The sequence below is a fragment of the Rhinopithecus roxellana genome, chromosome 19 (assembly GCF_007565055.1).
Source record: "Rhinopithecus roxellana isolate Shanxi Qingling chromosome 19, ASM756505v1, whole genome shotgun sequence".
NCBI classification, from domain to species: Eukaryota; Metazoa; Chordata; class Mammalia; order Primates; family Cercopithecidae; genus Rhinopithecus; species Rhinopithecus roxellana.
This window is the reverse complement of record NC_044567.1, coordinates 61,412,464-61,553,081: the sequence shown is the minus strand read 5'-3', so window position 1 is coordinate 61,553,081 and position 140,618 is coordinate 61,412,464. Positions and strand designations below refer to the sequence as shown.

The window sequence follows — 140,618 nt, the reverse complement described above, 5'->3', positions numbered from 1 at the left end:
TTCTATCGAGACAAGCTCTGGAGCAGCTCAGCTCTGATGCGGTGAAAGCCTGGTGCACGCACACCAACTCTGGCTTCCCTCTCTCATTAGCCGTCACTCTTCACTCAGTACTCAGTGACTGCGATGGCCCAGGAAGCCTAGGCTCAGCCCCCACCCTTCTCAACTCACTTTTCCAGGTGCACCTCCAACTGATTGGAGGGGAAAAAAGTAGATTTTTCCATCCCTGGGAAATGCAATGTGCCAGGTGCTATCACCCACTGGATGCTGGGTTTCGGCTTCAGGTGAGGCAGTGGAAGCCCTTCTCAGCTGCTACCCTCCCCTGCCCTCCTCCGCCTCCTTCCCCATGGGATCTGTAGGGTCCGCAGCTCTCAGACACACCAGCCTCAGGGTGCAGCTGCTGTGCACTGGGTGACTGCATGCTGCCTCTCCTGTCACTGTGAGTCCTGGCATCTTAGTTCTCAAACATGCAGTTGAGTCAAGAAGAATGACGGCCATTGCTTCATCTCTTGGCTTTTAGGATCCGGGCTAAGCCAGGACACAAAGCAGGCTCAGAAATGAGGCTTTGGCTCCCGGCACCCGCAGCTCTGGATTTGCAGGACAGATAAGACACGGATCCTGCCCCGGAACTCTTTCAGCCAGCTTCCCCACAGACAGCAGTTTGAGCTGCTGGGCCAGGCTTTGCTGGGTGCATTTAGCCTGGGGCATCTGAGAGGGAACGGTGGTGTCTTTTATCTCCAGGACTCACACAGAGCCAGTGGACTCTGTAGCTGGACTCTGGGTACTTTGTGGCTGTCCTTGGGAGGCTGCCACTTGGCAAAGGGAAGGAGATGGAGAGATAGCTCATGCCTGTAATCCTAGCAGTTTGGGAGTCCAAGGCAGGCTAATCACTTGAGATCAGGAGTTCAAGACCAGCCTGGCCAGCATGGTGAAACTACATCTCTACTAAAAGTATGAAAAAAAAAATCAACTGGGCATGGTTGTGGGCACCTGTAATCCCAGCTACTTGGGAGGCTGAGGCAGGAAAATCGCTTGAACCTGGGAGGTGGAGATCGCAGTGAGCTGAGATTGCACCACTATATCCAGCCTTGCAACAGAGTGAGACTCCGTCTCCGAAAAGTAGAAAAGAAAGGAGTTTCAGAGTGTGGTGGCCCTCCTAGGAGGACCCAGAAATGTGTGATTGTGCCATATAGTTTATGCATCTGGATAATAATGATACGTGCTTTATTTGACTTGCATGGGATTTAAGCAAAGTAATAACAGAAAGCATCTAAAGTGGTCTCTGAAACAAAGTAAACTTAGTAATCGTTAGCAATTATTATGTCTCTGGCCATGGCTGGCAGACCCTGGACCTGAACCTAGGTGGCAAATGTCACACTGCCCTGCTCTTCTTCTTCTTTTTTTTTTTTTTTGATGGAGTCTCTCTCTGTCACCCAGGCTGGAGTGCAGTGGTATGATCTCAGCTCACTGCAACACCACCTCCCGGGTTCATGTGATTCTCCTGCCTCAGCCTCTTGACTAGCTGGGACTACAGGTGTCCACCACCATGCCCAGCTAATTTTTGTATTTTTAGTAGAGATGGGGTTTCACCATGTTGGCCAGGCTGGTCTCAAACTCCTGACCTTGTGATCCACCCAACTCGGCCTCCCAAAGGGCTGGGATTGCAGGTGTGAGCCACCGCGCCTGGCCCCTGCACTTCTTCAATATTGTGCCTGGAAGGTGCTGGGAACGGAGTGGACGTTGCATAACTGCTTCTTGCAGAGCCTTAAGACAGCAGGGAAGGCTGGGCTTCCCAGGCAGACTTAACAGATTGTGTGTGTTTGTGCTTTTGTTTTTTGGGTATTTGTTCCCTCATTCATTCATTCATTCATTCATTCATTCATTCATTCATTCATTCAAGAAAACTATATAGAGCATACATTATGGGGACTGGAAGTTGGAAATGCAATGGTGAGCAAAGAAGATCCATTTCTTACCTTCTTGAGGCTTATAGCCCAGTAGGGGGAGACAGACATTAATCAAATGTGCACCAGTAAATGTCCCATTACAACCACCATAGAAGAAGAAGGCGCTCTGGGAACTTCCATCAGGGATATTGACTCATCTGGGCTCCAGCTATGTCTCACCCCATCCACGTCCCCCACCTGGCCTAGCCCACCGTCGTCTCACACTTGGAAGGCTGCAATTGCTTCTTCATGGTCTCCCAGTTTCCTGCCTTACCTCTGTCTATTGTTTTTTCCTCATAGCAGCCAGTGTGATCCTTTTAAAGTAAGCCAGATCATGTCATTCTCCAATGGCTCCCTGCATCATTGAGAGTAAAATCCAACTCCCTATTATGGGCCCTTAAATGATGACTCTGTTTCCTCTCTGATCTCATCTCATTCCACTCTTGCCCTCATTCCCTCTCCCTGAGCCATGCTGGCCTCTCTGCTCCCACCCCAGGACTTTTGAACAGCAGCCCCCTCTACCTTGCACTTTTTATCCCCAGTTGTTAGTGTGGCTCCCTCCCTTCTTTCTGGTCTCTGTTAAAATAAGATAACACCTTATCACAGATACCTTCCCTAAAGATATTAATATAATAGCATTTGCCTCCCCTCACTCCCTCTACCCTTTTGGTCTTTGGGGCACTTATGACCACCTGGTATGTTTTATATTTGTTTATTTTCTCCTCTCCCCCTCCCCCTAGGAGAACGTAAGCTTCTTGAGGACAGGAGCTTGATTTATTTGTTGCTGCATTCCAACACCTAGCACAGTATTTGGCATGTAGTAGGTGTTCAGTAAATATTTGTTGAGTTGAATAAATGATAATTTATTTGAGATTTGGAGGAAGAGTATGAGTTAACCAAGCAAAGAGAGGAAGGGAGGGAGCATTTTAGGCCCAGGAAACAGTGTGTGAAAAGTCACTATTATCAAGGGAATGTGTTCTGTCTGAGGATCCAAATCTTTGTGGTTGCCCCTTGGAGATTAAGTGGGAGCTTATTATGGGCTGAGGCTTGGGAGGTCAGCCGGAGTCAAACTGAGGTCCAGTAGAGGAGTTGTAAGAGCCCTGGAAGGCTGTTGAATGTTTCTTACAGGGGAGTGACAAGATCAGATTTGTTTGCAAAAAGACCATTCTGGCTGCATGGTGGCGAAAAACTAACAGTGAACATGGGCAGACCAGTTGGGAGACTGTTGACGGATAATGGTAGCTTGGGCTAGGTTGGCAGAGAAGGAGATAGAGAGATGGACAAATCTGAAAGCTTTAACAGGAGGCAACATTGAATGGGCTCCAGGCAGGACAGTGTGGGAATGAAGAGACAGAGGGGTCAGGGATGAAAACTAGGAAACAGTGTAAGGTGATGGGACTCCTTTCTAGAGGGCATAATTGTGAGTTTACTTTGGACTTGTTGAGTTGGACGCATCTTTGAGATGGCCCAAGTGCAGATATCAAGGAGACGGATGGTAAGGAGTTCTGAGGTTAGAAGGATGTTTGGACTGGAGATTGAGTTTTCCAGGAATCTGCTCAAAATTGTTTTTAGACCCAGGCTCTACTGATTTTGAGGATAGCTATCTTTGGGATCTGTAGGTTTATGTCTTGCTGAAACTGGGAAAATTTTAGCCATTATGTTTTCAGATACCTTTTTTCAACTCTCTTTCTTTTCTCCTTCTGGAACTTCAATGACATGAATGTTTGCTCTTTTATTACAGTCCCACAGCTCCCTAAGGCTCTGTTCATCTTTTAAAGTCTATTTTCTCTCTTTTGTTCAGATTGGACAATTTCTATTGTTCTGTGTTCAAGTTCACCAATTCTTTTCTCTGTCCCTCCCTCCTGATGTTGAGCCCATCAGCTGAATTTAAAAAATTTAGTTATCATATTTTTCATTTGTAAAATGTCCACTTGCTGCTTCTTTGTGTCTATTTCTTTGCTGAGATTTTCTATCTTTTCATTTATTTCAAGCATGTTAAGGAGATTGCCATAGCATTGTGTTCCAACACTTGCTTGTCAAGTAGTTGCTGCTTATCATCACTGTTTCTTTCTTAAAAGAAAAAAAAAAGCAGTAGAATAAAAAATGATTGCAGGTGTGAATGGAGACCACAATAAGAAGAGATGGGGAGACACCAAAGCAGAAGGCAGAGCATGCAGCCCTTGCTCTCTGCAGCATGGTCAGCCCAGAGTCTAGGAGGACTGGGCTGTATGGAGGGGAGAAAGGAGCTCAGTAGGCAGAACCATGAAGCTGCTTTTCACCACCTTCCTTCTATCTCTTCTAGTTGCCTGGGGCAGAAGTGTTGATGGAGAAGTGGATTAACATAGTAAGTATTGGGGGGGACAGTTGAAATGGCAAAGACTTTTATTTATCTGCTTATTTCTGGAGCCGTGTATATGTGCTTAGTACAGGAGTTGAGAAAATCATGTGCGTTATTCCAGAGATTGTTAATTCCAACCCTTCTTGCCTGCATATAGCATCAAAAACTCCTTTTATATTTTGAAATAATTTTAGATAATTTAGTATCTTATAGTTTGCAAGAAACTTTTCTTTCTTTCTTTCTTTCTTTCTTTCTTTCTTTCTTTCTTTCTTTCTTTCTTTCTTTCTTTCTTTCTTTCTTTCTTTCTTCTTCCTTCTTCCTTCCTTCCTTCCTTCCTTCCTTCCTTCCTTCCTTCCTTCCTTCCTTCCTTCCTTCCTTCCTTCCTTTCTTTCTTTTCTTTTTTTTTGAGACAGAGTCTTGCTCTGTCACCCAGGTTGGAGTGCAGTGGCACAATCTTGGCTTACTGCAACCTCTGTCTCCTGGGTTCAAGCTTCTCAAGTAGCTGGGATTACAGGCACGCACGACCACACCTGGCTAATTTTGTATTTTTAGTAGAGACAGCGTTTCACCATATTGGCCAGGCTGGTCTCAAACTCCTGGTCTCAATGTGGGTTCAAGCTTCTCAAGTAGCTGGGATTACAGGCACGCACGACCACACCTGGCTAATTTTGTATTTTTAGTAGAGACAGCGTTTCACCATATTGGCCAGGCTGGTCTCAAACTCCTGGTCTCAATGTGTTAGGATAGGTCTCAACGCCTTGGCCTCCCAATGTGTTAGGATTACAGACGTGAGCCACCCACCGCACCTGGCTGCAAAGAACTTTCTTTCTTCTTACTACTTTTATTTATTTATTTATTTTTTTGAGATGGAGACTTGCTCTGTTGCCCAGGCTGGAGAGTGGCACGATCTCGGCTCACTGCAAGCTCCGCCTCCTGGGTTCACGCCATTCTCCTGCCTCAGCCTCCTGAGTAGCTGGGATTACAGGCACGCACCACCACGCCTGGTTAATTTTTGTGTTTTCAGTAGAGATGGGGTTTCTGCCTGCCTCGGCCTCCCAAAGTGCTGGGATTACAGGCATGAGCCACCTCTCCTGGCCTGTAAGGAACTTTCTATTCATCAACTCATTTAACTTGCACAGCAACTCTGTGGAGGGAAGGCAAAGTAGAGATTTTTTGGGTCTATTTCTGTAGATGAGAAAACTGAGGTTCAGTGGTTATCTGACCTGCTCAAGGTCATCTAAAAAGTGATCAGCAGGGCTGAGACTAGAGTTCAGGGGCCCTGACTTCCAGTTCACTGCTCTTCCCAACTGTCTGAGGCCAGGGGCAATTGAGGGAAGCCAAGGCACTAGGGTGGAGGTTAGTGGGTGGTGAGGAAGCATCTCCGAGGGGCATGCACAGAGAAGGGTGCTCGCTCAGTGGTAGCAGATCATGGCCAAGAATGGTCACCTCTTTGGGGCTGGGCTTGGTGGGTGGTTTCAGTTCAGTGGGCGTTACTATACCTCAGAGTGGAAGTTGGCTTTGAGGGTTGAGAACTCAACTGTGTTTTCCATTTCAGCAAACATTTACCTCCCCAAGTCTCAGGTCCTGTGCTAGAGAAAAGGGAGAAAAATTTACTTTTTTTTTTTTTTTTGAGACAGAGTCTCGCTCTGTCGCCTAGGCTGGAGTGCAATGGTGTGATCTTGGCTCACCACAACTTCCGCTTCCTGGGTTCAAGCGATTCTCCTGCCTCAGCCTCCCAAATAGGTGGAACTACAGATGCACGCTGCCACTCCTGGCTAATTTTTTGTATTTTTTAGTAGAGACAGGGTTTCACCATGTTGCCCAAACTGGTCTCAGACACCTTAACCTCGGCCTCCCAAAGTGCTAGGATTACAGGCATGAGCCACCTTGCCTGGCCCGTAAAATTTACTTTCACAACCAGAGGAGTTCATTGTCACCCCATCCAAATTCTCCAAGACAAATTTATAAACCAGATTTCCAACTTGTTGGTTTGCAATAAGAGATATTCCTGGCATGATAATTAGTTATTTTCACCTACCAGGTGGAAAATCTGTTCAGGAGACTAAATGCTCATTCTGAACATCACTTGGGAAAAAAAAAAAAGCTAGTCACCGGGAATAGAGCCTGTCCAGGGTTGCCTGGATTGAGCTAATTCAGTCTTCTGCGTATTTTGTTGTGCGTTACGTGTGCCTCAATAATAGGCTGTCACTTTTCTGCTGGAGAAACATGAACACTCATTACTCCCAGTTATTTCTGGAGTCTTTCCTGGTAGTCAGACATGCCCGTCCTGCCATCTTCAGCCTCATGGCTCAGATACAGTGCCTGCGGGTGGGACTCATAAAGGTTCTGGAATCTGGTGGTCCAGCATGTGAGTCCTGACCCTGCCACTCCTCGTAACACATGCAAAACCACGTAACTTACATTTCTTCTTCTATAACTGGGACTGAGGCTATTCCCAAGGAAATTCCTGGAGTGGGCTTGTCTACGGCTACCCAGGGCGATGAGTATGTGGATCACCCCAACATGGATTGGGTCGGAAACCCATCAGAAATTATATGAATGGGGAAAGGACTGATAAAATGCGGGGTCTGGAAATGGTGGAAAAGTCCACATCAGTCAGAGGAAGGACCTTCAGCTTCTTGGGAGGATCTCAGAACTTTGCTGTTCAGTTGAACCAAGAACCTGAATGGGATGCTGATTGATTTGAATTTTATGTAAAATAAATATGCAAGAGTGGGTATTTCTAAGGGGAAAAGAATGGGATTGGGGTTAGGGGAAGAGAAGATAAACAAACAAAGTAAAAATAAAAAAGCAAAAGAGGATTTATGTGTGGTGCTAAAAGTCACAAGCTGAGGTTTATGATTAATTCAATTCTATGCATCTGAAGTCCAGTGTAAGAAAATTAAGTAAAAGGAGGATAATGTCATAGGGCTGAGATTACAAAAAAAAAAAAAAAAAAAAAAAAAAAAAAACCAAAAAAACCCCAGGACAGTCCTCGTGCAGGGGTTCAGTCAACATTACAGCCATTCCTTCTTTCTTCGTCTTTCTCCAAGTTATATCTGCTTTATACTAGTTACTTCCTGATCGTATTTCAGGAGGCAACTGAACTTCATAAACCGTGAGCAAATCATGGCCTGGGATCATGAGTTGTGGGCTCCATTTCTTGGGTGGGGATTCCTTTTGTCATTAGTTTTGCAAAGTAGGGGGTCACAGGGCAAGATTCTTACAGCAATGAGGTAAGAGTCCCCCAACTTTTCAGACAAGGCCACGGGGGCCTATATGGGTAAATAACTTGGCTGAAGTTGGGAAGCTGGTCCGTGGAAGATCATGGCCTTGGTCATGTATTAAACATTCTTGGAGTACCTGCTACTGTGAGGCACCCCACTGGGTGCTGGAGATATAGAGGTGAGTAAAACGTAATCAGGGCCCTCCAAAGTTTGAGTCTACTGGGGAGGCAAAGTAGAAAACTCAACAAGTACAAAATGCCTCCAAGTGTTACAATGGAGGTCAAGAAAGTGTGTACTGGGTGCTATTAAGGCCCAGAGACCACACCCCCTAATTCATCCAAGGGGTCAAGGGAACGCCATTGAGGAGATGACACTTGAGATGATCTTGCGGCTTGAGAAGAAAGGGCTTGGGAAGGAGTGTGCACCAGGCAGTGGAAAATGCATGGGCAAAGGCACAGAGGTTGCCCTTTTAGAAGCTGTAGGTGGTTTAGCGTGGTTGAGAAGGTTTACACTGATACATGGTGGAATGCAAGGAGAGACAGGAACTGGCTTGTGAACCTGGAACCTCGTTATCTAGGTGCATGGTTCCCAAACTGTTGGGTGCATAAGAACTCCCCGGGGCTAGGATGACTGTATAGTTTACTGCATAGTCCAGTCGGTGAGCTCTATGGTAGAACACACACATGTTTTCTTAAAAGTGAAAAGAGAACTTAAAGGCATGACTCTGGGGCAATATGCTCAAACAAGGACTGTCCTGGTTAACTGACACATTAATTAATCGACCACATTTATGTGAATCTATTTCTGGACTCTCTATACAATTCCATTGATCTTTGTTTAACTTTGCCCATAGATTTAGGGGAAGATGATTTAGGGGAACAACGAGCTCTTCAACTCAAAACCTGCTAACCAGAGGCCGCAGAAAGCCTGGGGCTGCCCTGGTGGCTGCATCTGAGCATGAACTTCCACCCCATGACTCACCCCTTCCCCATCCTGAGCACACATGAGCTCACACTGAAACGTCTGTGGGATCGAAACTGCAGGCTGGATTTAGGAGGAACTGTGCAAGGTTGGGCCATTGCTATGAGTGACCGCAGTACAGTTCTTTGTGGTTCCTAAATTAGAAACTTGTTTTCTGTTGTTCTGTTGTGGACCAGCTGAGTGTGTGTGTGTAAATGAATGTGCGGAAGGTCTTTGTGCTTGATGGTGAGCATTTGTATATGCTCGTCTATGGGGTTCACCAACTAGGAAATTGGCATCTGCAGGTAGGTCTTGCACACTTGCCTGGAGATATGCAGAACCCCTTTGTGGTCTTCTGAGTCTCATCTCTGATGTGTTCTGGAATTTCCAGAAAGGAGGAGAATGCACAGGGGACTTGTTGAAAGAATCTTGGATTCAGAGCACAGAAAGAAAGCATGGGGAGGGAGAAAGTCTGTTCTTTTACCTTTGTGGGCCTCATTCAACCAATAGAATCAGAGAGTAAACTGCTTAAAAGCAGGGTGTTTGGGAGTAGAATGATCGGAGCTTGAACTCTGATTTTGCCACTTGCTAGTGTTTTGGTCTCAGATAAGTTACTTGTCTTCTCTAAGCCTCAGTTTCCTCATCTGCAAAACTGGGATAATAATTGTGCCTTTCAGCTGAACACAGTGGCTCATGCCTAATCCCAGCACTTTGGGAGGCAGAGGCAGGTGGATCACCTGAGGTCAGGAGGTCGAGACCAGCCTGGCCAACATGGTGAAACCCTGTCTCTGCTATAAATACAAAAATTAGCCTGGCAGGAGTAGTGAGGCTCCTCCATATTTCATTTTTGGCACTAGGCTTCCATCCCCGCTAAGGCTCACTCAGTCCTCTTGGGATGGTGAACACAGCCTTGGCTGAGTTCTGCTCCTGCTCAGGCCTGCTTGCCAGTGCCCACTGTCCTCGAAGTCGCCTGAGTGAACCCCATGGCCGTGGCTGCTGGGATGCCCAGACATCTGTCTGTGCCGGGGGTGTGATCTCCAAGTGAGCCTGGGTCCCTGAGGTCCAGAGGGGCCACACTGTGTCCTTCCTCCCCTCTGGAATTATGTTTTGTCCCTGGGCCCTGAGGCCGGGTTGCTTGTGCCTCTAGCACAAGAGAGAGGGAGAGCTGGTGAGGATGGCTCTGTCTAGGCTGAAGAAACTCTACCTTAGTTGCTAATCCAGCATGGTCGCTTCTGATCAACTCCACTTCCGGAATGCCTCTGAGATTTCCAGTTTGTCTATTGTTTCTTGAGTAAGAGTCCTGCCCTTAGGGCAAATTCCTATCCATTCCCTCTGAAGCAGGAGTCTGAAGGGTAATGGTGCAAGAATCCACTGTCTTGTCTCACCGCCGCCAAAGACACAAATGTGGCTTCTGTTTGTAAGTCCCTATTGTAACCATCCAATGGGTTCACCTTGCCCGCTGCCTAGATGGAGTCCATATATCTAGACAAGAGAATTGCAATAGAGAAAGAGTAATTTACAAAGAGCCAGTTGTGTGGGAGACCAGAGTTTTATTGTTACTCAAATCAGTTTCCCATTTGGGGATCAGAGTTTTTAAGAATCATTTGGTGGGTGGGGGGCAGCCAGTGAGTCAGGAGTGTTGTCTGGTTGGGTCAGAGATGAAATCATAGATAGTTGAAGCTGTCTTGCATTGAGTCAGTTCCTACGTGGGGGCCACAAGCTCAGATGAACCAGTTTATGGATCTGGGTGATGCCAGCTGATCCATTGAGTGCAGAGTCTGCAAAATGTCTCCAGCACTGATCTTTGGCTTTACAATAGTGATGTTATCTCCAGGATCAATTTCAGGAGGGTCAGAAACTTGTAAACCATGAATCTCTTGTAAACCGGAATCTCCTAAACCATAATTTCTAATCTTTTGGCTAATTTGTTAGTCCTACGAAGGCAGCCTAGCCCTCAGGCAAGAAGGGGGTTGGTTTTGGGAAAGGCCTATTATAATCTTTGTTCTAAGCTATAAACTAAGTTCCTCCCAAAGTTGGTTCAGCCTATGCCCAGGAATGAACAAGGACAGCTTGGAGGTTAGAAGCAAGGTGGAGTTGGTTAGGTCAGCTCTCTTTCACTGTTTCAGTTATGATTTCGCAATGGCAGTTTTGTTACTGGAAAGGGGTCCCGATCCAGACCCCAAGAGAGGGTTATGGGATCCTGTGCAAGAAAGACTTCAGAGTGAGTCTATAAAGTGAAATAAAGTTTGTTAAGAAAGTAGAGGCATAGGCCAGGTGCAGTGACTCACGCCTGTAATCACAGCACTTTGGAAGACCGAGGCAGGTGGATCACCTGAGGTTGGGAGTTTGAGACCAGCCAGCCTGGCCAACATGGTAAAACCCCGTCTCTACTAACAATACAAAAATTAGCTGGGCGTGGTGGCGCACCTGTAATTCCAGCTACTTGGGAGGCTGAGGCACAAGAATTGCTTGAACCTGGGAGACGGAGGTTGCAGTGAGCCAAGATTGCACCACTGCACTCCAGCCTGGGTAAGAGAGTGAGGCTCTAAGACTCTAAGCACAATTAGGAATGCTTCTGTTCTCAAGCACTTGACTCCAAGTCTGGGCCACTTCAGTAAACGTTATCAATCTGTTCTCTTAATCGTAAACATCTAGAGGCTAGGAATGCCTTTCTTTCCAGGAATGCAGCGTAGCAAGTCCTGGCCCCATTTTCCTAGCCCTCACCCAAGGTGGAGTTGCTCTGGTTTCAACACCTCTGACAGTTTCACTATTAAATGTTTCTTTCTAAGGAACAGGATATGTTGGCTTTCTTTGGCCTTTCATCTTCCTCAGACTTTGGGATAGATTTGCACAGACCTGCCCACTGTGAAACAGGCTCTATCAGCTGCTGCCTGTAGCCATCTTTCCTCTGGCTCAGGCCCTATCCCGGGAGCAGGAACTTTGACCTCTGGCGGCTTGCAGGCTCCTTTTCCCCAGTGTAAATGGACACTTGGAGTTGGCCTGCTTCCTGGTTCATCAGACATGACTGGACATGTATGAACCCCAGCCCTGGACAGTCTGAGCTGGGATCTCTGGTACTTTTGTATTAAGTGGTGGTCCAGGGACGAATATCAGGACCACCTATTACTGTAGTGCAACTAGTGTCCTCGACCTAGTTCCATGGGCATGCCTGGGGGCCGCTACACCATCTCACAAGCTTTTGGAAGGTCATTATCAGCTGAATGCTGATCCCTGCCTCCGGTTGCCGAGTGGACGGACATTCGCTCATTCGTCTCTTCACACAGCACGCATTTACTGAGCACCTGCTCTGAGCTGGTCACTGTACTCACTGCTGGGATATGAAGATGAGTCAGACACTGCGCCTGCTCTGGAGTGGGGTTTCTGTTCTTATTGGAGAGGGGAACATAGATAACCTCACTCTGGCTTCTGGTTGGGCTCAGGTTGTCAATGGAGGAAAATGACTGAGGCAAGTCTCAATCATTTTAGGAGGTTTATTTGCCAAAGTTAAGGAAATGTGCCTGGGAGATAGGCACCTTTCTCTGAAGATGATTTTGGGGGCTTCAATATTTAAAGGGAAAAGGGCGGGATATTGAGAAACACACAATTTTCTTGTGAGAGGGGAATTGGGGAAAATAGCCATTCATGCCTTTGTCTGGCTCAGTGAATCTGCATTTTTACCTAAGATCACGTAAACAACAGGGCAGAGGAAACAGTCAGATACGTGTTTGTCTCAGATGGGCAGAGGGATGACTTTGAGTTCTGTCCTGTGTCTTGCACCTGCAAAGATAAGCTATCAGTTTACATTGACATGGTGAAATTTAACAGTAATGCTTTAGGGTAAAGATCACAACGTGAGGGAGGTTGATAGCCTGTCATCCTTGTCACCATCTCATTTAGGAACCAACACGGGAGGCAGGTTTGCATGACTCAGTTCCCCGCTTGATTTTTTCCTTTGGCTTAGTGAGTTTGGGGTCCCAGGATTTATTTTCCTTTCAAGGAATGGCAATGAGCAGCACCAACAGGAGAAAGGAAGGCAGGAAGAAAGGAAGGCGAGCGTTTTCCTGCCCAGGTGCCACCCTGCTGGGCTGGAGTGTCTGTTTTCCTCCTTTGAGGGCCACAGCCCCTGTGGCATGGTCCTGTCCTACAGTTCCTGTGGGTTCTGATTATTCTTGACACCTCTCCCTGCCTTAGACTTAGAGGTGTAGTGGCCCCGCTGCTGTTGCTAGTCCTGTGTTTTTTCTCTATCTCTTGTTGATTTCACTTAACTCTTTCCTTCTCTGTAAATTTCCCCTGCATTGGATTATCCTGTTATACTAACTGAGGCTGCCATTGGTCCACTCCCAGGATCCTGATGGAATCATGATCTCTCCTTCTCTGTATACACGGCTGCCTTTACTTAGTAGACGCTCATTAAATGACTGTCCAATTAATAATAATGTAACATGTTAGGGGCTGTGTCAGCAATTTTTGGGTAACATTTGCCCTCCGAACATCCAACTTCCACTTCTGATGTCAGATAAATCTGCTGGATTAGTATATTTGAAGACACAGTGATACATAAAAATGTGACTTAACTTGTCTGTTTTTGGAAGTCGTAGGCTCTTGAGAAACTGGGTGCCCTGTGATCCTAATTATTATGAGAATTAAAGCCACAAAGTTTTTGTTGTTATTAGCAATTTTCCTGTCTCCAGTTTCTGCTTTTTCTGAACAGCTCTACATTTAAACGTTGATGCAATGGGAAAACAAACAAAACTGAGGTATAGAAAAGAGAGACGCAAGGGAGTAATAAGAAACATGAAAGCTGGTTTCAGTCCAGCTGACAGAAGCTCCCCAAATGTTGGCAGATGAGGCAGAGAGAGCAAAGAGACACAGTGACACTTCTGCCCCTCCTGACATCCTGGGTCCAGGGAAGGGGGCGTGGGGGGTGGGGGCTGGTGGGAGCACGACGAGCAGCAGGCCTGGTGACTGCGGAAGGGGAGGTGGGTGGGGCTGGGGGGCACTGGGGAGAGGACGAGGGAATCAGAGGGATGACTAGAGTTTCAGGCTCCAGCCTCAGATGGGTGGTCTCTGCTGATAACAATTAGAGGCCCAAGGAAAGCCACCAAGCCAGGCCTGGTAGTCCAGAAGGCACAGAGGCAACGCAGGGTGTAGTGGGGAACCCCTCCAGGGCCAGGCGAAGTCTTGCTCAACATGAGGTCTGCAGCTGCAAACACAAAGTAGGACTCACACTTAACAGGGCCTCCGTATGTGGCAGCAGACTGCACAAATGGATTTGAATTGCTCTGAACATTAGAGAAGCCAAGTGCGGAAAGGAATGCAGGGGCTGGGTCAGGTGCGGTGGCTCACGCCTGTAATCCCAGCACTTTGGGAGGCTGAGGCGGGTGGATCACCTGAGGTCAGGAGAGGAGCGCCGTGCACCATCAAGACAGCCCTGGCAAATGCTTTTTCACAATGACCACAGAGAACCCCAGCAAGGAAGATGTGGCTGTGTGCAAAGAGAGACGTTTTCATGCACCCACGGGACATGGGATGATTGCTGTTTTGTCACGTGGGAGTGTCCTGTAACCCCCACCCTGCCTTCCCAAAGAGCACAGACTGTGCCTGAGAGCTGGTGTGTGTACACACGCACATGTGTGCTTGCACACATTCTCCAGGCTTCTCCTCTGTTCTAGTATCAGAGTCATATCTCTCTCATCTGTTTATTTTTTTTTTCTTTTTTTCGAGGTGGAGTTTTGCTCTTGTCGCCCAGGCTGGAGTGCAATGGCACAATCTCGGCTCACTGCAACCTCCTCCTCCTGGGTTCAAGCGATTCTCCTGCCTCAGCCTCCCGAGTAGCTGGGATTACAGGTGCCCACCACCACACTCGGCTAATTTTTGTATTTTTAGTAGAGACAGGGTTTCACCATGTTGACTAGGCTGGTCTCCAACTCTTGGCCTCATGTGATCCACCCGCCTCGGCCTCTCAAAGTGCTGGGATTACAGGGGTGAGCCACCGTGCCCGGCCAGGGTGGGGATTCTTAACCAGGAATACATAGAAGGACTCTGGAGCTTCCTTTAATAGTATATGCGAAACTCAGAGTGTGTGTGTTTTCCTGCCGCGTGGGTCTATAGCTTTTGTTACAATCTTAAGGGTATCTGTGACCTCAACTCCCCGAAGATGAGAACACAGGGGCCTCTCTCTCGCCCTGAATCCCCCAGAATTCGCTCACCAGCCCTGTCTGGTGTGGATATGAAGGTGAAGGAGAGGCCTCAGAGGCTTGGGGCGGGACCTATGGGCTCCTAACAGTGGCATTGCTCATCTCTCACATTCCAGATAGTTTCTGGAGAGCCCTCTCTCCTATCTAGGCTTTGCTTAGCACTGTCAACATTGTATCCCTTCGTAGCCTGAAATAAAGGGAAGAGAAGCAAATGAAAAAGGAGACCCATGGGGAAGTTATTTGCATGGACAAAGGCAAGCGAGTCAGCTGCCCAGGGTGGGTCGCGGAGGAAGATGCAGGAGTCACGGGCATGGTGAGGTGGGCGGCACTGGGGCTCGAAGCCCAGTGGTCGCTCACTTTGGGGCTTTTGTCCCTCTGCACAGGTGCTTCCAACGCTGCCAGTTCCTGATGCCAGCACTGCTTTCTCAGCCTGCTCTCTGCTCAAATTGAGAATTAAAAAAAGAAATAAAAACCACAAATGGGCTGATATGAGCAGATGGTTTCGGTCATAACCACAAAAACCTTGTTTCACGTTCCTGATAGACACTGCTCTTGCATAATGCCAAGGCCATTACACTGATGAAGAAAATGATGGTATTATCTGCCCGTTCCAGGGGTGATGGACTGAAAGTTTGTGTCCCCCTTCTTCCCCCACCAAAGAGTCATCTGTTGAAATCCTGACCATGAAGCTGACGGTATTGGGGGTTTGGGAAGCGATTAGGTCTTGAAACTGGACCCCTCATAAATGGGATGAGTGCCCTTATAAAAGAGACCCCAGACAGCTTTGTAGACCTCTCTCTCGGCCATGTGAAGATGGAAAGAGAAGGCAGTCGTCTGCAACCCAGAAGAGGACTTCGCCAGAGCCTGACCAGGCTGACACCCTGATCTTCGATGTCCAGTGTCTATAACTGTGAGAAATAAATGACTGCTTAAGCTGCCCAGTTTGTAGTATTTTAGTTACAGCAGGCTGAATGGACCAAGACATAGGGTGGCTACTGCAGGGCCCCCTCTTTTTTCTGGACCAGAACGTGCTCAATGGAGATTCTGGGCACCAAGAGACGGAAGGTGGTGGGAGAGTTCCCTTGTTCTTTATTCCCGATTGAAGTAAAATGCTCACACATAATTGATGTCATGAGTTTTTTTTGTTTTTTTAAGTCAGCTTCTCACTCTGTCACCCAGGCTGGAGTATGGTAGCGTGTTCTCGGCTCACTGCAACCTCCACCTCCCGGATTCTAGCGACTCTTGTGCCTCAGCCTCCCGAGTAGCCGGGTTTACAGGCCCCCACCACCATGCCCTGCTAATTTTGTATTTTTAGTAGAGACAGGGCTTCACCATGTTTGCCAGGCTGGTCTCGAACTCCTGACTTCAGGTGATCCAAACGCCTTGGCCTCCCAAAGTGCGGGGATTACAGGCGTGAGCCACCTCACTTAGCTCATGTCGTGACTTTTAGTATTTTTTGACCATGACTCACAGTAAGAAATTTAGTTACATTGCAATACTTGTATGCACATGCAGAAAAAAAAAATAAAAGTCTCAGTGTTTATCATTATGACCTGAGATGTGCTCTGATTGGTCCTGACACACCCTGTTATAGACTGGCTGTGTCTATACATGACTGAGACAGGTCTCAATGCATTAGAGGTTTGTTTAGCCAAGGCTGTCCAGGAAAAAACACAGATCACAGATGCTCTTGTGATCACAGATGAGCAAACCTGCAAAGGAGTATTTAGGAACTTTTTTTTGTTTTGTTTTGAGATGGAGTCCTGCTCTGTCACCCAGGCTGGAGTGCAATGGTGCGATCTTGGTTCACTGCAACTTCCACCTCCCGGGTTCAAGCCATTCTCTTGCCTCAGCTTCCCGAGTAGCTGGGATTAAGACACATACCACCATGCCCGGCTAATGTTTTTGTATTTTTAGTAGAGACGGGGTTTCATCATGTTGGCCAGGCTGATCTCGAACTCCTGACCTCAGGTGATCTGCCTGCCTCAGCCTCCCAAGGTGCTGGGATTACAAGTGTGAGCCAGTGCCCGACCGACTGGGAACTTCGGTCTTTGAAGGGAAAAGAGAAAGCGGGGGGGGGGGGGGGGGGGGGGGGGGGGGTGGTGGGGAGGAAGGGGAGGCAGGGAAGCAAATTTTTACATTCTCATGAGGCTCTGATTAGCTTTGGTAAAACTACATTTTACACCTGGAAAGAGGAAATGGAGGGAAAAGTCAATGATATCTTGTGTGCAGCTCAGTAAATCTGCATCTGACTTAAGATAAAGTAAACATGTGAAGAGCGGAAAAAGAGGCCATGGCCCAGGGTTGTGCCCTTGTAGCCATCTGTTTGGGAACAAAAGGAAGGCAGCATTGTGACCCAGTTCCCAAGCTTCTCTTTCCCTTTGGCATAGTGAATTTGGGAATCTGAGATTCCATTGGTCTCTCACACTATTTGCAAGAAAAAAATCTGCTTAAGACCCACAACCAAGTTGCAACCCTCAGTTTGGACACACTGGCCTCATTGTTTTTGCTGCCTGCCAGAAAGAGCAAATCTTCTGTGATAACAGTGTCTGGAGCTCCAGAACGGGTCACGCTCCCCTGGTGGCTGAGAGGGGGACAGGAACGACAGAGGATTTCTGCCTTCAGTCTGTCTCAGAGCCTTGATCCAGCAGGGGAAAGGAGCATTCTGACCTTTCTCCTTCTTTTACGGTAATCTTTTTTTTTTGGTGCAGGGAATCATAGGACTCAAACGCAACTTCCACTGACGGGGAGGTCTAATGATAACGTTGGTCTCATCTCACAAGGAGGCAAGTTTCTCTCATCTAATTGTGGAGGAAGGGCTGTCCAACAAAAGCAAGTCAGAAGGAATTCCTAATTCAGGGACTTTACGCTGGGGCCTGCACGGGTACTTCCTCTCTGTCGGCATAGACTGTGGTGTCTCACAGGACAGTTGAGGTGACCTAGATCTTCCCTGCTTTAAGACCAGTGGCTGCCAGTTTGGGTGTGGTGGCTCAGGCCTATAATCTCAGCAATTTGGGAGGCCGAGGCAGGTGGATCACCTGAGGTCAGGAGTTCAAGACCAGCCTGGCCAACATGGTGAAACCCCGTCTCTACTAAAAATACAAAATAAATTAGCTGGGCTAAGTTTTTAGCTGGTGGTGGGCACCTGTAATTCCAGTTACTCGGGAAGCTGAGGCAGGAGAATCGCTTGAACCTGGGAGGCTGAGGTTGCAGTGAGCAGAGGCAGAGATCGCACCACTGCACTTCAGCCTGGGTGACAGAGCGAGACTCCATATAAAAAAATCTCCAAAAAACAAAACAAAACAAAAGATCAGTGGCTGCCATCCAAGTCCCGTCTGTGTTTGGAGAAGGCACTACTTCATTTGGCTGTAGTTGGCAGGTCAGGCCTGGCTTGGGATTTTCCAAGTGTCCCTATCCCTTGGCCTCGTTGGAAGCACCACATCTGTTGTCACTTGCCCACTCCCCGGTTGAAGGCATGCAGCGATTGAGTTTTCCTGTTCTTGTTTCCTGAGAGCAAGGCAGTGGGGGTGGGGGCTGGGTCTCAGATTTCTTTTTTTTTTTTTTTTTTTTTTTTGAGACGGAGTCTTGCTCTGTCGCCCGGGCTGGAGTGCAGTGGCCGGATCTCAGCTCACTGCAAGCTCCGCCTCCCGGGTTTATACCATTCTCCTGCCTCAGCCTCCGGAGTAGCTGGGACTACAGGCGCCCGCCACCTCGCCCGGCTAGGTTTTTGTATTTTTAGTAGAGACGAGGTTTCACCGTGTTAGCCAGGATGGTCTCGATCTCCTGACCTCGTGATCCGCCCATCTCGGCCTCCCAAAGTGCTGGGATTACAGGCTTGAGCCACCGCGCCCGGCCATGGGTCTCAGATTTCTTTGAATAAATGTGAAGTGTTGTGTAAGAAATGCAGCCACATATACATCGATTTTATTTTTATTTTATTTTACTTTATTTTATTTTTGAGACGAAGTCTCACTCTGTTGCCCAGGTTGGAGTGTAGTGGCGCGATCTCGCCTCCCTGCAACCTCTGCCTCCCAGGTTCAAGCTATTTTCCTGCCTCAGCCTCCTGAGTAGCTGGGATTACAGGCGCATACCACCACACCTAGCTATTTTTTTTTTTTTTTTTTAGTAGAGACGGGGTTTTGCCATGTTGGCCAGGCTGGTCTCAAACTCCTGACCTCAAGTGATCCGCCTGCCTTTGCCTCCCAAAGTGCTGGGATTACAGGTGTAAGCCACTGCACCTGTCCTGATCCCTTTACCATTTCCAGGCTCTTCTCCCCCTACCCTCCCTTTCTTCTTTCAGAACATGCTCAAAAAGCCCCCCTAAGCAGTGGGTACTGGAGACAGCAGAGTGAACAAGGCACAGTCCTGCTGGGTGCAGTGTGGGTCGCAGACGAGGATGTTGGTGATTACAATAACCCGGTCTCCTGGTGGAAATGTACAGGGGACCGTGGGAATGCATAGAAGGGTGGCGTAGCCCAGCATTGAGACGGGCTTGCAAGCGGGACTTCGTGGCCCCCAGTGGGTGAGGATGTGAATTCCAGCTTCTACTGTGCTTCCACTGATGTGCCCCTGGCCGGGAGAGGTCAAAAGACCTACAGGAAGAAACTGAGGCACAAAATACAATTTTAAAGAGTTAACTTGAGTTGAAGTGAGAACAGCTGTCGGAAACGCACTTCCAGGTTGCCTTTGAGAGCGCTCTGCTTGGCCTTTGTTACAAACAGGGTTTTTTTTGTTTTGTTTTGTTTTTTGTTTTTTTTGAGACAGAGTCTTGCTCTGTCACCCAGGCTGGAGTCCAGCTCACTGCAACCTCTGCCTCCCAAGTTGAAGCGATTCTCCTGCCTCAGCCTCCCGAGTAGCTGGGATTACAGGTGTGCACCACCACGCCTGGCTAATTATTATATTTTTGGTAGAGATGGGGTTTCACCATGTTGGCCAGGCTGGTCCTGAACTCTTGCCCTCAAATTATTGCCCACTTCAGCCTCCCAAAGTGCTGGGATTACAGGCGTGAGCCACTGCACCCAGCCTACTAGCAAATTTTGAAAGGCAAAAGGGAGCTAGGAGGGGCTGACACGGAGTTGTCTGATAGGAATTCTTACTAGTTTACAGAAATCACATCTGTTGGTGACTGTGCATTGGTGAGTTCGGGTGTGAGTTGCGGCATCCAGTGCGTGGTGTTCACGGTGTTCATGGCTACGTGGTGTCCGTTCGTTTAGGGCCTGCATCGCAGGTGGCTTCAAGAGATAATTATTTTGCTCAAGCAGGGAGTGAGAGGTAACTGCTGTCACATCTGAATGCCTCTCTGAGTCTGCTCATTTAAAGGGGCTTGCATTCCTCAGATAAAAGGTCCCTTTGCTTTCTCGTTACTCCCCATGTGGCCTGGCTGAGGCCACCCCCTTGTGAGCAAGTTGTGCTTCTCACTGCTGAGTCCGGGTGGAAGTCCAGATTCCCTACCCAGCCTTCCCTGACAGCACCTGGCAGGGGATTGGGTGCCTGGTTACAGCTGGGTGGAGGTGGACGTCTAAGCTCCCACTCTGCCTTTGCTGGCCTGAGTGGTGGGGCCGCCATTTTTTTCTGGGGTGTTCTGTAGGGTGGAGAAGTCATTGTCTAAGTCTTCTGTCTTGCTAGGCTGCTCCTTCCCTGTTTATTTATTTATTATTATTATTATTATTTTTCTAGAGGGAGAGGTATGGCTTTTGTTGTTGTTTTTCTGTTTCTGTTATTGTTTCTGCATTGGTGGCCTCTCCATCGGGGCTGTCTCCAAATCTGGGATACATGAAGGAAAGAGAAAACCCAGATAACTCATTGCTACATCGTTCCGTGGACCCTACTGTCTGTCCACCTTTCAGTCCCTTCTCATGCTTGTTTTATTTTTATTTTTTATTTTTCGAGACAGAGTGTCACTCTGTCACCCAGGCTGGAGTGCAATGGTGCGATCTTGGCTCACTGCAACCTCTGACTCCCAGGTTCAAGTGATTCTTCTGCCTCAGCCTCCCGAAGAGCTGGGATTACAGGTGCCCGCCACCAAGCATCCCTGGCTAATTTTTTTGTATTTTTAGTGGAGATGGGGTTTTGCCATGTTGACCAGGCTGGTCTCGGACTCCTGACCTCAGGTGATCCACCCGCCTTGGCCTCCCAAAGTGCTGGGATTACAGGTGAGAGCCACCATGCCTGGCCCTCATGCTTGTTTTATGCCCAAGATCAGGGCTTAGTTCTACTTGATGGGAGGGATAGGGAAAAGTCTGGCTACTTCACCTTCCTGGAAATGTTACGCGCCCGGCCACAAAACACTTTAAGTGAAGAGCACAGCTAGTCCTTCAAAGGAGCTATTGTAGGAAGAGGCCCGGGGTCTGAATTGGGGGTGGCTGGGAGTCCTCAGGGCCCATTCCCCTCCACAACGGTGGGTGTTGTGTTTACAGCAAGAAGTCATTGCTGGCCGTGCAGTGGAATGCGGGGAAGATGGCTCCGGCTCTTGCTGTTGGGTCAAACAGAGGATCCTGGCTTGGCCTTAAGCTGGACTTGAGGGTCTAGACCAGGGGCTCTCAGGAAGGCCCGAGGACTTATTGCATTTTCACCTGACCGAACAAACTCATGCCAGGATCAAAGGGAGATTGCATTTTGGGAGCAGTCTGCGAAAAGTCTGCTCTATTTTATGAAACAGGTTCTGTTTGTAGGCCCTGGTCGGGAAAGAATGCTCACAAGCCAAGCGTGGCCTTTATGGAGAGAACTCTGTCAGGCTAAGTGTGTGTTTACTTTGGGACCCAGCAATCCTGCTCAGGCGGGCAGAGCCCAGAAAAACTCTCATGCAGGCTCACAGAGGCCGGGCTAGAGCATGCTCAGTGCTGTGCTGTTTGGGGAGCAGGGAGCTGGGGGCAGCTCAGGTGTGCAACATGGGGGAGGAGCTGACAAGTAAGCCTGGCACCTCCCATAGTGTACAAGCTCCAGTTCTAGTCAACAAACTCTGTGGCCCCATGGCAACATGGAGGGGGCTTAAAAACCCAGTGCTGAGGCCTGGCACAGTGGCTCACACCTGTAATCCCAGCACTTTGGGAGGCCGAGGCAGATTGAACACCTGAGGTCAGAAGTTCGAGACCAGACTGACTAATATGGTGAAACCTCGTCTCTACTAAAAATATAAAAATTGGCTGAGCATAGTGATTGCATCTGTAGTCCCGGCTACTCAGGGGGCTGAGACAGGAGAATTGCTTGAATCTGGGAGGCAGAGGGTGCAGTGAGCTGAGATCACGCCATTGCACTCCAGCCTGGGTGACGGGGTGAGATTCTGTCTCAAGTTAAAAAAAAAATTAAAAAAATAAAAATAATCCAGTACTGAGTGAAAAAGCCAAAGCCAGAATGGGATCGATGGCATAAAGCCAGTTATGTAAATTCTTTTTGCCCAGGCTGAAACGCAGTGGTGTAATCATAGCTCACTGCATCCTCAAACTCCTGGGTCTAGGCAATCCTCCTGCCTCAGCCTCCTGAGTAGCTGGGACCACGGGCGTGTGCCACCATGCCTGACTAATTTTTAAAATTTTTTGTAGAGATCGGGTCTCACTATGTTGCCCAGGCTGGTCTTGAACTCCTGGCATCAAGGGATCCTCCCACCTCAGCCTCTGTGAGCCACTGTGCCCAGTCAGTTATGTAAACTTACACACACTCCTACAAAGCCAGCATGTACACCTGACAATCACACAAGCATACGGATGTGCACTTATAAGCATTAGAATGGTTGCCTTTGGGGTAGGGGAGTGGAAATGCGAAATGAGATAGAAAGGTCTAAATAGAGAAATGATATGGGACAGGACTTTGCTTGGACTCATCAGCTCAACCCACTGCACCTGTGGTGCCCTACACAAAGCAACAGTGGAGGCAGATTCACCCGGAAAAGAATGCTGGGGCGGGCTTAAGACAGAATGATGCAGGTACTGTGCTGCACAGAGGCAGCGCATCGACTCTGCCAGAACCGGCTTCGCGGGGAAGCTTTACCGGCGTCTTGAAGGATATGTAGAGGCTCCAGGTATCAAGGAAGGTGGGTGGGAGGCTGGAAGGGCTTTGACCGAACATCCTATATGCAGGCGTGGTGGCTTGAGGGAGCAGCTGCTATTTGGGAAATCAGAAATACTATGCTTTGGAATGGCTGGAGCAAAAGTGTGAGCCGGGAGGATGGAGGAGACTGGGTCCTGCAGGGCTGTGTGAATCATGCTGGAGTCTGGACTTGATCACAGCTAAGAGGAGACAGTGAAGATTTTACAGCAGGAAGCCACTGAATCATGTTTCAAAGCTTCCTCATTTTCTTTCAGCCATACCACCAACTTCTGCAATCTCCCCACACGAGTGCCTGGATTTCAGACATGGCTGAGGGCATCATCTCTCTTAGTTTCTGTTTCTCTGGCAGTTGCTTCTTAAAGCTTGCTTGTGTTTTTTCAAGAGCTACGCTGGACTTGGGAAAATGCTCTCCTTAGTCATCACGTTCTCAAAGATTTCACTCACGTTATTCTTCATCTCTAATGTTTTAGTCAAATCCCACGTATTTCTCTCATTTTTGATTGTTTCTCAAGAGGGTATTTTTTTTGTTTGTTTTTGTTTTGTTTTTTTCCTTTTCTTTTGGCAGAGTCTCACTGTGTCTTCCAGGCTGGAGTGCAGTGGCATGATCTCAGCTCAGTGAAACCTCCATTTCCTCGATTCCAGCGATCCTCCTGCCTCAGCCTCCAAAGTAGCTGGGATGACAGGTGTGTGCCACCATGCCAGGCTGATTTTTGTATTTTTAGTAGAGACGGGGTTTCGCCCTGTTGACCAGGCTGGTCTCGAACTCCTGGTCCCAAGCGATCCACCCACTTTGGCCTCCCAAAGTGCTGGGATTATAGGTGTGAGCCACTGCGCCCAGCCCAATAGTTATATAGTTTTTTTTTGTTGGATAATTAGAGTCTTTTACATTTTTCACTACTATGTGTTCACATTTTCAGTTTTTTTCCCTTAGAATAGAATATGAAAAGTGGAATTACTGGGCAAAGAGAAAGGCCATTTTTAGAGTTCTTCTAACTTGCTGCTAAGTTGCTTTGCAGAATTAGAGCGCTACGTCACCTACAGACAGCATATGGATTCCACCACGCTGTTGCCTGCCTTTGCTGAGCATTACCTTAGAAAACCTCTTAGCTAATCTGGGAAAATTTATAATTTTATTGTTTTAGTATATCCATGTGCTTAATTTTCAGTGAGATTAAGTGCTTTTTCTTCTGAATGTCAGTCATCTGTATTTCTTCTGTTGAGAATTGTGGGTTGATAGTGTCTGCCAATTTTTCTTTTAGTTTGAGTATTTTTCATTTTGATCTGTATAAGTTCTTGATGTTTTTGATAATTTTGTTTCAGTTTTTTTCAGTTTTGTTGTCTTTTTTTTTTTTTACACCTGAATAATTTTAGTTTGTTGTAATTAACTCCATCTTTGTGCTTGGATTTCAAGTTCTGTGAACACCACAATGATGTCCCGGTGACATCTGCCCGTCAACCAGGGCAGGTTTTCCAGAAGATCTGCCCACTCACCTCTCAGCATACTGGAGGATTTTGATTAAAAAACATTCCCCTTTGTCTCCAGCCCTTTCCAGCTGTCGTTTCCTTTCTCTCCACTTTCCTTCTCAGAGCTTCTTGTAAAGAAGTATCTGTACTTTCTTTCTCTCTCCCTTTCTTTCTTTCTTTCTTTCTTTCTTTCTTTCTTTCTTTCTTTCTTTCTTTCTTTCTTTCTTTCTTTCTTTCTTTCTTTCTTTCTTTCTTTCTTTTTCTTTCTTCCTTTCTTCCTTTCCTTCCTTCCTTCCCTTCCTTCCTTCCCTCCCTCCCTCCCTCCCTCCCTCTGTCTCTCTCTCTCTTTCTTTCTTTCTTCTTTCTTTTTTAATGTAGGGTTTCACTCTCTCACCCAGACTGGAGCAAAGTGGTGTGATCTTGGCTCACTGCAACCTCCACCTCCCAGGCTCAAGTGATTCTCCTCCTCAGTCTCCTGAGTAGTTGAGATTACAGGCGCGCACTACTACCACCTGGGTAATTTTTGTATTTTTAGTAGAGACGGGGTTTTACCATGTTGGCCAGGCTGGTCTCGAACTTCTGACCTCAAATGATCCATCTGCCTTGGCCTCCCAAAGTGCTGGGATTCCAGGCATGAGCCACCGCACCCAGCCAGTGTCTGCATTTTCTGACTCTGTTTCCTCATCTGTCATTTACTCTGTAGTCATGCCCACCTGTCTTCTCTGCTCGCCACTCTACAGACATGCCCTTGACAAGGGAACCAACAACCTTACCGTCAGTCAAATCCAAATGCATCTTCTCTTTCTGCATCTTACTTGACCTCAGCAGCCTTTGACTCAGCTGAGCACTTCGTCCTCCCTTCTTTCTCCTTTCTTTGCTTTCAGACTATCTCAGTCAGCTCAGGCTGCTATAACAAAGATATGGTAGATTGGGTGGCTCACACAAAAGAAATTTATTTCTCCCAGTTCTGGTGGCTGGAAGTTCAAGATCAAGATGCTGGCTGAATCAGTTCCTGGTAAGGGCTGTCTTCCTGGCTTATAGATGACTGCCTTCTTTCTTTATCTATCTACACATGGCAGAGAAACGGAGAGAGAAAGCAAGCTCTCTTGTATCTCTTCTATGATTCTATGATTTTTTTTTAATTAAAAAAAATTTAGGAGACAGGCTTCACTATGCTGCCCAGGCTGGAGTGTGGTGATTATTAACAGGTACTATCATAGCACACTGCAGCCTCGAACACCTGGCCTCTAGTGATCCTCCCCGCTCAGTCTCCTGAGTAGCTGAGACTACGGGCTTGCACTACTGTACCTGGCTTGTGTCTCTTCTTATAAGGGCACTAATTTTATTCATGTGAGCCCCACCCTCATGGCCTAATCATATCCCAAAGGCCCCAACTCCGAATACCACCACCTTGGGGATTAGGGTTTCAGCGTATAAACCTGGGGGAACATAAGCATTCAGTCTACAGCCCAGACTCTCCTGGTTTCCTCCTGCATCACTAGGTGCTCCCGATTTCACTCTCCTGACTATTACTACCTTCCCCCTCCCCCTCCTCCCACCCCTCCTCCCCCTCCCCCTGGCCCTACCCCTGCCCCTCCCCCCTCCCCCTCCCCTTCTTCTTCTCCTCCTCCTTCTCTTCTTCTTCCTCATCCTCTTCCTCTCCTTCTCCTTCTTCTTCCCTTCTTCTTCAACAGAGTCTCACTCTGTCACCCAGGCTGGAGTACAGTGGTGTGATCTTGGCTCACTGCAACCTTGGCCTCCCAGGTTCAAGCAATTCTCCTGCTTCAGCCTCCCTAGTAGCTGGGATTACAGGCGTGTGCCACCACCAGGCTAATTTTTGTATTTTTAGTAGAGATGGGGTTTCACCATGTTGGCCAGGCTGGTCTCGAACTCCTAACCTCAGGTGATCTGCCTGCCTCAGCCTCCCAAAGTGCTGGGATTATAGGCAGGAGTCACCGTGCCTGGCCTTGCCTCTTCTTCTTTTGCATCCAGTGCACTCTTCTGAATGCCAGTGCAGTCTCATTCTGAACGTCACCTTCTCAAAGTCTTCTCAGACCGTCCTGTGTGGTTCTTGGTCGTATGACTGTTTAATTCTCTCAGAGCAACCATCATGACCTCTTGTGCCTTGTTTCTGCATTAATTTACTACAAGCAGCTGGGTAGTGGGAGATAAGGGCACAGATCCTGGAGCCAGGCAACCTGGGTCCTCCAATCCTAGCTTCATATGAATGCAATCATATAGTGCCTCACCACTAATGGGTCATAAGGCCTTCAGCAGATTGATTGGCCTCTCTGTGCCTCAGTTTCCCCCCTGAAACATGGGGATAATAGAAGTTCTACCTCACAGGGTTGTTTAGAGGATGAGAATTGCATGAATATGTGTTTAAAAATTAAGACACTGCTAAGAAGGTTCCTGAAGGGTGCAGCCTCCTCCAGCTTATGTCTTTGAGAAACAGGATACTTTTCCCATTCTTGGCGGAAATATACTCTAAGTCTTTATAAATTGATTAATTTAGGAGCATCTTTTCTATATACATTAATATAGCACATCACTGCCCTCTTTATGAACTTCTTCCTTTTATAATTCTCTACTATTCTAATTATATCAGAAGTAACCTTAAAGCTGGTAAGAATCGTCTTTTAACTTGCTCACTTTGCTTTTCTATGGAGGAGGGAATTTCCTGAGCTCTGTGCAGTTCCAGGGGCAGCAGCTTTAGTGACAGCCTGAAGAGCAGGAGGTGAAAGCTCTGGGCTGGGGCAGTCCAGGGAGTCAAGGAAGAGAAGCACGTTGCTGTTGTTGTTCTAGTAGTTGTTGGAGAGGTCAGTGAGAGAGAAGGGTTAGATGTCTATCACGTTGAGTTTCAGGTGTCAGTGGAGTCAGTGTGGAGGTGTTTTGAGGGTATGGGGCACGGTAGGATTAAAGCTGGGGCAGGGAATGGAATTTTCCTGTAGGAAATCTCATGTGTGGCTGGAGGAGCAGGTAAGAGCTTCTGCTTAGGGGGCCAGGGGAGGTCCTCAGGGTAAAGCTACCTGCTTCTTCTGGGGCCCTATGGGGCTGCACCAAGTGGAAGGCAGGAGAGTGCCAACTTGTCAGGCTGCCAAATGAGGCAGATGGGGTCAGGCAGGGGCATCTGTATCTTCACCAGGGTTAAGCTAGACTCTACCTGGACCCTCCCTCTGGCCTAAGATCACTCTCTAGGTTGTCTCTGCCCTGGTAAATCCTCATGCCACCTAAAGTAGCTTCTATAACCCTCAAGAAGACTAGCCCAAGAGTGCTCTGCTTTCAGGATTCTGCTTCCAATTACCAGTGGGAACGATTGTTAGTTGCAAGTGGGGAGGGGTCCATCGTCAACGCCAGAGGATGGCAAACTCTTTTTGCCAGGGCCAGCTATTACAGATTTTAGGTTTTGTGGGCTCTGTGGTCTCTGTCACAACTAGTCAACTTGGAATTGTTCCTATAAATTTAAAAAAATTAATCAGGGAAGAAGGGAAGGAGAGAAATGAAAACAAATCAAACTTGCAGCACATTTGGCATTAATCATAAGGTCAGCCTGCTCTCTTACCTGCTTCCTCATATTTGCTGCCTATTCCCCCAGAATCACACAGACCCTGTAGTAAGACTATAGTTCCCCTTAATTGCACCATAGGTAACATCTTAAGCATTGTGAGACATTAAATTTTCCATTTGAGATATTCTTATCAGGTCTTGCATACCAGTGAAACTACTGATGCCAGCTGGTCTAGAGGAAACCAAGAGAAGCTGATTCACCAAAGAAGGCTGTTTCCAGATCATGATGATTTCATCCATCCTACCTTGATCAATAATGATCCCAATTTTCCAGTTACTTGCCCTCCACCATCCCCTTAAAAGCCCCAGCCCAGAACTTCTCAGGGAGATGGATTTGAGGGTCCCTCCCATCTCCTTGCTTGGTTACCCTGTGACCATTAAACTCTTTCTTTGCTGCAAACCCTGCTGTCTTGGTATATTGGTTTGTTCCAGTGCAGCGGGCCTATGAACTTGTTGGTCCTGTAACAAACTCTGCTGTCGTAGCTTGAAAACTGCCATAGATAATACATAAATGAACATGTGTAGCTGTATTCCAGTAAAACTTATTTGTGCACACTGAAATTTTAGTTTCAGACAATTTTCATGTGTCATGAATTTTTAAAAATTTTCCCACCATTACCAATGTGGAAATGATCATTAGCTCAAAGGGTGTACAAAACCACAAGGTGAACTGGAGGTGTGGTTTTGGTTTGTGTTCATCTCTTCCATGGCCCTACAAGTCTCATCATTTGCCAACCTGTTTTATATTGACGTCTTTGTCTAACACTCCCACACGATGGGAAGTTGTGACTTTGGATCTCACAACGATATGTAGTGCAACTTAGGTGCTTGTTCTCATGGAAGGCTCTAACTCCTTACAACTATAGGGAGCTGAGATGTCTCGATGCTCCCATGAGCCCATCAATGGGGTTTCCCCTCACCCTGTTCCCTGAGCGTAATGACCCTTCATGGATCCTAGCTTTTGGCAGGGGGCTCTGCTCCCACTCCCTGTCTTGTATAGACCTGAGACATTGTCTTCGGCCCCTGAGTGGCTATTTATACAGTAGCCCCTCTCCTCTAAAGGCCCAAATTCATTTTGACTGGTCCCCATTAGCCTCTTGGTATCAGATCCTGCTCACAGACCTGGCTTTTAGCTCCCTTTACATTTCTAACACCTGGAATTTCCTTTTATTGGATTTGACTTCAGTCTGGCACCAGATGATAGCTTCTATATCGACTCTGTCTTACCAGGTGGTCTGGAGTTTGGATTTTCTAATTGGATTATAGTGATATGTGCCAATATTAGACATGGTGAATTTATATTTTTTCAACCATCAGCACATGCCTTTGCTTATTCCCATTTCTTTTATTTTATAAACAACTCTAGAGATAAGATTTTTTTTAAAGGAACCAGAAGAAAACATTATAAAAGCAGAACCAAGAAAGCTGAAGATTTGTTTGATCCTCTTTGTGGAGAGAACTGAAGCCTCCAACTGTTGTCTCTGCTGAATAAATGGCACAAGGGTTGCTGTGGTTTGAATGTTCCCTCGGAAACTTATGTTGAAACTTTACTTCAGTGTAATGGTATTGGGATGTGAAGTCTTTAAGAGGTGATTAGGTCTTGAGAGCTCAGTCCTCATGAGTGGATTAATGCTGTTATCTCTGGAGTGGGTTAGTTATTGTGAGAGTGGTTTCCTCATAGGGTGAGTTCAGCCCCCTTTTTCTCTCTGTCTAGCAGGCTTGCCTGCTGTCTTGTCTTCTGCCATGGTATGACCTTTGTCAGATGCCACTACCATACTCTTGGACTTCTCATCTTCAGAAAGCTGGGAAGGTGAATAAATTTGTTCTTTTTATTATTGTTATTTGAGACAGAGTCTCTCTCTGTTGCCCAGGTTGGAATGCAGTGGTGTCTGCAATCTTTGTCTCCTGGGTTCAAGCAATTCTCCCACCTCAGCCTCCTGAGTGGCTGGGACTACCGGCTCATGCCACCATGCAGGGCTAATTTCTGTATTTTTATTAGAGATGGGGTTTTGCTATGTTGGCCAGGCTGGTCTCAAACTTCTGACCTCAAGTGATCCACCTGTCTTGGCCTCCCAAAGTGCTAGGATTACAGGCATGAGCCACTGAGCCTGAGAACTTTCCTTCTTTATAAATTACTCAGCCTGTAGTATTCTGTTATAGTAGAAGAAAATGGACTAAGACACAATGTTGTAGCTACTGTCAGCTCTGGTTATTCTGGGTCCATCAAGTGTGTGGCTCGTGTCACACATGGGACCAGGATCCTGGTGTTTTATTGTCCCATCCAGGGCTCTATTCTAGATATAATATTTCTTTCTTTCTTTTCTTTCTTTTTTTTTTTGAGATGGAGTCTCACTCTGTCACCAGGCTGGAGTGCAATGGCGCGATCTTGGCTCATTGCAATCTCCACCTCCTGGGTTCAAGTGATTCTCCTGCCTCAGCCTCCCAAGTAGCTGGGATTACAGGCGTGTGCCACCATGCCTGGCTATATAATATTTCATCAGATATAGTGGTACAGAAAAGATAAGAAGTTGTACTCTTACAACAAAATTTGAAATATCAGATGATCCAGTAGAGTTCTAAAAGACAATAAAGATTAGAGGCTGTGGGTATTAAGGATGGGTATCTCTGGGGGAAGAGAAGGAAAGAAATTATATTTTCAGATAGCTGTCTTAAAGAAGAGTATCTTCTGATGTGCAAGTTGGATTAGAGAGAATGTATAGCTAGTGGAGGGACCAGATGAGAAGCTATTTCAATGGTCCAGGACTATTCTAAAGGTGTTTAATGTTAACTGAGCAGTTACTATGTTCCAGGTACTGTACCACACACTTTACTTACATTAACTCATTTATTTCCTGTGGCAACCCTACGAGAAAGAATCGTCCTGAGTTCTCCATTTAACAGATGAGGAGACTGAGAATGAGAGTGACATAGCAACATGCCCAAGGTCAGATGATTAATGAATGATGGAGATGAGATTTGGGTTTGTGTGACTTCAGAATCTGTGCTGTGGACCACGACCCACATACTGAACTAGGTTAGTAGTGTATGAGCAGGTGGAGCTTCCCTACAGGAAGTTAGAAAGTAGGATCTGGCGCCCAGGAGGGATATTGGGATATTGGGTTAGAGGAAAAGGTGTGAAGTCATCCGCATGGAGATAACAGTTGAGAAAGACATGGGGAGTGCTCACTACAGCTCCTTAAGCAGAGGGTGTTTTATGATTCAAAAGTAGGCAGCCATAGAGAAGGGAAGTTACTTAGATCGATGAAATGTAATCCCAGATAGGAAGAAGAGTGAAAGAGGCAGGGAACAGAGTCTCCTCTGCTGGAAAGGTTTCGTAAACTGGGATTGACTTTCCTGAAGTCCTGAGTCATGAAATCTCAGGGGGTGACCCAACCATTACATTCACGTTAAAGAAAGGTCAACAGATTTTCTTCTTTGTGCTTAGTCCATTCTCAGAAGCATCTCTTGCCACCCTTCCCCTTCTGCTAAGTAAGGCTTAAAATTAGGAAGTATTCTTTAAAAGGCAAAAAAGGAAACAGATGAGAGAGAACACAAAGGAGACTTGGACAAGTAGAAAGTGGATGACCCAGGTTCCGTTACACATACTTGGATTCCAACTGGGACCTAGATTTGCTGAGGACGGCAGCCAGGGAGACAGGACTATGTGGCTGCTCCCAGCTCTACTCCTTCTCTGCTTCTCAGGTGAGTGGGGCTGTGGCTTTGGGGACTTGGTTTTGCAGAGGGCAGGACAGTAGGTAGAATAGCTATCCTGGGTTCAAGCCAGAGGTAAAGTGTCCACAGAAAAGGGAAAGATACATCCCTTCATTCACCTGTGCATTCTTCTGTACATTCAATCATTCATCCATGGATCCTACAAACACTTACTAAGCACCAGATATGTGCCAGGACTGTTCTGGGTGCTGTAATTAAGAGTAATTTCTGAATTGAGGGAATCAACTAACTACAATACAATGTGGAAGTTACTGTTGTAGAGACTCATTCATGTGGTGATGAGAGTATGCAACAGGGACCCTTCACTTTGCTCTTTGAAGGGTGGGAGATGTCACTGAGGCTTCATTGGAAGTTCATCCTGAAGGATGAATGAGTTGGCTGAGTGGGAAAGGAATATCTTATGGACAAGTGTGAGGATATTAAAGACCATGGAGAGTTCAAGAATTAACAATAGTTCTGTTTTGACAAAGCTTAGCGTAAAGGGGTTGGAATGGTTTGTGAGAAAGAATTAATGGACCGGATGCAGTGGCTCATACCTGTAATCCCAGCACTTTGGGAGGCCAAGGCAGGTGGATCACCTGAGGTCAGGAGTTCGAGACCAGCCTGGTCAACATGGTGAAACCCTGTCTCTACTAAAAATACAAAAATTAGCTGAGTGTGGTGATGCACGCATGTAGTCCCAGCTACTTGGGAGGCTGAGGCAGGAGGGTCGCTTGAACCTGGGAGGCGGAGGTTGCAGTGAGCTGAGATTGCACCACTGCACTCCGGCCTGGGTGACACAGTGAGACCCTGTCTCAAAAAAAAGAAAAAAAGAAAAGAATTAACCAAGGGTCTAAAATGCCATCCTCAACATCTACCTTAAATCCTTCCTGGAACAAGGTGTGGTGTAAACAAGTAAATGAAACTGTCCTGCAAAGGTTGGACTTTCAGAAGAGAAACTCTTATTAATAGACGATTCAAAATGCAAAATACAGGAAAACACATTTGTCTGTGGGCAAATAAGTTTAGGCTAAAAATTAGAGGACATTCTTCTTGTTTGCAGAACGAACTTTATGGTTGATTTCCCTCATAAAACATAGAAACCTCCCAATGTAATGACAAGGTTCTTTCTAGAAGGGTGAGTGAAAACGACAGAGATTTAAAGGAAGAAGACCAGATAGGTGACACTGACTCAAACTCCTGGGCTCAAGCAATCCTCCTCCTTTGACCTCCCAAAGTGCTGGGATTACAGGCATGAGCCACTACACTCAACCAATCAATGTTTGCTCATTTTGTATTTGAATTTGCTTCCTTTTTCTTTGCCCTTCCCATCTCTCTTTCCACCCCTATCTCATTCCCTATCCTCAGGCTCACAATGTAACCTTCACAGGTCCCTCTGAAAATCTTAACTGGGAAAGAGAGATGGAAAGGACAAAGAGGAAGGAAGCAAATTCAAATACAAAATAAGCAAACGTTGGTTGAGTGTGGTGGCTCACACCTGTAATCCCAGTGCTTTGGGAGGTCAAGACAGGAGGATTGCTTGAGCCCAGGAGTTTGAGATCAGCCTGGGCAACATAGCAAGACCCCATCTCTAAAAAAAAATTTAAAAAGAGCAAAACTAGAATTCTATTTATTATGCATTTTTATAACCTACAAACACTTCCAAACAAATGGTAGAATGTAACCCTCTGAGCAATTTTGTGACCTAGGCAGGGCAAATAGCATTGACTCCACTTCACAAATAAGATGATGAAGGGATATCTGATGATATAAGAACTAAGTATACAAGCTGGAAATGAAGTCCAGATCTGTGTCTTCCACAGAGCTCTTTCCATTGGCTATGGAGGTGTGAAAGAATAAGGCCAACCAAGTAATAGTCACAAAATAGCTGATCTCTCTGCAACATCATCTGGTATTTCCATTCTGAACTGATTGCTGTCCAATATTTACTAGCTCCCATTAACCTCAAGCAACCAGCAAGCACATGTGTCAAAAAATGCACAGATGCATTTTTATAATTCCATCAATCATTTCCAGGAACATGCTGGATTTCCTTGAGACCTGCTAATCTTGCATTCAGGTAACACTCTTGTGGGACAGAGGAAAGTATCTTGGAATGAGCATAATCTTCTTTTTCCTTAACTTCAGGTGCCCAGGATTAGATCATGGGTCATGGAACACTCTCTTATCACTGGTCCATTCAAGACCCTCTTTTATTTTAATTATATGTAACTTAAATGTCTGTGAACTCACTGGTCAATCCGTGAACTAGAATGTACTAGAATGTTATCAGCAACAAAGATCTCCCCACTCCTTCCCAATCCAATCCTGGTTCTTCTTTCAAACAACAGTAATTTGGTGTCATTTGCCAATACTTTGCATGAAAAGTTGCTTTTGTTATATTTTTATATTAAGTAGAAAATTGGGCTAAGCAACCAGAAGCCACGATCTACATCTGAGGGTCTGTGATTTAATCAGCCACACCCCTCATCTCATCTTTTTTTTCCTCTTCTTCTTCTTCTTCTTTTTTTTTTTTTTTTTTGAGAAGGAGTCTGGCTCTGTCACCCAGGCTAGAGTGCAGTGGGGTGATCTTGGCTCACTGCAACCTCCGCTGATCAGGTTCAAGCAATTCTCATGCCTTGGCCTCACGAGTAGCTGGGATTACAGGCATGTGGCACCACACCTGGCTCAGTTTTGTATTTTTAGTAGAGACAAGGTTTCACTGTGTTGGCCAGGCTGGTCTCACCTCCAGTGATCCGCCTGCCTTGGTCTTTATCTTTTTCTTTAAGCTTACCTATCCAGGCTCTCACCTCTGCAAGTTGCCTTGCTTTACCTCCATTTTGGAGGTGGCTTTGCTTACTGGGCTTTAGATAGTACCCTTATCCATACTCCTGTCCTTCCTCTGAAATATAAGTCTTTATGAGTGACTTCCACTTTTTTTTTTTTTTTTTTTTTTTTTTTTTTTTTTTTTTTGAGCTGGAGTCTTGCTTTGTTGCCAGGCTGGAGTGCAATGGCACGATCTTGGCTCACTGAAACCTCCGCCTCCCGGGTTCAAGCGATTCTCCTGCCTCAGACTCCTGAGTAGCTGGGACTACAGGTGCACACCACCATGCCCGGCTAATTTTTGTATTATTATTATTTTTTTAAACGGAGTCTCGCTCTGTAGCCCAGCCTAGAGTGCATGGCATGATCTAGGCTCACTGCAACCTCCGCCTCCCAGGTTCAAGTGATTCTCCCCTTCAGCCTCCCAAGTAGCTGGGATTACAGGCGCCTGCCAGTATGCCTGGCTAATTTCTGTATTTTTAATAGAGACAGCATTTTACCACGTTAGCCAGGCTGGTTTCAAACTCCTGACCTCTGGTGATTCACCCCCCTCGGCCTCCCAAAGTGCTGGGATTACAGGCTTGAGCCACTGCGCCCGACCAATTTTTGTGTTTTTAGTAGAGACGAGATTTCACCATGTTGGCCAAGATGGTCTTGATCTCTTGACCTTGTGATCCGCCCGCCTCAGCCTCCCAAAGTGCTGGGATTACAGGTGTGAGCCACAGCACCTAGCCGTGACTTCCACATTTTTTTTTTTTTTTTTTTTGGGACGGAGTCTTGCTCTGTCACCCAGGCTGGAGTGCAGTGGCCAGATCTCAGTTCACTGCAAGCTCCGCCTCCTGGGTTCAGGCCATTCTCCTGCCTCAGCCTCCCGAGTAGCCGGGACTACAGGCGCCCGCCACCACGCCCGGCTAGTTTTTTTGTATTTTCAGTAGAGACGGGGTTTCACCGTGTTAGCCAGGATGGTCTCGATCTCCTGACCTCGTGATCGGCCTGTCTCGGCCTCCCAAAGTGCTGGGATTACAGGCTTGAGCCACCGCGCCTGGCTGACTTCCACATTTTAAGAACCATCTTTTGTCTTTTCAGAAGATTAATTTGCATTGGTTTCATTTCAATGAGAAGGTTGCCTACTGGAGGGAATAGCCATCATGAATGCAGAAGACCCTTTCTTTTCTAGGGTGACTTTCCAGATTTGCTAAGTTTGGGGTTAAAAAAGCCATAGCACTTTTAGGCTTTTCAGGATGAGATTCTGCCTCTGCAAAGGGACTGCTATTTGCTTGACTTAGAATGGCTTGAAAAGTTGGAAAGTTTGTTAGTCAGAAAGACCCCCGAACCTGGAGGTTTACCCAACAGAGACCTGGGAAAGGAAACAGTTCAGTCCAGAGGAGCTAAAAGTAAGTGGCTCTGGGCCCTGGAAGGGAACCAAATGGTCCCATGGTTTCCTCCCTCAGCTGTGCTCTCCCCAGTGTGTGTGTGTGTGTGTGTGTGTGTGTGTGTGTGTGTGTGTGTGTGTGTGTCTGAGAGGAAGAGTGAAACATTTGCTTCCTAGCAGGGCTGAAAGAGCCCAGGTTGTAATCAGGAATCTGGAGGACAGATTCCAGAGGAGAAAGCCTCTTTCCAGAGGCCAGGGGCAGAAGGCCAGGCCAGTTCTTATGCAATTGAGGAATTAAAGACTTTTTGGGCTGGAAGAAACCTGGAAAGCTCTCTTGAGTCTGGCTTCCCATCTGCAACTGGCATCTTATTGATTAGAGTGGCAGGAATTCTAGGACACATTCAGCTCTGAAGGGGCTGGCTCTGATCCTGGCAGAAGAAGAACCCCAAGCTCTCCAGGAATGATCCCTTCTGGAAGCAGCACAAGCAGGCCTCGGCTCCACCACCAGACTCTTGGCTGTGATGAGCCCTTTGTACCCTGTCAAACTCCCACTGTGGGAAACGCAGTCCTGAGCTCTGTCCAGAACCTGGAAGGAGGTGCTGCTGGGATGTGCCACCTCTAGAAGGGGGCTGGAGACAGGTGGAAGGGAGGAAGTGAGGACCAGCTCTGCAATCTCAGGTGGGGTGTGCAGCTGCGGGCAACAGGTTCTTGGGGGAGAACGTAGGTGGGGAGCAAGGATTTGGGAAGGGGAAGATTCCTGAAGGTACAGCGTCCAGGACGAGGAAGGTTCTTATGAGAATTAGGACAACAGAGAAATGGGGAGTGCTCAGAAGTTGCGGGGTCAGGAGCCACTTTGCTGTGGTCAAGGGAGCACAGAGCGGGAGAACACAGGTTTGGAGCAGGGTTTGGGGTAGGGGCTGGGAAGAGGTCGGGGTGGGGGTGACAGGTGCTACTGAGTGTGGGAGGGACCAGGAGGGTGGGAAGAGATAGTGACAGTGAGATTGTCTCAGACCAAGCATGGCTGGTGGGGTGAGGAAGGTGTGCATGGTGGCGGCTCACACATCTGCCAAGGCATATGACAGACGGAGCCAGCTGGGGACGGAGTGGGGAGGAAAGGCAGGCGGTGGGAGGAGGGGAGGGAAATGAATGAAAGCCAGAAGTCAGGGACTCCTCCATCCTCAGTCACCTTGGATCTAGAGGTAATTAGCTCAGGAGCCCAGATAGTCGTAGGACTCATAGATACCAGGGACCGTTTCACACTTTCTGCTCATTCCAACAGCTTAAGCTTCTGTGGCCCCTGTGTGTGTTCATCCTCTTATTGCTAACTCAGGTTACTTTGGGGGATGCAAAGCTCAGCCTCATGACTGTCTTTCTCTCCCCGTCTCTCACACCCACACACACGTGCACGTGCGCATGCACTCAAGTTCAATCAAAGCCTCTTGTAAGTTTGTCAGCACTTGCTCAAGATACTGGGGCCTCTGCTGAGCATCACATCCCATAATGCCTGAACTCTTGCCTACCTACAGCCTTTCTTTTCCCTTCTCTTCCCTTCCGTATCAACTTCTCACACTTTGCCTCCCAGATTCTAAGCCCCACTTTCCCCCCAGGACCCAAAGCACCTCACTCGGTTACAGAGAGCAGCTTCCCTCTTTCCTCTGAATGCGTGGTGACCTCTGACACCCAAGACTGGGGACTATTATGGGGGAGGCTGATCTTGTGTTCCAAATTCATGTAAAGAAGCTTATCAGGGCTTCCTTTGGACACAACCCTCTTCCCAGGGCCACGTTGATTCTTCCCGGAGAGTGGTTAAGATCAGAGCGAGAGAGTTATTTTCCCTCCCACAAGAACACTCTGAGAGTGGAGGAAACCACACATTGTGCTTTTAAAGAATAAGCCTGAGTTGCAGAAGACCCCAGAATACATGGGTCTCGTTCCAAAGGGAAGTGATCTTGTATATGACCAAATCTCATGCCTGGCAGAGGCTGCAGGGCCCCGGACAAGGCGGGACAGCTCCTCTCTGCTCCTACCTCCAACTTTGGTCTTCAAGTGCTGGGGCCCCTGCGCTGTGACTTGGTGTCTCTGCTCTCACAGGGGACAGGTTTCTTCTCTCACAGGGATTCTTTGGCTTAGGTCCTAAGCTCAGGTATTCCTGCAGGTCCCCATCCCAGGAAACTGCCCAAGTCTCCCTGGCAACCTTCCGCTTAAGCTTCAGACAGATGGCTGCTGATAGGGCCATCTGGATGGAGACCTGGGACTCGGGCTTGTGTTTTCCAGGCTGTTTGTCTCTGACGGGCCCCGGCTCTGTGACTGGCACCATGGGGGGCTCTCTGAGAGTGTGGTGTCAGTATGAGAGCACGTACAAGGGATATAACAAATACTGGTGCCAAGGACAGTATGACACGTCATGTGAGAGCATTGTGGAGACCAAGGGAGAAGAGAATGTGGAGTGGAATGGCCGCGTGTCCATCAGAGACCATCCGGAGGCTCTCGCCTTCACTGTCACCATGCAGAACCTCAATGAAGATGATGCTGGATCTTACTGGTGCAAAATTCAGACAGTGTGGATCCTGGATTCGTGGTCACACGATCCCTCGGACCTGGTTAGGGTGTATGTTTCCCCAGGTAAGAGCTCCCTTCACTTCGGCAGCAGGGCTTTGGGGTGTGACTGGACAAGGGAACGAGGGTGGGTGGCATACTGAAGTGTGCCTCCAAGTCTTGTCTTGTTCTCAGTCACAGTGGTGTTGGGAGGAGCCCATGGCATGGGCACGGAGAGAGGCTGCTGATCCTTCAGCCTTAGGTGGGCTGGGGGTTGCACAGCTCAGGTGCTGTCACTCCCATGGGGCCCGGGCCTCACCCCATTACCCAGCATGGAAGAAGCCCCTTCATGCTGAGCCGAAGCTGTTTCCTCCAGTGCCCTTTGGGAAGACTGTACCAAAGAAGAAATACTCCTGCACATTTGCAGCCTCCTCACAGAACATCCCCTTACCATGCTGTTTTGAAATATGTTTTGATTGGGAAGACCTTCCTGTTTAGTAGCTTCTTCAGTGGAAGCTACTCTTTCTCTTACTCCCCATATGCTAGAGGGCCATGGAGCCGTGCCTGAATTCTTCCTGCCCCCATCAGAACTTCCGCCCTGTGACTTTCAACCTGCTTCCTTTAAATGTTGTGCCAGATGGCCACACACACCTTCTACCTGTGCTCGACAAGGCTGTCCATCAGCTTCCAGGCTGCTCCCCCTCATTCAGCGGGGACCTGCCAGTGGCTCCACTTCAACCTCTGTCATTATCTTGGCAGGTTTTAATGAATAACTTGGCAATCTTGCCTTGGGTTCCTTAACATTCTCAACCTTGGTGTCCTTTATTTTCCACTCTCTTCAGAATCGCACCCCAAGGAAACATCTCAGAGCTTGTCATCACCCAACCTGGTCGCTGCCCAGAGTTTTACACCCAGACATTCTATTTTTTGACAACTTTTCATCGATCAGCTCTCCCCTATCCTCATGCCACTGTCCCTATTCTTAACCTTGTAGTGACCTTCTGTCTTCTGATCCTTCCCTCCATTTCCCCCAATTTATTGTCCCCGTCACTCCTGTTCTGACCTCACTTCCTTCCTAGGCCACTTTGAGCCCCTGAAATATATCACATTTTCTTTTTTCTCTCTTTTTTGAGACATAGCCTCACTCTGTTGCCCAGGCTGGAATGCCATGGAGTGATCTCGGCTCACTGCAACCTCCGCTTCCTGGGCTCAAGTGATCCTCCCAGCCTAAGTAGCTGGGACTACAGGTGTGCACCGCCATGCCTGGGTAATTTGTGATTTTTAGTAGAGACAGGGTCTTGCTACGTTGCCTAGACATGTCTCAGACTCCTGGCCTCAAGCCATCCACCTGCCTTGGCCTCCCAAAGTGCTGGGACTATAGGTGTGAGATCATGACCAGCCTGACATTTTCTTCTCTTAGTAGCACCCATAACTCCTATATTCTATTTCCTTATCTACCTGACAAAACCCTCATCCCTGGATCAATCCTAAAATTAAGGCCACTAATCATCCCAATTTGCCCATGACTAAGGGGTTTCCTGAATGTGGGATTTTCAGTGCTAAGGCTAGAAAAGTCCTGGGAAAGTTGGTCACCCTCTCTAAAATCCACCTGCTCTAGCGCTGCTGGGGGAAATAAAGTAAGAAAATGGTGCCTGTGACTGCCAGTAGAAGTTCAGAGTTTCCAACGTTACCTCCTGTACATCTACCTTCCTGAGAACACACAGGACATCAGTTTCTTTCCCTCTCCACTTGCAAACTTCCATGCAATCTACATTCATTCTTCCCCCTTCCCTTTCAGGTTGAGGACAGGCTTCCCCATCCTGTCCAAGGGTGATCCTCCTGGGGCTGGCTTCTTGTCCTGTGGTTCTCTGCCTCCCCTTCCCTCTTGAACCAAACTCCCCTGCCCCTGCCCCTTAGCCATCCACGCCGTCTCCCATCCTCAGACTCAGACTCTACCACCACGCTCACATCTCTCACTTTCCAAAAGCATCCATGGTCTGGCATTTGCCTCTGCTAGGTGCCACCCATGTTTCCTTCCTTCCTGTTGGCCTGAGGGTGGATCAGGCTCCTCCCCTGTGCTCCTGTTGCACCTGCTGGGGCTCCTTCCCAGGGCTGCTTCCGGCTGAAATGAGTCCATCTGTTTAGGTGTCTCTGCCCCTCCAACGGGGTGGGGCTCATGTCACATCCATCAGCGAATCTCCAGCAACAGACCGGTCGAAGGCTGCTTATCGGATCACACCAAGCCTGTGGCGGGCCCTCGGTGAAGGGCTGAGCCTCCAGGACAACTGCTTTAGGGAGCTCATGAGCTGGGGGTCCAGTGGCAATGAGGGAGTAGACTATGTCAATAGTCTGGTTGTCACCTGAAGTCCCCAGGAGGAGCCGAGTGACAACCTATCCCCTCTCTAGGGGTGGCCTACAGTGGCCTTTCCACATGGGCCAGGCACGGTAGCTCACGCCTGTAATCCCAGCAATTTGGGAGGCCAAGGCAGGCAGATCACCTGAGGTCAGGAGTTCGAGACCAGCCTGATCAACACGGAGAAACCCCATCTCTACCAAAAACACAAAATTAGCCAAGCGTGGTGGCATATGCCTGTAATCCCAGCTACTTGGGAGGCTGAGGCAGGAGAATCGCTTGAACCTGGGAGGCAGAGGTTGCAGTGAGCTGAGATCGCACCATTACACTCCAGCCTGGGCAACAAGAGTGAAACTCCATCTCAAAAAAAAAAAAAAAAAAAAAAAAAAAAAGCGTCCACCTGAAGGGTGCTCAGAGCCCCCCTCTCATGGTCTCTACAAGGCTTCTTGGGCCACAGGCTGAGCCATCTTCCTTTAGACTCCTCCTACCCCTCCTCCTCCTGGAACTCCACATCAGGCTGCAGAAGCCCAGAGAGACCCCTGCCCTCACCCCAGGCAGAGTGGGATGAAGGCAGAGTGGGCAGAGTGGTAAGAGTCTTTCTCTGAGATGCAGAGAAAGACCTGGCACTTATTGGAGGGAACTCTCATGGCTGGTTCTGGTAAGGGCTCCTTTTGTCCCTGAGGGGTTTCACCCAGGAGGTGCCCTGGATCTGGCTTCAGAAGTCTCTTCAGCCTCTTCTGTGAGTGGGTGATTCTGTGTGACTTCCTTACTGGTGCTCCTTGCATGGCTGGGAGCCCAGGCATGGCCCGATGCATCATTTTCATCTCTAACAGCAACCAAAACCCCAAGGAGGACCACACGTCCAGCCACAACTCCCATCTTCCTGGTGGTGAACCCTGGGCGAAACCTCAGCACCAGGGAGGTGCTGACCAAAAATTCAGGGTAAGCGCCCAGGACCTGGAGGCCGTGGAGGGAGCAACCCTGGGGTGGAAGCTGGTGGTGGTGGCGCACCATGACCTGAGATCATCACTGGCTGCTGTTTCTTTCCATCTCTGGTCCTGAGTCTCATACTCTCTGAGTCTGCATGTGGATGCTGAGTGAGAAATATCACTTGTGCTGTGAACACCTTTCCCTACGGGGCAACTAGTGGGACTCAGGTCGAAAGTTGAGTTCAGGTGCATGTGCAGCCCTCGTCCCCTCCCCACCCCTTTCTGTCTCCTTCCCCATCCAGCTCTGGACTTGGGGTCCCGGCTCTGTGGCCCCTTTCAAAGGTCTTTGCTCAGCTGGGGATTTTGCCACCAGGAGCTGTCTGTTGGGTCTGTGGGGAGATGGGCCCGCTCCAGGCTGTGGTTTGAGTCTGTTCTCCTTCCTCTCCCAAAGATACCCAGGAAGGGCTGTGATATTGCGGCCAGACCCTGAGGGGAGGGAACAAGGAGCTGGAGTGAAACAGTGAGAGTGGCGGCCAGGTGCGGTGGCTCACGCCTGCAATCCCAACACTTTGGGAGGCCGAGGAGGGTGGATCACTTGAGTCAGGGAGATTGAGACCAGCCTGGGCAACATGGTGAAACCCTGTCTCTACTAAAACACACAAAGTTAGCCAGGCGTGGTGGCGCGCCTGTGGTCAGTCCCAGCTACTCAGGAGGCTGAGGTGGGAGAATCACCTGAGCCCAGGAAGTCAAGGCTGCAGTGAGCCATGATTGCGCCACTGCACTCCAGCCTGGGTGACACAGTGAGACCCTGTCTCAGAAAATAAAAAAAGTGAGAGTTGGGACTGGTTTTAAGAAGTCAGTTGACAAAGTGGAGGCTGCGAGTGGGACAGGGACAGAGAGGGTGCTGTGGTGTGTGCTCCTGGAAGTGGGTCCTTCTTCTCTCTTCACTCCATCACTGCTCCTTGATGAGAGCTCCTGGGCAGTCCTTGATGGGGGGAGAAGGAGGGATGGGGGCCACAGAAGGGGCTGCCCTGGTGTAGGTCCTTTCCCCGGCTGCTCCTGGGTTATTTGGCCTCCAGAGTCAGAGCACAGGGAGAGGTGGGGAGAGAAGGGTCCTGAGGGTTCTCCCGAGAAGTGACTCGTTTTCACCATGTCCCCCGCAGGTTCCGGCTCAGCAGCCCTCACTTCCTGCTCGTGGTCCTTCTGAAACTGCCCCTGCTCCTGAGCATGCTGGGTGCTGTCTTCTGGGTGAACAGGCCTCCGCGGGCTCCTGCGGGGAGATAGAGCCAGGCTGACCTGAAGCCCTGCAGAGCCCTGTCCCCAGGAGTGCCCTCCCTGTGCAAAGAGTCAACCTTTCAGACTGGATGCAAGAGACCTGTGGACTTTGGAGGGATTTATTGTTCCTGTGCCTCAAAGGAGGGTCCTGGCTCTTAGAGGACACTCCTTTGGAGACCTCAGTGTGGAGCTTGGGGGTCCTCCTTTCTCCTCCCCAGTCCCCTGCCTCCCTGCCCTCATGCCCACTTCCCAAGGGCAAGAATTCCCTGAAAGTTGGCCGGGCACCATAGTGAGTGCCTGTAATCCCAGCTCAGGAGGCTGAGGCAGGGGAATCGCTTGAACCCAAGAGTTCCAGGCCAGCCTGGGCAACTTAGAGAGACCCTGTCTCAGAGAGAGAGAGAGAGAGAGAGAGAGAGAGAGAGAGAGAATAAAGGAGGGAGGAAGGGAGGGAAAAATTTTCTGGAGGAGTCTGGCCCTTCATTCTTCTCCTTGGCACAAATGCTTCCCAGGCCAGTTTCCCCCAGGGCAATAACTACCTCGTTCCTGCAGACAGGAGGCTCCCTGAGGACACGTCCCTCACAGTCCCAGCCTTTGGGCTCACAGGGCTCCATTCTTTCTCTGGGACAACCCCCAGGGAGCTTGGTCTTGGCAGAGCTTGCTCATGCAGTTACCCAGTGTCCTACATGCTCAGGGCTCCTCTCTTCTTCTGTCGCCCCTTGGGTCTCCCTGGCTTTAAGGCTCCTTCTCTCCCTGTAACCAGGCAGAGTGTGGCCGGGCTCAGAACATCTCTGCCTGGGTGAGCCATGGATGAGCAGCTCCAGGTTAAACTTCTGGGACGAGTTGAAACAGTAATGGGAGAAAGAACTGGTGGGTGCCCCTGATATCACTCCTGGAATTCCCCCACCTGGGGGTGTCCTGTGCACAGGGTCAACAGAGTTAGCTCTGTCCACTTTAGAAGTTTGGCTGAGACCACCTGTTAGCCATTAACCTTTTCCACAGGCGGAGCAGACATTGTTTTTCAAAGACAGGACGGAGGACACAGAGGTGAAGGATACTTGTCCACACTTGAACTGCACAGTGCCATCATCACTACTGGGGACCCTGGAACTGCACAGTGCCATCATCACTACTGGGGACCCTGGCTCAGGAATGAGCTCAGTTGGACTTGTCCACACTGGAACTGCACGGTGCCATCATCACTACTGGGGACCCCTGGCTCAGGAATGAGCTCAGTTGGACTTGTCCACACTGGAACTGCACAGTGCCATCATCACTACTGGGGACCCTGGCTCAGGAATGAGCTCAGTTGGACTTGTCCACACTGGAACTGCACGGTGCCATCATCACTACTGGGGACCCTGGCTCAGGAATGAGCTCAGTTGGACTTGTCCACACTGGAACTGCACAGTGCCATCATCACTACTGGGGACCCTGGCTCAGGAAGGAGCTCAGTTGGACTTGTCCACACTGGAACTGCACAGTTCCATCATCACTACTGGGGACCCCGGCTCAGGAATGAGCTCAGTTGGACTTGTCCACACTGGAACTGCACAGTGCCATCATCACTACTGGGGACCCCGGCTCAGGAATGAGCTCAGTTGGACTTGTCCACACTGGAACTGCACAGTGCCATCATCACTACTGGGGACCCTGGCTCAGGAATGAGCTCAGTTGGACTTGTCCACACTGGAACTGCACAGTGCCATCATCACTACTGGGGACCCTGGCTCAGGAATGAGCTCAGTTGGACTTGTCCACACTGGAACTGCACAGTGCCATCACCACTACTGGGGACCCTGGCTCAGGAATGAGCTCAGTTGGACTTGTCCACACTGGAACTGCACAGTGCCATCATCACTACTGGGGACCCCTGGCTCAGGAATGAGCTCAGTTGGACTTGTCCACACTGGAACTGCACAGTGCTATCATCACTACTGGGGACCCCTGGCTCAGGAATGAGCTCAGTTGGACTTGTCCACACTGGAACTGCACAGTGCCATCATCACTACTGGGGACCCCGGCTCAGGAATGAGCTCAGTTGGACTTGTCCACACTAGAACTGCACAGTGCCATCATCACTACTGGGGACCCCTGGCTCAGGAATGAGCTCAGTTGGACTTGTCCACACTTGAACTGCACAGTGCCATCATCACTACTGGGGACCCCTGGCTCAGGAATGAGCTCAGTTGGTTTTTTGAATGTTTGTCAATTACTCCATCTCCCTAAAGTTTGTGGGGAGGACTCCCACAGTCTGCCACAAGCAAACATCACCATCTCCACTCACTACCTGCATCTGGACCAGTGCTCTCCCTCTGCCCCCAGGCCCGAGCTCATCCTGAGCTAGTGATGCCAGTGTCCAGAGCACATGGAGCGCCTCGATGACTGTCGAGTGCTCAGGCAGAGCTGCCGTGCTCTGAATTTGAGCTCTAGTGGGGCTCCCAGTTCTGTCATGCATGGTGACTCAGGGAAAGATGCGGCTGGCCCAGGACTTGTGCTGAAAGAGAAATTCAATCTAATAAGGCCCATAATAATTATATTAACCCAGGAAATATGATGATGAGCAAGAAAGGAGCTTATGATTCATTTTATGAGAAGGATAAGCTCCCAAGTCATTACAGCATAGGAAGAACTCTAGAGCCACAGAAGATGCTTCCTGATGTCAGGAGGTTGGTGAGGAGAATATCATGTCAAATTGACCAGGTCAGGGAAAGAAGTGACATTTGTGTGTGATGTTGAAGGAGGTATAGGGTTCCAGTGGGGCAGGGATGGAGCATCAGAGAGAGAGAGAGGACAGAGAAACAGCATAAGTGAAAGCAGAGAGGCAGGAAATAATCTTCGTAACAAGAGTCACTCATAGAAGACCTATCAGCAAATGGACTGTACTGTTCACATACAGATGCTCATGGGAGGATGTGCCTAAGATTCCAATGGAGTGAAGTTTTTCTGTGGCAGGCCAGATGGAACTAACCTGGAAGAACTCAGGTGGTGGCAGGTTCAGGAGGCTTAGGACTGAACTCTTACTTAAACTTCGATTAGCTGTGGTGGGATGGATTTGAGCAGAACAAGATGGGATTGCAGATGTGTTTTAGGAGGACTTACCTAGCAGATGTAGCAAAATCTGAAAGGAAGAATCTGGGAGTCCGGAGTCTCAAGCCTGGAAAACCAGAGGAATGGGGCATCATTGACAGAAGTAGGAAAGTCAAGAGCAGGTTTGGTTGATGCAGAGCTTAGTTTTCTGTGTGTTTGGAATTATCTGGCAGAGAGGTCTAGCAGATAACTAGAGATCTGGGTTAGCAGAGTGTTGAGCGCCGGAGGAATGTGTGTAGAAAGATTAATTCGAGGCCAGGAAAAAGTGAAAGCATGGAGGGAAGAGGTCAGAACCAAGGACAGAGCCCTCGGGGTACCTACATTTAAAGACAAAGGGTTGGAAGAAGAGACATTGAACAAGGAGCTGGAGCAGGAACAAACAGGTGGAAGATGAGAAGTCAAGAGCCATGAATGTTTCAAGGAGGAAAGCAGAGCTGGAGAGGTGGAGGAGGACCGCGATTGAGAGGCGGCTATTGAACTTATCATTCACAAGGTCACTAATGAAGTTCAGAAGAGCATATCAACAGAGCAATGTGAGCAGAAGCCAGAAAGGAAGAGTTAAGAAAGAGTAGACAGATGGCAGACAGCAGGTGCAGGAGAAAGAAACAGTGGCTTCTCCATGCTTTGAATTTTCCATTCTTCCTTACTCCCTTTTTTTCCTCTATTCTTCCATTCTGTTTTCCCTTTATTTACTCATTCATTCAATAAACTTTTATTGTGTGTCTATGGTGCATTGTTCTGGGAGTTACAGATAAGGACTTAAACTATGCAGAGTCCCTACTCCTTTAGAAGGGAAGATTAAGATGTAGACTAACAATAGCGATGCAGTGTGTTAGAATTTGTGTCAGGGGTCTGCACAGTGCTCTGTGCGGACACAGAAGTGAGGCGGAGAAGGAAAATTGAGGGCTTGATTTATAAAAATAAGGCAGAAGACTGGGGGATGATTGTTCCAGACAATGGTAGGGGAGAGTCATAGAGCATGCTGGAAACCAGGACCTTCAGGAGCCACATTACCATTACCATGTGTGCAGAGTGCACGTGAGGGAGAAGTGAGATATGGGGCTGGAGCCTCGTTGTGAAAGGGCTTCATGGCAGGCCAAGGAGTTTGAATTGAGTTCTGGAGATCACAGGGAGCCCCTGGAGGTTTTAATTTTTGAAATTTTTATTTTGAAAAAATTATAGGCTCGGCCGAGCGCGGTGGCTCAAGCCTGTAATCCCAGCACTTTGGGAGGCCGAGGCGGGTGGATCACAAGGTCAGGAGATCAAGACCATCCTGGCTAACACGGTGAAACCCCATCTCTACTAAAAAATACAAAAAACTAGCCGGGCGAGGTGGCGGGCGCTTGTAGTCCCAGCTACTCCGGAGGCTGAGGCAGGAGAATGGCGTGAACCCGGGAGGCGGAGCTTCCAGTGAGCTGAGATCTGGCCACTGCACTCCAGCTTGGGCGACAGAGCGAGACTGTCTCAAAAAAAAAAAAAGAAAGAAAAAGAAAAAATTATAGGCTTAACATTGCAAATATAACATAGAGACCTGTGAATCCTTCATCCAGTGTCCTTCAATGGTGACATAACTATAGGACAATACCCAAACCAGGAAACTGGCATTGTTACAATACTGTTAACTGGACTGCAGACTTTATTTAGTTTTCACCATTTTTAACATACATTGGTTTATGGATGTGTTTGTGTAGAGCTCCATGCAATTTTATAGATCCAGGTAACTACCACCCCAGTCAAAATACAGAAACAATCCATCATCACAAGGATCTCCCTCATGCTGTCCCTTGTATTTGCACACCTATCCCATTCCTGTCCCCTGGAAACCACTAATCTGTTCTCCATGTCTACAGTGTGTCCTTTTGAGGACAAATGAAATTATGCAGTATGTAATATTTTGAGATTGACTTTTTTATTCACTGAGCCTTGAGATTCATACAAGTTGTTGCGCTTACCACAACCAATAGTTGATTCCTTCCTATTGCTCAGCTGGATTCCACTGCGTGAGTGTACAATAATTTGTTTAACCATTCACCCACTGAGCCCAAGCAAGACATGTCTGTGCAAGTAATGGCTGCTGGACTGTGACCTTTGAGTAAAGGATACGTGTTTCAGAGCCTCATTTTTATGCTTGGGACCATATGGTGCCCCCAGCAGGCTTAGGAAGTGACCTTCTAAAGTGCACAGATGGGCCTGCAGGGATGCTGTGTGGGCCAGCTCCAGGCTGCCATTCAGAGGCAGAACCAACTCTGCTCTCTGGCCTTGTGACTGGGGACCAGGTGGCTTCACCCCTTCAGGTCCTGCTATTCTTATATGTGACATGAAGGCACTAAATTATGATTCTTCCACGAGGCAGTTTAAAAACATGGCTGCAAATTTCTTGACACTACTTCTAGTAAGAGTTGGGGCTTATGTCCCTTCCCCTTGGGTCTGGGTGAGTTGTGACTGTTTCAACCAGTGGACTAGAACAGTGTTTCTCAACATTTTTTTCATTGTTATCCTAGGATAACAATGAATATCCCTAAAAAAAATCCCTAAAAAGGAATATCCCTAAATATCTCCCCTTATGAAATGTTAATACCAAAGACGTATTATACATCTATCTATCTATCCATCCATCCATCCATCCGTCTATCCATTCATCCATCCATCCATCCATCCATCCATCCATCCATCCATCCATCCATCCATCTAGATCTGAGTTTTATATCTAAAAAGAGTAAAAATATTTTTTCACCCTGCAAGAACCAATATTTTCCCCTATGGGGAATGCATGCAAGAGGGCCTCTGTATGGCTTCCAAGGCTAAGTCAGAAGAAACCCTGCAGCTCCCTCCTCAGTCTCTTGAAACACTTGCCCTCTGGATGGTCTGTGGATATTCCCTCTTAGAACCCAGCTGTCACAGAAAGGCCACATGTAGGGCCTCTGGGCAACAGTCCCAGCAGAGCTGTTTTGGATCACCCCAGCCCATGCTCCAGACTCGTGGGTGAAGAAGCCTCCAGATGACAATAGCAACCAGCCTGTGTGGCCAGGGTTCACACACTGCAACAACACAGGCTGTTCTCCCATGCTTAGCAGCACGCAGGCTGCTGGAGCCTGAGGTCTTGCCCTTTCTCAACACATGAACCATATGGACATAGGCAGTCAAGATGTGGCAAGTGGTGAGTGTTCCCAAAAACAAGCTTTCCACTGTGTCAATAGCCCTCCATGCTCTGTCCCCCACCCTCTGCCCTCCATGCTCTGCCTTCCATGCTCTGCCCTCCATGCTCTACCCTCCACGCTTTGCCCTCCATGGCTCTGCCCTCCACGCTCTGCCTTCCAAGGCTCTGCCCTCCACGCTTTGCCCTCCACGCTCTGCCCTCCACGCTCTGCCCTCCATGGCTCTGCCCTCCATGGCTCCTGACACTACTCTTGGCAAATCTTCAACCTCATTCAAAGAAAAGTTATAAAGTGAACCAGCAGCTGTTCACAGCTGATGAGGTCAAGGAGAAGAAATGAACACTAGCAAATGGCAGTTGAAGAATCCATCTCAGGAGAGGAAGTGCTCAAGGCAATAGAGGAAGAGTTCAGATGGAAAATTCCCCTCCTTAGAGAAATTACAGACAACAAGATCTCTCCAAAAAAAGGAGCTAAGAAAAGAAATATAGTAATTTTTAAAAAAGTATTTAAAGTAAAATATGGAGGAAAAAATGAGCAGACAGAGCTCAGGAAGAATGTAAGTGGAAGAGAATAATAATCCTAACAACTTTATTGAGAGGAAATATATATATATATATACGTTTGAAAGTTAGAAAAAGAGGTGTGTTGTTATTTAATTACGAGTGAATTGGGGGGACTGACACATGAGGGTTGAGCATCCTGCATTTGCTGTTGCACAGCTCAAGAGGTGGAAGGGGCCAAGCTTGGGTTGAATCAGGAGTAGGTGGTGGTGGCTGTGCCAGTTCTGAGCCAGGTGGAGGACGGAGAGTGTCACAGGCACAAAGGGGATAGAGCCGAGCCCCTCTTGGGATGGAAAAGTCCAGACGGACCCTTGGGCCTCTGCAACTGAACTATAGTCCATTATCTCTGATAGGGTCATTCCGGAGCCACAAGGAAAGGAGGCCCGAGGGAGGATCCATGAAGGTGAGAGGCAGATGCCTCCAAGGAATCAGTGTGCAAGGGGGGATGTCCTTTCTTTTTTCTGCTCCTGAGGCAGAGGTGGCAGAAGGCAGAGAGGCCCCCTCAGCATCCCTGTGCTGTGTAGAGCCGGCCGGGAGTGGGATTGCATGCCTGAGGCCAGGAGGAGGGATGCTTCCTCTCTGCAGGGACCCTTGTCTCCTGGGGAACCGTAATTGCTGCTTATTACCCGATAGGAGGCCAGAGGTTCTACTTGTTTCCTCCAAAGGTGTCAATGGTGTGGGAGCTGCGGTTCCCCGGCTCAGGCTGTGACTTTGTTTCCCCCCGGAGGCCCCCGTAGCATTGCTCAATCGCAGCACAGTGCAGAGCAGGTCCACGAGCAGCAGCCCCTTCAGGGAGATCAGGAGCAGAAAGTGGATGTTGCAGGATCCTGGACAAAGCAGTCAAGATGCCAAGAATGAGCCGCCTCTTCCCCGACCAACACCTGCCACCCTCCTCAGCTGCCTGGTCCCCAAACAGGGAAGCCCCCTGCAAGGGGCAAAGTCATGCCACCCGGAGACTGAGCCTCCAGGGGCCTCCCCACAGGCTCAGTTTGAGGCCCGGCCCCTTCGCTGCCCTTGGCTGTGACTGCCCTGCCTTTAAATTTATTTGCAGAGATGGTGTCTCGCTATATCCCCCAGGCTGGTTCTGAACTGCTGAGCTCAAGCCATCCTCCTGCCTTGGCCTCCCAAAGTGCTGAGATGACAGGCGTGAACCTCTGCGCCCAGCCAGGCCTGCCTTTGGTCTTCTAACCCACAGTCCCTGCTGCTCACCTGTGTCCCGCCAAGCTCGAGGGTCTGCTGTGTCCTGTCTTCCTGCTTCTGCTCCTCTCTCTGCCTTGTGTTTCCCTTTGTCACTTCTGCCCATCTTTCAAGCTCAAATCTAGTTATTATTACCTCTTTGAAGCAGAGGAAGATGTTCCCCCACTTCCATCAACCTGGCTATTTATCTACTTGGTTCTCAAGTGAGGGATTTCTTCCTGCTCGGGGACCCACTTTATGACCGTGGATCTGAGACCTGCTGCCTCATATTGCCCACATGTTTCATACTTGGTCTAGCTAAATCAGTGGGTTCTGGGGAGTCCCCATCAGTGTTTAAGAGTCTGATTTCCCAATCTTATTCCTCATCCACTCCTCAACACCCGGTGCCAGGGCCCCTTCCCGCAGGCCACCCCTGTTCTCTCCCTGAAGCTGGCCTCCAGCCAGCCCAGGCAAGGAAGCAGTGATGAGTCATGTGAATTTCGCTCAGGGTTTTCTTGAGCGAGAGCAGGCCTGCCATATTGCACATCCTAAAAATACCCTTTAAACCACTGTGCTCTTCTTGTAAGTTCACTCCCTGTGGTCTTGCAAGTTCCACTGCATCCTTGGTCTCTCCCCGCCAAGTTTCCCCTTATGCCTCTCCCGTCTCGCTAGAAGTCCTGGCACTGCCATCTCCGCTCAGCAGAATAACCGCTCTGCAAACAGTGGAGCGGGACGAAAGCCAGGTCAGGAAGCATCCCCAGTGCCTCGCCTCTTCTGGACTCCTAGGGAACACAGGCTCGGTGCTGGCAGGCTCCAGGGAACCAGACCCTTTGAAAGGAAGGGAGTTGGGCTGGAGAAGGAAAGGGAGCCAGTGGAGCAGGGAATGCAGGATCTAGGGAGAGAATGGGCCTTGACCCTGGACTTTGAGAGATCTTGAAGCACCAGGCTGTGATGGGTTAAACAGGGGCAGCTGCGTTTGCGCTGTGATGAGACATCCTATTGGATTCCTTGAAGGGAGGTGGACTTTGGGTTGATGTCCATATCCCTCCACCATGCTGGGAATGGGAAAGAAAAGCAAGAGGGCCCAGCTTCCTGCTCTCCCGCCCTGCCCTTCCCTAGCCTTGGCTGGGGAGTTGCAGCGATGGGCACATCCCTGCCTGTGACTGCGGTAGGCAGAATAGTGAACCCCACCAACGATGTCCTAACCCCAGAGCCTGTTAATATATTTGATTACATGCAAGGGGGAGTTAAGGCAGTGGGTAGATTTGAGACTGCTCGTCAGCTGACCCAGGGTGGATTATCCTGGATCGTCTGGCTGAGCCCAGTGGAATCACCAGCATCCTTACAAATGAAAGAAGGAGGCAGGAGAGTCAGTGGAGCCATGCACTGTGGGAGGCTCCACTGACCTTTGTTGGCTTTCAATAGGAAGGGGCCATGAGCCAAGGAATGCGGGTGGCCTCTAGAAGCTGGAAAAGGCAAGGGAACAGGTCCTCCCCTGGAGCCTCTAGAAGGAATGAGCCCTCTTAACACCTTGATTTCAGCCCGGTGAGACCCATTCAGATCTCTGGTTTCCACAGCTGTATGATCATGAGATTGTGTTGCTTTAAGCCACCAAGTTTGTAATGATCAGTTACAGCAGCCACAGGAAAACCACACAGAGAGCCGCCCTTACAGAACACCCAAAGCTTCAACTCGCTTTTGCCTCCTGGGGCTTGAGGGACTTGGCGGAGCATGGAGCCCAGAGCCTGCTCTCTGGAGCTCAGCCTGTTGCAGCTCCTTGAGGAGAATCTCCTGCAGTGCTCAGGTGTAGACGGGGAGGGGAAGGCCCGCTACAGACTTCACTGTTTCTCCCCTGACCAGCGCCATATGAGGGTCTCTGGTGAGAGCCCCTGAAGGAGTGGTCATGGGGTAGCCTAGGGAAAGGTCTGTGGGAGCCCAGCTCTGCTCACCTGGTGAGGGGGCTGGTAAGAGCTGTGGGCTGGGTGCTGTTGGTGCTCTGGGTGAGAGAAGGCCAGGAGGCCAGAACTGTTGGAGTGGTTGTTCTCAGAGGTTCTGCTGTGTCTGCTGTCCCAGGTGAAGCTGTGTCTGCTGTTCCAGGCACAGCTGTGTTCCTTTTCCCAGGCACAGCTGTTTCTGCTTTTCTAGGTAAAGCTGTGTCCATTGTCCCAGATCCAGCTGTGTCTTCTGTCCCAGGTGAAGCCGTGTCTGCTGTCCCAGGTGCAGCTGCGTCTGTTGTCGTAGGTTCGGATGATTTTCTTGGAGTTGCTGCTGGACACACGAAGGATAGTTTTGAGGGTGACCTAGGTGGCTTCCCCATGGCTCACGTCACCCCTTACCCCTCCAAGGACTGTGAAGCATTTAGTCTTAGCACTACAGGTCAGCCACAGTTGTTTTGTTTTGTATCTTTTTGGTATCTTATCTAAAATGTAACATTATTTGATTTATAAACACGCATCACTGTACCACCCGTGAAGGACTTGTGGTGAGAAGCTATGTAGGCAATTTACAAATACTCAGCTTAGTCTCAGACTACTGCGTTGCACAGCTGAGCATTGAGAATCACACTCTGCTTTCTTGAAGTTCTACATCAGAGCCAAACAGATCTTCTCTTGAGTCTCATCGTGGGTTCAAGCAGGCTCTTTGTTGCCTGCTGTGTAGCGAAGTGACCCTAAGAGCCGGCTGCCCCTCCCTGGGCCCTGCATGGGGACTCAGGACTCCTCTCCCCTGCAGCTGGGCAGAGCATCTGTTCCAGCTGAGGTTTTCCTGCCTCCCAAAAGCTTCCTTATTTCACTAGGCTTGGAGGGACTCTCCCCTAGTTCCTCCTTTCCTTCCACTCATGCCTTTGTTCTCTTTTTAAGTCAATTTCTGAAACATTCTAAAACCAGTACACTTCCCCACTGCACACGCACACAGGCACACCACATCTGCATATACTAAGCTGAAAATGACTTTTCCCTGCTTTGTAAATGGGCCCACAAGTAACAGATACATGATTGAGCTATAGCATCTGTGCGTGTGCATGGGGAGCTGACAGTTTCCCTGGTGCCCATGGTGGAGATGACACTGATGGCTCTGGGGGCTGGGCTGTGGAGTGAGGGTGACAGCCTGACTCTCTTTCTGGGAGCCCCCCGTTCTGAGTTCTCAGTCTCCTCAGAGGCTCGGGGCAGCCAGAGGAGGCCCGTGGGAAGGCTCTGCACTATGCTGGGTTCTGTTTTTCCTTCTTTCAGGAATGGGTCAGAGTCTCCCATGCCCTCGTTTGTCCATATGTCACCAGAGGAGGGAGAGGAAGAGAGAGAGGGTCACCAATGGGCTCTTGGTTACTACATGCTTGTCCTGCAGCTGAGACCTCTGGGATTGCGATTTTCTTGCATTCCCCTCCCTGTACTTGACCGGACAAGTCCTCCCATCAGGCTGGGGCTGCTCCGAGGGGGCACAGGTTGCCCCAAGTGACTTGCAGAAGAGAACCCACCTTCTTTCTTACCCTGCACTGAGCCTGCCCAAGCTGAGATGGTTCTGCTTGGCTCCCTCTGATAATAGCAGATAGAGACGTACAGAGACGCTGAGGCTTGCTCAGTCTTCCAGTCTTTCCAGAATCTTGGTGTAACTCCTCCCCGCAACACACACACGTGCACATGCACACATACAGGCACAGGCACACAGGCACACAAGCAAACACAGACATGTACACACAGACACACACTGGCCCATTTGTACACATGCATCTATGCACAGCACACACATAGACACAGGCAAGCCTAGGCACACATACACAGGCACACACAGGCACGCACAGGCACATGCACACGGGTGTCCCAGGGCAATGTCAAGACAGCATCACTGAATCCTCCTGGGTCAGCACCAGAGCTCAGTACAGGAGGGAGCCGCTCCTACCTGGGTAAACGGTCATTGCAACTTGGACCCCAAGGTCAGTGCCCGTCCTCTCGATCCCACACCAGTAGGTGTCAGTGTCGGACCTCTGGAGCATCTTCATGGTTATGGTGAACACATGGTGTTTCCGATCGTCCCTGATGGACTCTCGGTTTCTCCGCTGCTGTTTGCTCTGATCCTGTGATTGTAACGAGGATTTTGTTTCCGCGGCACCACCACTTGCTGTAGGTTTCCCAGCCTTGGTCATAATCACACTACACTGTCAGTGAGTCCCATTCTGTGCCCCACACAGCTTCAGGACCATAGATGGAGAAACACCCTGGAAGACAGAACGCAACGTCCAGATCTTCCCTCCCTGGGCACCGCCAAGGGCTTCTGGCACCTCCCTGGGGACCGACCAGGAGCTTTTATCCTCAGCCCCCAAACTTGTCAAATTCTCACATCCATTTGTTCCTTAATTCCCCGGCAGTATTTCGTTTGTTGTCATCCCTCTGACAAAGTTCTCCTGAGGGCTCCAACTGCCCAACACAGTGGCCTGTTCATGCACCATACTAGTGACCCACTGAATGCCCTCTCATTTTGGAAACCTTCCCTCCTTTGCCCCAAGGTGACACTCACTTCCCCACCAATCCCTGGCTCTCACTGCAGCCACCAGCTTATTTTATTTATTTATTTATTTGGAGACAGAGTTTTGTTCTTGTTGCCCAGGCTGGAGTGCAATGGTACAATCTCAGTTCACTGCAACCTCCACCTCCTGAGTTCAAGCAATTCTCCTGCCTCAGCCTCCCGAGTAGCTGGGATTACAGGCAAGTACCACCACGCCTGGCTAATTTTGTATTTTTAGTAGAGACAGGGTTTCTCCATGTTGGTCAGGCTGATCTTGAACTCCCGACCTCAGGTGATCCGTCTGCCTCGGCCTCCCAAAGTGCTGGGATTATAGGCGTGAGCCACCGTGCCTGTCCAGCCTACCAATTTACTTTAAAATCCCAGAGCTGAACAGGTAGACATCCTGGCTTCCCCCAACTCCTCCACCCACTGGCACTGCACCCCACACACCTAAAATCCCTCTCCTGTGAGTCTGTACATGTGATAAAGTTTCATGGAACCAAACACACCCACACCCACACCCACACACATACCTAACACTCACACACTCGCGCACGCACTGAGTGCGCTGTTGTTTTTCTTTGCCTAAGCACCAGGCTATTTTTGCCTCCATACCTTTGCACAAGTTGCTCCCTTTGCCCAGGAAGTTTTCTCTTCCTTGCTTGATGGACTCAAACCTTTATTCCTCTCCCCGAAGGGTTGGTTCGGCCACTCCCTGGTGCCACCAGACCACTTTGTACCTGTCTCAGTTGTTGCGCTTACAACATTGAACAATGGTCTGGTCTTTGGCTTGTCCAGAGCAGAAGCTCAGGCAGGCTAATGTGTGGGGTTTACTTACATGCCAGAGAGCGATGACATCCTTGCCTCGTTGCCTGTCTTCCTTCAGTAACTCTGAGCTGCTCCATTTTAGCTACAAGTCAAGACAAGCTGTGAAGGCTTCTAAACTAACCAGATGTCTGAACCCCGCCATGACTGAGTGGGTCTGAGCTGGAACCTGAGTGTCTGTGCTCCTTTAAGGTTCCTCAGGGATTCATGCATTTAAGTTTGTGTATATGTGTATATATGTATGTATGTATGTATGTATGTATCTACCTATTTATCTGCCCTTTCATCTATCTGTCCACCTGTCTGTGCATCCATCTGTCTCTCATCTATCATCCATCTGTTTGCTTCTCTCTTATCTATCTGTCTGTCTGTCTGTCTATCTATCTATCTATCTATCTATCTATCTATCTATCTATCTATCTATCTAACTATCCATCCATCATCTGTCTATCTATCATCTCTTATCTATCTATCTATCTATCTATCTATCTATCTATCTATCTATCTATCTATCAATCATCTGCCAGGGTTGAGAAGAATCAGAATCCTAGAAAGCAGATACCATTTGTTATTTTTTCTTTCCCCAACACCTAACCTAGTAACTGTCAGATAACAAAACATTCCTTCCTTTTTTCTTTCTCTTTTCCTTCCTTCCTTCCTTCTTTCTTATGTGTGCATGGATGAGTGCATTTTCCCCAGCTTGTCTCCTTCCTGCCAGCACAGACCCTCTCTGTTTCCTGCCCAGCCTTTCGGGTTCCGGTTCCTCAATCCCCAGGCCCACTTACCTGAGAGGATGAGAAGGAGCAGGGCCAGTGAGTGCCACATGCCCCTGCCTGTCTGAGCTCTCTTCCTGGTGATCAGTTAATACCAGCTGCCCTCCAGAAACTTGTAACTGAGTCCAGAGGCAAACTGCTATCTATTTGTCCAAATCATTTTTGTTGTTGTTGTTGTTGTTTTCTCAACTGCTTCCTTTTTTTTTTTTCTTTAGTTACTTCCTAAATTCATGAATTATTCATGAATTAAGAGAAACATGGTGCTGTCCTTTGGGAGTGTGTGTGGTGTTATGATACGTCTTCAATGAACTGGGGAAGCGAAGGGTCCAGGCCTGGCCTGGGCTCCGTCTGCAGCTGTCTGTGATTTAGGAGCATCTTCCAGCAACACAGGGAAGGGAGTAGAGTGAGGCTCAGCGCATGGACGGAAGAGATTGATGGAGGCGCCCTGGCTTTGCGCTTTGGGAAGAACACAGCACAATGCTCCCACCCAGCCTCGCTGGAGAAACAGCCCGTGCCCCAGACTCTTTCCAGGCAGCCCCACAGCAGGTCATCTCAAACCACTGGGCTGCTGTCTCTTCTGGAGCCTGACTCAGTGCTCCTCCCTCGGAAAGCTTCCTCTGGGGTCCCGAGTCACTCCAAATTGGAGGCTCCCGGTAGGGAGCTGGGGAAGGGGAGGTTGCCTTTCTTCTGTAGTCCCACTTTGCCCTGGTTTCTTCCTATCTCTGCACATTTTCCCTGTGGTTGGTTGTTGGCCAGTCTCACTGCAGCAAAACTGCTTACTCTATTGATCCCCAAAGTGCCTTTCCCAGACTCTCCCATCTTCCTTCAGATGGTCGCCTCCTTCCTCCGTCACCTGCTCCCTCTTCCTCTCCTCTTTCTTCTTTGCTGAAGCCCTTCCTTGCTCTCACTGCCTAATCCATTCCCGACCCTGCCACCCTGCGTCTCCAGGAGCCTGTCCCGGTGCTCTCCTCTGGTGCCCTTCTCCCCAGGGAGTGTCCTCACCTGCATTCTAGAGTCACCTCTATGTGCAAGACTGTCAAAAGCAGTTTGTCACCTAATTTCCTGCCTCAGTGCTTGGCTGTCATTTCCAGTGCCTACTGGTTGTTTCATAGAGACAGCCACCTTGTTAACAGCTCAGATGTGCTCAAAATTGAATTCCGTGTCGTCTTCACTCTAAAATTGGTCTGTCACTGTGCCTGGTTCATGGCCCTGGGGCTTCCCGACTCCCTGCTGCATTCCCCACTCAACCCCCTGTCAGTTTAGGCCTTCCTAAGACAAAGCCCATCATATCTTCACCTGCAAAGGGCTTTGCAGGGGTGGGGGATTAGAGGCAGAGGAACAGAAGGCTTTGCCAGTGGGAGCAGAGGAGGGCGTGGGGAGTCAGTTCTTGGGGAGGAAGTGCTGGAGGAGGCCCCCAAGCAGTCTCTGTTTATGTTTGTTTGTTTATTTATTTATTTATTTTTGAGACAGAGTCTTGCTCTGTCACCCAGGCTGGAGTGCGGTGGCATGATCTCAGCTCACTGTAACCTCCGCCTCCTGGGTTCAAGCGATTCTCCTGCCTCAGCCTCCCGAGTAGCTGGGACTACAGGTGTGCGCCACCACACCAGGCTAATTTTTGTATGTTTAGTAGACACGGGGTTTTGCCATGTTGGCCAGGCTGGTCTTGAACTCTCAGACTCAAGTGATCTGCCTGCCTCGGCATCCCAAAGTGCTGGGATTACAGACATGATCCCGGCCTTCTGTTTATGTTTGAGGCTGCACCTTCTCTCAGGATCTTAGTGTCTCAGTGAGCCCTGGTGCTTCTGCCTAGAGCCGAGAACTCATGGGAGGTGGCAGGACTTCAGGGAGCACAGACTTCCTTCCTTCCTTCCTTCCTTCCTTCCTTCCTTCCTTCCTTCCTTCCTTCCTTCCTTTCTTCCTTCCTTCCCAGTTTTATTAAGGTATAATTGGGATAAAATAAACTGCACGTATTTAAAGTGCACTATTTGAAACACTTTTCTTGTTGTTTTTGTGATTTTTTTCAAATGTACTATTTATGGGCATTCAGCTAGTTCCAAGTTCAGGGCCATGATGCATAGTGTGCTGTGAACATTTTAGGCCATGCCTTTGGTGGGCATCTGGTATCCTCCTTAGCAGCTTTTGAAAGGATCCCCATTCCCTTTATCTGGAGAAAAAAATGTGCTGTAGATCAGGCTGATATGGTTTGCCTGTGTTCCCATCCAAATCTCATTTGAATTGTAGCTCTCATAATTCCCACCAGGAGGGACCCAGTGGGAGGTAATTGAATAATGGGGGCGGGGTTTTCCATAGTGTTCTTGTGACAGTGAATAAGTCTCATGAGATCTGATGGTTTTATAAAGGGGAATTCCCCTGCACAAGCTCTCTTGCCGGCCACCATTTAAGACGTGACTTTGCTCCTCATTTGCCTTCCACCATGATTGTGAGGCCTCCCCAGCCATGTGGAACTGTGAGTCCATTAAACCTCTTTCATTTTTAAATTACACAGTCTTGGGTATGTCTCTTTCAGCAGCATAAGAACGGACTAATACACAGGCCCAGACCCAAGTTTAAGAGAAGTGAAACTTCAGTGAAAACTCAACCCTTAGCCTCAACAAGTCAGGCCCCTGTAGGGAAAAGTAGGAACCTGAGGATAGGACATTTGACAATTCACCTGAGCCCGTGAGCCTCCCACTGCGGAGCAGCCAGGTGCACTTGTTAGAAGGTAACAGCTCCCCTGCTGATGATGATGCTGAGGTCTCCAATGAAGCAGATGCCTCACCAGACATTGCTGCCTCCTAAGGATCTACTTGAGGAATCTGCCCTCATTTCTCTTCCTGACCCATAACTAAGGTTGAGTGTCAGCCTGTCCCACCTAGGCACACGCTGCTAAGGGAACAGGAGAACTAATATACACTGGCATGAACCAGTTAGAAGAGTGTGTGTGAGAGTGGGTCCCGGGGTAGTAGACTATAGTGCTGAGCCAGGAAGGGTTTTTCAACATAGAGGTACTCATCCATGCAATGTAGGAGGACTCACCACCTGCAAAGCTGGGAGAGTGGTCCCAGTGCACTGCTGGGGTGGCCCTGAGAAGCTTGGAAGCAACAAAACCCCACACTCAATGATGTAAAGACATCGTGGCAGGGTGTGGAAGAAGGGATCAAAAGGCTCAAGGAAGCACAGAGGATCTTCAGGGCAGTGAACCTACTCTATAGGATGCTCTCATCATCCATTTGTCCAAACCCATAGAATATGCAACACTAAGAGTGAGCCCTAATGCAAACTTGGACTTCAAATGGTCACAGGTATCAATATGGATTCGCCAGTTGTAACAGATGTCCCACTCTGGTCGGGGATGTTGATAATGGGGGAGGCTGTGCCTGTGTGAGGGTAGGAGGTACGTGGGAAATCTCTGTACTTCCTGCTCAATTTTGCTGGGAGCCTAAACCTGCTATAAAAAAGCAAGGTTGTTTTTAAAAAGACTCACATGAAATTATTTGATTGTGTTTTCAGGTAAAATATGCTAGTTTCACTTTAGCATACTAAATTAAATTAGTATTTAATGAGTATTATCCTTGGGATGCCCTGGAGGATACTCCAATTACCAGGGAAATGAGAACTATGCTGGTGAGGGGCATTAGCATTATGGAGAGGCTCAGCAGTGACTGTCTCTGTAGGCCAGGCTCACGGGAGGAGATGCCGTTACATAACTGAACTCCACAGGAGCAACGGGGCTGAGAGTATTCCGGAAGGGAAGAGGGCAGGTGGAGTCACTGGGCGGTCTGAGACAAGCTGAGCACTTGGACCAGGCAGTGAGTCCTGATTAGAACCAGAGGCAAAATCAAGATCCTAGAGATAAGAGAGGCGGCCCAGTGGTTCTTGCCCCGATTTTTAGAAATGATAGAAGTGGATACACTTAGCAACTGGTGCATATGAATACTGACTCTCTGGTCTGTGCAGTAAAAGTGATCAGACTGGGGAAGGCCAAGTGGAAGCCTCCAAGGCTGTCCCTCTGCTGCGGCCAAGATAGTAAATCCCAAACAATATCACATTCTGCCAGGAACACAGAGATCAGTGCCACCCTCCAAGACAAAGAAAACAAGGCTGTGGTCCCACCAGATCTGCCTTTAATTTACCAAGGTCAATGGGCTAGTGAAAACTAAACCAAGAGGCTGGGCGTGGTGGCTCACACCTGTAATCCCAGCACTTTGGGAAGCTGAGGCAGGAGGATCACTTGAGCCCAGGAGATTGAGACTAGCCTGGGCAACAGAGCAAGATCCTTTCTTTACCGAAAAGTGTTTTAAAAAAAATTAGCCAGTGCAATGTTGCACAACTGTACTGTCAGCTACTCAGGAGGCTGAGGCAAGAGGATCACTGAAGCTCAGGAGGTGGAGCCTGCAGTTAGCTATGATTGTGTCACTACACTCCAGCTTGGGCAACAGAGTGAGACCCTGTCTCCAAAACAAAACAGCAACAAACACCACCATATTAAAGTAATAGCCAAATTTCCAGCTTCTGTGCCAACAGTGACAGGTTTACTAGAATAGATGAACATAACCTGGTGTGTTGTGTGTGACTGTTGATCTGGCAAAAGCATGCTTTCCACCACCATCAGGAAGGAGGAACAGAGGCAGGTACATTCACTTGGTATGGACAACAGTATACTTTGATAGTCTTGTTCCAGGACTGTGTTAATTTTCTTCTTTTCATAGTATTCTAAGAAACCTGAATCGTCCAGCCATTGCCCAGAACATAAAGGTAGTCCCCTGCATTTATGACATCATGCGAATTGGACCTGATAACAAGAAGAGGCTAGCAACTGGATGTGCTCCAGAGACTGGGAGATCAACCCTACACTGGTTTAGGGATGTGCCGTGTCAAAAGTTTAGGGTTATGTTGGTCTGGGGCATATTGGGTGTACCCTCAGAATAAAAGGCAGATAAAATAAATTGCATTTTGCAACTCCTGCTCTAATTGACCCACCTGATAAAACTCAGGGGAGGCTTTGAACTCAGTGCCAGCAGGTATGATGCAGAGTGTGGGTCAGAAGTGGGAATGGAGACTGGGGACCCAATTGGAGCTTTGTTCATGGAGCAGTTCCACAAATATATTTTTGTTCTGTTTTGTTTTGTTTTTGAGATGGAGTCTCACTCTATCACCCCGGCTGAAGTGCAATGGTGTGATCTCGGCTCACCGCAGCATCCGCCTCCTGGATTCAAGTGTCCTCCTGCCTCAGCCTCCCAAGTAGCTGGGATTACAGGCATGCGCCACCATGCTGGGCTAATTTTTGTATTTTTATTAGAGATGGGGTTTCACTATGTTGGCCAGGCTGGTCTTGAACTCCTGACCTCAGGTGATCCACCCACCTCAGCCTCCCAATGTGCTGGGATTATAGATGCAAGCCACTGTGCCAGGCCAAAAATGTGTATCTTTACATATACCCCAAATACTTGCAGGCAGGCACTGACCCCCAAGCAAAAGAGCAGGAGTTATTTAGTTTAATATAATATCGGGGAAACCACGGCAGTGAGAATGCTGGAGCTCAACTTCAATCCTCTTCATTCTAGAATTTAGAAGGCCCCTCTCTGTCCACGCACCTTAAAGTGTAGCTTGTAAGTCAAGAAAGAATGAAGGGTTCAAATAATTTGGCATGATAAATTGGAACTATTCATTTTCTTTTTCTTTTTTGTATTTTATTTCAATAGTTTTTGGGGAGCAGGTGGCTTTTGGTTACAAGGATAAGTTCTTTAGCAGTGATTTCTGAGATTTTGGTGCACCCGTCACTGGAGCAATGTACCCAACGCATAGTCTTTTTTCCCTCATTCCCCCCATCCTTTCCCCTAAGTCCCCAAAATTCGTTGTATCATTCTTGTGCCTTTGCATCCTCATAGCTCAGCTCCCACTTATAAGTGAGGACATACAATATTTGGTTTTCCATTCCTGAGTTACTTCACTTCGAATAATGATCTTCAACTCCATCCAAGTTGCCGTGAATGCCATTATTTTGTTCCTTTTTATGGCTGAATACTATTCCATGGTGTATATGTACACCACATTGTCTTTATCCACTTATGGCTTGATGAGCATTTTGGCTGGTTCCTTATGTTTTCAATTGCAAATTGTGCTGCTGTAAACATGCATGTACAGGTGTCTTTTTTGGAACTACTTTTTCGCCCAGGCTGGAGAGCAGTGGTGAAATCTCGGCTCACTGCAACCTCCATCTCCTGGGTTCAAGTGATTCTCCTGCCTCAGCCTCCTGAGTAGCTGAGATTACAGGCGTGTGCCACTGCCCAGCTAATTTTTGTATTTTTAGTAGAGATGGGATTTCTCCATGTTGGCCAGGCTGGTCTCGAACTCCTGACCTCAGGTGATCCGCCCACCTTGGCCTCCCAAAGTGCTGGGATTACAGGCGTGAGCCACCAGAGCTATTTTATATACTGTTAACTCCTATATACTCTGAAGTCTCAGTTAGCTACACTTTAGCTTGTTCTTGACTATGATTGGATAACCAAGAATTAGCAGACATTTGAGGAAGACTCATCATATAGAAGAACCAAACAAAACCAAACAACAAAACAAAGACATGACCACAGAGTGGTGGGATATAGTTCAAGGAACAGAAGAGAGTTTGAAAAACATCAGCAATCAAAGAACCAAAAAAACTTTTTGAAATAAAAATCCAGTCTCTAAAATAAATATTTGATCCAATGATTGGAAGAGAAAGTAAAATCATGAAATAAACAATATAAAAGGCTCCCCAGATGTAGAACAAAACCCACAGATATGGTAAATATAAAACAGGAGAGACAAAATGAATCGATTCAGGAAGGAAAGGGAGAGGGAGAAGGTGACAGAGAAAGAGGGAAGGGACCATCTGAAGAAAGTGGGGAGAGACTGGGAAAGTCCGATTGGGTGTCAGCAGAACAAGTAGTTTCCAACAGCAGCCAGGGGAAAGTGTGCAGGGATGGAGAGGATGAAATCAGGGCAAGAGGAAGCTAATGAGAAAAGGCAACTTCTCCATTCCTGACCTTCCCCACTGAGCCTGGCTTTGGGTTCACAGTGGCTTCGGAGTGACTCACGGCCCCAGAGGAAGCGGTCCTGGGGGTAGGAGCAGTGGGTCAGACAGCCCAGAGCAGGAAGAGGCAATGAGATGTCCTACAGTGGAGCTGCCTGGAAGGAGCCTGAGGCATGGGCTTTCTCCAGCAAGGCTGGGTGTGAGTCCTGTGCACTGTGGTCTTCCAAACTGCTCCTCTCCCTGCACTGCTCAAGGCCAGCCTTGTCTGTCCTCTCCTCCTGGCAGTAGATCCCACAGCTCCTCAATGCCTGGGTTCCTCCTGGCTCCTCCTGCTCCTTGGCTCCCACATGCACTCCCGTGCAAACCTGACCAGGCCTGGACCCATTTTCTTTCCTACATGCACAAAAGTTTGGGCACACCTTGCAACACACTGTACCATAGCAAAGAATGACACCTCTTTTCTCCTAATATGTAAAATAGAGAAGTAGCTACAGACATAATAGGAAGTGAGCAAGAAACTTGAAGGAGATTCTGGTAGGTTTGCAGCATTGACTTCTGAGCTTGGATTCAAGTGTCTGAAGGGCACCAGACACCTGTGATCACCGAGGAGAGGAGAGGAGACAGTACCATGTGGCTGTCCCAGGCTCTGCTGCTTCTCATCCTCCCAGGTGAGTGTGGCTGGAGCTTTAAGGTGCTGAAATGACAGAGGCTGGGCTGGAGACAGAGACGCTCTGTTCTTAGGAAGGAGACACGTCAGGGAAAATGACAGCGCCAATTCATCCATCCGTGCCCGTATTCATTAAATAGCAGTCAAGTTTTTGTTATCTGACAGGTTCTGTGTTAGATGCTGCAGAAACAAACAAAGACAAACCAAAACAGGAATAGCTTCTTGTTGGAACTTTCACAGCACAGTTTTGTGTGGAGCTATGTTTTCAGTTCTCTTGGGTATATATCTTAGGGTATAATTACTGAATCCTATGTTAACTCTATGTTTAACTTTTTGAGGAATCATCAAACATTTTTTTCCAAGCATTTATATTTGAGTACAGCTGTGGCTGTCATGTCAACAAATTTTGATATGCAGTGTTTTCATTTCTGTTAAAATGTAATAAATCTATGCGCTTCTCATATGATCTATACTCAGATCAAGCTTTGTAAGAAAATGTTTCCTTCCAATCTCAAATTTATTTTCTTTTAAAGTTGATTATTATTACTATTATTATTTATAGAGATGAGGACTCACTTCAGTGAACCTTAGGGTTCTCAATCCTGACCCTTCTATATAAACAGATGAATGAACAGATATGAATGAAGGAAGGAACTAATGAATGAGTCCATTCTTGAAGAACTTTTAAAGAGCACGGATACTCGGGTTCCGGCTCAGACTCACTCAGTCAGTCATGGCGGGCTCAAGCATCTGGATGGTTTAGACGCCTCCATACATGGTCTTGACTGGTTCTTAGCCACGGCTGAGAGACTTCCTCTAAAGAGCTTAGAGTATAAGGAGGAAGACAGGCAGCGAGACAGTGCGTAATCGTTCTCTGAGAAGGAGTCTTGCTCTGTCGCGCAGGCTGGAGTGCGGTGGCGCAATCTCGGCTCACTGCAACTTCTGCCTCCCAGATTCAAGCAGTTCTCCTGCCTCAGCCTCCCAAGTAGCTGGGATTACAGGTTTGCACCACCATGCCCAGCTAACTTTTTTGTATTTTTAGTAGAGACGGGGTTTCACCATGTTGGCCTGCCTGGTCTGGGCTCCTTGACCTCGTGATCCGCCCACCTTGGCCTCCCAAAGTACTGGGATTACAGGTGTGAGCCACCGTGCCCGGCCAGATTTCCATTTTTTAATGCTCTGGAATTAGAACATAAAGGATATTTTTCCCTTAGAAACTTGAAAAATTACCTATAAGGCTATCTGACAACAGAGCCTTGATCCAGGGTAAATTCTTTGAATAGTTTGGATTTCCCCCCCACCCAATGATTATTATCTATTCAGGGTTTTTTTGCTTGTTTTTGAATAAATTATATCATTTCCACCCCCCTCCACCAAGAAAGCTAACAATATTATTAAGTATATATTAGCATAAAGTTCTGTAGTTATAAAGCATCCTTTTATAATTTAAAATTTTAATATGTGTTGTAATATACAGTCAGCCCTACATATATATCCATGGGTTCCTCGTCTGTCAATTTAACCAACTACAGGTGGAAAATATTTGGAAAAGAAAGCCCTCTACCTGCGCTGAACATGTACAGACTTTTTCTTTTCATTATTCCCTAAACAGTACAGTCTAACAACTACGTATGACATAGCAATTACATTGCATTAGAAGTATAAATAATCTAGAGAGATTTAAAGTGTATGGGAGGATGTGTGTAGGTTATATGTAAATATCATGGCATTTTATATCAAGGACTTGAGCATCTGTAGATGTTCATAGCCACAGGGTCCTGGAACCAATTCCCTCTGGATATCGAGGAATGACGGTGCTCATTTTGATTACATGTGCCACAAGATTTTCCACGTTATTGTTGCTTCTCCTTTTCCCACATCATCTTTTCTCCTACATTGAACTAGTCAGTTTTGAGCTCTGGTTGGTTAACGTTAACTGATTTTATTATCTAATGATTCATTTCTTATAGGTATAATTTCTTCTTATTTCCTTGGGATTAGCACTTGTTATCTTTAATAAATTAAAGATTGTGATTATTTTTCTTTCTAAATTAATTAAATTATGTTAAGACTAAGAATTTAGTTTTGTCCAATTGAGATATAATTCATACACCATAAAATTTACTCAAAGTGTATAACTCAGTGGCTTTTGGTACATTCACAAAGTTGTACAAAGATCACCTCTATCTAATTCCAGAACATTTTCCTTACCTCAAAAAGAAACCCCATATACATTAGCAGTTAACCCCTTCCCCAGCCCTTGGCATCCACTAATCTACTTTCTTGTCTCTAGGAGTCTGCCTGTTCTACACATTTCATATGAATGGAATCATACAACATGTGACATTTCATGTCTGGCTTCTTTCACTTAGCATGATGTTTCAAGGTTCCTCAGTGTTGTAGCACAAATCAGAGCTTCATTCTTTTTCATGGCTGCATAATATTTCACAGTGGATGTACCACATTTGGTTTCTCCAGTCATTTGTTCATGAACCTTAGGGTTATTTACACCTTTTAAAAATTGATAGTAATAATGTTATGAGCTTTCATAGCATGGTTTTGTGTGGAGATACGTTTTCAGTTCTCTTGGGTATGTATCTAGGGGTATAATTGCTGAATCCTATATTAACTCTACGTTTAACTTTTTGAGGAATCATCAAACATTTTTTTCCCAGGATTTATATTTGGGTAGAGCTTTGGCTGTCATGTCAACAAATTTTGATATGCAGTGTTTTCATTTCTGTTAAAATGTAACAAATCTATGTGCTTCTTATATTATCTATACTCAGATCAAGCTTTGTAAGAAAATTTTCCCTTCCAATATCAAATTTATTTTCCTTTAAAGTCGATTATTATTATTATTATTATTATTATACTTTAAGTTCTAGGGTACATGTGCATAACGTGCAGGTTTGTTACATATGTATACTTATGCCATGTTGGTGTGCTGTACCCATCAACTCGTCAGCACCCATCAATTCATCATTTATATCATGTATAACTCCCCAATGCAATCCCTCCCTCCTCCCCCCTCCCCATGATAGGCCCCAGTGTGTGATGTTCCCCTTCCCGAGTCCAAGTGATCTCATTATTCAGTTCCCACCTATGAGTGAGAACATGCGGTGTTTGGTTTTCTGTTCTTGTGATAGTTTGCTAAGAATGATGGTTTCCAGCTGCATCCATGTCCCTAACAAAGGACGCAAACTCATCCTTTTTTATGGCTGCATAGTATTCCATGGTGTATATGTGCCACATTTTCTTAATCCAGTCTGTCACAGATGGACATTTGGGTTGATTCCAAGTCTTTGCTATTGTGAATAGTGCCGCAATAAACATACGTGTGCATGTGTCTTTGTAGTAGAATAATTTATAATCCTTTGGGTATATACCCAGTAGTGGGATGGCTGGGTCATATGGTACATTTAGTTCTAGATCCTTGAGGAATTGCCATACTGTTTTCCATAATGGTTGAACTAGTTTACAATCCCACCAACAGTGTAAAAGTGTTCCTATTTCTCCACATCCTCTCCAACACCTGTTGTTTCCTGACTTCTTAATGACTGCCATTCTAACTGGTGTGAGATGGTATCTCATTGTGGTTTTGATTTGCATTTCTCTGATGGCGAGTGATGATGAGCATTTTTTCATGTGTCTGTTGGCTGTATGAATGTCTTCTTTTGAGAAATGTCTGTTCATATCCTTTGCCCACTTTTTGATGGGGTTGTTTGTTTTTTTCTTGTATATTTGTTTGAGTTCTTTGTAGATTCTGGATATTAGCCCTTTGTCAGATGAGTAGGTTGCAAAAATTTTCTCCCATTCTGTAGGTTGCCTGTTTACTGTGATGGTAGTTTCTTTTGCTGTGCAGAAGCTCTTTAGTTTAATTAGATCCCATTTGTCAATTTTTGCTTTTGCTGCCGTTGCTTTTGGTGTTTTAGACATGAAGTCCTTGCCCATGCCTATGTCCTGAATGGTGCTACCTAGATTTTCTTCTAGGGTTTTTATGGTATTAGGTCTAACATTTAAGTCTCTAATCCATCTTGAATTAATCTTCATATAAGGAGTAAGGAAAGGATCCAGTTTCAGCTTTCTACTTATGGCTAGCCAATTTTCCCAGCACCATTTATTGAATAGGGAATCCTTTCCCCATTTCTTGTTTCTCTCAGGTTTGTCAAAGATCAGATGGCTGTAGATGTGTGGTATAATTTCTGAGGACTCTGTTCTGTTCCATTGGTCTATATCTCTGTTTTGGTACCAGTACCATGCTGTTTTGGTTACTGTAGCCTTGTAGTACAGTTTGAAGTCAGGTAGCGTGACGCCTCCAGCTTTGTCCTTTTGACTTAGGATTGTCTTGGGAATGTGGGCTCTTTTTTGGTTCCATATTGAACTTTAAAGCCGTTTTTTCCAATTCTGTGAAGAAACTCATTGGTAGCTTGATGGCGATGGCATTGAATCTATAAATAACCTTGGGCAGTATGGCCATTTTCACGATATTGATTCTTCCTATCCATGAGCATGGTATGTTCTTCCATTTGTTTGTGTCCTCTTTTATTTCACTGAGCAGTGGTTTGTAGTTCTCCTTGAAGAGGTCCTTTACATCCCTTGTAAGTTGGATTCCTAGGTATTTGATTCTCTTTGAAGCAATTGTGAATGGAAGTTCATTCCTGATTTGGCTCTCTGTTTGTCTGTTACTGGTGTATAAGAATGCTTGTGACTTTTGCACATTAATTTTGTATCCTGAGACTTTGCTGAAGTTGCTTATCAGCTTAAGGAGATTTTGGGCTGAGACAATGGGGTTTTCTAAATATACAATCATGTCATCTGCACACAGGGACAATTTGACTTCTTCTTTTCCTAACTGAATACCCTTGATTTCTTTCTCTTGCCTGATTGCCCTAGCCAGAACTTCCAACACTATGTTGAATAGGAGTGGTGAGAGAGGGCATCCCTGTCTTGTGCCAGTTTTCAAAGGGAATTTTTCCAGTTTTTGCCCATTCAGTATGATATTAGCTGTGGGTTTGTCATAAATAGCTCTTATTATTTTGAGGTACGTTCCATCAATACCGAATTTATTGAGCGTTTTTAGCATGAAGGGCTGTTGAATTTTGTCAAAAGCCTTTTCTGCATCTATTGAGATAATCATGTGGTTCTTGTCTTTGGTTCTGTTTATATGCTGGATTACGTTTATTGATTTGTGAATGTTGAACCAGCCTTGCATCCCAGGGATGAAGCCCACTTGATCATGGTGGATAAGCTTTTTGATGTGCTGCTGAATCCAGTTTGCCAGTATTTTATTGAGGATTTTTGCATCGATGTTCATCAGGGATATTGGTCTAAAATTCTCTTTTTTTGTTGTGTCTCTGCCAGGCTTTGGTATCAGGATGATGTTGGCCTCATAAAATGAGTTAGGGAGGATTCCCTCTTTTTCTATTGATTGGAATAGTTTCAGAAGGAATGGTACCAGCTCTTCCTTGTACCTCTGGTAGAATTCAGCTGTGAATCCATCTGGTCCTGGACTTTTTTTGGTGGGTAGGCTATTAATTGTTGCCTCAATTTCAGAGCCTGCTATTGGTCTATTCAGGGATTCAACTTCTTCCTGGTTTAGTCTTGGGAGAGTGTAAGTGTCCAGGAAATTATCCATTTCTTCTAGATTTTCTAGTTGATTTGCATAGAGGCGTTTATAGTATTCTCTGATGGTTGTTTGTATTTCTGTGGGGTTGGTGGTGATATCCCCTTTATCATTTTTTATTGCGTCTATTTGATTCCTCTCTCTTTTCTTCTTTATTAGTCTTGCTAGCGGTCTGTCAATTTTGTTGATCTTTTCAAAAAACCAACTCCTGGATTCGTTGATTTTTTGGAGGGTTTTTTGTGTCTCTATCTCCTTCAGTTCTGCTCTGATCTTAGTTATTTCTTGCCTTCTGCTAGCTTTTGAATGTGTTTGCTCTTGCCTCTCTAGTTCTTTTAATTGTGATGTTAGAGTGTCAATTTTAGATCTTTCCTGCTTTCTCTTGTGGGCATTTAGTGCTATAAATTTCCCTCTACACACTGCTTTAAATGTGTCCCAGAGATTCTGGTATGTTGTATCTTTGTTCTCATTGGTTTCAAAGAACATCTTTATTTCTGCTTTCATTTCGTTATGTACCCAGTAGTCATTCAGGAGCAGGTTGTTCAGTTTCCATGTAGTTGAGCGGTTTTGATTAAGTTTCTTAGTCCTGAGTTCTAGTTTGATTGCACTGTGGTCTGAGAGACAGTTTGTTATAATTTCTGTTCTTTTACATTTGCTGAGGAGTGCTTTACTTCCAATTATGTGGTCAATTTTGAAATAAGTGCGATGTGGTGCTGAGAAGAATGTATATTCTGTTGATTTGGGGTGGAGAGTTCTATAGATGTCTATTAGGTCCGCTTGGTGCAGAGATGAGTTCAATTCCTGGATATCCTTGTTAACTTTCTGTCTCGTTGATCTGTCTAATGTTGACAGTGGAGTGTTGAAGTCTCCCATTATTATTGTATGGGAGTCTAAGTCTCTGTGTAAGTCTCTAAGGACTTGCTTTATGAATCTGGGTGCTCCTGTATTGGGTGCATATATATTTAGGATAGTTAGCTCTTCCTGTTGAATTGATCCCTTTACCATTATGTAATGGCTTTCTTTGTCTCTTTTGATCTTTGATGGTTTAAAGTCTGTTTTATCAGAGACTAGGATTGCAACCCCTGCTTTTTTTTGTTCTCCATTTGCTTGGTAGATCTTCCTCCATCCCTTTATTTAGAGCCTATGTATGTCTCTGCATGTGAGATGGGTCTCCTGAATACAGCAGACTGATGGGTCTTGACTCTTTATCCAGTTTGCCAGTCTGTGTCTTTTAAGTGGAGCATTCAGTCCATTTACATTTAAGGTTAATATTGTTATGTGTGAACTTGATCCTGTCATTATGATATTAACTGGTTATTTTGCTCGTTAGTTGATGCAGTTTCTTCCTAGCTTCGATGGTCTTTACATTTTGGCATGTTTTTGCAATGGCTGGTACCGGTTGTTCCTTTCCATGTTTAGGGCTTCCTTCAGGGTCTCTTGTAAGGCAGGCCTGGTGGTGACAAAATCTCTAAGCATTTGCTTATCTGTAAAGGATTTTATTTCTCCTTCACTTATGAAACTTAGTTTGGCTGGATATGAAATTCTGGGTTGAAAATTCTTTTCTTTAAGAATGTTGAATATTGGCCCCCACTCTCTTCTGGCTTGTAGAGTTTCTGCCGAGAGATCTGCTGTTAGTCTGATGGGCTTCCCTTTGTGGGTAACCCGACCTTTCTCTCTGGCTGCCCTTAAGATTTTTTCCTTCATTTCAACTTTGGTGAATCTGGCAATGATGTGTCTTGGAGTTGCTCTTCTGGAGGAGTATCTTTGTGGCGTTCTCTGTATTTCCTGAATTTGAATGTTGGCCTGCCCTACTAGGTTGGGGAAGTTCTCCTGGATGATATCCTGAAGAGTGTTTTCCAACTTGGTTCCATTTTCCCCCTCACTTTCAGGCACCCCAATCAGACGTAGATTTGGTCTTTTTACATAATCCCATACTTCTTGCAGGCTTTGTTCATTTCTTTTTCTTCTTTTTTCTTTTGGTTTCTCTTCTTGCTTCATTTCATTCATTTGATCCTCAATCGCTGATACTCTTTCTTCCAGTTGATCGAGTCGGTTACTGAAGCTTGTGCATTTGTCACGTATTTCTCGTGTCATGGTTTTCATCTCTGTCATTTCGTTTATGACCTTCTCTGCATTAATTAGTCTAGCTGTCAATTCTTCCACTCTTTTTTCAAGATTTTTAGTTTCTTTGCGCTGGGTACGTAATTCCTCCTTTAGCTCTGAGAAGTTTGATGGACTGAAGCCTTCTTCTCTCATCTCGTCAAAGTCATTCTCTGACCAGCTTTGATCCGTTGCTGGCGATGGGCTGCGCTCCTTTGCAGGAGGAGATGCGCTCTTATTTTTTGAATTTCCAGCTTTTCTGCCCTGCTTTTTCCCCATCTTTGTGGTTTTATCTGTCTCTGGTCTTTGATGATGGTGACGTACTGATGCGGTTTTGGTATAGGTGTCTTTCCTGTTTGATAGTTTTCCTTCTGACAGTCAGGACCCTCAGCTATAGGTCTGTTGGAGATTGCTTGAGGTCCACTCCCGACCCTGTTTGCCTGGGTATCAGCAGCAGAGGTTGCAGAAGATAGAATATTGCTGAACAGTGAGTGTACCTCTCTGATTCTTCCTTTGGAAGCTTCCTCTCAGGGGTGTACTCCACCCTGTGAGGTGTGGGGTGTCAGACTGCCCCTAGTGGGGGATGTCTCCCAGCTAGGCTACTCAGGGGTCAGGGACTCACCTGAGCAGGCAGTCTGTCCATTCTCAGATCTCAACCTCCGCGTTGGGAGATCCACGGCTCTCCCCTAAGCTGTCAGACAGAGTCGTTCGCGTCTGCACAGGTCCCCGCTGCTTCCCCTGTTGGTCTTCAGCTGTGCGCTGTGCCCAGAGGTGGAGTCTACAGAGACAGGCAGGCTTCCTTGAGCTGCTGTGAGCTCCACCCAGTTCGAGCTTCACAGCGGCTTTGTTTACCTACTTAAGCCTCAGCAATGGTGGGCGCCCCTCCCCCAGCCTCGCTGCTGCCTTGCGGATAGATCGCCGCAGACTGCTTGTGTTAGCAATGAGGGAGGCTCCATGGGCGTGGGACCCTCCCAGCCAGGTGCGGGATATATTCTCCTGGTGTGCCTGTTTGCTTAAAGCGCAGTATTGGGGTGGGAGTTACCCGATTATCCAGGTGTTGTGTGTCTCAGTTCCCCTGGCTAGGAAAAGGGATTCCCTTCCCCCTTGAGCTTCCAGGTGAGGCGATGCCTTGCCTTGCTTCAGCTCTCGCTGGTCAGGCTGCAGCAGCTGACCAGCACCAATTGTCCGGCACTCCCTAGTGAGATGACCCCAGTACCTCAGTTGAAAATGCAGAAATCACCAGTCTTCTGTGTCGCTCACGCTGGGAGTTGGAGACTGGAGCTGTTCCTATGCGGCCATCTTGCTCCGCCCGATTATTATTATTATTATTATTATTATTATTATTATTTGGTAGAGATGAGGACTCACTTTAATGCCCAGGCTGGTCTCAAACTCCTGGGCTCAAGTGATCCTCCCACTTTGGCCTCCCAAAGTGCAGGGATTATAGGTGTGAGCCACCATGCCTGGCTTCAAATTTATTTTCTGTAAACAATTTTCAGATGTATTCTCCTTCCTTTCCTTCCTTCTGAGACAGGGTTTGCCCTGTCACCCAGTCTGGAGTACAGTGCTGGGATCAGGGCTCACTGCAGCCTTGACCTCCCAGGCTCAAGCCGTCCTCCCACCTCAGCCTCCTAAGTAAGTAGCTAGGACTACAGGCATACGGTGTGACACCCAGCTAATATTTATTTATTTATTTAGTCTCGCTATGTTTCCAGGTCTGCTTTCAAGCTCCAGGGCTCAAGCGATTCTCCTGCCTCAGCCCCCCAAAGTGCTGAAATTACAGGTGTGAGCTACCAGCTCTTATTTCCTATATAACTTCCAGATGTATTTTTTCTTTAAATATTTACGTTAATTGTTTTCTTTCCATTCTGATGCAGAACTTTTTTCAGAGTGAACAAATGAAGCCCCCAAACCCATCTTTCCCCAGGAGGTCGTGTGTAGTTTCTTAGTTCCCTTCAGATGCCGTAGAAAGCGGATTTGGGCATGGAGTCCAATTTCTGTTCCAGGAATTCCTCGGGTTGTGCAGCTCTGCCTGTTTGTGGTGAAACTGTCTTCCACTCTTATCATGGTGAACCCTGGTTTTTCAAGACATTCCAATGAAGTCTAAAGTTTTCATTCCTCCAGGGGTAATAATAATAATAACAAACATAATACAGTAACACAGAGGTAGATGCCATTATTATTCCCAATTATAGGAAACGAAGGCACAGTGTGTTAGTCCATTTTCATGCTGCTGATAAAGACATACCCGAGGTTGAGTAAATTATGAAGAAAAAGAGGTTTAATGGACTCACAGTTCCACATGACTGGGGAGGCTTCACAGTCATGGTGGAAGGTGGAAGGCACGTCTACATGGCAGCAGGCAAGAGAGAGAATGAACACCAAGCAAAAGGGGTTTCCCTTTATATAACCATCAGATCTCATGAGATGTATTCACTACCACGAGAACACTGTGGGGGAAACCGCCCCGTGATTCAGTTATCTCCCACCTGGTCCCCCCCACAACATGTAGGAATTATAGTAGCTACAATTCAAGATGAGATGTGGGTGAGGACACAGCCAAACCGTATCACACAGAGAGGTTAATTTGCCCAGGTTCACAAAACTTGTAAGTGGTAGAGCCAGGATTCAAACCCAAGCCCTCTGACACAGCCTGAGCTCTTAACCATGACCTTGGGTGTCTCTTGGCATTTCAGAGACAACCTCTCTCCTTCCATGGGAATTGCTCCCAGGGCTTCTTCAAGTGCTCCAATGTGCTTCTAGTTCGATCTCAAGTTTATGCTGCAGTAATCACAGCTGCGGTTATTGCCAGTGCGTAAATAATCAAAATCAATCGTATCTTTAGCTGGGTCTCCCTTTAGGTCAGTTGAATTTAAAGAATTTCTGACAAAGGTCTCACTTAAGGTATTTCCACTGTTTTGAATTGTTTTCAAGTGAAAGATTAGGCTGACAAGTTCATACAGACTAGTCTTGTCCTGGAGCAAATTGTTTGAAAAGTGGAGCTAATTAGGTATGCCCCATTCCTCACCCTTTAACTGACTTGAATCATGTCCATTATGTTTAGAGAAGAATTTATAAGATGCAAGAGGGTGTGGAATGGGTGCCGCTCTGTTTATACCTAACCTTTACTTGCGTTTATCTAAGTTAGCTTTTCCTAGGAATTTTGAAACTGGAATTTATAACCATGTATGGCAAAATGGAGATCTGTGTGATGTGGATCCCATAGCACATAGAGACCAGTTGGCATCACTATTTGGTCGATTTCAAAGGGATTCATTCAGGGTGATTAACTACAGCAGAGCCACCAGAAACCATCAGAATCACCAGGAACAGCCAAGCGTCAAGGCAGCAATCATTCTCCTGGAAAAGGTTCTTCTGCAATTTCCTCCCCATCAGACCAGCGTAACACAAAGATGGTTGCAAAAGAGCGTTCCTTGGAATATAAAGATTTGTTGGCCATAGGGAGAGGGAGAGGGGTGAACTGCAGGAAGCTCTTATTGCTCAGTGTCAACATTTGTGTTTCTTTGGGGATCTGCAATTGTGTTCTTCAGTGATTTTCCTGGTGACTTTGACCCAGTGGAATTTTGAAGGACAAAGATTTGTCTTGTAGAAAATGTACTCCTTCCTTGACTGTTATAAGGCAGTTGGATTTGGCCACTACTCCCCATGCAGGAGGCTGCGGCCCTGCCCTTGGGGTGGGAGGTGATGGCACGTGAATTTGTGTTTTCCAGGCTACTCCATTGCCACTGAAATCACTGGTCCAACAACAGTGAATGGCTCAGAGTGGGGCTCGTTGACTGTGCAGTGTGCTTACGGCTCAGGCTGGGAGACTTACTTGAAGTGGTGGTGTCGAGGAGCTGATTGGAATGGCTGTAACACCCTTGTTAAAACAAATGGATCACAGCAGGAGGTAAAGAAGAATCGGGTGTCCATCAGGGAAAATCAGAAAAACCGCACGTTCACCGTGACCATGGAGAGTCTTAAAAGAGATGATGCTGACAGTTATTGGTGTGGGATTCAGAGAACTGGAATTGATCTTGGGGTCAACGTTCAAGTGACTATTAAGCCAGGTAAGAGGAAGTGTGTATACATGTGTGTCTCTCAGGTCCTGCTCTGTCCTGGTCCCTGAGGTCCCACTTGAGTAAATTAACTGTCACTCAGAGTCACCTGTGACAGAGGGTGGCTGAGTCCTGAGGTCTTGCTATGGTTTGAATATTTGTCCCCCAAAAAACTCGTGTTGAAACTTAATCCCCAGTGTGGCAGTATTGAGAGACAAGGCCTTTAAAAGGTGACTGGGTCATGGGGGTAGAGTTCCCATGAATGAATTAATCCATTAGTGGATTAAAGAATGAATGGGTTATCATGGGAATGGAACTGGTGGCTTTATAAGAAAAGGCAGACAGACCTGACCTAGCACACTCAGTTCCATCACCACGAGATGCCTTGAGCCACCTTGGGACTCTGCAGAGTCCCTACTGTCAAGAAGGCCCTCACAAGATGTGGCTCCTCAACCTCAGACATCTTAGCCTTCATAACTGTAAGAAACAAATTCCTTTTCTTTATAAATTACTCAATTCCAGATATTCTGTTATAATCAAGAAAAAGTAGACTAAGACAGGTCTCACAGGACCCTGAAGAACTGCTTGGGATTGAGGGGATCTCTTTAATGCCCCCATGGCTCCCAGGGCTCCCTCCAGGATGGGATTAAGCCTTTCTAGGCACATTTCGTTTTTCTCTGAACAGCTCAGTGTCCGAGTCTGTTACCCACAGATGACAGGGTGATGGTTCCAGTTTCAGCCCATGGGCCAAAGGGACCCCCTTCCCTGGTAACCAGAGACCCCAGTCCCTGCCAGTGCCTTCTTGGAACTTCTGTATAGCACTAAGTGCCTGTGTCAGAAAAGGAGAAGGGCCTCAAGGCAATGGCCTTAGCTTAAGAAACAAGGGGAAAAAAAAGATCAAAGTAAACTCAAAGCAAAGACCAGAACACAGATAATATTAAGACCACAGTGAAAAATTAATGAAATCGCAAACAAAAGTAATAGGGGAAAAAAAATGAAACGAGATACCTTTTCTGTGAGAACATCAAAAACACTGTTAAACTTCTAGCTAGACAGATCAGGAAAAACGAGAGAAGACGTCAATTATTAACATCAGAAATGAGAGAGGTAGCATTACAACAGATTTTACAGCTACTAAAAGAATAATAAAGGAGTATGTGTCATAAACAACTTTTATGCCAATATATTCAACAAGTTAAATGAAATGGAAAAACATCCTTGAAAGGTGCAAACTACCAGTCACAAGAAGAAATAGATAACTGGAATAGCTCTATATCTATTAATGAAATAGAATTTGTCATTTGCAGTCTTTTCACAAAGAAAATGTCAGGCTCAGATGGCCCTTTGGTGAGTTCAGGACCAGATAATATCAATTCTTTTTTTTTTTTTTTTTTTTTTTTTTTTTTTGAGATGGAGTTTCGCTCTTGTTGCCCAGGCTGGCTGGAATGCAATGGCAAGATCTCGGCTCACCACAACCTCCACCTCCTGGGTTCAAGAGATTCTCTTGCCTCAGCCTCCTGAGTAGCTGGGATTACAGGCATGCACCACCACGCCTGGCTAATTTTGTATTGTTAGTAGAGATGGGGTTTCTCCATGTTGGACAGGCTGGTCTCGAACTCCCGACCTCCGTGGAGAAGGGTGTAACTTGCAGGAAATAAGCAGTAGCTGAGCAATATATTCTCCTGGTTCAAAACCCCAAAGATCTTGTGACATTACCACTACTTGAATTTCTCCTTCATAATCAGAATCCATAACTCCTGGGACTATAGTAATGCCCTGTAAATTAAGACAACTTTTTACCCAAAATTAATCCCATATATCCTGTTGGCAAAGGTCCCCACATACCAGTGGGAAGTTTGGTGGGTTTGTCTCCTCCCACTAACGTTACCTGTTCTCTGACTGGGAGATCGAATCCTGCGCTTCAGGATGTTCCTGGGGAGAGAGAATCAATGTGCCTCCGGGAACCCATCCCTGAGATAGGGCTGTGGGCTGGATGGGGAAGGCCTTCATTGTTTGTGGGGCCCGGGTCCAGGCCTCCTTCTCGTTTCCCCACAGGGGGTGCCATTCTGATGAAATTTTGAGTGGCATTGACTAGCCCAATGATTTCCTTTATTGCAATGAGGGCAAAATCCTCGCGTTTTTTTCTGTTGGGGGGCGCAGGGAACTGCATTATAAGATCCCTTCTGCCCAGAGGTCTGATGGTGTTCTTTTTTGAAGTGTCCGAGTTTTCCACAATTATAACATTTTTCCATTTTAGGATTCGCCCCTTGGCCCTTTTTAGATTTGTCCACTACTAAATTAGCCGTTGCTTGAGCCAACATCGTAGAGCGATAAAGCTCAGTTCCCACATCTCGACAAGCTTTGAGAAAATTTCCCAAGTTTTTTGTACATCTCACAGGTGCCAGTGCACATTTACAATCTGCATTTGCATTCTCAAAAGCTAGAGTTAAGGTTAGCATTTCTGCAGCCACAGTATGAGGAATCTGATGCTTCACTGCCTCTCGTAATCTTGCAAGAAAATATGCATAAGCCACCCTTGCATGATATGTAAAAAAGATTGTACTGGGTGGGACCCCTTCCTCAGGAATTGTGGCCCAGGCACGTTTAGCAGCCAAGACACACCGCTTATAAGCAGCATCTGGGAGTGCCATTTGATGTTCCAGATCTGAATAAGGACCATTATCTAACAGCATATCCTCTGTAATGTCTCTGTGTCCAGCAGCACGATTCTGTCTAGCCTGGTCTGCACGCCGTTCTTGCCAACTTAAATTCCATGTCAGGTATGCACTAGCAGACAAACGAGTGCGAGCCAAATGCTTTACATCAAAGAGTGGAAGGCGCATAGCGTCGAATATAGATTCTAGCAATCCTAAAGTAAATGAGCTTTGTACTCCATTATTAACTACACTAGCTTTCAATTCCTTCAGCAACTTAAACTGTAGTGGGGTGTGTTCATGAATAAACTGCTGCGGATTATTTGGATCGGGCCTTATGGAAATAGGAGAAGCGCAAAGTCCTAAGGGCTCTCCAGCTATAGCAGCAGAGCGTAAAATTCTTTGTACTGGGGTCTCTATTTCTGCTACTGAAGGAGGTGGTACAGATGTTTCTGCTACTGGAAGGGGCGACAGAGGCCAATTTTCATCCTCCTCCTGTTTATTATTTTTAATTGGTACTGTGGGTGGGACAAAAGATTCTTTCAGATTTTTAGACTCGGAATATGACTTCTGCTGTCTAGCAGAATAAGAAGGAGATAATGGCAGGAGGACAGTATGGATAAAACTCCAAGCAGAAAAAACAGAAGGATCAACTTTAAGATCTTTTTGGTGAGCCCGTTTTAATCCTTCTCCTACTCTGTCCCAAATTTCTACATCGAGACTGCCTGTCTGTGGAAACCATGGGTTATGTATAGTGACCTTCTTCAGCATCTTAGTTAATGTTTGAGAGCTGACCTGAGCACCAGATTGTTTAAGTAAAACTTTAAGCAAATGCACATAATGTTGCACCTCAATGGACAAATTCTGCCCCATGTTACCCTGATTCAGAAAGCTTCCCATTCCCAGTACCTCTTTAGAGCACTGACCTTGTATCTGCTGCCGGCAGACTTGTGCCGGGGTTTCTCGTTAGTCTTGTCAGTTTCTCTTTCTCTGCTCCAGCAGACCCTCTTTGCTCACGTTCCTGTCCTGGCCACCACTTGTCACTGTTGGTTGCTACGGAATTGAACAAAGGGGGATGAATGCAGAAATGAAGACAAAGAGATCTGTTTTGAAAGAAGGGGTCAGGGAGGTCCTTGCTTCTAGTGAACAAGGGCCCTGAGTTTCTACAGCCCTTCGAATTTATTAGGTAGAAAGAGCAGGGAGGGAGACATAACAGTTGGTCAGCTGCTTGATTTATCACAGGTTCACATAATTGCTTTCTTTGTACAACAGTTTTCAGATGTTTGTATAAATAATCACAAGGAACACTGCACTTTGGGTGTGACTGCCCTCAGCGCCCCTTCTGGCAGCAGACACAGTTGCCAGTTTTCCAACAACCTGCTTTCGAAAGAACAGTTTTCTTTTCGCTCATATAGCCTCCAGTGGTATACTGAGTTGGTCATGACTCTTATTCTTTCAGCCTGTAACAAAAGTTAACGTTAGTGACCTTGACACCAAGTGTTGGAGACACTCTGGAGCACGTGGAGCCTCACACCCTGCAGGTGGGAATGCACATGATACAACTACCTGAGAAAAGAGGTTGCAGTTTCTTCAGACATGAAATGTATGCCTGCCAGAGATGATCCAGCCCCTCAGCTCTTCCATATTTAGTCAAAATGATATAAAGTTTTATGTTCACACAGAGACTTGTATGTGAACATTCATAGCAGCTTTATTTGTAATAGCAAAAAACTGGAAACAATTCAAGTGAGTGGAATTTTTTTTTTTTTTTAAATGTGAAATACAGGCTGGGTGTGGCAGCTCACACCTGTAATCCCAGCACTTTGGGAGGCCGAGGCAGGTGGATCACTTGAGGCCAGGAGTTTGAGACCAGCCTGGACAACACGACAAAACCCTGTCTCTACTAAAAATTAAAAAAAATGAGCTGGCTGTGATGGCACTCACCTGTAGTCCCAGCTACTTGGGAGGCTGGGGCAGAGAATTGCTTGAACCTGGGAGGCGGAGGTTGCAGTGAGCCAAGATCATACCACTGCACTGCAGCCTGAGTGACAGAGAGACTCTGTCTCAAAACAAAACAAAACAAACAACAACAAAAAAAGTGAACTACCCATACAATAGAATACAACTTGCGATAAAAGGGCACGTTCTACTGATATACCAATGATAACATAGTTACGCTGCATGAAAGAAACCAGCTCAAAAACTTGATTTACACTGTAGGATTCCATTTATATTAGATTCTGCAAATTGCAAACTCATTGATAGTAAGAGAAAATGGATCAGTGCTATCATCCCTTAGCTAAGGTTGTCACAACAAAATACCACAGACTGGGTGGCGTAAACAACAGAAATGTATTTCTCATAGTTCTGGAGGCTGGAAGTCCAAGAGCAAGGTGTTGGCAGGTTCAGTTGAGCCTGAAGCCTCCCTCCCTGGCTTGCAGGTGGCTGCCCTCTTGCTACCCCTTCCTGAGGTTGCCCCTCTGTGCTCGCACGCTCTGGTGTCTCCCCGCGTGTCCTCATCTCCTCTTCAGAGAAGGACGCCAGTCAGATGGCATTAGGACTTACCCTAACAGACTCATTTTAATTGCCTCTTGAAAGGTTTTAGCTCCAAATACAGTCACATTTTGAGGTACTGGAGACTAGGGTATCAACATATAATTTTTAGGGGGCCACAGTTCAGTCCCTAACACCTGGGGACAGAGTAAGGAGGAGGTCGGTCTTGGGGATTATGAATATGCTCACAGTCCTGACCATGGCGGTGGTGTTACCAGGTATACACATACATCAGAGTTTAACATATTGTTCTCTTAAAATATTTACAGTTTATTATGTGTGAGTTATACCTTGATTTAATCACAGGAAAATGATATAAAAAAAGACAAATATGATGCTATGATCTCTTATTTTTAGATTGCTCCAGAAGCAAACTTTGAATATCAAAACTCACTACACACACCGTCAGAGTGAGTGGGGTGTGGTGCAGCAGGAACTGGCACACAGCGGAGGCTGGGCTGCATCTGATATAGCCAGACTTCAACGGGGGTAGGGAGGGTGAGATCGCAAAGCTGCAGGAAGACAGGAAAGGGCCAGAGAGGGAAGAGCGGAGGTGGAGGGTGCTGGGCCTGGCTGCAGAGAGCCAGGAATCCCGGGATCCCCAGAGGTGGCTCAGCGAGAGGGCCACAAGCCCAGTGGCCAAATCACTACAGAACAGGCCATAAGGCGTTCACCTCAGCTGCGGCTGAGACTCAGAAAAGAGCTAGCCTAGCCCTAGGAGAGCGGAACGCTGTCGAGCGTGCTAAGCTGTGCCATGCAACGGGTGATTGCAAATTCCCTCCTTAGTCTGCTCCTCAGAATTTCTCACGTGGTAATAATTCAGTAACTTCTCTTTAGAAGATAATTCATGTAATATTTTGGATGCTGACCAGAGAGTCTTGGAGCCCAAGGCAGAGGCTCCTTAATTCCTAGGTGGAGAAGCCTTAGGGCCACAGCCAGAGCTGGGCCATCCATGGAAGGGGTGAACCGTGTTCTGCTTTGTATGTTTAGACACACAAACTCCAGTCCCAGAATGGATGGACAACCGCAACAGCAAGCCTGGCTTTCATACCTGCAGCCACCCAGAAGACTAGCAGCCCCCTCACCAGGTAGGTGGAGCCGGGTCCCTCCACTTTCCCACAGGTCTGGCCCCATGGCCTCTCCTCTAACAGGGTTTGCTAGATACAACAACAGCATGCCCAGTTAAACTGCAAGTTCAGACAAACAACAAAACATTTTTTAGCATAAGTATATCCCAACTATTTCATGGGCTATACTTATACTAAAAAAGCATATGTTGTTTATCCGAACTTCAAATTTAACTGAGCTTTCTGTGCTTTTATTTGTTAACTCTGAAAATCCTGTCTTCTGGGGGTACTCAGGCTGAAACCCTCATAGGTCCCTGCTGTTGCACCTTTGTATCAGTAAAGTCACTGCAAACCTTAGGTGGGCTGCCCCAACCTCACTTTACCTTTGAGGAAAATAAGATTTCCCATGCAAGCGTTGGCTACATGAAGGCAAACTCTGCAACACAGGCATGAGCTACCACACAACTAAGGGTGGCAGGAGAGGGGCCTGAACATGCCCTACCCGCCTCCTGGGGTCAAGAGGGCATATCGAGGTTTGATCTCTAGTGGGTTAGGAGAGACACCTCTCTCATCTGCTCCTAGTTTCTGCCCAAGAACAAATATTGTTCCAGCCTCCCTCTCCCCAGGCGCCAGAGTAGGAGAGTGGAAAATGCTAGAGGGAAAGGGGGAAGCTGGAAGTTCAGCGTTCTCGCCCTCCCAAGCTGGAAGAGGGGTCTGGAGGATTAGTCTGATGCTCACCAGCCTTGGAGGTGTCCAGAGGAGTCCCCAGAGGTCAGCACCTGTGAACTAGCTATTGGGTTCCATCACGGCCTGCTGTGGTCAAGCCCCCCAGGTCAAGGCCGGAGCCCAAACCACAGACCCTCCTGCTCCTGCTAGAGCCTAGCGCAGAGGCCTGTGTCTCTGGCTCGGTCCTCCTGGAACTCAAGGCCTGCCTGTTCCCTCTGCAGTTCAGCTCTGTTTTTTATTCATTCACTCGATCTTGAGTTCTGCGAATGTGTCTGCAGAGCTCCACCCGCGGAGCTGGCTTTAGGACTCCTTGACTGTTTTTGTTTGTTTGTTTGTTTCCTCCTCTATGCTTTTGTACAAACTGATGGGATTTTAACTGTCAGGGGACAGAGGACAAGGGACTCCAGAGGTGTAGTGGGAGAGCCCCAAAAGTGAAGAAGCTGAGAAGGACCTTTGGGGGCATTTTGACCTGTGGCCTGCTGTATAGTTCCTCCTCCATCTCCCCCAAATACCCTCAGTCCCATCTGAGGGCTCATCCAGCATTCTGGGGTTGGATATAATTTTGATCTTTCTTTCTTTCTTTCTCTTTCTTTCTTTCTTTCTTTCTTTCTTTCTTTCTTTCTTTCTTTCTTTCTTTCTTTCTTTTTCCTTTCCTTCCTTCTTTCTTTCTTCTTCCTTCTTCCTTCTTTCTCCCTCCTTCCTTCCTTCCTTCCTTCCTTCCTTCCTTCCTTCCTTCCTTCCTTCCTTCCTTCCCTCCTTCCCTTCTTTCTTTCTTTTCTTTCTTTCTTTTTTTTTTCAGAGATGGGGCCTCACTAGGTTGCTCAGGCTGGTCCTGAACTCTTGGGTTCAAGCAATCCGCCAGCTTTGGCCTCCCAAAGTGCTGGGATTACAAGTGCGAGCCACCACTCCTGGTCTGATTTTTAAAATTTATCCATGAGCTGAGAGTGGCCTCAAGTTGCGCTGAGGTGAAAGAAACAAATTGGGAGGTCAAGACCCTGGGAAGTGGGTGGAGGATGGTGAGGGGGTGGAATTGATGGTCAATAAGGTTCCGGGCCTTACGTACCTATAAAAAGTAACAGGGAACATAAGGAACTCCAGGGTCAGGTGCTGGTCCACAGGCAGAGGGTCAGAGCAAGGTCAACCTCCAAGGCCTTCAAGGATAAGACATCAGATCTGACACCTGAAAGGTGGGTAGCATTTGCACAGGTAGTGATGAGGGTGGGGAGCCCCTCTGGGTGCAGAATGCAGCAGAAGCCGAGGTAAGAAGAGACAGGGAATGCTAAACCCCTTCAAGATAGGTGAGGAGGAGTTATGGGAGACCAGCCAAAAAGGCCGGATGAGAGTTGGCAGACAGGACCTCGAATGCCAGGCTGAGTTGACTGGGGGTATAGGGAGAACTGGAGGCCTTGCTGGTGAGCAGCATGACCATGCACGGCCAAGGGGGCTGTCCTGGCTGGGGTTCCAGGCTTGCCCTCACATAGACATTGGAAGCCAGGATCTGGGCATAGAGTTGAGAAGACCTGAGACCTCTGACCCAGGACGCAGCTCATTTCCTGTCACTGTGTCCCCACAGGTCCCTGCTCAGCAGCACCCACTTCCTGTTCCTGTTCCTCCTGGAGCTGCCTCTGCTCCTGGGCATGCTGGGGGCCGTCCTCTGGGTGAACAGGCCACAAAGAAGGTCTTGAGGGAGGAAGAATCAGCCCGATGATGAGAGTCCCGATGCCCACTGACATCCTGTCCAGGGAGAAAGGCCCTCCCACAGAAGAAAGAACCTTTCTTTTCTTTTCTTTTCTTTTCTTTTCTTTTCTTTTCTTTTCTTTTCTTTTCTTTTCTTTTCTCTCTTCTCTTCTCTTCTTTTCTTTTCTTTCTTTTTTAAAAATTTCTTTTCTTTTTTTATTTTCTTTCTAGAGATAGGGTCTTACTCTGTCACCCAGGCTGGAGTGTAATGGTGTGATCTCTGTTCACTGCAACTTTCCCCTCCAGGCTCAAGCGATCCTCCTGCCTCAGCCTCCGGAATAGCTGGGGTTACAGGCACATGCCGCCACACCCAGCTAATTTTTAAATTTTTTTGTAGAGACAGGCTGACACCATTTTGCCCAGGCTGGTCTCGAACTCCTGACCTCAAGAGATCTGCCTGCTTTGGCCTCCCAAAGTGCTGGGATTACAGGTGTGAGCCACCACACCTGCCAGAGAAACAACATTTCTATGGAGAAGTGACTGGTTCTAGAGGCAGTGCTGGCCCTAGCTTCAGGGAGCAGCCCCCTAGCCCCTTATCTCCTGCAGCTGTGCCACCTGGGGCTATTCCCTTCTATGCACAGTCCCTAGGGCCTGACAGAGCCCTTCTTCCTTCTGAGGCCTCCAACACAGAAGAAAACACAAGAAGAATGTGTTTCCCCCTGAAGCGCCTGTGCCACAGTGGATGTTCGTGATCTCAAGTCTGTGAGCCACCTGCAATGTTAACGGACCTGTCTTTGCATTCCATGGTGTTCAAGGCTCCAGTCAATAATGGGTTTCAAAATCCTAAACCCATGAAAACAGAAAAACGGAACCAAACTCTGGTAATGGGCCAACTTAAGGAAAGACAAGTACAGAAGAGAGCAGAGGTTTCCGGGCTGCCGTGCCCGCTGCTCTCCTGCCACTTGTGGGGAAGGGAAGTCGGGAGCTTCCCGGACAAGCATGACTGCAGATGTTGGGACATCACAGCCTCCTTTCATCACTGTAACACTTTCTATTTGTGTTGATTGTTACGTTTTCTTACCTCTTTTAAGAGCAGTGCAGTTGGCTGCTACTCTCAATTTGGGGTATATGGGGAGATCGCCCATACATTTTGGGGACTGTGACATAATCCATAAACTAGATGCCAGAGCTAGAACTGTGAGCTGGGGTTGGCAAGGTCTTTAGTACGTCCTGCCTGGATCCGCAGGGTGGTGCTCAGTCTTGGACTCTTAATTACTGAGCCCCTTGCCCAGAGGGATGATCTGGTGGTTAGGACAGAGACTAAATAACAGAAATTCCCTTCTGGGAACATGAACCAGGATCACCCAGCTGCCCTCTGTCAGGTCAATCTCTGTACCCAAGTGAGACTCTTATTCACTCCCCACTGTCATTCGTTCGAAAAGGCCGGGTGCAGTGGCTCACTCCTGTAATCCAGCACTTTGGGAGGCCTAGGTGGGTAGATCACTTGAGGCCAGGAGTTCGAGACCAACCTGGCCAACATGGTGAAACCCCATCTCTACTAAAAGTACAAAAATTAGCTGGGTATGGTGGTGCACACCTATAATCCCAGCTACTTGGGAGGCTGAGACATGAGAATCTCTTGAGCCTGGGAATGTGGAGGTTGCAGTGAGTTGAGATAGCACCACCGCACTCCGGCTTGGGTGACAGAGGGAGACTCTGTCTCAAATATATATATAAATAAAAATAAAAAATAAACAAAAACATTTATTAAACATCCACTAAGTACCAGGCACTGTTCAAGTATGGGTATCACCGAAATAAAGAAAAAGACCTGGGTAAATGCTGTGAAGGCAGTCTACAGGCTCAAAGATAAAGAATTACTTGGCTAGAAAATGATGAAATCACGGTTATTATTCAGACTCCCCCAACCCCAGCCTCACCCTTGATGAGCTCTGCCGCTCTTCTCTGGGCTGACCCACATCCTGTCTGCTGCCCAGGCTCTGACCAGCGCTGCTCCCAGTCCCCACCCAGTGTGGACATCCCACCAACTCATAACACTCTCTGAGTGCCCATGTTCACATCTCGTTTTTAACAACATATTGAATCTTTCTATTGACTCTCCGCAGCAAAAGATGAGGACTTCTGTATCTTCCTCTTTTCCCACCATCCCCTTACCTGTACTGATATTGTTGGTCTGGTGGTGTTTGTATTGATGATATTTGTTTTGCTGTTGTTGTTCGTTTGTTTTTGAGATGGAGCCTTGTTCTGTCATCCAGGCGGGAGTGCAGTGGCACAATCTCAGCTCACTGCAACCTCTGCATCCCGGCTTCAAGCAATTCTCCTGCTTCAGTGTTTTTCCTCCCAGATCTGTGGCATTAGTCCCAAATCATCAAGAAAGAAATTTAAGGACCTGAAAGAGCAGGCTAACAGCGCCCCCAGAGCTTGAGCTGAGAGCAGCAGCAATAGCAGGAGAGGACGGGGGTGCCCACCACTTCCTTGCCCCCAAGCCTGTGCCTAGGAGGCAGTTAGCTCCCTGGGAAAGGCTCCTGGACCTCAACACTGTGGACATTTGGGGCTGCGTTATTCTGTGTGTTGGGGGCTGTCCTGTGCATTGTAGGATATTTAGCAGCATCCCTGGCCTCTACCCACCAGATGCCAGCAGCAATTCCCCACTCTAAGTTGGGACAACCAAAAATATCTGTAGCCATTGCCAAATGTTTCCCCCACCCTCCAACCCAGGTGAGAATCACTGCTTCAGCGAGGCAGACAGCGTTCTAATGCAGAATAGGTCAGTGGGCCACTTGAGCCTGCTTTCTGGGAAATACAGTGAGAAAACATGAGACAAGAAAATGAAGATGCAAAAGATACAGTTTTTCTGCTTTTTTTCCTTCCTTCCTTCCTTCCTTCCTTCCTTCCTTCCTTCCTTCCTTCCTTCCTTCCTTCCTTCCTTCCTTCCTTCTTTCTTTCTTTCCTTCTTTCCTTCTTTTTTTCTTTTTGACAATCTCACTCTGTCGCCCAGGCTGGAGAGTAGTGGTGCGATCTTGGCTCACTGCAACCTCCACCTCCTGGGTTCAAGTGATTCTCCTGCCTCAGCCTCCTGAGTAGCTGGATTACAGGTGCCCACCACCACACCCAGCTAATTTGTTTGTCTTTTCAGTAGAGACAGGGTTTCATCGTGTTGGTCAGGCTGGTCTCAAACCCCTGACCTCAGGTGATCCACCCGCCTCAGCCTCCCAAAGTGCTGGGATTATAGGTGTGAGTCACCACTCCCGGCCAGATTTTTCTTTTAATTCACAATAAAACATAGCAAAGCCTCGCTATCCCTGGATGGCAATATATTACCTAGATGGATGGGTGGGTAGATGAAAGATGGATGGATGGATAGATAGATGGTAGGCAGACAGATTACCTCCACAATTCCTTTTCAGGAGCTTGGTATTTTGCCAAAACCATTTCTCAATAGCCGTTTTGCCCTGGATTAACCACCTCCCTGTCAAGAGCAGATGAGACAGCAACTGTTTAGGACTGGTGAGGGCCCTGAGGCAGGAAGCAGAGAGTTTATGGGGCTGGGTCCTAATCATTTGGACCCAGAGTCTGCAGAGTGGGTGGAGGAATGAGAGAGGGGACTGGAAGAGGGAGAGTAATGTCAAAATATTGGAGAGGGCAGAGGATCTGGAGAAGAGGCCCAGGACATGCCAAGGCGGGTGGGTGCTGCAGAGAAGTGGGGATGGGAAGGAAGCTCTGATGGGTGTCAGCGTGCAGCTGAGCCCTACAGATGTTAGGCAATGGCTAGTGTTGCCACAGGATTCTGTCCCAGGGGAAAAATCCAGGCATAAATGTCCTTGAATCACAAGAACAACCCCTTTCTACATGGCTTCTTGATATCCCCACGGGCAGCCCCCATATTCTCTGCGATCCAGACCTGGGAACAGAAGGTCTCATCTATATGGGCAGGGACTGCAAGTGTGAGGCCCACAGATGATTTGGGAAGGAGGTAGAGCCAGAAGCCCCAGGCTTCCTCCTTGCCCTCCATACTGGGCTGCTTCTGGTTTTTCCTGGTTCTCAATATTATTTCCTTTCCTATTTCATCCATCCATCCATCCATCCATCCGTCTGTCCATCCATCCGTTCATCCATCCATCCGTCCATCCGTCCAACTATCCATCCATCCATCCATCTCTCCATCCATCCATCCATCCATCCATCCATCCATCCATCCGTCCATCTGTCCATCCATCCATCCATCTATCCATTCATCCATCCATCTCTCCATCCATCCATCCATCCATCCATCCATCCATCCGTCCGTCCGTCCATCCATCCATCCATCTATCCATTCATCCATCCATCTCTCCATCCATCCATCCATCCATCCATCCATCCATCCATCCATCTCTCCAACCATCCATCCATCCATCCATCCATCCATCCATCCATCCATCCATCCGTCCATCCGTTCATCTATTCATTCATCCATCCATCTCTCCATCCATCCATCCATCCATCCATCTCTCCAACCATCCATTTATTCAGAGTGTACTTAGTGGCTTCATTCAATCTTTGGTGTTCAATGAGGACAGGTGTTTCTTCTCAGGACTGACACTTCTGGGGGACCCAGAACCTGTATGAGGCCATCGAGGTCAAGCCTCTCCCCACTCTAAGATGGCTGAGCCCACCCAGGCTGGGCATGGCCTCTGGAGTCTCGGCATCCCACACCGGGCATCTCCTTGGCTGTCCCCCTGGAAATAGCCCATAGCTCCCTGGTTCCTGACTGCTCCCTCCTCCAGCCTCAGGCGACACTGGGTGTGCAAAGGACCTAACACTCAAGGTTCCACTGGTCCAAGCTCTTCCAGGTGAAGACGGAGAAATGGACGTGTTTTCCAGGCTGTCTGACTGTGAGTGGCCCCAGCACCGTGATGGGCACCGTGGGGGAGTCCCTGAGCGTTCAGTGTCAGTATGAAGAGAAATACAAGATGTTTAACAAATACTGGTGCAGACAACCATGCTTGCCAATTTGGCATGAAATGGTGGAGACCAGAGGGTCCGAGGGAGTGGTGAGGAGTGACCGAGTGGTCATCACGGACCATCCTGGGGACCTCACCTTCACCGTGACCTTGGAGAACCTCACGGCAGACGATGCAGGAAAATACCGATGTGGGATTGCAACAATAGTGCAGGAAGATGGCCTGTCTGGCCTCCTGCCCGATCCCTTCTTCCAGGTTCAAGTGCTGGTCTCCTCGGGCAAGAGCCTCTTTTCTCAGGCATCTGAAGCCGTCTCTGCAGAGCAGCCACGGAAATTTTGGCTCAGGAGAGAAGAACTGGGCCTCGTGTGGGGGCCTAGTGTGATGCATCAGAGCAGGACAGAGTGTGTTGTGTGAATGTGTGTGGGAAATACATGTGTGAGTGAGTGGGAGAGTGTAAGTGTGTTTAAGTGTGTGAGTGTGAGTTGTGTGCAAACATGTAAGAGTGAGTGCCGGTGTGAAGGTATACGCGAGAGCAGGTATGTGTGAGTGCGTGTGACAGTGTGTGAGAGCAGGTGTGAGTGCAAGAGCTGGTGTGTGAGTGAGTGTGTGAGAGTGTGTGTGACAGCAGGTGTGTGTGTGTGAGAGTGTGTGTGACAGCAGGTGTCTGTGAGTGAGTGTGTGAGTGTGTGTGAGAGCAGGTGTGTGTGTGTGCAAGAGCAGGTGTGTGAGTGTGTGAGAGCAGGTGTATGTGAGAGAGTGTGTGAGTGTGTGCAGGAGTAGGTATGTGTGAGTGTGTGAGAGCAGGTGTGTGTGAGTGTGTGAGAGTGTGTGTGACAGCAGGTGTCTGTGAGTGAGTGAGTGTATGTGAGAGCAGGTGTGTGTGAATGTGTGTGAGAGCAGGTGTGTGTGAGTGTGTGAGAGTGTGTGAGAGAGCAGGTGTGTGTGAGTGTGTGCGAGAGCAGGTGTATGAGTGTGTGAGAGTGTGTAAGAGCAGGTGAGTTGCATGAGTGCACATGTGAGAGTGTGTGTGCAGGTGTGAGTGTGTGTGTGAGAGACAGTGTGTACTGGAGGGTAGTGGCGGTGTGTGGATACACTGGCAAGGAGGGGGGGTTTTGGAACCTAAGCCTAACTGACCTTCAGCACGTCGATTTTCAACGAGATGGGGGACACCAACATGGGAGAAGGTGGTCATCCTCTGGTCTGAGTTTATAAAATGCCCACCTGGCCCCAGAGCGGGGCAAGGCATCCACTGGCACGGGGTTGGAGGGGGATGCTCTATGACTCTAGCCGGGCTTTGGTCTGCCTATGGGGAGATGATGGTCCTAGAACATCTGTCCAGTTGACTTCTTGAGCGTCTTATGCTTTATGAAGTCAGAACCATGCAGGCGGCAGGTACTCAGCTGGGAAGAGTCAGGCATAGGGCACTGAGCCTCTGTTCTTTATCATCAGCCTCCAGTACTGAGAACTCTGTGAAGACACCTGGATCTCCCACCAGGCCCAGCCAATGCCAAGGGTAAAATGCACGTGTCCCAGTGTCTTTTGCCATGTGTGTAGCTTCTTTCGTAGGGTGGAGCTTCCTAGACACAGGTTTCCTCGATTATTCACCCACTCAACAGGTATTTATTTGTTATGTGCCAGAAACTGGTGGAGATTCTGGAGATGCAGCAGTGAACAAAGGGGCAAGATTGTACTCTTGAGGAAATTGCAAATAGGTAGATTCAGACAGTGGCCAGATGGATAAATAGATAGATAGACAGGCAGACAGACAGATGGATGGATGGATAGATAGGTAGATAGATAGATGGACAGATGGATGGATGGATGGATAGATAGATAGATAGATAGATAGATAGATAGATAGATAGATAGATAGATAGATGATAGAGATAGAGATATGATATGACAGATGATAGAGATGGCTGACTGGCTGGCTGGATAGACAGATGGAGATGATCACTGGTAGGGAGAGATATGTAATAGAGACAGATAGATAGATGATAGATCAAGGAAATATGTCAACTAATGATAATGACTATGCAGGAAAATAAAGCACATGTAAAAAGATAGGGTGCCAGGGTGTGTGGGAAGCTGGTGGGGCATGATTTGGGCTATCAAGGAAATACAAGTTATTCCACGCAAACAAAGAACAAAGGGACTGTCTTGGTTTGGGTTTCCTCCAAATCAGGTCCTGAGACAGGGACTTAGGAGCAATGTGTTTATTGAGAGGTAATCTCAGGAAGTACATTGAGAGAGCAGAAAATGAGACCAGGAAAGGGAAAGGGAAATGAAATGCACTGGAATGCACTAAATGAATTAGCACTGTAGTAACTGGACTCACTGGAGCTTAGTCCCTCTGGGCACCCTATGAGAGATTGTGTAGAAAGTTCCTCAGAACTGGAGACAGAATCTTCCAGGCAGAAGGCACTCCTGGGGGCATGAATTCTGTGGCCCATCTGGCCTGCTCTGCACAGGAAAATGTGTGCACTCCTGTAGATAACCTCAGGCAGAGAAGGGGAGCTTGAGCTGGGAAATCTTTGGTGGGGCCAAGACTGCCTGCAGCTGCCAGGAGTTCAAGTGGACAAAGGGGATATGGGGCAGAGTGCCAACAGGGTTTGTTACAGGGGCTCGTCTTAGAAAGGATAGGGGAGGGCATCAGACAAGCCCTACAGGTGGAGGGCTGGGAAGGTGGAAAGATGGCCCGTTTTGGGGAGAAAATGCAGCATTTGAGAAGTTGTAATGGGGGCAGTGTAGTGGGACCCACGGGGTGGGAGGATTGGCCATGGGCTGAGCTCGGAGAGGTCACTCCTTGGGGTTGAGATGGTTAAGCAGTTTAAGCGAAAGAGCTGTTCTCGTGATCATATTTAATTTGAGTGAAGGTGGTTGTAAAGCAATATTTCATCCTTGAGGTTGTTCCCAGCAAGAGCGGAGTTCCTGCAGGCGTCAGTGGCTGAGGAATCTGTTCTGGAAGTTGTTTCTGGGAGACAGTTCCTGCCTGGGTTCCCATATCTCTCTTCTCCTCTATCCCTCACCTTCCAGCATCTGTTGGGTCCTGACACTCAAGGTTAATTCTGAGCTGAATGAAGGTCAGGAGCCTGTGACCCTCAGCATGGAGCTGCCTGACCCTGGTACCCTCCAGGCTTGATGCTGACATTGAGTTTGAGGGCACAGGACCAGACGTCGAGGGAAGGCGGGGTGAGGCAGAGCCTGGGACTCCCCAGAGGAGGCAGCTTACTACTTGGTCACTCTCTCCGTCTCACAGGTCCCTGCCCAGCTGCGCCTACTTCCTGCTTCTCCCACTCCTGAAGGTGCCTCTGCTCCTGAGCATACTCGGTGCTATCCTCTGGGTGAACAGGCCTTGGAGGACTCCTTGGACAGAGTCCATGAACAGGAGAACTTGCCACACCCCACACCCACTGGAACCCTGTCCAGAGAAACAGCCCCTCTGACTGCAAAAAGGACTTCTGACCCTGAGCCTATCGCCAGGTACTTTTTAAAAGTTAAAAAAAAATGTAGGCCGGGTGCGGTGGCTTACACCTGTAATCCCGGCACTTTGGGAGGACACTTAACACGAGATCACGTGATCTCTTAACAAATTTTAGGTGTACAATACAGCGTTGTTGATTACAGGGACAGTGTTGTACAGGAGATCTCCAAAAGTTATCCATCCGGTGCTTCTGAAACCTTATGACCATTGGCTTAAGAGGTCACTTAGGGTTTCTTCAGAGACTTTTGAATAATTCTACTCTAATTGGATTGCTTCTCAGCTTCTGGGTCCCTCCTATCCCAAATATCTTGATCCTGGCCACCACACCAATGAGGACTAGTTCCATTGTTTCCTGATGACCTCTCCAGGCTGAGTCCTATAACCTGGTCTATACCCCAGCCCCATTCTGGTCATTAGCCAGAGCTATCTGAGTAGGGATCACCACATTGCCCTTGGAGCCAACCAGATGTGGATGCAGACATTCAAGGGGCCAGGAACCAGGGCCCAAGGTGCAACCTGGGTCTGCAGCCCCGTGGGGAGTTCTGAGCAGAGCAAGTTTCATCCCTAAAGACAAGTGCCCAGGGCAGGGGGTGGAACCAGGCAGGAGAAAGGAGGACACATTGGATCCTGGTCCATGGCTTCTGCTCTGTTGAGAAGCAGCACACACACTGCACGTTGAACTTTTTAGTTTTGGGAGAGAAAGAGACACCCAGTGTCCCTACTGAACATGTTCACCTAGACTGGAACTTGGTTTGGTGACAATCTTCAATGCTTCTTACTATCTGTGAACAAGGGAAGCAGCTCTTTGAAGCACTAACTATAATCAGTGCCAGGAAAGGTCTGAGGGAAGGCAGCTGTGGGGATAAGAAACAAGGAGAAAGGGGTGCAGGGGCAGGAAGTGGGTGGAGTCGCTGGGTCTATGGTGCAGGGTGGGGAAGCTCCCTGGAGTCGTTTGGCGCTGGCTTAGCATCTCCTGACATGATGGGCTTAGGATCACTTTCCCCTGGAAAAGGCAGGGAGGTAGGACCAGGGACTATTTCATGTCTCTCTTGGATGTGCCACAGTTTCCCAACCTTGCCATGCACAAACTTGGTCTATTGACTTTCCCCCACATCTTTGTCTCTGTCCCACAAATCTGTTCTTTTTCCATGCTTTCTTTCCATGATAGTTGCTGCAACCCAAGTCCTTTAATCTCTTATTCCTCTATCCTTTATCTCTCGTCAATCCTTATATAAATCTCTCCAATCTTCCCATTCCCTCACTTGCCCTGATGCCACCATAGTCCTCTATCCACTCAATACTACGGTGACTTCCCACTTTCTTCCCAATCCCTCTTGCCACCTTTTCTCTTTCTTCTACATAATGCAACAAGAGAGCAACTTGACATGGGTCTGCAGTAGTCATGTCACCTCTTGTTCCATGTTCTTCAAATGAAACACACTGTATTAGGCTGTTCTCACGCTGCTGATAAAGACATACCTGAGGCTGAGCGTGGTGGCTCACGCCTGCAATCCCAGTACTTTGGGAGGCTGAGGCAGGTGGACCACCTGAGATCAGGAGTTCGAGACCAGCCTGGCCAACATGGTGAAACCGTCTCTACTAAAAGTACAAAAATCAGCCAGACATGGTGGCAGGTGCCTGTAATTCCAGCTACTCAGGAGGCTGAGGCAGGAGAATTGCTTAAACCTGGGGGTTACAGTGAGCTGAGCTCATGCCACTACACTCCAGCCTGGGTGACAAGAACAAGACTCCGTCCCCACCCCACCAAAAAAAAGACATAACTGAGACTGAGTAATTTATAAAGGAAAGAGGTTTAATTGACTCACAGTTCTACATGACTGGGGAGGCCTCACAATCATGATGGAAGGCAAAGGAGGAGCAAAGAAGGAGGAAAGTCACGTCTTACATGGTGGCAGGCAAGAGAGAGAAAGCATGTACAGGGCAGAGGACCTCCCCTTTGTAAAACCATCAGATCTTGTGAGACTTATTAACTATCATGAGAACAACATAAGACCTGCCCCCATGACTTATTTATCTCCCGCCAGGTTCCTCCCATGACACGTGGTAACTATGAGACCTATAATTTGAGACTGGAGGGAGGACACAGCCAAACCATAGCACCCACTCTCCTTGCTTGGCCTACTTGATCTGAGGGGACCCAGCCACTGGTTGGTTCTTCCATTTCATCTTGTTGCCCTGTCCCCATGTGGTCTTTATGTTCTAGCCACAGTGTGCATCCCTCCCCAGGGCCTTAGCACCTGCTGTTCCTCCCCCGAATCCCTTCCCCCAGGTCTTCTTACCTCTGGTTCTTTCTTATCCTTTTGGTTTCACCTCTGATGTTGCCTCCTCTGAAAGGCCTCTGTGATCATCCTTCGCAGGGATCACCCCAATTGTCTTGATTATGGGTCCCTGTTTATTTCCTCCACAGTTTGCCAAATGATGTTAATGTGTTTCCTTTGGGTGGTTTCTATCCATCTCCCTTTACATCACAGTAGCATTTGGGCCAGCTTCGTTCACCACGAATGCCCCAGCGTCCAGCTACAGAGTATGGTGACATAATGGTTGGCATAAAAAAAAAAAAATACTTGCTGAGTGAGTAAATGAATAAGGATTGGATGTGGCTGCAGAGGCTGGCCCTGGGCAAGTGTGGCCCAACTATATTAGATATCTGTTGATGCATAACAAATTCCCCCATGACTTCATGGCCAAAAACAGCAAATGTTCATTATCTCACGGTTTTGAGAGTCATGAATCTGGGAGTTGCTTAGGTGGGTGGTGCTGGCTCAAGATCTGTCTTTCATTAAGTTCTAGTCAAGATGTTGGCCAGGGCTGCAGTCATCTGAAGACTGGACTGGGGCTGGAGGATCCGCTTCCAACATTGCACATTCATGTGGCTGGTGGTGGGAGGCCTCAGCTCCTTGCTCAAAAGAGCTGCTTGTGTGTCTTCTAGACACAGCCACCAATTTTCCCCAGAGAAAGTGATCCAAGAGAGAGCAAGGCACAGTACATTTGATGGCTTATCCTTAGTGAGGAGAGAGAGAGAGAGCCTCTCATATTGCTTTACATTGTTTTGTACTCAGTACCTGTTTTCAGAAAAAAACAAGGAAGTAAATCAAAGACAGGCAGCCCAGTGCCCAAAACCAGACCTTGGCCTGCCTGGCCTAAACCCGGTAGTTACAAATCAACTCATAACTTAGAAACTGATATTATTCATAGATTCCAGGCATTGTATAAAAGAACGTAGTGAAACTCCCAGCCCTGTTTTGTTTCTCTCTGACCACCGGTGCATGCAGCCCCTGTCACATGCCCCCTGCTTGCTCAGATCAATCACGATGCTATCATGTGAAATCTTTAGTGTTGTGAGCCCTTAAAAGGGACAGAAATTGTGCACTCTGGGAACTCAGATTTTAAGGCAGTAGCTTGCCGATGCTCCCAGCTGAATAAAGCCCTTCCTTCTACAACTCGGTGTCTGAGAGGTTTTGTCTGCAGCTCCTCCTGCTGCATTAGAAGTCATAGCCCATGGCCCGTATCTATGGATCACAGAAGCCCGCCCAATACCATATGGAAGGAGACTTGTCAAGGGTGTGGGTGTCTGATCTGGGTGGCTAGGTGGGCAAGGATAGTCATTTCCTCAAATTTTGCTGAGCTGTACATTTACGATTTGTATTATTTTGTTTGTATGTTATACTTCCATCAAAGAATTTAAAAACCAAAACCTGAAATTATACCTCTGAAAGTTTGCTTGACTTTCCTTTTTGGTGACAGTTTATTGATCTTTTTTCTACCTAAGGAAGAGTTTACATATATTAATCTCTCCTCCTTCCAGCTGCCTCACCAACAGCTCTGACAGAGTAAAGAATCTGACCAAAAGCATACAGTATAAGTGATGGTGTCAGCATTTCTCTGGCACTAATGCCCTAGAGTCTCTTCATTGGACCAGGATACTGAAGAGGACAGAGTGGCCCAGGGATGGCAAAAGGGAAAAGCAGAATCCTCAGACCCAGGAAACAGAATGAGAAGGGTGTGTTAGGCGGAGGGGGCCAAGGTGACCCAAACTGAGAAACTCCAGGGAGTCACTGTTTTCAAAGTCCTTCCACCCATCACTCTCTCTCCCTCCCCTCTCACTTCCCCAGTGCCTTTTGCTTTTCAGGAAACACTTCACAACTGAAAGCAGCCTCTGCTGGTCCCTGGCTGTGCTGACAGATTGAAATTTGCATCAGGGAACCAGTGCAAAGGCAATGGTGATTTGACAGTGCACATTTGGCTTTAGGTTTGAGTATGTGTGTATGTGACCCTGTGGGAATTTCTTTCTTTTCTTTTCTTCTTTCTTTTTCTTGAGATAGACTCTTGTTCTGTCTCCCAGGCTGCAGTGCAGTGGCTCGATCTTGGCTCACTGCAACCTCTGCCTCCCGGGTTCGAGCAATTCTTGTGCCTCAACTACATGCGCATGCCACCATGCCAGCTAATTTTTGTATTTTTTGGTAGAGACAAGGTTTTGCCACGTTGGCCAGGCTGGTCTCGAATTTCTGGCCTCAAGTGATCCACACTTTTCAGCCTCTCAAAGTGCTAGGATTACAGGTATGAGCCACTGTGCTCAGCTAATTTTTGTTTTTTTAGTAGAGATAGAGTTTCACAATGTTGGCCAGGCTGGTCTCAAACTTCTGGCCTCAAGTGATCTGCCTGCCTCAGCCTCCCGAAGTGCTGGGATTACAGGCGTGAGCCACCGTGCCCTGTGGGAATTTCTTTCTTCAACTCTCAAGCCTGCACGTGAGGACCTGACTCAGGAAGATCCGCATAGAAACTCAGGAAGACCGCCGGGCGCGGTGGCTCAAGCCTGTAATCCCAGCACTTTGGGAGGCCGAGATGGAGGGATCACGAGGTCAGGAGATCGAGACCATCCTGGCTAACACGGTGAAACCCCGTCTCTACTAAAAAATACAAAAAACTAGCCAGGCGAGGTGGCGGGCGCCTGTAGTCCCAGCTACTCGGGAGGCTGAGGCAGGAGAATGGCGTGAACCCGGGAGGCGCAGCTTGCAGTGAGCTGAGATTGCGCCACTGCACTCCAGCCTGGGTGACAGAGCGAGACTCCGTCTCAAAAAAAAAAAAAAAAGAAGAAGAAACTCAGGAAGACTCTGGCCAGGGAGGCCCTCCTCTCACCTGCAGAGTGACCTCCCCACAGACATTGCCTGGCGTTGATAAACTGTTTGGGTTTCAAGGCCTGCCATAGAGAAACTTAGAACACAACGCCTAAGAAGTCAACAAGCTGCACATTCAATATCATAGAGCCATCCACTGAGGAAATTGAGTCCCTTTCTTTTTTGCAAAGGAAAAAATAATTAAGCAAAGATAAAAGTTAAAGCCCAAAGTTACTGTCTTTCCTCGGGCTGGAATCAGAAGCATCTGCTTTATTCCTCTCTGGCTTTCAGGGCCTCCCTAAGGTCCAGAGATGCCTGGGCCACTTCTATTTGAGAGAGAGAGAGATATGAAAAAAACAAGGTTACAAAAATTGTGGTATATTTTAAATGAGAGAAGTTCACAGATCAATTTCTTGGTACACAAAAAGCAATAAAGTATCATTAATTGAGCTATAAAAAAGAAGATTGTGGCTGGATGCGGTGACTCACACCTATAATCCCAACAGTTTGGGAGGCTGAGGTGGGAAGATTGCTTGAGTCCAGCAGTTTGAGGTTGCAGGGAGCTATGATTGTGCCACTGAACTCCAGCGTGGGCAGCAAAGCAAGACACTGTCTGCTGTAGGGGGGAAAAAAAGGACACGTATAAATGTGTGGGTTCAGCACTTCTGCCAACCAGCCCAGCAGTTTGTGAAAGGAAAATAAATCTCCAGACCCCACAACCGCCAAGTCAAAGAGAAAAGCCAAGCTGGGAACTGTTTAGAACAAACCTGCCTCCCGTTCTATTGCTAAAAAAGATAGCTACTAAGATTTAAAAAAAAAAAAAAAAAGCTATATACCTGTCATGCGTGTCCATGTGAAGAGACCACCAAACAGGCTTTGTGTGAGCAATAAAGCTTTTTAATCACCTGGGTGCAGGAGGGCTGAGTCCGAAAAGAGAGTCAGCGAAGGGAGATAAGTGTGGGGCTGTTTTATAGGATTTGGGTAGGTAAAGGGAAATTACAGTAAAAGGGGGGTTGTTCTCTGGCGGGCAGGAGTGGGGGTCACAAGGTGCTCAGTGCGGGAGCTTTTTGAGCCAGGAAAAGGACTTTCACAAGGTAAGGTCATCACTTAAGGCAAGGACCGGCCATTTTCACTCCTTTTGCGGTGGAATGTCATCAGTTAAGAGGGGCAGGGCATTTGCACTTCTTTTGTGGTGGAATGTCATCAGTTAAGAGGGGCAGGGCATTTGCACTTCTTTTGTGGTGGAATGTCATCAGTTAAGAGGGGCAGGGCATTTGCACTTCTTTTGTGGTGGAATGTCATCAGTTAAGAGGGGCAGGGCATTTTCACTCCTTTTGCGGTGGAATGTCATCAGTTAAGAGGGGCAGGGCATTTTCACTTCTTTTGTGATTCTTCAGTTACTTCAGGCCATCTGGGCCTGTACGTGCAAGTCACAGGGGATGCGTGCAAGTCACAGGGGATGCGATGGCTTGGCTTGGGCTCAGAGGCCTGACAGTACCGCTCTAACAGTTTGTTTGCAAGGAAATTCCTTGCAGACAAAGGACAGATGTAATTCAATGTCACCCCTTTACTCTCTGAGATAAATGTATGTCTGATTGCTTCCTTTGGAAAGGCTAATCAGAAACTCAAAAAAATGCAACTGTTTGTCTCTTATCTACGTATGAGCTGGAAGCCCCCTCCCACTTTGAGTTGTTTTGCCTTTCTAGACTGAACCAATGTACATCTTACATATTATGTTGGTGCAAAAGGAATTGCGGTTTTTGCCATTAAAAGTAATGTTGCCCAGGCTGGAGTGCATTAAAAGTAATGGCAAAACTGCAATTATTTTTGCATCAACCTAATATACTGATTGATGCCTTATGTCTCCCTAAAATGTATAAAGCCAAGCTGTGCCCTGACCACCTTGGGCACATGTTGTGAGGCCCTCCTGAGGCTGTGTCATGGATGTGCCCTTAACCTTGGCAAAATAAACTTCCAAAATTAATTGAGACTTGTCTCAGATACTCTTGGGTTTACAGGTTGTATAATTTAATGTAGGTCTGGCACTGGTTATAGTTAGTGCTTCAAAGACTGCTTACCTTGTTCACAAATAAGAAGCATTGAAGATTGTCACCAAATCAAGTTCCAGCCTAGGTGAACATGTTCAGTAGGGACCCTGGGTGTCACTTCCTCTCCCAGGAGTGAGAAGTTCAACATGCAGTGTGTGTGCTGCTTCTCAGTACAGCGGAAGCCATGGGCCGGAATCAGCTGTGTCCTCCTCTTTCGCGCCTGGTTCCACCCCCTGCCCTGGGCACTTTAGGGATGAAACTTGCTCTGGTCAGAACTGCCCATTGGACTTCAGACCCAGGTTGCACCTTGGCCCCTGGTCCCCGGCTCTTTGAGTCTGGGGGTGCCTGCACCGGCCCGGGGAGCTTCTCTCCTGAGCTTTCTGCAATCTCCCATCTCCAGCCTCAGACTTGAGACAGAGCTGGACAAGGAAGCAGAGAGGGGAAGAAAGCAGAAGTGGGGCTCAGACCCTGAGAGAGGGGACTCCACCTTGTCCTACCAGAGCATGGTGCAGCGACAAGTGACATCTGAGAAATGACCACCAGGGATCGGGCTGCTTGATTACTGGCAGCTCTGTTCCCCCTGAATGACTCAGATGGGTGGGTAGACTCTGGACATGGAAGTAGAGACACGGAGAGAGGGTGGGAGGACAGAGGAGCACCCAGGAGCTGTCAGTAGCTGCCTCACCAGCTGAGCGCCAGGCTCCAGGGCACAGCGCAGGTGAGTCATGCCCTGCTGCATCCTCGACAGAGGAGGCGCTGGGTGAGAGATGCCTGTGATTGTCATTGCCACAGTTATCCAGTCCGACACAGTTATCCAGTCCGACACAGTTATCGTCCGACACAGTTATCGTCCGACACAGTTATCCAGTCCGAAATGTCATCTTGATGCATCACACATACAATCATAGATGCATGCACACACACACATGCACGCACACACACACATGCACGCACACACACACATGCATGCACACGCACGCATGCACACACACATGCACGCACACACACATGCATGCACACACATGCATGCACACACACATGCATGCACACACACACATGCATGTGCGCGCGCACACATGCATGCACACACACATGCATGCACGCACACACGTGCATGCACACACATGCACGCACACACATGCATGCACACACATGCATGCACACACACACATGCATGCACACACACATGCACGCACACACACGGTGTCTTCCCAGTCCATGCCCTTCCTGTCTCCATGGAAACCCCCCTCCCCATTCCCACCTCGGCAGGGAGGGAGCTACTCACCCCTCAGTTCAGATTCCTGGATGGACAAGCGCTGTCTGCCTGCCACTGTTTCCTCTACAACCTGAGGGTCCAAGAGGCCCCGACCCCAGAGCATCCCCGACCCAGGCCCATCGGAGGAGAAGCTGGGACTTGGGCTTGTGTTTTCCAGGCTGTTTTGCTGTGGGCGGCCCCAGCACCTTGACAGACACCGCGGTGGGGATCCCCGAATGTGCAGTGTCGGTATGAGGAGGAATACAGGACTTTCAACAAACACTGGTGCGGACAACCACTTTTTCTACTATGTAACAAGACTGTAAAGGCCAGAGAGTCAGAGGAAGTGAGGGACCATCCTGCAAACCTCAGCTTCACAGTGACCCTGGAGAGCCTCACAGAGAAGGATGCAGCTGGATACTGGTGTCGGGTCAATAGACTATTGCTCCAAGAATTTCAAGATCTCGTCTCCCAAGACCTCGTTTTCCAAGACCTCATCTTCCAGGTGGAGGTGTCGGTGTTCCCAGGTGAGCCCCCCTTCACTCAGCACCAGGCCTGTCTGAGTCTAGGGCTGGTTATTCTGTCCCTGAAGAGAGAAATGGGAAGAAGTATGTGAGGTTGCAGGTCAGTGACTTAGGACATAGTGTGTGTGCGTGCATGGGTTTACTGTGTGTGTGTGCATGCACAGGTGTGTGTGTGTGCATGCACAGGTATGAGGTGTGTTTGCGGTGCGTGTGTGTGCATGCGCAGGTGTGGTGTGTGTGTGTGCATGCACAGATGTGTGGTGTGTTTGTGTGTGTGCACCCGTGTGTGTGTGTGTGTGTGCTGACATGCACAAAAGCACATGTGCATCTGTTGTTCGAGACTCCTCTGTGTGCCCCACCCTGAAAGCGTCTGGCCTTGTGGGTCCACCGGCCTGGCTGACATTTGGGGTTGAGTGGACTCGGGTCCCATCATTCAGGGAGGACCCCACTGACTGCCTGTCCTTAATCCCATCCTCACTCCAGAACTGCCATTCCCAGGGCCCCGGCTCCGCAGTCACTCTGGGTCACGCTTCACAGAGTTAATGTCACCCCTCCCCCCTTGGCTGGGGTGGGGTCTGCAGACAGGTCTTCTTTCCAGAGACTCTCATGTTCCCCTAGAGAGCAGGTTGACTCTCACATCTGAAAGTGCTCACCTGGCTATGAAGTACGTGGGGATAAGGCTAGGAGGGGTCCAGGGCCCTGGTCCAGCCTGGATGTGGCCGTGGAACATGTTGGACTCAGGGCATCTGTCCAGCATGTCCTGAGTGACTGTGTCTGTGGAAATCAGAGCTGAACAGGTGAGGATGAGTGGGAGACTCAAGCGAGGTCACCAAGACTGACCTGTGATGCCCTTGCAGCCCTGACCCCAGCCTCCAGTCCCAGAGCTCCACGGGCACCTCGGGTTCTCCCGTTACTTCCCAGAGTGCACCTGGCCCAGCTCAACCAGACAGGACAGCCCTGATCCCAGCCCACACCCTGGGTAAGGTTCATGCCCCCAGGACTGCAACGTGAGCAGCCTTTCCTGTAGGCTGGGGAGAGATGGGACGGTTGTGTCTCCCTTCTAGTCCCTTCTGGTCCCTTCTTTGCTCACGCCTCCCACACCTAATGTGAAGGTCCTACTAAGTGCCAGCACTCCTGTCGGGATAGGGTCACAGCAGGGAACCACCCAGCCACTGTCCTGCTCCGGTGGAAGTTGAGTTCTGCCAGGTGGATTCACACAGTGAACAGATCAGCACAGAGGCAGACAGACAAATAGAGCAAAGTCTGATGACTGCTGGGAAGAGGTATTTGTGCCTTGGGTTTGGGTAGCATGTGGGTGGGTGTTGGAGTCTCTATTTCATTGACAATGATCAGAAGAGGGTTTGTGGATTAGAGGACATGAGCGTGGAGACCTGCAGGGTTTGGGAGCAGGGCACTCTGGGGACTGGAGGAAGAGGGGTCCAGGAGGAGGGAGGAACGAGGCAAATGTCCTACAAGGGAGTCTTGGGATCCGGCCAGGCCAGGGCAGGGGGCAGGAGCTCTGGGGTCCAGTGACCCCGGCCCTCTGCCTTGCCTCCCTTGCAGCCCTGGGCCGGAGTCTTACCCTGTTTGATGAGCCCAATCCTCTGAGGAGCTGAGAGCTGAGCTGACAACAACCATAAATTTTACAGGCTGATGTTTGCAACCAGAGGGCAGGTGCCAGTTACTTGTGAATAACATGAATAGTCCTGACCTTCTTGGGAAACGATGGCCATATGTGTGTGTGTCAGGGATCACGCTGCTGATTCTGGGGAGAACAGAAGGGGTGGGCATGAGCAGAAGGGGAGACCAGGTCAGCCCATGGTGGAGCCAGGATACTTCAAAGCCAGGCCCAGGCCAGACCTGAACACTGGGCTAACTGGAAGCCCTGGGATTGCACTGGGCTGACGACAGTCCCATGATGTGAGTCTGGGGGCATCAGCACCAACGACCCCAGTGCACACTGTGTCCCTGAGAGTGTAAATGGAGGGAGGACAGGGCAGGTCGAGGGTTCAGGGACCCCTTCATGGTGCCAGGTACACCCAGACTCCCCTGTCACTCTGCACTCAGCCTTATGGCTGTGTGCACATACTGGTGCTATTGACTCTGATAGGAAGAAAGGAATGGAAATCTGTAGGAGGATTGGGAGAGTCAAGGAATATGCTTAAAGCATGAGAAGGTGTAGAAGGAGTGATGCCCTCCGGGACAGACAGGAGGCAAACCCTGCACCTGATCTGCCTTCTTGCCCTTTCCAGGGTAGACACCCTAAGTCCATCATGTCAGGAGAACCAGCCATGATGAGTGTGGACAGACCTGGGTCTCCGCCTCCTGGGAAGGCCTGTCCCCCAATGTCTGCTCCCCAGGGAGGCCCCTGGCCATCACAGTAGACCCAGGATAGACACCAGCAGCCGCTGCTCATGACAAGCTGTCCTCTCAGTCACCAAACCGCCCTCTGTGCGCCCTGGGGTGTGTGCTGGCTCAGTCGCAGCCTCATATTGACCACAAAGTCCCACTTCAGCATCTTCACCCGTCTGAACTCTCTGTCTCTCTATTCTCAGTTCTCTGCCCTGATTCTCACTGGGGCGTGGATTTCGGCAAGAAGACAAGATGGAAAAGGAGAGTCTCGGTTGGGTGATGCCGCTCTGTGTCTAGGTCTGGGGGCAGGGGCACAAGAAGAAAACTCCCCAGGCCTATGGGATTTTAACCTGCTTGGGGACTCAGCACCAAAAAGGGACATGCAGATGGTGTCTGGGTTCATTGTGCTGACTTCTGAGGCCAGAAGAAGAGCTGGGTGTCTTAGGGGCAGAGCTCTCGGTGGGGACCTAGATGAAGATTAAGGGACACAGCCTCTCTCTGGTCACCTCCAAGGCTAAAGAAGATGGCAGATTTAGCTTCCAACCACAAGATTGTCCATCCTGATCAGGAAGTGACATGTCACGGAGGTGTGGTAGGAAATGGCCCGGCTTGGCTCTGCCTTCTGCTGTGTGAGTAACCCACTGAAGCCAGAAGCTGTGGGCTGTGGGGAAGTGGCTGCATTCCCACCCAAGGGACCCTGAACTTTGCCAGACTTCGGGGTTGAGAGGAGCCACTAGCATCATCCCAGAGCTGTCAGCACCGGCCTCAGCCCAGGCGGCTCTCTCCCTGAGCTTCCTGCACCCTGACCCTCTCCAGCCTCAGACCTGAAACAGGGCTGGACAAGGAAGCAGAGAGCAGAAGAAAAGCAGAAGCAAAGCTCAGATCTGCTGGGAGGAGGCTCCATTTTGTCTCCTCCTGGGGTCTTACACAGTGGCAGGTGACATCCGTGTTACAGGAATGACTGCCAGGGCCTGGGCCTCGTGGCGGCCTTCAGCTCTGCTCCTCCTGCTTGTCCCAGGTGAGTGGGCCGGCCCTGGACTTGGGGAGCTCTGTCCTGAGTGGGAGAGGGCAGGGCAGGGTGCAGGCAGTGGAGTAGCGGTCACAGAGGGGAGCAAGGGCGGAGAGAGGAGAGGAGGGCAGAGGAGCACCCAAGAGTGTTCAGCAGCTGCCTCCCCAGTGGACAGCAGGCCGCAGGGCACAGCGCAGGGGAGGCCTGTTTCTCTGTGCCTGAGACAGGAATCCCTGGTGGGAGGTGATGCTGTGACTGTCATTGCCAAAGTTATCAAATCACAAATTTTATTCGGGACGATCACACACGCAGTCGCACTCACACACACAGTCACACACACACACAGTCACACACACATACAGTCACACACACATGCAGTCACACTCACACAGCCACACTCACATGCACACACAGCCACACACACATGCACACACAGCCACACTCACATGCACATACAGTCACACACACACACAGCCACACTCACATGCACACACAGTCACACTCACATGCACACACAGTCACACACACATACAGCCACACTCACATGCACACACAGTCACACACACACACAGCCACACTCACATGCACATACAGTCACACACACACAGAGTCACACTCACATGCACACACAGTCACACTCACATGCACACACAGGCCTGCACACATCCAGTGTTTCCCTAGCCTGGCCTTTCCAGTCTCCATGGAAACTTCCCACACCCTTCCCACCTCTGCACAGAGGGAGCCTCTGACCCTCAGTCGCTGCTCCTGGGTGGACAAAGCCTACCTGCCTGCCATTGGCTTCTCCACACTCCCAAGGTCCATGAGGGTCTGACACTGGGGCACCCCAGACCAGGCCCCTCTGGTAAGGAGATGGGACTCTCTGGCTTGTATTTTTCAGGCTGTTTTGCTCTGAGAGGCCCCGGCACCGTGGATGGCCACGTGGAGGGATCCCTGAGCGTGCAGTGTCACTATGAGGAGGAACACAAGACTCTCAACAAATACTGGTGCAGACCACCACGGGTTCTCCGATGTGACAAGATTGTGGAGACCAAAGGGCCAGCAGGAAAAATGAACGGCCGAGTGTCCATCAGGGACTGTCCTGCAAATCTCAGCTTCACAGTGACCTTGGAGAACCTCACAGAGGAGGACGCAGGCACATACTGGTGTGGGGTGGATACACCGTGGCTCCAAGACTTTCATGATCCCGTAGTCCAGGTTGAGGTGTCCGTGTTCCCAGGTGAGCCCCTCCTTCCCTCAGCGCCTAAACAGGCTCAGGTTGGAATTGTTGGGGCAGGAATCAGGTCAAAGACGTGAAGCCGACTGTGTGTGTGTGTAAGAGAGAGAGAGAGGTGGGGGCCAGGGGAACATAGTCAGGGCGTCTCTCCTGGAGCAGCCGGCATGTCTGCCCAGTATTGAAGAAGGGGAGGGTCCGGTGACAGGGGGGCTGAGAGAGCGTTGCCTGTGAAGGAGCCAGGAGCGCACCTGTGGCTCAGCCCCACGGAAGTGCAGCTGCGTGGGGGAAGGGTGGGGCTGCACAGAGAGGCTGGGGGGCCAGACGGGAAGCTGCTGCCCTCAGGGGGAGCCTTAGCACAAGACAGGTCAGATTTGCAGTGTAGACAGACTGCTCTGCAGCAGGGAGGCTTGCAGGAGACCTGGACCCTCATCAGCAGGATGGAAAATCAGGACCATTGGGAGTGGCACCTGCGTCCTGTTCAGAAATGCCCAGTTGGCCCAGGAGGGTCATAGTCCAGGTTGAGGTGTTTGTGTTCCCAGGTGAGCACCTCCTTTTCTTAGCACCAGGCCTGCCTGAGTCTAGGGCTGGTCATTCTGTCCCTGAGGAAAGAAGTGGAACAGGAGTGTGTGAGCCTGGGTGTCAGTGACTCGGGACACTGTGTGCTGCTGTGTGTGGATGAGTGAGAGTGTGTCTTTGTGTGTGGGCACCTGCATAGGAGTGTGGTGTGGTTTGTGTGTGTGTGTACACCTGCATGTGTGTGTTGGGAGGGTAGGCACCCACAAAATCACCCTGGCCCTGTGGCTGGAGACCTCCCCGCTGTGTGCCCTCCCTCACAGCCTCAGGCCTGAAACTTTCCTGGGTGGGGTCTGCGAGGCCAGCCCTGACTCTGGGGTCCTTGCTATCTCCCTGTATTGACAAGGGCCGGGTCCACACTGAAGGGCGCCCGCTGTCCCACCTGGGTCTGACTTGCTCTTCCCCATGCGGAATGGGACCCCCCGATCACCGGCTCCCCTCACACAAGGCTTTCCCTGCCCTGGGGACTGCATGGACGCCGCCCTGTCTGGAGGGTCCCGAGGCTACAGCCTTCACAGCCGTGTTCTGGGAGCTCCTGCAGCAGCCACTGGAGGACACAGGAAGGAGCCCCAGAGCCCTGGGTGGGGTTCCCATGCTCCTGGGAACCGCATCCTGCCCCGCAGGCTGACCTGTGTGTCCCCCTTATTCTCTGGCACCTTTTACCACAGGAGGGAACCCAGGGAAACCCCAGAAATTGCCCCCTCAGGCAGAGGGACCTGCGGATGGAAATGAGCTCTGAGGCTGGCATGGACCTGAGGGCCCCTCCCCGTGCCGCAGACCATTCTTCCCTCAAAGTCCCGCTCCTGTCTCATGAGACACAAACCCAGTGGCCTCAGTGTGGTTGCTTTTCCATCGTTTTCTTCTGACAATGTCCCAGAAGCGTCTTCTGAGACATCAATGTCTGAGTGTCTTCTTGTTCTCCATTTCCCGGGGGGGACGTGTCCCTCCTGCACCCTTTGTGCCTTCCCATCTAGGAGTGAGGAACTAAGAGCTACCTGAGGGCACCAGGGGCAGGAAGAAAGGGCCCTTATCCAGCTGTCTTCACCGCGGGCCACCGCCCAGGCTCCACCAGGTGTCCCCTCTCCAGATCTTTCTTCCTGGGCGTTCCCTCCCCCTAAGAGGATGGTCCAATGGCCTTGTGGGACCATGGCGTGGCTGCCATTTGGGGCTGAGTGGACTCAGGTCCCATCATTCAGGGAGGACCCTGCTGACTTCCTGTCCTCACTTCCAGCCTCTCTCCCACCACTGCTGTGCCGCAGTCACTCTGGGTCACCCTTTGCAGAATAAACATCACCCCATTCCCCCAGGTCACCCTGTCCTTTCCTGGCTGGGGTGGAACCTGGAGCCCCGTGCCTTTGCCACAGACTCTTCCTTCCTGCTGGTGAGCAGGGCAGCTCTCACATCTGAAATGGCGTACTGGCTCTGCAGCACCTAGGGATGGGACAAGGAGAGGCCCAGGACCCTGGTCAGGCCTGGGTGTGGCCGTGGGGTATGTTGGATGCAGGGCATCTGTCCAGCACATCATTGGTGACCTTGTCTGTGAAAATCGGAGCGAGAACAGGTGAGAGTAAGTGGGAGACCCATGTGATGTCATCAAGGCTGACCCGTGTTTCACCCACAGCCTCCAGCCCCCAGAGCTCCATGGGCACCTCAGGTCCTCCCACGAAGCTGCCAGTGCACACCTGGCCCAGCGTGACCAGAAAGGATGGCCCCGAACCCAGTCCACACCCTGGGTAAGATGCCTGTGCATAGGACTGGGCCACGCGGGCAGCCTCTCCACTGCGTGTGATGTTTAGGGGACTTGGGTCTCCCTTCGCCCAGTCCCTTCTTTGTTCACACCTCCCACACCTAATGTGAAGGTTCTATTAAGTGTCGGGCTCTTCTTTTGGGATTGAGTCACAGCAGGGAACCACACAGCCACTGTCCTGCCCTCGTGGAAGTTGAGTTCTACTGCGTGAATTCACGCATTGACCAAGTCATCACAGAGGCTGATGTACAAATACAGCAAAGGGTGATGAATGCTGGGATGAGATGTTTGTCTCTTGGGTTTGGGGAGAGCATGTGTAGGTGTTGGAGTTGCTATTTCATGGACAATGGTCAGAAGAGGGTTTGAGGATTTGAGGACGTGAGCATGGAGACCTGAAGGGTTGGGGGCTGGGCACTCTGGGGTCTGGAGGAAGAGGGGTCCAGGCAGAGGGAGGAGCGAGGCAAATGTCCTGCGAGGAGCCTCGGGACCTGGCCAGGCTAGGGCAGGGGACAGATGCTCTGGGGTCCAGTGGTCCCGGTCCCCTCCTCTGCCTCCCTCGCAGCCCTGGCCAGAGTTTCATCCTGTTTGATAAGCCCAGTCCTCTGAGGAGCTGAGAGCTGAGCTGTCCATTCATTCATTCCTTCAGCAAGTACTGAAGTTGTAGGGCAGATTATTGGAGACTCAGGATAGGCACCAGGTACTCACTGTGAATGAAACAAATGGTCCCTGCCCTCCTGGAAACGCTGTGTACAGGAGAGTTGACACCAAACAATAACCGTTTGTGATTTCCGGGACCCCAGCTGGGTAACCCTCCATGGGGAACACAGGTGTAGACAGCTGCGTCCTGGACACAGACCCTCCCTGGATCCCTGGCGTGACCTCACGTCCTCTCACGGTCCTGCCCTTCCTGTGTCACAGTCCTCAGGTCAAGGGCAAATCTGAGGCTGAGGGTTAGGGGCCGTGATGCTGAGATGGGATGGACTGTCCAGTGGGGTTGCTTATGTGGTTGGCTGTGGTCACAGGATTGGGACACAAGGGTCAGGGGATGGTGGAGGACACCTGGGCCTCCCCTGGGGAGGTGACTCACTGCCCATCACCGTCTCCCCACAGCTCCCTGTTCAGCAATGTCCGCTTCCTGCTCCTGGTCTTCCTGGAACTGCCCCTGCTCCTGAGCATGCTGGGTGCCGTCCTCTGGGTGAACAGACCTCAGAGAAGCTCTAGAAGCAGGCAGAGTTGGCCCGAGAGTGAGAACCAGTAGCATCTGCTGTCCATCAAGACCCTGCGCTGCAACAGAGCCCCGCTGTGGGACTGGAATGGCCTCCTGACCACTCCCTCCCGGGCTGCTCTCCCCACATCTCCCAGAACCCTCTGTGAGCTTCCTTCAGCCTTTTCCCTGTATCAGACCATGATACACCAGGCAAGGAACTCTGTTTATATTGAGCCCATATTCCAGGTGGGGGATAGAAATGATAAACACATGCAAAAATACATGAATAAGTTCCAGAGGTAAATGTAAAGCACAGAGGTGAGAAGAGCCACGGAGTAAAATAAGAGAAGTGGGGTGACTGCTTTGCAGGAGTGGAGGGGTCCGTTATGAAGCCCCTCTAATAGGCGATGAGCAAGCAGGGATCAGGAGAAAGGAGGGGGTGAGCGCCAGAATCCCTGGAGGAGGAGCCCTGAGGCAGAGAGAGCACCAGGTGCACGTGTCCTGCCAGGGTAGACTTGGATCTGGAAAACACAAGAAGATCCCTCTCTGGATCCAATGGCTCCAGGGCCTGCAGATAGCATTCTCTGTCTCCTCCCCAGCCTGAGTCGGATATGGCACACCAGCATCAGACAATTAAGTATTCTGAAGGCAGGTAAGACTCAAGAGAGTCATGCATGCATTCATTCAACAGGCAATTTGTTGACTTGCCTTTGGCAGACCCTAGGATGATAGCAAGTTACAGCTGTGACCAAGACAAGATACTGCCCTGGTTCTCCGTGAGCTACCAGTCCAGATGAAACCCATGAACAGAACAGTGATAAACACAAGAGGGAAATGTGAAATGGGTCATGAGGACCCCTAAAAAGGGAGCCACCATAACCCAGGAAGGTCAAGGAACACATCGGCAAACCTGTCAGCTGGAGCCAGGCAGAGTGGGAGGTTGAGGGTCTGGACAAAGGCCCGAGTGGGGAGGGCGGCAGCACCAAGGTGAACCTGGAGCCAGGAGGTGGGAGCCACTTGCCGGGCACTGGGGGCTGCCAGGACCCATGTGCCGATGCCAGGTCAGGTGGGTGCCATCCTGTGACAGCAGGAGCCACTGGGAGTTGAGCAGCGCCTCCCCAGGGCCACGTGTGTGTGTCAGGGATCACGCTGCTGATTCTGGGGAGAATGGAATGAGCAGAAGGGGACACCAGGTCAGGTCCCCATGGCAGGCCTGGCTACTGCCAAGCTGAACCAAAGCCAGACCTGAACACTGGGCAGGTGGGAGGGCCTGGGATTGCACTGGGCTGACGACAGTCCCATGATGTGAGTCTGGGGGCATCAGCACCAATGACCCCCAGTGCACGCTGTGTCCCTGAGAGTGTAAATGGAGGGAGGACAGGGCAGGATGAGGGTTCAGGGACCCCTTCATGGTGCCAGGTACACCCAGACTCCCCTGTCACTCTCCACTCGGCTTCATGGCTGTGTGCACATACTGGTGTTATTGGGCATGATAGGAAGAAAGGAACAGAAATCTGCAGGAGGGTTGGGAGAGTCAAGGAATATGCTTAAGGCATAAGAATGTGGAGAAGGGGTGATGCCCTCCGGGACAAACAGAAGGCAAACCCTGCACCTGACTAGCCTCCTTGCCCTTTCCAGGGTAAAGACACCCTGAGCCCATCATGTCAGGAGAACCCGCCATGCTAAGTGTGGACAGACCTGGTCCCTGCCTCCTGGGAAGGCCCGTCCGCCATGTCTGCTCCCTGGGGAGGCATGTGGCCATCACAGTGGACCCAGGACAGACACTAGCAGCCGCTGCTCAACAACCACGAATTTTACAGACTGATGTTTGCAGCCACAGGGCAGGTGCCAGTTTATCTGTGAAGAGGACAAGACAGGGCTCCTGCCCTTGCGGGAAATGCCATCTGGAGAGGAGCAGGCATTCAACAGATATCCAGGTTACTGATTTCTGTACCTCCGAAGGGTGTGTTCCTGCACACGAAGGGCGTTGGTAGAGATTCTTGTGGATTCAGGTCCTACCAGGACCCTGGGTGTCCCCTCAGATTGCTGCCGTGGCCCTGCCCTGCCTCAGCCCACAGCCCCGAGTCTCAAGGCAATTCTTAGGGTGATAATTAAAGGGCCTTGGTCTTATGTGTCTGGCTGCTATGTCCAGGTTAGTTCTTGATTTTTATGGCCACAGTACTTTGGCACTGGGGATAGGGGCAAGGTGGAGGGCACCAGGGCCTCCCCTGCGGAGGTGACTCACTGCCTGTCACTGTGTCCCCACAAGTCCCTGCTCAGCAGCCTCCACATCCTGCTCCTGACCCTCCTGGAGCTGCTTCTGCTCCTAAACATGCTGGGGGCTGTCCTGGGGGTGAACGGGGCTCAGAGGAGCTCGGTGGGGAGCCAGAGTCAGTTGGATTGTGAGAAACAGTAACTCTGATGCCCATCAATACCCTGCCAAGCAACATACTCCCTCTTACGTATAGGAATGGCCTTCTGACCAACAAATCCATGTTTCTATCAGAAGATTTGGAAGCTTTTTCCTTCTGATGTATCAGACACACAAAAGAATACGTGCACTTTCAACCAAGAATACTCTTTAACCCGTGTGTGCCCACCATCCAGTTTAAGTCATAGAACATCATTCATTCTCATGAAGCCCCAAACTGCTTTCTGATCTTATGCAATTTCTTTTCTATCCTCCTCTCAGAAAACCACATCCTACATTTTATTTTATTATTATTTTTTATAGAGATGGGTCTTACTATGTTACCCAGACTGGATTTGAACTCCTGGGCTCCAGCAATGGTCCCGTCTCAGCCTCTGGAGAGCTGGGACTACAGGCATGCACCGCAGCGCCTGGTTCACTTTCCGATTTTTATGTTCATCATCATCTTGTTTTAAGGGCTTTGCCTTATACATGCATGTGGATTTCCAAAGAGTATATTGCTTAGCTTTGTTTATTTTTGAACTTTCTGTGAATAGTGTTAGGCATTTTTATTTCTAAGCAATCGGATTTTATCATTCAACCTTTCTTTTGAGCAACCTTGTCCTCTTCCTGATTTTAAAGGAAAGATTTTGCCATGGGTTGTAACGGGTTGCTTAGAGACACCTTTTAATTCCTAGTTTATCATGAAAAATCATGGATTTTAGATAGTGCTTTTTGTGCATCTAATGATTATGTGGGTTTTCTTCTTTATTCTATTAATGTGATTGATTATATTAATTTTTTTAGATGAAGCCTCATTCTGTCACCCAGGTTGGAGTGCAGAGAAGACCATCCGTTACCCATCTAGAAAGAGAAGCGAGATTAAAAGCATTCTTTTAGTCTCCTTCCTTTCAGTATGTGATCCAGGATAAAGAAAACAGTAGGCGGCGTTCCCCCAACTATTTTCTTTCCGTGGTTCCTGGATCCTGGCACCCATTTAAATGTGCTGGCTGTGACTGCAGGCGTGACCCTCCAAGCCATGGCACTAGAGAAACTAGACTTTTGGCTCTAGTTACACTTGCCCAAGCACCTTAGTCTTTTGTCTTTTATTTCTCTTTGACCTGTGTGACCTGTGTGTGTGTCCCCACCAAAAAAAAAAAAAAAAAAGAATTTTAAGAAAAACTACAAGCCAGGCGTGGTGACTCATACCCGTAATTCTAGCACTTTGGGAGGCCGAGGTGGGTGGATCACCTGAAATCAGGAGTTCGAGACCAGCCTGGCCAATATGGTGAAACTCTGTCTCTACTAAAAATATAAAAATTAGCTACACATGGTAGCGGGCGCCTGTAATTCCAGCAACTTGGGAGGATGAGGCAGGAGAATCGCTTGAACCCGGGAGGTGGAGGTTGCAGTGAGCTGAGATCGTACCACTGCACTCCAGCCTGGGTGACAAGAGCAAGACTCCATCTCAAAAAAAAAAAAAAAAAAGAAAAGAAAAAAGAAAAACTACATAATTGGGCAAGGTCTCTTTAAGGGAAGGGGCGTGCCAGATTGAACTTTATATCTTGCTATTATTATGGCCTGTGCTAAAGCATTTACCCGTAGAAAAATGGTTCTGGTTAACTTCTGGACTTAAAAATCCCCTTACTAATTAAGTACCATCTTAATCGGAAACAGAATAAGTGACTTAAAGGAATGTAGGAACCGAATGGCCATTTTCCTGCCAGTGGGACAATACTGAGACTAAAATTTGGCTATGGAAGACATCTTAATTCCTAAATGCTAAAGGCAGAACTTTCAGAAGAGGCCTAGCGCCTGATTTCTTTTCTGTCTTTTTTTTTTTTTTTTTTTTTTTTTTTTTTTTTAGATGGAGTGTCGCTCTTGTTGCCCAGGCTGGAGTGCAGTGGCATGATCTCGGCTCACTGCAAGCTCCGCCTCCCAGGTTCAAGCGATTCTCCTGCCTCAGCCTCCTGAGTAGCTGGGACTACAGGCGCCCGCCCAGCTAATTGTTTGTATTTTTAGTAGAGACGGATGGGGTTTCACTGTTTTAGCCAGGATGGTTTCGATCTCCTGACCTCATGATCTGCCCGCCTCGGCCTCCCAAAGTGCTGGGATTACAGGCCTGAGCCACTGCTCAGCCTGATTTCCGGCCCAGCCTGATTTCTAATCATGCAAAAAGAAGCTGCAGTTTGCCATGAAAAAAAAATATGCTTTATGTAGAGGATTTCTATTTCTACTAGGTGGCACTGTTGACTTAGAAATACTATGTGCTCACCAGAGACGTGGTAGGGAGAAAGGGGAGAACTCTGTTCCTAGAAGATTGCAACCGCATCTTCCTGATTTTGCCTGACAGGATTACTTTCCTAGGCCGTAAAAATCGCTACACATTTCACACAGAGAAAGTGAAAGAGACCGCAGATAGAGAAGGAAGGAGAGTTTTGTGACAAGATTGAGGATTCTTTGCCAACACCCAGGATGGGCCACCAGAGGCTGCGTCTAGTCCAGGGGCGTTTGATTCATGCCAGGGTGTGCTCTGCCCAGAAATTCTTAGTTGCCTTAGAATTTTTCCCAGCCTTGCACAATGGCGAGGTCTTCCTGTGAAAAGAAGCTGATTTGAAACATGGCCAACATTCCCAATGACCCAGGGGTATTGGGGGGGTCTCCGTGTTCTCACCAGCAAGCCTCACATTCGAGTCTTTAGTATGGCAGCCAAGGCTAAGTGTATGCACCCGGCTGACGGATGCCCATTGACTTATTTTATTTTATTTTATTTTATTTTAAAATAGAGGCTAAGAGTGCCTTGGAATGACAGAACAGATTTCAAGCTCACTCCCATACTTACCACTCCGATGAATGCTGGATTTCCGGCCAATGCACCAAAATGATATGGCTCTGATGACTGGAGGAACACCAGGTTCCTTGGTCTCCCGCTGGTTTTAATAAAACAACATGGACACATGTGGAGTGGTTTTAAGGAGTGGAGAATTTAATAGACAAGAAAGAAGGAAGGAAGAGGCTCTCCCCGTACAGAGACTGAAGGAGGCGGGCTCCAAGCTGAAACAGGGAACCTCGAGTGTGGTGGAAAACAACCAGTTATATGAGGAGGCTGGAGGAGGCGGTACCTGATTTGCATAGGGCCCAGGGGATTGGTTTGACCAGGTACGTCATTCAAGTAGCCCACGAAAAAACTAGCCCTCCTACCCTAGCCTTTTAATATGCAAATACAGGCGCTATGATGTTCTACACACATGGGGATTTGTAGGGGCGGCCATGTTGCCAGGCACATGTAGGGACAAGAAGAAGACTGAAGGAGTCTCCATGTTTGGGTGGACCCAGTTTCTGATGGCCTGTATTGGCATATCAAAGCTTGCCTGCCCAGCTCTAAGAGCTGGGGCTTTTCTGCTAGACAAGAAACATTTACGGAGCTACTTTAAAAGAAAAAAAAAATCTTCCCAAGGACCCCTTTTCCTCTCTATCTGCCTAAAATAATTTCTCAATAACTCCTGTAACAACAACAAACATTATGAGCCCAATTAATAGATGCAATAACTGAGGCATAGAGGTGTTGATTGCGTTGTCCACAGTCACGCAGCTTGTAGGCGGTGCTCGTGGGGTTAGAGCCAGGTCTGTCTGAGCCAACAGTCTGCGTGTTTATGCACTTGGCTATAACACCTGAACTAACGAATCTTCAGGTGTGCCCAGCATGGCCCATCTGACATCTGAGTTGGGTGTTCCTTGCTTCTGGGACCCTCACTGTGGTGTAGAACAGTTCTGAAATTGACTCCCAGAGTGTTATACCCCTTGGACCCAAGGCCTGCTAGGCCAGATGCCCCCCACCCCACCTCTTCTGTAGACATATCTCCCCCTCCCCTCCTGACCCTGCATAGTCCCCTCCCTCCTCTTTTTTACATAGTGACAGTGCTCAATCCCTGTGGCCCAGCCCTGCCTCTTTCACTGAATAATTAACAGCAGGAACTGCCCACTCTATAAAAGGAAGTGAATGATTAAGAAAGTCAAAGGCGGTCTAGATGCACAGAATGTGCAAGCCTGAAATATAACAGCAAGGAAGGAGAGTTTCCAGAGTGCATCTGGGATCCGCATTTGCCACTGGTTGCAGATCAGGTGGATGAGGAGCCGGGAAGGTGGAGCCATGTGGCTGTCCCCCGCTCTGCTCCTTCTCAGCCTCTCAGGTGAGTGGGGCTGGGACCTTGGGCCCTTGGTATGGACAGGGGCAGGGCAGGAGGCAGAGGGCATTTGTCCTTCCACATCCAGGGAAATGAGAGGTGGCTTTGTGAAGTCATTCAACAAAGGTGCACTGGGGACTGACATCATGTGCTTCGGGGCCTGAGGACATCAAGAAAAAAGAGGAGGAGAACTGGCCATTAAAGAAGACTCCGGGCTTGAGGCGGTGGCTCATACCTGTAATCCTAACACTTTGGGAGTCCAAAGTGGGAGGATTGCTTGAGTCCAGGCATTTAAGACCAGCTTGGGCAACATAGTGAGACCTCGTCTCTAAAGAAAATGAACAAAAATTAGCTGAGCGTGGTGACACATGCCTGTAGTCCCAACTACTTGGGAGGCTGAAGCTGGAGGATCCCTTGAGCTCAGGTATTCAATTCTGCAGAGTTGTGATTGCACCACTGCACTCCAGCCTGCGTGACAGAGTGAGACCTTGTCTCAAAAAAAAAAAAAAAAAAAAAGTAAAAAGACTCCAGATGGATTAGTGGGTGAGACATACACATAAACAATGAGCAGTTGCAGGACACAATAAGGAATTGGTTGGAGGTGTGTGCGGAGGATGAAGCAGTTCTCTCTGGTGACTAGAGAAAGACGAAGCTGTGCACTTGACGTGCCTTGTAGAAGGAAGGTCAGACACTCTAGAGAGTTGGGTGTGTATGTGAGTGTGTGTGTTGGGGGACCTGTGCAGAGAGATGGAGGCTTAGAAAGAATGGTGGATACATGCAGAGGGAGCTATCAGTGTGCAGGATGTCTTGTGGGTGGCGAGTTGGATATGAGGTTGGAAACACAAAAGACAAGATTATGAAGGCCTTCCATGCCATGCTCAGGAGCTGAGACTTTCAAAGAAAAAACTTCTCAAGAACCCAGGTGGAAAGTGGGAAGGGCTAGATGATCTTCTCCATGGCAAACGTTGGTGGATACCTAGAGGGCATTAGGGGACAATCCAGAATTTTACGCATGGTGTGCAATCTGTGTGGGCCACACAGTTCTCTCCTGGAGCCTAGGGACTGACCATCTGGCACAGATAGAGCAGTCCACAGAGGTACAACAGGGAAGAGCACAGATGGGGAGTTCTGAGACCCGACTTCAGTCCTGGCTGGACTTCAGCCGTTCGGCCAGTTCAACAGGGCTCTGCTCCAAGCTGACGGCTGCCCTGTCATTTCCATCCCTATCGTTCCTCATACCAACTCTTGACAACACATAGAAGCCTGATTAATAGTTCCAGCCATCATATTCTGTGGTTAGAGAAACCCCCACATATTTTTTTAAATGGGCCTAATTACATTGTGAGCCCTTTACAGTTTGAATGACTGAAACTGGGATTCATGACACTTTGTTCAAGGCAGCAGCATCTCTTTTCTGCTGTTAGTGGTTGCTGACAAATCCAATCTATGTTTTTGGGTATACTGTTTTTGTTTTTTGTTTTTGAGACGGAGTTTCACTCTGTCACGCAGGTTGGAGTGCAGTGGCACAATCTTGGCTCACTGCAACCTCTGCCTTCCGGGTTCAAGTGATTCTTCTGCCTCAGCCTCCCAAGAAGCTGGGATTAAGGCGCCCACCACCATGCCTGGCTAATTTTTGTATTTTTAGTAGAGATGGAATTTCACCATGTTGGCTAGGTTGGTCTCAATCTCCTGACCTCAAATGATCCACCCACCTTGGCCTCTTAAAGTGCTGGGATTACAGGCATGAGCCACCGTGCGTGGCCCCTAAAAGATTTTTAGATGCTCAGGGCAAGTGCAGCTGACGATGAGGAGGAGACAGTCTCAGTACCCAACTCAGGCAGCAATATGGAGAGCAGAGCAGAGGGAGCTGTTAGTGTGCAGGACAGCTTGGGGGTGGCGAGTTGGATATGAGGTTGCAAACACAAAAGACAAGAGTGTGAAGGCCATAATCCTCAGGAGAGGAGAGTTGGGGAGGATGCTGCTGGGGCTGGGAAGACCTCTCCAGATACCACCACCATGATCCAGGCACAGATGAGGTCCTGACCTGTTGACGAGCTGTCCCTGATGGAGCAGACCCCAAATGTCTGGTATTGGACTATATCCAAGTCTTCTTTTAAATTTAAAAGTAAATAATTTTTTGAAGACAAAAATTTATTAACTTTTTTATCACTCTGTCACCCAAGCTGAAGTGCAGTGGTGGGTGATTGTAACTCACTGCAACATTGAACTCTCAGGCTCAAGTGATCCTCCCACCTCAGCCCCCCAAGCAGCTGGGACCACAGGCATGCACCGTCACTCCCAGCTAATCTTTTACTTTTGCAGACACAGCGTTTCACCATGTTGCCCGGGTTAGTCTGGAACTCCTGGGCTCAAGCGATCCTCCTGCCTCAGCCTCCCACAGCTTTGCAATTACAGGCATGAGCCACTTTGCCCAGCCTACACACATCCAAGTCCTATTACCACCTTCAAAGTAGACTGTAGCGTGACTGTCTTATGAATAAGGAAGCAAGACTTGCAGAGGTTAAGCAACTCTGCCAGGGTTTCCCAACTAGTTCAGCATCAAGTGTTTCTGCATTTAAAGCTCACAGTTGCTCTGCTGCCATGCTGTCCTCGGGGCCTGCGATGACAGAGACTGAAAGAGGAAAAAAAAAAACCTGAGGAGCATCTTGAGGATAGAGCTAAACTGGCTACCAATCAGCTCTTGGGGCTGAAGGAGAGGACAGCACGAAAGAAGATGCCAAGCTCTTCTGGAAGGCTGGGTGGTGGAGCTGCTGGTGTGAAGAGAATCAAGTTGGTTCTGCTGATTGAATGCTATGTTAATTTCCAGTGGCTGCTGTAACAAATTAACATGAACTCTATGGCTTAAAACCGCACAATCTCATCATCTCATTGATGCTTCTGAAGACCAGAGCCTGGCACGGTCTTACTGGTTAAAATTGAGGTGCAGGTAGGCTTGAGTTTCTTTAGAGCAGTAGTCCCCAACCTTTTTGGCATCAGGATCTGGTTTTATGGAAGGCAATTTTTCCACACCAGGAGTGGGATGAGGATGGTTTGGGATGATTCAAACACATTACACTTATTGTATACTTTATATTATCATTATATTGTAATATATAGTGAAATAATTATACACTGCACCATAATGTAGCATCTGTGGGAGCCCGAGCTTGTTTACCTGCAACTAGACGGTCCCATCTGGGAGTGATGGGAGGCAGTGACAGATCATCAGGCATTAGATTCTCATAAAGTGTGCAATCTAGATCCCTCACATGCGCAGTTCACAATAGGGTTCGCACTTCTATAGGACTCTAATGCCGCCGCTGATCTGATGGGAGGCGGAGGTCAGGTGGTAATTCGGACAACGGGGAGTGGCTGTAAATACAGATGAAGCTTCACTTGCTTGCCCACTGTTCACCTCCTGCTGTGAGGCTCAGTTCCTAACAGGCCATGGGCTGTTACCCATCTGTGGTCCCGGGGTTGGGAACCCTCTTCTAGAGGCTCTAGGGGGAATCTGTTTCCCTGCATTTTCCAGCTTCTAGAAGCCATCTGCTTTCCTTGGCCGGTGGCCTCTTCCTCCACTTCAAAGCCAGCAACAGAGCATCTTCCAATCGGACTCTCCCTCAACCCTCTTTCACTTAGAATATCCGTGGAGATTATTCAGGATACTCTTCCTGTCTCAAGGTCCCTAAATTCATCACATCTGCAGAGTCCCTCCGGCCATGTCAGGGGACATATTCACAGGTTCTGTGTATGAGGATGCCAACACCTATGGGGGACATTATTCTACCAACCATAAATGCAAAGTTCAAGAAAACTAAAACAGCTTCAGGGAGAAGGCCCAAGCTGTGAGGAGTCGGCACCTGCCTGGGGAAACAGACCCGGCTCTCTCCACCCTGCAGAGACCCCCGGCCTGGGCCTGAAGCTCTGAGGCCACGCGACAGTCAAGAGAGGCTTCCTTTGTGATTCTCTGCCCCTTTATCCACTTCTGAGTGATCAAGAAACCCGTGTCATTGCCAAGGAAAGAGCCTATCTGCACACAGCCTAACTGGAGTCAATCAGTGGAGGCACAGGCAGCCATTTGATTATGCTCACCTCTAATCTGCTTAGCTTTCACCAGGCCTTTGTTACTCTGTCACATCCAATGCCCCACTAGAAAAAAATACCAAAGGAGAGTAGTTCAGGGTGGGAGAGGAAGTGCATTCTGTTCTGCAACATAGGAATTTGGGGTGGAGACATCCAGCGTGTCTTTGTAAATGGTGGACTTGCTAAGGGGAGTCTGAGCTGCAAATATGGATTTGAGAACCATCAGGAAACAGGCAATCATTAAAGCCATGGAAATGGAGAGACTCCCTCCATGGAGGCTTGTCGGGGGAGACAAGACGAAGGCTGGAGAGGGAACCCTGGGTACCCCTGCAGGATGCTGGGGCTGGCTCATAGGAGCTGGCTTGGGACACCTTTTCCCAGTTCTGTGTCCAGTGACATCACATGGATTACCTGACATCTGCCACTGTGGGAGTATTTACACTACGGAATTTGGCAAATATTAAAACCAGAGATTTTTTTTCTTTCTTTCTTTTTTTTTTTTTTTTTTTTTTTTGAGACGGAGTCCCGCTCTGTCGCCCAGGCTGGAGTGTAGTGACCGGATCTCAGCTCACTGCAAGCTCCGCCTCCCGGGTTCACGCCATTCTCCTGCCTCAGCCTCCTGAGCAGCTGGGACCACAGGCGCCCGCCACCTCGCCCGGCTAGTTTTTTGTATTTTTTAGTAGAGACGGGGTTTCACCGTGTTAGTCAGGATGGTCTCGATCTCCTGACCTCGTGATCCGCCCGTCTCGGCCTTCCAAAGTGCTGGGATTACAGGCCTGAGCCACCGCGCCCGGGCTTTTTTTCTTTTCTTTTCTTTTCTTTTCTTTCCTAGACAAGAGTCTCACTCCATTGTCCAGGCTGGAGTGCAGTGGTGTGATCTCAGCTCACTGCAACCTCTGCCTCCCGGGTTCAAGCGATTCTCGTGCTTCAGCCTCCCACATAGCTGAGACTACAGGTGATTGCCAGCACGCTCAGCTAATTTTTGTATTTTTAGTAGAGACCGGTTTCACCATGTTGGCCATGCTGGTCTGGAACTCCTGACCTCAGGTGATCTGCCCACCTTGGCTTCCCAAAGTGCTGGGATTACAGGTGTGAGCCACCGTGCCCGGCTCCTAAACCAGAGATTTTTTTTCTCCCAGAGGGCTGGTAGTTAAATATTTGGCTCCAATGAGAACAGCATTGAGAGGACAAGGAAAGAAGGTGGTAGGAGACCATGGTGTCACATGCTAAGCAGGTCTAGAAGCTGGTGGGGGGCTGGACTGAGGGGGAGATGGGGATGAGGAATTGGGTGTGCTAGAGACACACTCGGGACTCTTAAACACCAAACTGGCTCAGGCAACAGGAGTTGTATCTTGGGATTCTGTTTTGCAGGCTGTTTCTCCATCCAAGGCCCAGAGTCCGTGAGAGCTCCAGAGAAGGGGTTCGTGAAGGTGCAGTGCCACTATAAGCAAGGATGGGAGACCCACATCAAGTGGTGGTGCCGAGGGGCGCACTGGGTCTCGTGCGAGATCCTCATTCAAACCAGAGGGTCAGAGCAAGAAGAGAAGAAGGACCATGTGTCCATCAAGGACAGTCATACAGACTGCACATTTACTGTGACCATGGAGGGGCTCAGGCAAAATGACTCAAACACTTACTGGTGTGGGATTCAGAGACTAGGACCTGACCTTGGGATTCCAGTGCAACTGACTGTTGACCCAGGTAAGAACTTTCTCATCTACATGACGAGGCCCTGGAGCTCAGGGCTTGGAAAGTCAGTGCTCTGACCTGCTCCTCCCCAAGGCTGAAGGGGAATGACGGTGAGCCTAAGAGAGAGAGACAGACAGATAGACAGACGGACTGGGAGGGAGGTGAGAGAAACTAAGGGAGAGTGGCGGCCAGCATCGCTCTGCCATCTCAGTCCCTGAGGTCTCTCCAAGGAATCCAGGTGGGGCTTGGGATGGGGGTGAGAATGGGGACCTCAGCTTTGGTGACTGGTGGCCCAGGCCTGCTCATGACATGGCAGAGAGGGAACCTAGAACGGCCCAGGGAGTCCTAGTATTGAATCCCAGTAACTGCACCAACCCAGAGTAGCTCTGGGCATCTTACAGTACCCTCCTTTCTACGTCCCCAGCCACCTGCTCCGCTACTTTATCTGGCTGTGTAAGATGAGCACGGGGTAAGAAAGTCCCAGGGAGATGCGTGGGTGACAGTGGTCGCTTTAAAGCGAAAGGATGGCTTCAATCATGGGCAATGTCAGGGACCTCTCTGGCTGCCCTGGCATCTCCTCCATGCCTTGGACTCCACTGACAGACTCTGGGGTCGTCCTGCTGCTGTTGCTGGAGTCTGGGAAGCAGCCCCCAACCTCCACTTCCACCCACACACCTGTACTCAGTACTTCGTCAGCTCAGTGTCCACTTGGATCCATTTGGTGGTGATGTGGAAATAGACAATGCCGGCCCTAGAACAAGCCTGTATACTGTTGGGGTTGGTACCAAAGAGACACATGGACACAGTGGCTACAGCTGGGTAAAGAGGAGTCCAGAAAGGGTCAAGCAAGACTTCCCCAGGGCTGCCAAGTAGGGGAAGCCCAGAATATCTATGGGGGCAGAGAGGGGATTGAGCAAGACATGCAGGTGGTACAAAGAGACAAAAAGCCATGGCCAGTGTGGCGCTTTAGGGAGACAGATGTTCTGGAGTCTTGGGTGGGGGACCTACAGGGGTACCAGCCTGTAAGACGATCAGGGGCTTCATAGAAACTGTTATGACTGGAGTTACCTGCAGCTTAGACAGGAGCCTACCTAGCATGGCCCCAGCCTGGGCCTCTTTTGTTTGACTTTGTTTTGTTTTTTGAGACAGGGTTTCTCTCTGTAGCCCAGGCTGGAGTGCAGTGGGGCGACCTTGACTCACTGCAGCCTCAACATCTTGGGCTCAATTGATCCTTCCACTTCAGCTTCCTGAGTAGCTGGGACTATAGGGGCACATGACCACGCCTGGTTCATCTTGTATTTTTTTGTAGAGACAGGGTTTCACCATGTTGCCCAGGCTGTTTTCTAACTCCTGGGCTCAAGCGATCTGCCTCCCTTGGTCTTCCTAAGTGCTGGGATTACAGGCGTAAACCACTGCACCTGACAGCCTGGGACCATTGAGAAGAATTTGCTGGGGCCGAGGACTGAAATAAAAGACCACTGTTGGGTCATGGATACTCAGTGCTGAGCTGGGCTCAGGGGCCCCCTCACCAGACTGTCCCCAACAAATTGCCTGTATAGTTGCTCCTGAAAATGTTCCATTCCTCATAGTTGGTGTTCTCTATTTAACTGGAGTGTGCCCTTTTCTTCATGAGCCTTCTGGAGTCCCCTTTCCCTTTTTCTGGACTACCCCAATTTCTGGACAGCCCATTTCCAGAATCTTCTCTCCTTAAGCCTGCTCAGGCACCACTCCAGTGGAAAAGACCAGAAATTTATTTTCCCATCCAATAGTCCCACTTACAAGATAGGTGGAAAGAAAGTATGAAAAAACCTCTCTCTCTCCCATAATAGACTACGGTGCTTACTCCTATTTATTTTTTAATTTTTCTTGCCACACCTGAAAACGATGGGAAAAAATGTCTGTGTGATGAGATTGAGGTGACTCAGTAGAAGCATGAGGGGCTGTAGCAGGAGAGAAAAATCCTCCTTCTCCAGGGGAAAGCGTCTTCTGGTGAGGGCTGTCAGGGTCACGTGGCTTTGTGACCCATGCACGAGCTCCCACCTGTGTTAATAACCCATGGCTGACTTTGGCTGTGTCTAGAGGGAGCAGCTTCTGCACCAACAAGCTCATCTGTCAACAGCAATATCAGGGTGTCCATCAGCTCCCAAAAGAGGTGAGTCATGTGATTCTTTCTCCTGCCCCTACCTGGGGTCCCTCCTAAGGGGAAGCCAAGCCTGAGAACTCCTGCCTGTCACCAAACACCAGCACCTATTCTAGCCAGAGTCAAGGCCCCAAGCCCATCCTCCATCTCTCTCCTGCCCCCATCACTGCAATCCACCATCTCCCCACTCTAGTTTTTCTCACCAGAAAACCACTCTGCAGAACTCTTCTCAGTGAACATCATCCGCCCAGTCAATCGGTCAACCTTGCATTGGTGGCCTCATGGGTGCCAGGGGGAGATAAGATACCACCCTCTGTGGTGCAAGACTTCAAGGGACACAGAGCAGGAAGGGTGATTTACCAGCCTGGAGCTGGCATTAGCAGGAACAGAGGCAGGAAACACAACCTGTATTTGGTGACCTCTGGTACTTCTGTTGAGCTGAGATGTACTTTGAGCAAAGAGGGTCCCAGAAGGTAACGTTGAAAGGAAGACGGGCCCTGTGCAAAACCAGCCAAGGTGACTGTTGGAGGAGCCCTTGAGGTTGAACCAAAGAGGAGGTTTACAGGGATCTTCAGAGTGGGGCTGCCTGGCCCAGGGTCACAGGCTTTGACTGGTGGCTCACAGGGTCAGGGGATGGGAGTGACATGGCCTGGGGGTACCCAGGGCTCTGACCACTGTGTCCCCATCCCCAGGAACCACTACATGCTCCTGGTATTTGTGAAGGTGCCCATCTTGCTCATCTTGGTCGGTGCCATCCTCTGGTTGAAGGGGTCTCAGAGGGTCTCCGAGGAGCCAGGGAACCAGCCTATCTATATGAACTTCTCCGAACTTCTGACTAAAGACATGGACGCTTAGAGAGATGGATCTGCAGAGCCTTCCTGCCTTGGACCATGTTTCCAGAAGAGACTTGGGCTGTGGAAGGAACATCTCTGAGTCCTCGGGATGTGGCAACTGAGATAGGGGCCCTGGCCTCTGCTCTGGCCTTGGAGCTGGTGGGCACCTCCCTGCCCACCAGGGTCGGGGCCTCTCCCAAGCCACCATCACCTCCTGGGGTGCCAGCACCTGTTCTCTTGGTCAGGAGCTGCAGAGATGGAGCTCAAGCCTGGATGACTGTGTCCCTACTGCTGGAATAACTCTGGCAAAGAGCATGGAACCAAAGTACAGAGAGAGGTTGGGGGAGACCCCCCCAGCTCTAGACTTCCATCATCCTGGAGACCAACTCAACACCGTCTTTGCCTTAGAGCCTGATATATCCATTTTTTAAAAATATTTTTTTCGCCGGGCGCGGTGGCTCAAGCCTGTAATCCCAGCACTTTGGGAGGCCGAGACGGGCGGATCACGAGGTCAGGAGATCGAGACCATCCTGGCTAACCCGGTGAAACCCCATCTCTACTAAAAAATACAAAAAAGTAGCCGGGCGTGGTGGCGGGCGCCTGTAGTCCCAGCTACTGGGGAGGCTGAGGCAGGAGAATGGCGTTAACCCGGGAGACGGAGCTTGCAGTGAGCCAAGATCCGGCCACTGCACTCCAGCCTGGGCGACAGAGCGAGACTCCGTCTCAAAAAATAAATAAATAAATAAATAAATAAATAAATAAATAAATAAAATAAAATAAAATTTTTTTTCTAGCAAAGTTGGGTTTTAATAACTTGTGTTCATAAGAAACCTATCTGATCCCACACACAAGGAGAGTGATTCTGGGATGAGTTCCTGGTTCTAGAGCATGAGGGGCTGGATGGACCCTTTCCCCAGGGAGGACATGGCCCTGAGTCCACGGGGTTGAGGAGGCAATCGGAATCTCCCCCTCCCACCTCCTCCTCCTCCTCCTGGCTCCCCAAGCTCCCTGCCAACTCCCCCACCTCTAGGGGGCTTCAGCTTGAGAGCCTCCTCAGCGTGACAGCTCGGGTCTCCTCCCCAAAAGAGCCTGTTGGGCCTCAAGAACCACCTCCAGGTGGGGAGGGCAATAACGAAAACCTTCGCAGGAAATGGCACCCTCCCTTTTCAGTAATGTTGAAATCACGTTACTCATGAAAACTGTCCTAGGGAAGTGGTGCTGTCTCCTCACACGCCTCACCCACGGCAATGAGGCCCTCAAATGTGATCACTTTGTGCTGTATGGGTGAGGGACCCTCATACCAAAGGGACCTTCACTTCTTGTGAGGAGAACCAGCCCCATGTGAGATGCGCTCCCTCCCCCACCTGACCACATGCAAACATACCACACATGTTCAGCATGTTGCGCTTTGAACACCCATGAAGACGCCTCCCTCCTGCTCTTGGTTCTAATAGGGAGCCCTGACTGTCAGCAGTGGATAAAGGAGAGGGGGCCCTCTGGTCCCTAGCATGGCAACCAGAGCCTCCCCTTCCCACTGCGACTCTTTAACCCCCTTTTGTTGTCCTTCAGCCAAAGAGAAACTTTCTCTAATTTTCAACTGAATTTAGGGCTCTGGCCAATGATGGGCCTGAAAATTCCATAATGGCCAGAGAGGAGAGTTCCAGCTGGGCTAAGACCCCCTGAGTCATTCTGTGGGGGACCAAGACCCACAGTCCACCAGCCCCAGGGCCCCGCCTCCTGGAATGCTTTCCTGGATCCAGCCTCCCAAAGATCCGGCCGGACCCAGGGAGGACTGCACCGCTCCACGGGAGGGAAAGCCAAGGCACGATGCTTCGCCAGCTGGATTCAAAGGGGCGAGGGGCCATTGGCACTCATCAAGGTGATGTCATTCTTTTCCCACCGTTTCTTCCTGTTGATATTCAATGAATCCCTCAATCTCTCTGGAGCTAGTGTAGCTGGGTTGTTATTCTTGTGCCTCCATCAAGGAGAATCCACCAGAGTAAAGTAGGCATCTATTGTCTGTCTGCCCACCCAGCACACACGCCCTTACACCACCACCCACGTACACATTTCTAGGAAATATCCCTTGGGATTCCAACGCAAGCTGACAAGCAAAGCTTGCCTAATACACCCATTCTCTGGGATAGGGAGAAAGACAGAAAGTCAATAAATGAGCCACTAGTGCTGGCATTGCATTTTACAGTGAATGTGTTTCAATTGGGAGCTTGGAGCCAAAAAGCCCTCATGCCCTTCAATAGCCACAGACCATGAGGATTTGTCATAAACTGATTTTCACCCTTAATGGAACCAAAAGTTAGTGAGGTGCTGGGCATGATGGCTCCCACCTGTAATCCCAGACCTTTGGCAGGCTGAGGCAGGTGGATCACCTGAGGTCAGGAGCTCAAGCCCAGCCCGGCCAACATGACGAAACTGCTGTGTCTACTAAAAATACAACAATTAGCTGGGTGTGGTGGTGCACGCCTGTAGTCCCAGCTACTCGGGAGGCTGAGGCAGGAGGATCTCTTGAACCTGGGAAGTGGAGGTTGCAGTGAGCCGAGATTATGCCATTGTGCTTCAGTCTGGGTGACAGAGGACACAGCAAAACTCTGTCAAAAAGAAAAAAGGTGGGCAGGTATGGTCCTTACTCTTTTAAGAGAAAAGCATAACTTCTCCTTCCCACAGGCTTTTGCTTCTGAACAACTGCAGAACCACAGAGGAAGTTCAGAGCTGAGGGCAGCTGGCCGGGGGCAGTAAAGAGAGAGCAGTGGGAAGGGCCCTCACCAGGGCAGGGGACATGGGTTCCTTCTTCCCCTTTTTAAAAATTGTGGTAAAAAATGAACAAACAAAAAACACCTAACATGAAATCTGCCCTCTTAACAAACTCTTAGGTGTGCAGTACAATATTCTTAATTATATGCACATTGCTATACAGCAGAGTTCTAGAACTTTTCCACCTTGCATGACTATATCACGCCCATTGAATAGCAACTCCCCCTTTCCACTCCTCCACCAGCCCCTGACTGCCACTATTTTACTTTTTGCTTCTATGAGTGTGACTAGTTTAGCTACCTCATGGAAGCAGAACCATGCAGGCTTTAACCTTCTGTGACTGTCTTATTTTAGTTAGCATAATGTCCTCAAGATCCATCCATGCTGTTGAATACAGTAGGATTTCCTTCTTTGTTAAGGCTGAATAAAATTATATTCCATTGTAAGATAAAGAATACGTAGCATATATACATAATGGAATACTGTTTAGATATAAGAAAGAACAAAATTTGACTGGGCGTGGTGGCTCAGGCCTGTAATCTCAGCACTTTCTGAGGCCGCGACAGGCAGATCACTAGGTCAAAAGATCGAGACTATCCTGGCCAACATGGTGAAACCCTGTCTCTACTAAAAACACAAAAATTAGCTGGGCATGGTAGTGTAGTCCCAGCTACTCGGGAGGCTGAGGCAGGAGAATTGCTTGAATCCGGGAGGTGGAGGTTGCAGTGAGCCAAGACTGTGCCACTGCACTCCAGCCTGGAGACAGAGCAAGACTCCGTTTCAAAAAAAAAAAAAAAAAATTCTATAGCTTGCGGTAACATGGATGAACTTGGAGGACGTTATGTGAATGAAATAAGTCAGGCACGAAAGAGAAATACTGCATGTTCTCAAGTTGATCTCAAGACATAGAAAGTAGAACAAGACATAGAAAGTAGAACAGTGGTTATTAAAGGTGGGGAAGTGTGTTGGGGGTAGAACAAGACATAGAAAGTAGAACAGTGGTTATTAAAGGTGGGGAAGTGTGTTGGGGGTAGAACAAGACATAGAAAGTAGAACAGTGGTTATTAAAGGTGGGGAAGTGTGTTGGGGGTTAGGGGATAACCAAAGATTTATTAACAGACACAAAAGTATAGCTGGATAGGCGGATAGCACTAGAGGGTGTCTACAATTGTCAACAATTTATTGTATATTTTCAAATAACTAGAAGAGTAGATTTTGAATGTTTCCAACACAAAGAAAAGGGAGGTGAGTGATATGTGAATTACCCTTACTTGATCATTATACATTATATCCACATATCAAAATATCATGATGTGTCCCATAAATATGTCTGATTGTGTATCAATTAAAAATAGTAATAATTTTTTAAAATAAAAGAAATAGAAGAATAAACCATGTTCTCAATCTACTTTCAAGCACACTATAAAATATTTTTCTCTCATGTCCTGCTAAAATGTGATTCCATTGTGTATTAGCTTGTTTTCACGCTGCTGATAAAGACATACCTGAGACATGGCAATTTACAAAAGAAAGAGGTTTATTGCACTTACAGTTCCACATGGCTGGGGAGGCCTTACAATCATGGTGAAAGGCAAGGAGGAGCAAGTCACATATTACATGGATGGCAGCAGGCAAAGAGAGAGCTTCTGCAGGGAGACTCCCGTTTATAAAACCATCAGATCTCATGAGACCCATTCACTATCACCAGAACAGCATGGGAAAGCCCCGCCCCCATGATTCAATCATCTCCCACCAGGTCCCTCCTACAACATGTGGGAATTATGGGAGCTACAAGATGAGATTTGGGTGGGGACACAGAGCCAAACCATATCACATTGTATGTACATATCACATTTTCTTTATCCATTCATCCACTGATGGACATTTAGGTTGTTTCCATCTCTTGGTTATTGTGAATAATGCTGTTTCCAATGAACATGGGCATGCAGATATCACTTTGCGATCCTGTTTTCAGTTCTTCTGGATAAATACCCAGAAGTGGGACTTCTGAATCATTTGATAGTTCTATTTTTAATTTTTTGAGTAACCTCTATACTATTTTCCATAACAGTAGTTGCACCATTTTACCTCCCCACCAATAATGTACAAGGGTTCTAGTGTCTCCACATTCTCCCCAGCATTTGTTGTTTTCTGTTGTTTTATACATGTTGTTTTATACATATATATGCACATTCCCACTAGCATTTGTTGTTTTCTGTTGTTTTATACATGTTGTTTTTATACATATATATGTATACCTAGACACATACATATATACACACACACAATGACTATTCTAACAAGTGTGAAGTGATATCCCATTGTGGCTTTAATTTGCATTTTCCTGATGAGTGGTGTTGAGCGTCTTTTCATGTATTTATCGCCATTTGTAGATTTCCTTTGGAGAAATGTCAAGTCCTTTGCCCATTTATTCAGGCTTTTTTTTTTTTTTTTTTTTTTTGTAGAGTTTTAGGAGTTCTCTCTATAGTTGGGATATAATTCTTTATCAGATATGTAATTTGCAAATATTTTATCCCATTGTGTGAGTTGCCTTTTTACTCTGTTGATATTGTCATTTAGTGCACAAATTTTGAAATTTTAGCCAGGCATGGTGGTTTACACCTGTAATCCTGGCTACTCAGGACGAAGAGGTGAGAGGATCACTTGGACTCAGGAGTTCGAGGCTGCGGTGCACCATGATCATGCCTGTAAATAGCCACTGCATTTCAGCCTGGGCAGCATAGCAAGACCCCCATCTCTAAAAAAAAAAAAAAAAAAAGAGATATGAGTCAAAAATACGTAATTTAAATTTTCATGAAGTTCTGTTTGTCTGTTTTGTTGTTGTTGCCTGTGCCCTCAGCATCATGTTTATGAAATCACTGGCAAATCCAATGCTGTGAAACTTTTCCCTTTTGTTTTCCTCTAAGAGTTTTGTGGTTTTAGGTCTTACATTTAGGTCTTTGATCCATTCGAGTTAATTTTTGTCTGTGGTATTAGGGAAGGTTCCAACGTCATTCTTTTGCACATGAATTTCCAGTTTTTCAATTATTACTATTTTTTAAAAAATCATTTCCCTTACTCGCAAGTAGGTAGTTTCTATTCCAAGATTTTATCTGGGAGGTAGTGCCTTTGAGTATTCCGATCGTTAAGTGGAGTCTCTGACACAGAATGACTCAGGGGGTCTTAGCCCAGCTCGAACTCTCCTCTCTGGCCATTATGGAATTTTCAGGCCCATCATTGGCCAGAGCCCTAAATTCAGTTGAAAATTAGAGAAAGTTTCTCTTTGGCTGAAGGACAACAAAAGGGGGTTAAAGGCACCCGCCACCACGCCTGGCTAATTTTTGTATTTTTAGTAGAGACGGAGTTTCACCATGTTGGCCAGGCTGGCCTCGAACTCCTGATCTCAGGTGATCCTCCCACCTCAGCCTCCCAAAGTACTGGGATTATAGGCGTGAGCCACCACGCCTGGCCTAAAAAAAAACTTTTAACGACTTCTAAATTGTTTACAAAATGAAATTGAAGCCTGTCAGTGAAGCTGATGTTCTGTGAGCTGGCCTTTCCCTCCGCCTCATTTCCCACCACTCGAGGCCTCCCCTTTCTGCTCCAACAGGAAGGAGTGGCCAGCTCTTCCTCTGCAGGCCCTGCCTCATGCAAGCCTCTTGCCATGCACTTTCCTTTAGAGGCACCTGGCCTGCTTATCTTGTAAGACTCCATCCACCATCCAAGAACCATTTTCAGGAAGCCACACAGGTGTCTACTTGCCCTCCACCACAGAGGGATGTGCCTGTCCTGCCTGCTCCCAGCACTCCTTGACCTTGACTTTCTCTATCATTGCAGCTCAGGACATTTTGTAGTAACATTTTGACACTTAGTGTTATCAGGCTCCCCAGCTGGTATCTGAGCTCCTTCTAGACTGTGTCCCCATATAGTAAAAACATCATACATATTCGTTACTGGGTGGATGGATGGGTGGATGGATGGATGGATGCATGGATGATTTAGTTCTTCTAACCACTATTTCTGGTCCTGGCTTCCTGATAGTGACCACATGATTAGTTGGGTCCTCCCACCTCTGGTTCAAAATGTCTAAATAGGTTATTTACTCATAAACTTTTAAAAAATCAGAATGGGGGCCGGGATCGGTGGCTCAAGCCTGTAATCCCAGCACTTTGGGAGGCCGAGACGGGCGGATCACGAGGTCAGGAGATCGAGACCATCCTGGCTAATACGGTGAAACCCCGTCTCTACTAAAAAATACAAAAAAAACTAGCCGGGCGAGGTGGCGGGCGCCTGTAGTCCCAGCTACTCTGGAGGTTGAGGCAGGAGAATGGCGTAAACCTGGGGGGCGGAGCTTGCAGTGAGCTGAGATCTGGCCACTGCACTCCAGCCTGGGCAACAGAGCGAGACTCCGTCTCAAAAAAAAAAAAAAAAAAAAAATCAGTATGGGCCGGGCACGGTGGCTCATGCCTGTAATCCCAGCACTTTGGGAGGCCGAGGAGGGCAGATCATGAGGTCAGGAGACCGAGACCATCCTGGCTAACATGGTGAAACCCCGTCTCTACTAAAAATACAAAAAAAATTAGCAGGGTGTGGTGGCGGGCACCTGTAGTCCCAACTACTCGGGAGGCTGAGGCAGGAGAATGGTGTGAACCAGGGAGGCGGAGTGTACAGTGAGCCGAGATCACGCCACTGCACTCCAGCCTGGGTGACAGAGCAAGACTCCGTCTCAAAATAAATAAATAAAATAAAATAAAATAAAAATATCAGAATGGGGTCAGGTGCAGTGACTCACACCCGTAATCCCAGCAATTTGGGAGGCTGAGGTGGGAGAATTGCTTGAGCCCAGGAGGTTGAGGTCGCAGGAGCTATGATTGCACCACTGCACTAAAGCTTGAGTAACAGAGTAAAAACCTGTCTCAAAAAATAAAAATTTTAAAGTTGAAGAAAATCAGAATGGGAATTAGTTGAGAAGATTCAAAGCAACACTCTACATAATTCCATGTAAGACTGCCAAATAAAGAGGCAGACATTAGATTCTCCTAAGAGAAATGGTAAATCCGGAGGCTAAGGAGAAAGTTCCAGTCGACACCGTGTTGATTATGGAGTTTCAGCTCTTTCGTCGTGAAGCTCCCCCTCCTCCCCGCACATTCCAAGGTTTTCCTGAGGCTGAGAGGCCAGCTACAGTCTCAGTGGGGACCAAGCTGCTTCTACTTCATTTGTGTGGTGAGTGAAAATGGCCCAAAAGTCCCATTTCCCAGAGCTCTTTCTCTGACACTTGTAGAGAATCTTATGCAGAACTTTCTCCTGACCTCATGTCAGTTGATGGCCTGTGAGACTGATAATCTAACAAGTTTGGACATTCGTGACACTCCTGCTAACCCAGGTATGAAAAGCTCGGAGAGGCAGTTTTCCGATCCTGTTCTGCTTCTGTGGAAGGCAGAGCAGCTTAGCCCATTGATATCCTGCAGGTGACTTTGATCTTGAATTCAGTTCATTGAGTGTCAGGTGATTACCCACCCCTATCAGTCAAAGCTCCCTGCTCCTTCCTCACAACTCATCATCCCTTTTGTTCCCTGGCATTCCAGATTCTTCCACTGCACACATTAACTCACAGACAGATGCCAGCATCGTGCTTCACTTTTTTTTTTTTTTTTTTTGTGAGATGGAGTCTCACTCTGTCACCTAGGCTGGAGTGCAGTGGTGCAATCTCGGCTCACTAAAACCCCCGTCTCCCAGGTTCAGGCGATTCTCCTGCCTCAGCCTCCCAAGTAGCTGGGATTACAGGTGCCCGCCACCAAATTAGCCCAGCTAATTTTTGTATCTTCCGTGGAGACAGGGTTTTGCATCTTGGCTGGGCTGGTCTCGAACTCCTGACCTCAGGTGATCCGCCCGCCTCGGCCTCCCAAAGTGCTGGGATTACAGGGATGAGCCACTGCATCTGGTTGGTACGGCCGCCACCCTTACAGATTGTTCTATTATGATTCTACTAAACGCTTGCCCCACAGCTCACACAGGCAGCTGAGATCACTCGGTCACTCATCATCTGTGATCAGCCACATCTGCTGTTGGGTTTTACTAGGAAAAAAGTGGCTAGTTACGCTTTAATAGTTTATTAAGAAGGTCATTGTGCTTTATAGAAATGGCTTAACAATTACTGAGAAGTGCCGGGCGCGGTGGCTCAAGCCTGTAATCCCAGCACTTTGGGAGGCCGAGACGGGCGGATCACGAGGTCAGGAGATCGAGACCATCCTGGCTAACACGGTGAAACCCTGTCTCTACTAAAAATACAAAAAACTAGCCGGGCGACCTGGCGGGCGCCTGTAGTCCCAGCTACTTGGGAGGCTGAGGCAGGAGAATGGCGTGAACCCGGGAGGCGGAGCTTGCAGTGAGCTGAGATCCGGCCACTGCACTCCAGCCTGGGCGGCAGAGCGAGACTCCGTCTCAAAAAAAAAAAAAAAAACCAATTACTGAGAAGAGAGAAAGAAAGAAGGCAAGAAAGAAAGAGGAAGGGAGGAAGAAAGGGAGGTAATTCATATGCAGAGAGAACATTTTGGGATCAAGGACTCTACTCAGTGCTTTCCCGTAACTCTCAACACTCCTGGAAGGTAGAACCTGCTGTTCCCATTTCCCACTTTCCTTCCCAGACACATGGGAACCCAGGGCTTGCCCTCAGCCTGGGCTTCAGGATTAGGTCACGGGCTGCAATGCACCATGTGGCCCAGATTTGCAGAATGTAGGTCAAAGGGAAGAGTCCAAAGGTCAAATTCAAAGGACCTGAGAATAGCAGCAAAGGAAAGAATCGACAGCAAAGAAATTTCGGACAGTGAGGATGCAGGTGAGGGGTGCTTAGAAAGAGTCCCAGAGGTGACGAAACAGCATGGGGGGCCCAGGGAGAGAGTGGCAGGGCGTTCTGTCAAAAGCTTGCATCGGCTGGGTGTGGTGGGTCATACTGCAGTCCCAGCCAGTCAGGAGGCTGAGACAGGAGGCTTGCTTGAGCCCAGGAGGTTAAGCCCAACTGGGACCACATAGTGAGACCACGTCTGCATAAATAAATAAGAGTGGCCAGGCGCAGTGGCTTACATCTGTAATCCCAGCACTTTGGGACGCCCAGGTGAGCGAATCACCTGAGGTCAGGGGTTCGAGACCAGCCTGGGCAACATGGTGAAAACCTATCTCTACTAAAATACAAAAATTAACCTGATGTGGTGGCAGGCGTCTGTAATCCCAGCTACTTGGGAGCCTGAGGCAGGAGAATCACTTGAACCCAGGAGGTGGAGGTTGCAGTGAGCCTAGATCACACCACTGCACTCCAACCTGGGTGACAGAGTGAGACTCCCTCTGAAAACAGGAATAAATAAATGAGAGCTTGCTTCAGAGCCTGGTGAGGGTGAACGCACTGGAGGGGCACTGGATCATTGCTGGAACAAATGAGGAAACTGAGACCCAGATGGCCTTGAATGGCAGCCCCAGACCATGTCGGTCACAAGGGCAGAAGTGGGATTTAAGGCCTGTTCTATCTGACCCCAAACCCAAGACACCAACCACAGGTGGGGTGGCTGCCCTTGCCTTTGACACACTGCAGTTGGGGTGGGAAAATCTAGGAACTGGGAAGGGCAATTGGACATGAAATAAAGAAACTCAAGGTTAGAGAGGAGTTGAGTTTTCTTGTTTTTGTTTTGCTTTTTTTTTTTCTTTCTTTCTTTTTTTTTTTTTTTTTGAGATGGATTCTTACTCTGTCGCCCAAGCTGGAGTGCAATGGCACAATCTCAGCTCACTGCAACCTCCGCCTCCCAGATTCAAGCGATTCTCCTGCCTCAGCCTCCCAAGTAGCTGGGATTACAGGCGCCTGCCACCACACCCGGCTAATTTTTCTATTTTTAGTAGAGATGTGGTTTCGCCATGTTGGCCAGGCTGCTCTTGAACTCCTGGCCTCAAGTGATCCACCTGCCTCAGCCTCCTAAAGTGCTAGAATTACAGATGTGAGGCACCGTGCCCGGCCAAAGAGTTGAGTTTTATTTCAGCACAAAACATCCAAGGACTGGGCGTGTAGAGGGGCTGGAAAGTCATGAAGGAGTTTTCTGTCTGTTCCCCTGTTTCAAGCCCTCCCCCTTCTCAGCTGCTCTGACCCAGAAAGTACAGAATTCCTTTGTCGTTGACAGACAAACACCAACGAATTCAACAGGCTTGGGATCCAGGGATGTGTGATTCCCCGCAGGGCCACAGGGTGGAGATATGTGGCTATCAAATCTCTATGTTTTGGTTCCCAGGCAGAGTCAGGTCTAACAAACCAGGGTTGGTGTTTGCCCAAACAGTAAACTTTAAAAACAAAGAAACATAATCGTGAGATCATTTTCTAAACCGTGGATAATTCAGCCCTAAAAGGCTTGGGCTAATTAAACAATGTATTTCACCTCCTTGGACCAATTGTGAACATACTGATGATTAACATTATTTAATCCTCCAAATATCTATCATGTTGGCAATCTGTGCCAAGCGAGGTGCTGTATTTTGAAGGCAAACCTGGATTGTAAAACAAAGACAAGACGCAACTACGGGAGGGCTTCACCAGCTACTTTCAGAAAACCCCGGAGTGGCACCTTTGTGTACCCGGCTCATGCAAACAGACAGTGTCAGCAACCTGTTCTCAGATGGTTCTGGGGAAAAATGCGTAGATAGAAACAGAGTAACAAAAAAGTGGCAAATTAAAAAAAAAAAAAGATAAATCGGGGAAATGACATATGGGAGGTCTTTGTACCTTTCCACAATTTTTCCTTAAGTTTGAAATTGTTTCAAAATACAAGGTTTTTCGTTGCTGCTGCTGTTGTTATTGTTGTTTTTAATGCTAAGATCCAGATGTCCTGGATTCAAGGTTCAGATTTTATTACCCAATGGAGTGGCATTTGTCATTTCGGGTAGCCTCTCTGGCCCGTGGCTCTTCTGTAAAATAAAGAAGGTGGCCAGACATGGTGGCTCATGCCTGTAATCCCAGCACTTTGGGAGATCGAGGCAAGAGGATCACTTGAGGTCAGAAGTTTGAGACCAGCCTAGCCAACATAGTGAAACCCTGTCTCTACTAAAAGTACAAAAAAATTAGCCAGGCGTGGTGGCATGTGCCTGTAATCCCAGTTACTGGAGAGGCTGAGGCAGAAGAATCACTTGAACCCGAGAAGCAAAGGTTATAGTGAGCCAAGATCGCACCACTGGACTCCAGCCTGGGCGACAGAGCAATACCCTGTCTCGAATAAAATAAAATAAAATTAAATTAAAAAGGTAATCTGTTGTCACTGCTGTAAAGCATTCTGTTGTGTGAATAAACCCCTCAGCTCACCCTTTCCCTAAAAAAACAAAAAGAATCAAGTGGAATGTTCTCTCTGCATATGAATTACCTCCCTTTCTTCCTCTCTTTTTCTTTCTTTCCTTCTTTCTTTCTCTCTTCTCAGTAATTGTTAAACCATTCTATAAAGCACCATGACCTTTTAAATAAATTATACTAGGAGGCCAGGCACAGTGGCTCATGCCTGTAATCCCAGCACTTTGGAAGGCTGAGGCGGGTGGATCACCTGAGTCAGGAGTTTGAGACCAGCCTCGCCAACATGGTGAAACCTTGTCACTACTAAAAATACAAAAATTAGTTGGGCGTGGAGGCACGTGCCTATAAGCTCAGCTACTCGGGAGGCTGAGATGGGAGAATCACTAGAACCCAGGAGGCAGAAGCTGCAGTGAGCCGAGATCGCGTCATTGCACTCCAACCTGGGCGGCAGAGCGAGACTCCATCTCAAAAAGAAAAAAAAAAAAAAAAAATTAAAATTAAAAAAGAGGAGCGTAACTAGCCACTCTTTTCCTGGTAAAACGCAACAGCACATGTGGCTGATTACAGAATGATGAGGTGACCGAGTGACCTCAGCTGCCTATGCAAGCTGTCATGGCAAGTGTTCAGTAATAACACATTAGAACCATCTGTAAGGGTGGTGGCTGTACCAACCAGACTCCTAACTGTTTAATAGGTAAAGCACGATGTTGGCATCTGTCTGTTAGTTAATGTGTGTGGTGGATGAGTCTAGAATGCCAGTGAATAGAAGGGAACAGGGAGCTTGGATTTACAGGGGTCCATAATCTCCTAATGCTCGATTAACTGAATTCAAGATCAAAGTCACCTTTGATATTTGAATAATCAATAATCAATTTGATTAAATATCACATAATCAATTTGGATAACTGATATTTGAAATAATATTTTTATTCATTTACCCCAATATTTATTTACCCCCAAAATATTATCAGGCTGGGTGCAGTGGCTCACACCTGTAATCTTTAACCTTTTGGGAGGCCGAGGCGGGAGGATGGCTTGAGCCCAGTAGTTTGAGACCATTGTGGGCAACAAAGTGAGATTCCATCGCTACAAAAAATCCAAAAAATTGGCCAGGCATGGTGGCACATGCCTGTGGTCCCAGCTACTCGGGAGGCTGAGGCAGGAGGATCACTTGAGTCTAGGAGTTCAAGGGGACAGTGAGCCATGATCATGCTGCTGCACTCCAGCCTGGGACTCTGTCTCAAAAGAAAGCTTATGTACACACACACACACACACACACACATCGGTTCATCAGTCCAACAGGTACTCATTGTGTTATCAATGAGATATTTGACATCCTGTCATTTGCAGTAAGTCTTAGACTCAAAGCCTGTCTCAGTTTGGACCGGCTGGTCCCAAGGGCTCCATGCTCGCCTGTGGCTGCTGTGCTGGGCAGCACTGTCTCCTGCAGGTTCTCTTGGCAACTCTAGGTTGGCCCAGCCCTGGGTCCCACCAGCTCGCGCTCTCTCCCCTCCCCATCTCTGCTTCAGGCCATCCCCACCCCTTTTCTAGTCTGAGACTGGACAGTTTCCTCTGTCTCCTCGTTATTTCCTCAAATCTATGGCCCATGCACTTTCCTACCTCTTTCAACAAAGACTTGAAAGTTTTGAAACTACCTGGTCTCCTCTGCTTTCTGCTGTCTCACCGGAATCAGTGGAGGGGTGGAGTAGATCAGAAGGAACCACGGGAACTACAGAAATGCGTCAGCTAAGCCGGGCGCAGTGGCTCATGCTTGTAATAACAGCACTTTGGGAAGCTGAGGTGGGCGGATCACCTGAGGTCAGGAGTTTGAGACCAGCCTGGCCAATATGATGAAACCCTGTCTCTACTAAAATTACAACAAATTAGCTGGGCATGGTGGCGAGCGTCTGTAGTCCCAGCTACTCAGGAGCCTGAGGCAGGAGAATTGCTTGAAACTGGGAGGTGGAGGCTGCAGTAAGCCGAGATTGCACCACTGTACTCCAGCCTGGGTGACAGAGCAAGACTGTGTCTCAAAAAAAAACCAAACAAAAAAAAGAAGGAAACGCATCAGCTAGCATTTCAAAACTATTTTCCCACCGTAAAGGGTTTTCTTTTTTAATTTTGCTGTGTGTGTGCATGATGGGGTGGGGAAGAGCAGTAGTGGGGAGCTCACTAATGGAGAAAGGACACCCCCAACCCCTACATCCCCCTGTAGGCAAGAATCCGGGGCTGGCCGATTCCTTTCTTCAGGTGAGGGCTCAGATTATGCAACGTCTTCCTCTTCAATGCTTTAGTGTAAGAGCAGTGAGCAGAGGGCAGCTCAGGAGATGGCAGTTTTGATAGGAGGACAGAGGAGTAAAGGGCAACAGGGAAACAGGCTGTGCATTCTCGGTGGGCAGGGGTCGAATTTTATAACAACTATGTTCATTCTTGTGTTACGTACTTGTAGTACTTTGCTATCATTTTATCCTCACCACAAACATAGAAAGAATTAGAGAGTTATTTTTCCATTTTGTAGAAAGAAAAAAAAAAAACCTGAAGGTCAGGTAACCTGTGACTAGCTCTGTTTCCTTTCATTCATAAAAAGCAGAAAATCAAAGTCAGGCATTGTGGCTTACACTTGTAATCCCAACATTTTGGGAGGCTGAGGCGGGAGGATTGCTTGAGCCCAGGACTTTGAGACCAGCCAGCCTGGGCAACATGGTGAAACCCAGTCTCTACAA

The 140,618-nt window shown here is 48.3% G+C and overlaps 5 protein-coding genes and 2 long non-coding RNA genes across 9 annotated transcripts; 5 read left to right on the top strand and 2 right to left on the bottom strand.

Moving 5' to 3' along the window:
* Window positions 1-29,071: 29,071 nt before the first annotated feature.
* Window positions 29,072-56,928, bottom strand: LOC115894724. The gene is made up of 4 exons (XR_004054867.1): window positions 56,820-56,928; window positions 50,749-52,980; window positions 50,166-50,366; window positions 29,072-29,541 (listed from the first exon to the last, which is right to left on the bottom strand). It is a non-coding gene; the product is annotated as an uncharacterized LOC115894724 (long non-coding RNA).
* CD300E (CD300e molecule) lies at window positions 31,271-43,164 on the top strand. Its single transcript, XM_010387667.2, has 4 exons — window positions 31,271-31,441; window positions 37,920-38,267; window positions 41,367-41,475; window positions 42,626-43,164. The coding sequence occupies exons 1-4, from the start codon at window positions 31,279-31,281 to the stop codon at window positions 42,744-42,746; spliced, it is 741 nt and encodes a 246-aa protein (XP_010385969.2). The 5' UTR covers window positions 31,271-31,278; the 3' UTR covers window positions 42,747-43,164.
* Window positions 56,929-62,451: 5,523 nt separating the features above from the next.
* On the bottom strand, window positions 62,452-80,076 carry LOC104681342. The gene is made up of 3 exons (XR_750574.2): window positions 79,848-80,076; window positions 74,057-74,284; window positions 62,452-64,666 (listed from the first exon to the last, which is right to left on the bottom strand). It is a non-coding gene; the product is annotated as an uncharacterized LOC104681342 (long non-coding RNA).
* CD300LD (CD300 molecule like family member d) lies at window positions 64,353-85,124 on the top strand. The gene is made up of 4 exons (XM_010387668.2): window positions 64,353-64,487; window positions 75,941-76,305; window positions 82,486-82,562; window positions 84,841-85,124. Exons 1-4 carry the CDS (start codon window positions 64,448-64,450, stop codon window positions 84,950-84,952), a joined length of 594 nt encoding a protein of 197 aa, XP_010385970.1. The 5' UTR covers window positions 64,353-64,447; the 3' UTR covers window positions 84,953-85,124.
* Window positions 85,125-87,658: 2,534 nt separating this feature from the next.
* CD300H (CD300H molecule) lies at window positions 87,659-93,385 on the top strand. Its single transcript, XM_030924104.1, has 4 exons — window positions 87,659-87,732; window positions 89,773-90,185; window positions 91,358-91,421; window positions 93,168-93,385. The coding sequence occupies exons 1-4, from the start codon at window positions 87,659-87,661 to the stop codon at window positions 93,352-93,354; spliced, it is 738 nt and encodes a 245-aa protein (XP_030779964.1). The 3' UTR covers window positions 93,355-93,385.
* Window positions 93,386-105,020: 11,635 nt separating this feature from the next.
* Window positions 105,021-116,714, top strand: CD300C (CD300c molecule). 3 transcript variants are annotated; one of them, XR_004054980.1, is made up of 6 exons: window positions 105,021-105,724; window positions 106,614-106,952; window positions 109,144-109,255; window positions 110,380-111,128; window positions 112,115-112,413; window positions 115,673-116,714. XR_004054980.1 is itself a non-coding variant. In XM_010387670.2 (4 exons), the coding sequence occupies exons 1-4, from the start codon at window positions 105,664-105,666 to the stop codon at window positions 110,525-110,527; spliced, it is 660 nt and encodes a 219-aa protein (XP_010385972.2). In that variant the 5' UTR covers window positions 105,021-105,663; the 3' UTR covers window positions 110,528-113,657. The 3 variants fall into 3 exon arrangements, 1 of the variants encoding a protein (XP_010385972.2); XR_004054981.1 differs by lacking the exon at window positions 115,673-116,714 and adding an exon at window positions 113,694-114,052 and having other exon boundaries at window positions 110,380-112,413; XM_010387670.2 differs by lacking the exon at window positions 115,673-116,714 and having other exon boundaries at window positions 110,380-113,657.
* Window positions 116,715-116,890: 176 nt separating this feature from the next.
* Window positions 116,891-126,230, top strand: CD300LB (CD300 molecule like family member b). The gene is made up of 4 exons (XM_010387671.2): window positions 116,891-117,076; window positions 122,525-122,854; window positions 124,922-124,994; window positions 125,675-126,230. The coding sequence occupies exons 1-4, from the start codon at window positions 117,013-117,015 to the stop codon at window positions 125,835-125,837; spliced, it is 630 nt and encodes a 209-aa protein (XP_010385973.1). The 5' UTR covers window positions 116,891-117,012; the 3' UTR covers window positions 125,838-126,230.
* The last annotated feature ends 14,388 nt before the right edge of the window (window positions 126,231-140,618 follow it).

Coding starts and splice junctions, on each gene's coding strand:
- CD300LB (XM_010387671.2), top strand. CDS start 117,013: ATGAGGAGCCGGGAAGGTGGAGCCATGTGGCTGTCCCCCGCTCTGCTC. Junction 122,855..124,921: donor GCAACTGACTGTTGACCCAG/GTAAGAACTTTC, acceptor GGCTGTGTCTAG/AGGGAGCAGCTTCTGCACCA. Junction 124,995..125,674: donor TCCATCAGCTCCCAAAAGAG/GTGAGTCATGTG, acceptor CCCCATCCCCAG/GAACCACTACATGCTCCTGG.
- CD300LD (XM_010387668.2), top strand. CDS start 64,448: ATGTGGCTGTCCCAGGCTCTGCTGCTTCTCATCCTCCCAG. Junction 64,488..75,940: donor GCTGCTTCTCATCCTCCCAG/GTGAGTGTGGCT, acceptor TGTGTTTTCCAG/GCTACTCCATTGCCACTGAA. Junction 76,306..82,485: donor GGAAGTGTGTATACATGTGT/GTCTCTCAGGTC, acceptor CTCCAGTCCCAG/AATGGATGGACAACCGCAAC.
- CD300C (XM_010387670.2), top strand. CDS start 105,664: ATGACTGCCAGGGCCTGGGCCTCGTGGCGGCCTTCAGCTCTGCTCCTC. Junction 105,725..106,613: donor GCTCCTCCTGCTTGTCCCAG/GTGAGTGGGCCG, acceptor TGTATTTTTCAG/GCTGTTTTGCTCTGAGAGGC. Junction 106,953..109,143: donor TGAGGTGTCCGTGTTCCCAG/GTGAGCCCCTCC, acceptor TTTCACCCACAG/CCTCCAGCCCCCAGAGCTCC.
- CD300E (XM_010387667.2), top strand. CDS start 31,279: ATGAGAGAGAACACAAAGGAGACTTGGACAAGTAGAAAGTGGATGACC. Junction 31,442..37,919: donor ACTCCTTCTCTGCTTCTCAG/GTGAGTGGGGCT, acceptor TGTGTTTTCCAG/GCTGTTTGTCTCTGACGGGC. Junction 41,476..42,625: donor GTGCTGACCAAAAATTCAGG/GTAAGCGCCCAG, acceptor TGTCCCCCGCAG/GTTCCGGCTCAGCAGCCCTC.
- CD300H (XM_030924104.1), top strand. CDS start 87,659: ATGTTTCCCCCACCCTCCAACCCAGGTGAGAATCACTGCTTCAGCGAG. Junction 90,186..91,357: donor TCAAGTGCTGGTCTCCTCGG/GCAAGAGCCTCT, acceptor CTTTATCATCAG/CCTCCAGTACTGAGAACTCT. Junction 91,422..93,167: donor AGGCCCAGCCAATGCCAAGG/GTAAAATGCACG, acceptor TCCGTCTCACAG/GTCCCTGCCCAGCTGCGCCT.